A 121,896-nucleotide genomic window follows, 5' to 3' on the forward strand; every position below is an offset into this window, starting at 1 on the left:
AGCGAGCAGTCGCGCGGAGCGCTTCCCAAAAACCTTATTCGTCTTCTCCCGTACAGGATCACAAAGGCGAAAGGTTCCGGAGACCTGCTCTCCCGATCGCTGGTGCACGCCGGCGCTCGGGATGGAGTAGACTACGACGACGGTGCAAAAGCGAGAGACAGGCGAAACCCTAGCGCGGTTGTGTTACGTACCGATCGGAGGGACGGGCGGCTGTATATATAGTCACGCGGGTATAGGTCGGTTCGACAGTTTAGGAAACCTGAACCGACTCCACAAAATCTGCATGCGTCCGTAACAGATTCAAAAAATACCTCGCGCGCGTGACAAAAAGATAAGAGCCCCGGCCCCGCACTGCACGACTCGAACTCAATCCACGAAACGCGGCGCGCGTCGTGACGAGGCGAGGCGAGGCGAGCGGATGAGGAGGAGCGCGCGTGGAGATTTCCCTTGCTCACTTGCTCAACAGGTGAGAAGCAACATCCCTTATATGTTGGTCTCACCCACTCTAAATTAGCAAGGTGAGACTATTCCCTTACCACTCTCCTCATCCCACTTCATGAATGGGCTTTTGAGAATTTTCAGAATTTATTAAAATTGGGCTTGAACTGATCAGGTCCACAACACAAATTCTAACAGGATTTAGCGGCAAGCTTGGCAAAGCTATGCACGAGGCTAATTGGACGAGAATCTTTTGGATGACTTGCCCCTTCAGATTTTGGAATAAGGACAATAGTGGCAGAGTCCAGAAGCTCTAGGTGCTGCCCATTCATGTGCCAGAAGAGATGCATAGCAGCCATGATGTCATTTTTAACCAGAGGCCAGCAAACTTGGAAGAACTTGGCAGTGAAGCCGTCCGGGCCCGGGGCCTTTTCGGGGTGCATCTGGAACAACGCATGTTTGATTTCCATTTCATCAAACGGTCTATCAAGCTCAGAAAGATCAACATGTGGGAGATGAAGGTTGCCCAGGTTCAGGGAAGAGGGATGGCTGCCCACTTGACCAAAAATCTGCTCGAAATGATTATGAAGCATAGAGATTTTTTCCTCGGTTGAGGAAGCACAGACCCCATCAATAGAGAGCAAGGGAATACAATTTTTCCTACGTCTGTTTGATGCCCGCACGTGGAAGAGCTTGCAGTTAGTGTCACCAACTTTGAGCCAAAGATATCTGGATCTCTGCCGCCAGAAAGAGCGCTCAATGGATGCAAGACCGAGGCAGTGAAACTTGAGCATCTTCCTAAATCTGAGCTCGCTGTCCGAGAGAGATCGGCTGTCTCCGGCAATGTCAAGCATGTAAATTAATTCATTGATTACAGCCCCTTGAATTGCCATGTTGGCCTTTAGCTGAGCATTCCATTTAGAAAGAGCTTTGGCAGTGACAGACAGCTTGTTATGGAGAGTTGCGAAGGCATTGGTATGAGGGGGGACCGAGGTCCAAGCTTCAGTGACAACTAACATGAAGTCATCCCGGGTAGTCCAGTAATTATCAAAGCGAAAGCGTCAACAAGGCCGGAAGGCAGCATCAGAGACGAGCACGAGGGGAGCATGATCTGAAATGTTGGTGGAAATGGCATGGAGCAAGCAACTTGGGAAAATGTCATTCCAGACAGCATTAAAAAGAATCCTGTCTAACCTGACTCTGACATTGTTACTTTGCTCATTGCACCAAGTGAAAGTACGTCCATGCATGTACATCTCTTTTAGTTCAAGCTCGTTGATGAAGTTTCTGAAAGAGTTCAGCAACCCACGGTTGATGTTGCTGTTGTTTTTATCTGAAGCTCTGGCAATCAAATTGAAATCTCCAGCAATAATGATAGGCAAAGTAGCAGCAGTGAATTGATCTTTTATCGAAGTGAGGAAGGCGCGCTTGTCTGCAGCAGATTGGGGACCATAAACATTTACCAGCCACCAGGAGTTGTGCGACAGACGGTCTTTAAAGAGGGTAGCCAGCATATTTTGAGTAGAAATTGTCTGCATTAGAATAAGATAATCATCCTTCCATGCAGTGATCAGACCACCAGCAGTACCTTTAGCCGGGACAAAGGCATATTTCTGAAAACCAGGACCACAAGTGGCACTCACATCAGAAGCAGAAACTACACTTAACTTGGATTCTTGGAAACAGACAACAGACACACATTGATTGGCAACAAGCTTATTTATAGCACTACGACGAGCACTGGACTTAAGCCTCCTAACATTTCATAAAAGGATTCTGAAACATTCCATGTACACAAGTACGACAGACAACAACAGGCAGAACAAAGTAGCTCAAATAGCCGTCTTCCCCTTCTTCTTCTTCTTCTCGGCCCCCCTCTGGGCCAAAGCAGTGAGAGCAGCAATCTACGGTACCTAATACTCCGTTGGCAAGGCTGGAGCATTAGGGAAGGGCATTATAGTCTTTCACATTTAAAAATAAAACAAAATAAAATCAGATTTCTCCCCCTATCGCGTTGCTGCTGCTGATCCCGATCGCGTTGCTCGCCCTTCGGCGATGTCGCCGCCCTCCGTGCCGCGCGCCGGCGTTGTCCTCTTCCAGCGCGTTGCCGTGGGCCCTGGTCCAGCGTGCCGCTGCCCGCGGCCCTCGCAGCGGACACCGGCGCCCCCATCCGGCGCGCCGGGCGGCGTCCTCCTCGGGCGCCAGCTCCGCCCTTGCAGCGGCCGCCTCCGCCCTCCTCTGGCACGCCGGCGCCCTCTTCCTTCGGCACCGTCGCCGCCCTCGGCGCAGGCCGCTGCCGCGGCCCTCTTCCGGCGGCGGCCGCCGCCCGCATCCAGCGCGCCGACGGCGTCCTCTTCCGGGCCTCCGCGGCCGTCCTCCAGCGTGCCGAAGTTGCCCTTCGCGCCACTCGACGTCACGGCCGTCCCCCGGTGCGCCGAAGTTCCCTTCGCGGCACTCGCCGTCGTGGTCCTCGCAACTGCCCCCGTCGGCCTCCAGCGTGCAGGTCGCCGTCGCGGTCTTTGCACCGGCCGCCGCCATCCTCCGCGCGCGCCGGCGCCGTCGTCGCAGCGGCCATCGCCGACCCCTCCCAACAGCCGTCGTTTTTAAGCACGGGTTAGATTACGTCTGTGCCCTGCCTTCTAATTACTCCATCCGGATACTCCGTTCGTTCAAGTTGGAGTATTAGGGAGTAACGGTCAATCTGAGCCATTAGATTAATCTTGTCGAAAGCAGCAGCATAACGGGCCAGCATGGCCGCGTCATCGGAGGCAGCCTCCTCAAACACGACGCCAAGCTTCTTGCAGATGAGGCGCTTCGCCTTGGACATGACGTGCACAGGACTAGCCTGCTTGGAAGCCAGTCGGCCACTCCGCCTGACCGGTGCCCGAGCAGTAGCACGAGGAGGGGCGATGCTCGCCGGCTCCTTAATCTATAACTATATATTGATTGTTTGTACCTTAGTCTATATCGTCTTGATTCTAATGTTATAACACTATTGTCTATGTTTAGTTCATTAGAAATGCCTCATTCCGTGTTAATGCTGCTATTAATGTGCTGTGCAAGTGTGCATTACTATGCTATGTATTCTCCTGATGCTAATGCTGCTGTTCATTGTTTTTGCACTATCTTCTTTCTAATGTTGCTTCAAATTGTTATGCAGTTTCACAGGGTAAAGGTTCATTTTAGTAGGAAGTATATTCGTAGACACCACTTGTTTGTACTTTACAAGTATGAGGCCGGAGTAACACTGGAAAGTATTGTAGCCCACCAAAGTCTAGTAGAGGATGTTACTCCAAATGCCCAGAAGCCTGGCTGCACATCTGTTTTTACCCGGGCAAGCCTTTTGGTCCGTGAAATTGCAGCTGCTTCTGTGAAGCTGGTCAGCGTGATTCATGATTGCGGATACTCCCTTGATGGGCGTTTGACGTTCTCAAACTTGTTCTGGATCCCTGCAACAAAGAGTCTGAAGGTTGGAGCCTTGGAGGTTTAAGAGGGAAAGATTTCAAGAAGAAGACCCCCTTGATGGCTGAAAGAGATTACCAGTCTCTTTCTTTGATCTTTACCAAGGAGCTTTTCGGGAGTGTGCCAATTCCTGATGAGCTGGGAGCTTGGCTGGACTTACTTCGCGAGAACCCTCTGTCACATGTTGATCTTATAACAGAACATATGTTCCTGCTGGAAGATGATGAGAAGATGGCAAAATATATCATCTTGTTTCAGAAGCTGCAGCAAGCGAAAATATCAGCTATGACATTTACAAGAGTGCATTGTCAGTCGTCTCAGTTGGCGATAGCACTGGAAGATTCAGGTGGAAAGCGGCAGTTCTGCAAAGCTATTTTCTAGAAGCTGTGAAGAATTACAAACCGACAGAGTTTTATGAAGCAGACGCTGAAGGATTGCTCCTCTTTGGGAGGCACTGTTGCCACCATCTGTGTGATTCTTCTGTGAAGACAGTTGAACATAGAGGCATCCATACAGCAGTCATTGTAATTCATGTGTCCGAAGTGTATTCGCACATGAAGGCATTTGTTCCTGGTCTGTTTGCCCAGTTACAGAAGGCCGTGCATGCTATCATAAAGGACCTCAAGGCTGCTAATTTGCCTATCCCAAAATGAGGTAGGGAGCTTCATTCTTCTGTTTATCTTATGCATTCTAGTTTTTTCTTATTTGCTGCTGTAGAGGTTCAGTGGTAGTGTTTTGCATGACTTACTGTGACCTATAACCTTAAAAAGCTATAGCATCTGCCGTAAAAAAAATGTTGCATCATTCCAGCCAATTGATTCATATGTGTTTTTCCTGAACTGTTTCTTCTGGTCACTTTGTCTAATATGCTACGATTACTTTCTGTGCATACAGGAACTTCTATAACGTCCTCATCTGCAGCTTATGACTTGCTTTAGTTCAGTACACAAGGAAGCTCTTGGAGTATCAAGGTTTTGCTCCCTTTCTCCCCTCGACATGGCGGAACTTCTATAATGTCTGTCCTCATCGGCAGCTTATGACTTGCTTTAGTTCAGTACACAAGGCAGCTCTTGGAGCATTAAGGTTTTGGCCCCTTTCTCCCCTCGACATGGCAGATGATCAATCTCTCCCTCTGGCGGATTTGGAAGCTCCGTAACGGTTGCGTCTTCGAGGGGGCCTCTCCGGTGGTCGCTCGTCTCGTTGAGGATATCTTCGTGGAGGCGGATCTTTGGCGTGCTGCCAGCGCTCGACAGCTCGACCGCCTCCCCCTTCACTCCCGGCCCCTGATGCCGGGCTTAGTCCTTCTGTATAGGGGCCTGGAGCCCATCCTGCTTTTTGCTGTTTTTGAGCATTTTTGCTCTTAGGGCTGCCTTTGTACTTGCGCTTCTTGCGCCTTCTTCTTAATGAAAATGACACGCCGCTCGTCGTGTTCGAGAAAAATCAGCAAAGTACCTGCGTTAGTTCTTGTACACACTGTTGGCCACTAATGTTCAGATTCTTGTTGTGTTGTGTTTTCTGAATATAACTCACCAGCACCCCCAGGTTGTGCTCCCCTGGCTTGCAATTACTGTTGAATTTACTTCTCTCATTTGATCAGCAAATGACCTGCTCGTTAGCTCTTGTACACAGTGTTGGCCACTAATGTTCAGATTCTTGGTGTGTTGTGTTGTCTGAATATAACTCACTAGCATTTACTGTTGAATTGTTGTATGGTCTTTACTGTGGATTTCTTACATTCTTATACGCTCCTGGGATGTGCAATGGTCTCTTAACAGATGTTGTGCAACCTTGTTTGCAGCGGTGCTTTATTCTTTTTGCTGAAAACATTGTTTGTAATGACTGGAAATTGTGGAACGGGACCTGCTAAGTATGAGAAAATGAAGTGTGCATTATTGTTTGGTGAACTGTTTTTTATTGAATTGTAATCGGGTCATTTCTTTCTGTGGGAACTTTGTTTTGAACATAGTCGGTTGTTGGCAGGGGTGCAACATGGTGACCCTCAGTTACCTTTTGACCCTCTTTAGTTTAAACAAATGAACTAGTTTTTCAAAAAGTTGTGTCATTTTAAAATTTTAGTTCATTTGGTTTGAGCTAAGAAGGATCAAACGATACCCTAATTTTGCAGCTGTAGTTGTTGGTCCACACGTTGGATCGGTGACTGAGCCTCAGACACGCAAGATGTAGCTTTGTGAATGCTTTGGCTGGACATTTCCATCTCCTAGTAGCTTTTCTAATTCATCCAAGCCAAGCTACAGACACCCCCAACCCTCTTGCACCCACAGGACTAGTGCCGTTGGGCACGTTATGGGGTGACCGGATCGGAGTCCACATGTTGTTCTGATTCGAATACGAAGTACTCTTTACATATACGGGAGTAGGCCCGGAGCTTTGTGCCCAGGAAACGCTCCAAAGGGCGCGCGGGCAGGATGTCAAAGCGCAAGAGCTCGGTTCAGCACAGCACCGACGGCAAGAGGCCGGCGAAGCGGGAGGAGTACCTGTACCTCGTGCTGGACGACTGGGAGAAGGGCTACAGCGTTCATAAGGTGGATGTGGACGCATCCCAGTACTGCGACGCCGACGAGGCGCCGGAGCACTTTACCGAGCCGCCACTCGTTCGCTTCGACGTCGTTCACGGGAACTCGCACAGCATCGTTGCGCACGGCACCAAGATAGTCTGCATGAAGCCCCACCAAGTGAGCCCCGCCATCCCGGCTTTCGACACCGCCACGTCGGCGGTGGGCATCCTCCCGTGGCCCGAGTTCCGCATGGACTTCGGCCTTCCCCTCCTGGTCTCCATCTCCGGCAAGCTCTTCTTGTTCATCGACAGCACCTACTGCCTGAGTGACCCGCCAAGCACCACCACACCTTGCGCGCAGCAACCGTGGGTCTGGAACACCGTTAGCTCGCGGCTGCCGTTCAAAGTCTGCTGCGTTCTCTGCTGGGCCGTGCACCCGGACAAGCGCACCCTGTTCGTGCCTGCCAGGAGATGGACCAGCGACGCCGAATGCGGGACCTTCTCCTTCGACGCCGAGCGCCTCGAGTGGACACGGCACGGGAATTGGCTTATGCCTTTCGATGGCGAGGCCCACTACGTCCACGAGCTGGACGCCTGGGTCGGACTCTGCCGCCACAAGGGCGGGACCGGGCACCTCTGCTGCTCGGACGTCGTGCCCGTCGTCGCCGGGCGCCGCACCACGCTGCCGCGCTGGAAGATGATCGGCAGGCTGTTCCACAAGGAGTCGCCGCTGCACATAGGCGCCACGCTCGTCTACATGGGCGGCACCAGATTCTGCATCGTCGAGTCCACGTGGCACAAGGACGACGACGACGTGAGGCGCAAGCCCAACTGCCCAAGGAGTATGTGGGCTACGTTGCGCCTCCACGCGTCGTGCTTTGCATGACCACGTTCGGTGTCAGGCACGACCAACACGGGGAACCGCAACTACTGTCACCGCTCGCGCGCAGGTGCAACGTGTTCAAGCGACCTCATGGCGTGCCGGATACAATCACGGACCCTCTAGCATTCTGGATCTAACTAACACAATCATGGACTATTCTTTCTCGATGTAAGCTAGTCATGGGAACAAAAATTTGGATGCACTAAGACATTTTTTATTGTCCGGAGGAAGTATGTCATCATATCGGTAATACCATTGGTTTGAAGGATTGCACTTTATAAAAAATGAGTCTTGAAACTCTAGAACACAATCCTTTAACAAAACATTGCCATCCTATCCTGGTTCAGGAGTACAGAAGAAACCGGAAGTTTTGAATCAGGGACTATCATCATGCATGCATGCACATTAGTTCACTATTTTTTATTTGTTGCCAAGATCACATTAGTTCACTATAATAATGGGAAATTGCAAAGGAAATAATTAGTGGGAGCAGTTAGGAGGTGGATATCGGAGAAACGGGAGCTAGGATTGCGGATCGGAAGAAAAAGAGAAACGACGCTTGAGGCGGAAAGGCAGAGAGCTTAGGTGTCATTCATAGGTGAGCAGTTTCCTCGGCCGTAGTAATGCTTTGATTACTCAACGTATTCAACCTTAATTAGCAGTACTAATAAGCACAAAATCGGGGGCCCTGCAGATTTGGGGGCCTTTGCACGCGCACAGCCTGCACAGGTGCCCCCGTATGAACCTATACTGAACTGCACCCAAACACCATTACAGACTTGCAATTGCCGCCAAATTCCATTCACATGGAGTTGAATTCAGAATAGTTTGAGACCGATTTAGTTGTATAGACCAAACATACCCTAACATCATTTCTCGGGGGAGGGCAGTGCATGCAGCCGCACAATGTAATAGGAGGTAGAACGATAAGTAGCAGGTGTTGTTGTCAATTGTCAGGTGTAGAGGTAGAACGACATGTAGCAGGAAAAAGTGACGCGCCAAAAACATGCAGGTATTTATGTTGTTTGTCAGGTGTAGGCTCACATTTGTACTTCATCGGTTCATCCTCAAAGCCGGTCCAAAGATTCTGAAATGTATCGAATGTGTGAACCTCCGCTTCAGCTCTGATTATTGGATCTGCAAAAAGGACCGGAAAGGAAATAAATTAGCAGCCTGTTTCCAAAAGCATTCATGCCTCCCAAGCATCAGAATGGCGAAATGCAAATGAGAATAACTCATTCAAATTTCAAAACAATTAGTTCGTTGTTAAGTTGCCAGGATTGAACATAATGCTCAGGCATTTGAGTCTGATACAAACACCATTGCGCTACTTAGTCCAGAGAATGGTATTTCTTTGTAAAATTTACATATCTAAGTAAAATTTGGACTAAATACCGAAAATTTACCAAGAAATGCCTCTGCGAAACAGGTCCTTAATGGGTCAATCTACGGAGTTCCAGAACAATTCTCTATCCTCAAAAGATGGTAACGGCTGGAAGGGGTGGCTGATATTCCTGTGGAGAAGAGAGTTACTGATAGGATCAAACAGAAAAAATCTGATTGATGATGGTATCTGTTTACCTACAGTATTAAATTGACAATAGTTATCTTCCGGATATTACTTCTGTTTATGGCATTCATCTTGCCAGTTCCAAAGATAATATTTAGATTAATTTACTTTTACTCCAGAGATTTGGAGAGAGTCAGGCACAGCTTGTATGAGAAAATTTTGGCCCTTACTAAAACAGCAAGAATAGATCCCTCAGCCTGGTTGTGTGAACAGGGATATCTCCCGATGATGATTGCAGGATCTGCCTTCTGATCCACAATAAAGCAATGCCCGTGCCGATGATCCTGGGCCGTATCAAGGAGATCGCGTCCATGTGGCATTTGGCCAGAAATAAGGACCTAGCGACTATTTGTTGGGATTCTTCTCCTTTTATTTCCCTGCCTGGTTTGTACATTGGTTTTGCTATCTTCTAAATATATCAAAAGGCAGCAATTGCTGGATCTTAACAAAAAGGATGGTGAAGAGCTTCTTTCTAAAGAGAAAGACTGCGGAACATCTACCAAATAACTCTCTGGTAGGAATAAGAAAAATGAGGCAGCAGCAACGGGCTGTATAGAACCCCAAGTTAGTATCGAAAATTTATTCTGGAAACTAAGAGGACTGGAGAATCTTAAAAATGATGCACTTCAGCAAGACTATCCTTGAGCAAAAATTGGATTTTGTGGGGCTTCAGAAAACCACTAAATCTGACTAAATAACCATGACAATTCAAATTATGAAAAACTGGATAGGATCTCTTTTGCCCGGAATCAGAATCCAATGACCCCCTGACTGTAGTTTCTGCCCACACCGAGGGTTTATCTGACTGTGCTCTTCGTATGTATGTTATGTATGCATCTAATTGCTTTTTGATCATCTTTGTAAATCTTGCATAGAAAGGAGGCCAACAGAAAAGTGCTTCAATGGGGGCAAAAGTTAATCGATTGTGCGTCAAGCTTCAGACATTGATATATTCCTCTCGTTTAGTTTAAGTTGGTTTCCTTCTTTTATCACCTTAATGTTATTCTCATTAGGATGCTGACTTGTTTCAAAGTACATTACTAGCTGTCTTTCACACTACCTTCTTTTTGTGTATTCAAAATCCTATTATTTCCTATTAATGGAAATTCGAGCCAACCTCTAGTTCAAAAAATTATCCTCTATGCTCAAGCTCTCATATAACGAGTTACAATACAGTAGGTAAAAAAGGATTTAGCTTTCAACAGCTCCCAGTTTATTACCGTGCTCAAGACACACCCCAGGCCATCAGTAATAAATGCCAATAGTTTTCTCTTACATTAGTAGACATCACAAAACAAACATGCTAATATGCCACATGACTTAGGTTGTTCCACACAGACCATTACTTTTAACCAAACAATACTTGTGTGGATGAGCCAAGATATTGGGCACCATTTGATAGAAAAATACCACATCAACATTTATGTTTATTTAATATTTGGAGAGAAAGGCAATATTTACTTCGACTATTGGAAATAATAGTTAGATTCATCAAAATTAGATTCATCTATTGTCCTAGTTAGATCTGTTGAAGTTACCTTGATGCCGAAGGAGAGTTTGATCTTAATCGGAACCTTGAAGCTGAACCATTCCTGGCCCTGGGGGACTTGCTGCAAAGAGTATTAAATTTTTGTCAGTTTATGTTATCCAGGGATAACAGAATGTAATGTCGTAATCACAGCTAGACCTTCTGTGCCTGGGGTAGCCATGGTCATGCCTTGGGCTTGTGCTTGGACTTGGACTTGGACTCGGGCTTGCAGCTCTTGGGTAGGGAGGGCTATATTCACCATTGTGCTGCTTTACCTTCAGAAAATTATAAAGTGGTGTATTGGTTAATTCTGGAACAAGTTGATGGCCAACATTGAAAGAAACGAATATATGCGCTTACATTTATGTAGCCACGCCAATATTGATTTATAAACTCAGAGAAATGGAGTTTCTGTGCCTGCAAATAGTGATCACTCAAAAAATATTTCCTCAAGGACAAATAAATGCACCGACTACAGGATCAAACATCAAAGCAGTAACAAAGACTGCAGCGCTGAAAAACTACATACTCAAAAGGTGTGATGAAAATCAGCATTCCAGCATTCCATGAAACTAAATGCAGCAAGGCAACTGAAACGACACAGAAAACTAGGAAGCAGAAGAAGAGAGAATCTTACAGCATCCTCCATACCCTCCTTGTCTTTATATTCAACAATTCCTATAGTGCCTGTATCAAACAATGATGTATTATAAAAAGTAGTAGCAACCTCACCCAGAACTATATAAAAACAAACAAAAAAAAGACAGTGTTACGGACAAGAACTTCCTCATGTAAACAAATTGCTGATGATAATTGCACCCAGTTCGAATAATAGGCAGGCACAACTACCATCGGCATCACAGAACATAAATGCCTTAGTGAGCGGTGGATCAAATGTGACAAATACAATTTCAAGGTCTGCAATGTGATACGAAAATTTTCTGTCCTCATTCTCTTTATATTCCACAATTCCAACCGTTCCTGTAGCAAACAATGATGGATGTTACCAAATAACAATTGAAGCAGCAACACAGCACGCAAGGCCAAAACTTCATAGAAAGAAAGGGAAAAAGAGTGATACAGACAAGAACTTCCTCGTGTAAACGAAAAATGCTTTGGACATCGCACCGAGTTCAAATAATAGACAAGCACCCCTACATAGGCATGACAGGGAATAAACACATGAATGACTAGTTGATTAAATGCGATGAATACAATTTCAAGATCTGCAATGTGGTATGAAAAATTATTTCATGGATGTGTTTTCTCTAAATAACTGAAATATAAACACATGTTCAATAGCATGCTCTAAGCCTCTAATAGAGTTGGAAGTTATTTTGTAAATTATGCATATAACTCAAAGGCAAATACTGACGATGAGCTCTGGTGAATAGCTCTTGTGAATACAATGAAAGATAGTAAAAGACTGCAGTACCCACTCACCAATTGTCTCGTGATGCACTTCTGAGAATGACACATCCGCTGCTTGTTCCATGTGGAGCTGATAAACAGTCATTCAGCTTCAGAGGTGAAAACAAAATGGAGATTGAACAAAAGTGATCATGCTGCAGACGTTTAATTCTTCAGCTGATGTTGATGAGGGGAGTTGAGTGACAAGCACTGTGAAAGGGTGCAAAAATGATATCAAACAGAGTATAAGGTATTAATTATCCATTTCAGTTTTTTTTGCCATACCTTGGAACTCGGGATGATAAGATACACCAACATGTGAAGGTCCCATGCAAAAGTTCCTTGCGGTTGAAGTACTGCCTATCCTACCACGGGCAAATTCAACCTACGCTTATAGATGATTAGATTCTGAACCATCAAAATGGAGGAAGAGAAGGCCACAAAACCCTACTGCACCCTGCACCTACCTTTAGTCGGTAACCGTCAAACTTGTAGCCCTGTCGCTCATGGACTGCCGCCGCAGCATCGCGCTCACGTTTGAACTATATGGCAGGGTTCAAAACAATTAAGGGTTTGGATATTTTACACTAGGGTGCAAACGAAATTGAACAAGAAGTGGGCCGTTCGTGGCATCCCGTTTGCAGCCCTATTATACACCAACTCAACAATAAAATAGTAGCTACTAGCAGAACGAAATTCTAAATTCACATGAATTACTTGTTGGTATCCTAATCACATTCAATAGGTACCTCAATGAAAGCGTAGCAAGAGGATTGATCTTTAGTCTTTATCTCTATACGGATGATGTCCCCAAACTGCATGTAAAGAGTTCCACCATGTGATCATATTCCCTTATTTCCAAGATAACAAAAAGATAGAAAATTGGTAGCAACCCTGTAGAAGAGGTCATCGACCTCCCTCTCCGGCTCTCCCTGATGTCGCTGGGGAGGTTCCCCACATAGACAGAGTTGCTACGCTACCTGCTCATATTTCAGCTGCAACGCAAAAGGTACACTTACAAAACTGCAACATTCACAAACAAGATATAACCACTAAGCAATTAAGCACAAGAAAAAAAATTATCAACCATAAAGAGTCAATCACAACTAAAACTAACGCCTCCACAAAATCTAGAATTCCAAAAAAATCTTAGGAGGACTCTGCGCACGATTCGACCATAGAAAGAGATACTCCGCACACGATTCGACCATAGAAAGAGACACTCTGCACACGATTCGGCCACAGAAAAAGCAGCCCACAGAACTGGAAGAACTACATCTTACAAAGAAAATCATGGTAATCGGCGTGAAATTGAGAAACGCGCATCAATCTACTAGGGCAGAGATTGTACCGGAGAAATAGAGATTAATGCGAGGCTGTGGAGGGTTAGGTTTTTCTACTTGCAGGCGAACAAATCCAAAATGCAAAATATACGCATCCCATTACCTTAACTCGAAAACTTGGTGTCCACCTCGAATTGATTAGAAAGAGAAGATCAGGGATTGTGCAGCCAATAAGCGGATTCAGGGTTCAAGATATTGCTCACATTGTGGTTTAAAGAACACTGGGGAAACAGGAGCAGCAGCACAAGGACCACGGGAAGCGGAGATTCTCTACTGGAGGATTCAAGGAGGGATACCGGGGAGGAGATGGGACGGCCGAAATCACCTGCGTCGCCGCCGCCGAGAGCACTTCTCCGGTCGGTCGTCTGACTCAAGACTCCAGAAGCTTCTCCGTACGCCCTTCGAGAGAAGCTTCTCCGTACGGATGGAAAAGAAGAAGCGGGGGACGGGGTGAAGGGAGCGGGAGGGCGTGCAGCGGTTGGCCAACAGAGAGCGGGGAAATAAGCTATGTACAGTATTAAGCGGGGAAAATTGGGCCGAGTTTCCGTGTCGATCGGTCTTGTTCGGTATGGCTATCTCAAATCGCGCAGGCCCATCGGTGGAAGTGTTCTTTTGTTGCAGGCTCGAGGGACCCGGACACAGTTTGTTCTGGGCTTTGTCTTATGCTAAAAAAAACAAAAATGCAGGGCAGCGTTGCATTAGGGGGCGGCGTGCGTTGAGATTAGGGGCCTGTTTGGTTCGTGTCCTGACCAAACGTGCCTGAGAAAAAGTAATGTCTGAAGTTAGCGTGAGATTTTAACATTTTTTGCTTGGCCAAGCAAGTGTAGTAACAAGTTATTTGGTTGGAGGTCTGTGTTCTAAAACAGTCTAAGAGTAAAAAACAGGTTTTCTTGCTACGTGTTAGTTAGCCTGAGTCAGGCACCTCTTTCTCAGGCCTGAGTGTGGAAGCAAAACATGCCTGTGTTAGGGAGGTTCTCAGGATTCCAACCAAACAAGTCGCGGGCAGCTCTCAGGCATAGCTTCAGGCCAGGCATATGTGCTCTGTCGCGCGAGCGGGCCTTGATGGATTTGGGATGATAAGGTATAGGTTCTGATTTTGCGGGATGGTGATGGATTTGGTGGTGCTACGCCATATGATCATCGTACACTAATTACTCCCTCTGTTACATAATTTTTGTCTCAAATTTGTCCAAAATAGATGTTTTTATTACTAAAAAGTGTCTAGATACATGTAATATTTTGACAAGAATTATGAAACGGAAGGAGTAGATTAGATCCTAGTATTTCTCAAAAAAAGATCCTTGGATGACAATTAGTGTTGTTAATCTAGTTATTTAGTTGGAGTACTACTGTGCAATTTGCTTTTTTGTTTTTTAGTTGGAGTACTACTGTAGAATTAACTCTTTTAAGTTTTCTTGTTGTTGTGGTGTCGCTCGGCAGTCGGCATGCAGCGGCCTCGCACAGCCCCACCACAGCGGGCGCGGCTATGGCCAGAAACGTGCAGCTCACCACGCGCCCTATCGGCACGGTGAGCAGCGGCCCCCGGCGAAGCACAGGGCCACGCAGGGGCTGCAGTAGCACGTGAGGCGGCGAGGTGACACGCACAGTAGACAGGCAGGGCGCAGCTAAGTAGAGCTTCATCAAAACATTTATGAGCAATTTCAGGTCCAACAAACAATATACTCCCTCCGTCCAATAAAAGATGTCTCGTCCAACAAAAAATGTCTTAAGTTTGTTAATTCGGATGAATCTAGACATGATTTAGTGTATATATGCATTGAAATTTAGTCAAAGTTAAGACATCCTTTGTTGGACGGAGGGAGTACATAGTTTGTGTGCCAAAAAATTTATACCATTGAATTTGTATTCAAAATAGGTTTCTAATAGTATAACTTTTATGCCATAAGCCACTTATTATTGATGCAACTGATGGTCAAAGAAATGTCAAAAACCTAAAATGAAACGGACTTTATTGTTTGCTACAAGCCTAATCTTCAGCGTCGATGTCTTCTCGCTGCTGTTGCGGTTTGCTCTGTGGCTCCTTCCTCATATCTTGCTTTGTTCTTGCATCATTACCAGATATTGAATGAACAAAATATCTAACATTTTGAATGAACATCTTTTGGTAGGTATTCGAGTTGCTTGAGATACCACAGAGCACCCTGTGCGGCATGTTCTTGTGCCGCCTTCTTCTGTAATTTAGCATCGCTGTAGCACTCCAAAAGTGTCTCCGAGGGTCCCCTGATCTGAACAATAACCTTGTAAGTGAACCTGCGTCATTTCATACATGAAGTTAGCAGCATAAATAGACTTTTTTTTTGCGACGAATGAACAGATTTATTTTGATAGGACATAACTGGTGCTGGCAACATTATGTACAAACATATAGACAATGGGGAGATCTAGGTGACTCGCATAAAATTAACTGTGCTGCATTTATGTTCAGCACACTGGACTTGCCTGCAATGCACATCGCACAGAAGTAATAAACACAGTTTTTTTCCAGGCCATATTATTGAACAAACCTGCAGTGACATCTCTTAGAAATTTAAAGTTTATGTTCCCCGAAGTTTCTAACTTAATTTTTTTACATATGCAAACCCACAAAAAATCAAGTAATTTAACCAATGTTCCAAAAGGTGGTAAGCAGTACGAGAATGATGATATATTTCACACATATTCCTCTCTTTTAGAATACTATTTATAACCTAGAAACCCAGGTGCATAATCAGCATGCCCCTTACCATAAGAAATAATACAAAAAAGAGGAGAAAAAACTGAGATATGGACATCAAACATGATGGATAGGAAACATATATTTCACACATCGAGGAAGCCATTGGAGCTCTGTAACTAAAAACATACAAGCAGGATACAATTCATTGTAACACATGCAAGTTAACCTCTGTGCTCCTTCAGTAAGTAGATGTGCTCACCTTCGAAGGTGGCTTGGCCCTTCCTCTATGCATAACTGAAATTCAGGGGGTTTCCAGTAACTTGCAGCACATAATTCAAAAAGAAACGACTTCGCTGTTTTATGTACCATATCACCTACAAAGGTGATTAAAAGTGTTAAGACACTGCCTTTAAATTTAAAACAAAATTTTAAGTGTGAATGCCAGTACTTGATTAATGTAATATCTAACAATGTTTATGGAGTATAATACAATAGAATCATGTATCTTGCCAATTGGAGCAAACTAAGTTAAACAAAAACACCATACAATTTGGTCCATTTGTTATGTCCCACACAATACATCAAGTTGAATGCACAAAGTTGAATGAAACACACAATTGCTTCTTCATATATGGAGTAGGATATTTTTACACCAAATTTGCACCACAAATACTGTAAAAATGGTGCTTCATAAATACCACAGACATTTCCTATCTTCACAAGAATATAAGATTCAATCAAGGTTTAAAGACCAATGGTTCCTATTAATTTGGATATCAGGAATGTTTATACTAAATCTAGATTCCCTTCAGAATGTCACCACACAAGATTAATAAAATCGAATTTGACAGTTTACATGTTTTATACAAAATTTCAAAAGGGGGAGCATGTTTACAGTGAATAAAATACTGAAGCGTGATATTCCACATTACCTTTATACTCCTTTTTATTGTTTTTCTGAGTTGTTCCTCTCAGCAGACAACCATTCTGCATTGCAACCATGAGCTGATTATTCCTTTCATTATTGACATCATCCTTGAAAATCTTGGTATCTCCTGCTGTTCTTTGGTTGGAGGTTTTAGAACTCCCACCAATAGGAACTTCCATATTTTTAAAAGAGAAGTTTGCATCTCTCTCTTCACTTATCTGTAGACTCTTCATTTGTACAGATATGTCCGCCTCAACTTTGATTGGTTCTTCATTATAGCCTAATAGTTCTGGTTCTTTCTTCCTAGCATCATGCAAAATCTCTTCCAGTGACTTGTTTTTATGCTTGTATCCATAATTCTGCATGAATGCGTAATGATTCATAAGCAACAAGTATGCTCTGTAATGCCTTTTAAGAAACATGGAAATGACAAAATGAGTCCATTTTTTCAACAAAAGAGGAGGTACGATAAAAAGTGAATGTACATTGTCAAATTATATACAATACATGAGCAAATGTTTTCACAACACATAAAACACACAATGTCCAAATAAATGAAAGAAACACAAGATACTAAGTTTACATGTTTACATATCTGTTGGAGAATTAGTATCAGGATATGTGAAGAAAGGGATATAAGAGTCTGAGTCCATAGTCTATAAGAATCTCGTTGTATCCACATTAGTATGGGTACGGTAGTATCCATATTAGTCTGGGTCCGGCTGTAATCCACGTGATTTCCCCTAATTCCTACTCCCTCTGTTCTAATTAATTGGCGCCGGAAATTTCGCAAAAGAACCCTTGCTATTTCCCGAAATCGACCTGCAGTCCACGTTCTACCAGAACTTTTGCAAAAAAAAAACCCTGTAGTTTTTCAGAATCAACGCGCAGTCCACGTTCAATTGAGTACTCCCTCCGTTCTATATTAATTAGCGTGGAGTATAGAACATAATATCTACCTGAAGCCTAATTTCTACATGGATTTAATCGGCAGGCTTGCATATTTTTCTCAAAGAATCACATGGAAGGAATATGGGGATTGAAGTTGGATCTGTTGTGCTGCCATGAGAATAATGAAATCAAGACTTCTGGTAATGCTCTAGACCGGAGGGGGAGCGAAGGAATAAGGGTACTGCAGTGCTAGAAAACCAGAGAAGAAGAGAAAGGACAAATGGGTCGCTGTTTGCTGTAATGACGTCTTTACAGCACATGATTTGGGATGACGAAGGAAGATCTCAGTGTGGCAACAAACATTGTTGAATCACAGCGATGATGGAAGATACATGTGGCATAGTTTGCTTATCTGGTGTGCTAATGTTGCTTACGTAAGTGATCGTTCACATGTAAAGTGTTCTGTTCAAGGAACCCAGAATATCCTAACCGAACACCCTAATAGATGTTGACACTTCGTAAGAAAAATTAGAATGTCTCAGATTCTCATAATTGCATGGTAACAGTAAAACAAAGTCAAAGTCAACAAAAATAGACCTTGGTTTAGAAAATGCTTCTTGTGCACCCAAGGCTCACAACTTTCATAAGTGTGTAGCAAATGTAGAATAAAAGGCAAAGGGATCAAAATATACCTTCAGTTTAGAAAGTGTTTCTCGTGCGGCCAACTTTCTAGCGACTTTTGAATTCCGGTTTGCAGCGGTACAACTAATCATTGTGCTATTTATGTTAACTTCTACTTTGACATGGTACTCTCCATCAGCCTTCATAGGTTTGGGAAGGCCTAACTCAAGTTCATTACATTGGCAAAGTTCCCGAATTTCTCTCATAGGATTCATGTGCATGCCAGAGAAGCTCAACACTGGCTTTAGAAGCATAAGCACTAGCTTCCAAACGTAGTTCAGGTTGAACCCTGAATCCAAAAGAACCGCAGCAACACAAGATTCAACAATATCACCAAGAACCTGTATGATTACAGTAAAAGCATAAGCTTTTGACCAGAAACAAAAATATAATGGCATATAAAGTTTGCGATTGTTAAAGAAACACTAGAAGAAAAAACAAGGATTACATAATTTAAAATTAGTCACACAGAAATTAAACAAATCAAATATAATAACTCGATACCCAAGAAATCATAGCCATAGTACTTAAATGATACTTAACATCAATACCTTTGGACATGCTGGTTCTTCAACCAAGTCTTTCTCGGAATTAGGAAGTTTAATATAATTCTCAAATTTGCTCACTGCCTTTGTAAGATGATTTGAATCCTTTATAATATACTTATGGATACATTTCTGAATTGCTACATATGCAAACGAATCATTACAGACAGCTAATGATTTTAAATCTGTTATTTCACCAGGCTTAAGATCAGGATAAGCTGAGTAGAGGTACGAGGTCATCAAATATTCCAAAACAGCATCCCCAAGAAACTCCAATTTCTGATCAGAAATGAAAGAACATAGTCAGGCGAGGAAATTATTAATAATCACTGCAGTTGACTAATGACGAGACATAAAAAAAGTCTGACCTGGTAGCATCCTCCAGAATGTTTATTAAATGATGGGTGTACAAATGCTTCAATAATTAGACCCTTATGTTTGAACTTGTAACCAATTAATTCCTCAAGCTCAGCAACATTGATGAGGTTCATGAGAGATAGATTGATGGAGCTTGCATTCAATACTCTATAGAGAGCTGAATCTTCGAAATCTACATCTATTCCCACCCAGTGAAGGAACGCAAATGCAGCTTTGAATCCACCCTCAACAAGAAATGCTCCTAGAAGTGACTCAACAACATCAGCAATGGTCTTCTTATGCAGCCAATGATGTGACTTTGTACACCTCACGTTACAGTTTTCTGGTCTATCTGGGTCAATATTCTTCTGGTGTATGCTCACTTCCATGTCCGCATGGCAAACTACTTTACATGGTCTTCCCAGCGCAAAGAACTGTGTTGGTTCAAACTGTTGGTCCCGTATGTATACCTACGTTTAACATACACACACAAAAACAGTTCTGTTACACTGCAGGAATTCCTGGCAGATACTTGAAAGGGAGCATAGTAAATCATTATCTTCTGTAGTATTGTATATAGAAACAACTCACAAGAGTCGGGAAACTCTACTTAAATGTTGCAAAGCAGACAACCATATTGCAAAATAAGCAAATGTGCTTAAATAGATCACAAGCTACATGCCAACTGATTAGCAATGTTGTAGATAATCAAGAGAAAAGATAGCACGGAGCATTGTGGTTACTGGTTATAATGTTAGTGTGAGCAGCTATTGTCCTAGTAAGGAAGCTGAATATATGGTTATCATGGATGCTGCTGACATAAAAAAAATGCAGCTTTAAGTTCAGTTCCAATAGAGTATATTTAGAAAAGGCACTGTCTGGCAAATTGCGATTTGAGACTTTTTTGCATGTAGTAACGCTAGTTCCACCTCATCAGCTGTTATATGGGGCACACTGGGGAGTTACATCCCACTAGCAGAGCCGTCCCCAAGACTGGCACAAGGTGCAGAGTCACAATCCTGTATAACTCAGTATCAAGTTACATTGGATTCAGTTAGTCCAGCTGAGCCAATGTCCTAGGTCTCATTAGTCACTAAGCCAGTTGAGATTAACCCTTCTTTATTTAAATGAGCCTTACTCGGTCAGAAACCCTAGAGTTATGTGAATGAAATGAATCCAGTCAAGAGTCCTAGAGATGAGATTGGTTGTCTACGATATAAAACCACTGGGCATAATCAATTAATCAAGCAACTAAACAGAAGGATAGTTTCTTCTCTTTGCCCACAATCTCTGTCCACGACCCAGACCTAGTTCTTTCCTACATGTTCTAGTCAAGGTCATAGAAGTCAAGCCATATTATGAGCAGAACAAGGATGAGCATATGGATGTGGTCTATAACAAAGAAAAATGACGCACCGGGGTCGCACAAAACTTGGCAGGCAAACAGATATTGGGTTCACTAAAAAAGCTATCTGACCTGCAAATTTCTTTTCACTGATAACTCATGTAAATTTGAATTATTTACTATATCAGAACGCCTTCTGGTCAGTTGCCCTTCATCAAGTCCTTCGTATGACATAAAGTTGTGACGCCCAACTACATACTTTAAAAAAGCATCTCCTAGGACTTCAAATCGCTCCAAGGAAATCCTCTCCAAACACCTTTCAGTAGTAATTGCTTCAAGGATCTGAAATAGACCAAAATTATTTGCAGCATGGCAAAGCAAATTCAAATTCAAACTAAAAGTTCAGCATCAAGGCGCAAGAAGAGATAACATGACTTACAGCAGAAGCACTAATTTGAGAAGCCTCTGGGAAAGAAGACAACATGAGATCCTTCAACTCAATAGCAACCAGAAAATTCTCCAACCGACACATTAAAGATGGCAGCAAGGACAGAGAACTACTCATATCCTTTGAAAACCCAGTTATCTTCAAAGAGCATAGCTCTGGAGGCAACTCCACGAAGTGTTCCACCAACTCACTACCTCCTGTACTTAATAGAAATAACAAAACCAAAGAGTACATCAGAAGTAATATACCTGGATCAGGACCATTTAGGAAACATAGTAGAGCATATTCCAGGTAGGATTCAGAAGCTTAAACCAGAGAAGCATGAGTAAGGAAAACTACTGTCTAATGCATCCACAAATAGTTCCAGAATTTTCAAAGCAATTCACAAGCAGCTCACAAATTTTGACAGCAAAAATTAAAATAAAAGGACAATATAGGTCAGAACAATCACAAAGGGCAATATGGCTCGGTACCATCAGACATGTTCTTCGGGCATCACATATAATTGTCAACACCAATAAAGGTCCACTGCAAGTGGTAAGCAACTTCTCCCCAATATAATGTAACAAAATGATATTTACTGCGCTCTAAACTTCCTGAGTTGTCCACGGGATTCAATCTACCGAGATAACATGTGCTGGTACATGTCAATGGCAATACCAAATTTCAAATTTGGTTTTATGCAGGTACCAACAATCTGGGCATAAGATATTGTGCTAGTTTTCTACCAACAATGCTCAAACCACCAAAACGACAGTATAACAGCCAGCACCCGACTGCTATGTGACAATGTCATGTTCTAGTGTTTTTATCATGTGCCCTCAGCTATCAACAGCAGAGGACTCAACGTTGATGTGCTGACACAAGTGAGCAATGCATTTGAAAGTTCATATATCTTTGATAAATTTCAATTGTTCGGGAATTTATTGTTGCATATTACCAGAAGTGTATTCGTATAGCACAATTAAAATTGCAGACAGCCAACACAAATATTTCTTCACCTTAGGGAAGCCTAAATACTGGAGGTATTTTGATGCTTTGTAACAGTAATGATGTTTTTATAAACGAGTCAAAATAATTGGAAAATTATTCATAAGGTGACCAGCTCTAAGGATCAACAATTTTAACCTGTGGTCTCCCGTAAACGATCGTGAAGCAAATTATGCAGATTGAAGAGCTGTTTAGCCTTCAGAAGTGGCTGCTCGGGGTGGGATAGCTCAATACCAAACCTAGTTTTAACAATCCACGAATTCATCAGAACCTCTATAAAGCAGTTAAACAGAAGCATCACGATATCTTTTTAATTGGTCACTGAAGAAAGTTTGATTGGTTAACATAGAAAAGGCTTGCGAGCTTGAACAGAATCGCAGCTACGCAGTTTTATAACGAAACATATGTGTTTTTGAGGCTGCAACCCCAGATCGCAGCGACGCAGAAACATCATGAAAAAGGCAGACCTATGGATGTGGGCAGGAGCTAAGCAGCTCTGGAACCTACCTTATCACTAATATTATCCTAGAAGCATGCCGCCTTCACCTGCGCAAATTTGTGAGTGTTGTTTTTCCACTTCTTAGTTGCTCTTTCTTGACTCTTCTAATTTTTCCACTTCATATTTGTTCTTTCTTGTAGAAAGCAAAGATGCTAGGTATTACGCATATTCTAGTAGCAGAAAAAAGGCCAAAAGGCCACCTTAGAAGTCTCATTGTTTACAGACAACTTAAAGTTGGCATGTAATACAGTGGCGTGGAGTAAATAGGTAACATGGTACAGGGGTTAAATGCAGCATCACAAACTCAAGAAGTACTAATTGTTATGTTGGTTTCATTTCCTGGGGTAAGTCATGTAATACTGTTTGTTCCCAACAACCTTGCCACAGATTGTTTTAGTGCCATGTCATATGATTAGAACGAACGCTATATTCTAACCATTCCATCTTCCACAAGGACCATTTTAAAGTCGTAACATAAAGAGTAGATCAGGTGACTACTTAACCCCAAAAACATTCTTCACCAAAAGGGTAATTAGACCTTCTGCAAGGGACTTCTACTCAGATAATCTGGATATTATGTCTTGGCTAATACTCCCTCCTTTTCACAAAGGTTGGTGTATTTGGTTTCGTTAAGATAATGCTTTGACTAAGAATTACCTTACTCCCTCCGTCCAACAAAAGATGTCTCAAGTTTGTCAAAATTTGGATGTATCTAGACATGACTTAGTGTATAGATGCATTAAAATTTGGTCAAAGTTGAGACATCATTTGTTGTACGGAGGGAGTATTAATATGTGTTTTGTAAGACAAGAAATTTATATCAATAGATTCTTCTTCAAAAGTTAGTGCTGATAATTGCGGTTTCCTATCATATAAATTGCATATTAATAAAGTTATTATTAGCCAAAGTCTTGTCTTAAGAAAACCAAATACGCTAACCACTGAAACGGAGGGAGTATTATCTACTTATCAGATGAAATAGATACACGTTATCACATTACATAATGAAAATTTACATTCTTAAATGGCACAGCTAGCTTGTGATCTTAAGCTTGGTTGTGTTATTACATATGCCCTACTAAGTACTCAATCATGGTAGCAATGTAAAAAAGAACTGTAAGCAAGGAAGGGGTTGTAAAGAGTAGTACAGTACTCCAGCTTATTACCTTTCCCTGTAATGTTCTTCATAAGTTGCACCATTGAACTCACTTCTCCCATTTAGTTTGTCCAGAATGACATCAATGATGAAAAATGTGTTGTTATGGGGAACAAAGATTAAACTACCAACTACATCAGTTCTACTGTAGACCTCATCAAGAAGCCGTAAAGACTCGTTTGGTATATATGATCCATGTACAGACACATCAACTGGATCTCTAAAAACCGGTGATGATAAACAGCGCACAACTGTTGGCCAGTCAATCACAAATATATCACCACAGCATTTCTGCTTGATGGGAAGCAGCAGGTAAAATGTTGAACTAATCTCTAATGTGTCATCATTGCACAATATAACATCAGATGAAGTGAACTCGGATCTGTCCAGGAGAATCTTCAGAAACATTTCTTGGAAATTGCGTGCAAGAATCATCTGAAATTAGAAAAAAAACAATCATGCCCTAGATGATATACAATTCAAGATCACGTGTTAACATAAGAACAGATGAGGAAGATGATACCTGTTCTTTGTCAAATACCATCGTTCCTAAATGTTTGATTCCAGTTTTCACAATCCTGCCACGGGCCAGATGTAAATCGACCTCCAACTTTTCAGCCTCCTCAGGAAGGGGATTGATCACAAAAAGACCAAACATCTGATAGTGTCTGTCTGCTGGTATGGGAAAAAATTTGAAATAGTAGAAATGCAGGTCCAATAGACAGTCCTGTTTGCATCTCGAAGGTTTGAGAACTGAGGGAATTAACATCTCATGAAGTTCTTCCCTTAGACTGTCATCTGAAATATGGAAACAATAGTTGAACCAAAGCACCAGTGTTCTGACATTATGGGAACATGTGACTAACCATACCTTCCTCTTTGTTACTTGCTGAACCATTTGGTGATGATGCTTTGTTCTTTCTTGAACCTGGACCAGGCAAAAGAAAATCTGTCAAAGCACCCAGTTCGTGAAATTTCATGCATGCTTTTAAGCATGCATCCCTCTTAGCTTCATCTTTTGATTGACACGGTTGACCATCCATTTGACGAAAAGCAGCATTTGGTGGAAGAATTACTCTGCAGATTATTCCCTCAGTATCATCAATGTAAAAGAATGCTGGGGAAGGATTAAAGAACCTTCAAGAAGTTGGAATTATGTTAGTACAAGAACTAACCAATAAAGCATGGGCATCATAACGGGTGTTGACGAGCAAAACAGCCCTTACATACATATCACTCGGAAGGTTGTAGCAGTAGCGATGTAGTAGAGATACACTACAGGCAGTGCTAATGGAAGCACCAGTATGATTCACTCGATAAGTGTTCTCCTCGAGATAATCAAACATATCATTTGAAGTTCTTGAGTCTATCTCTTCATTCATAATGCTTTCACCAGCAATATAATTATTCAGCAACTTCTCTTGAGATTGATTTCCCCTGCCATTTATCAGAACAAGTAAGACCATGGATTGAAATCAAGTCTAAGATAGAATCGAATTTTGTAATGTTATACTGATTGTCCAATGAAAAAAATCACCTCTCCAAGAGAACAACATATTTAGATATTGTCATCCGGGCACGTCCCCTGGACTGAATAAAACTAGCAACAGTTTCAGGAAGATCAAACCGCACGACGAGGCAACAAGTCTGAATGTCAAGACCCTCTTCGCCTACACTAGTAGCAACCAAAAGATTTACCTGCAAGCAGCAATAGCAAAGGAATCATGACGCGATAAGCATAATATATACACGTATACATCAAAAATTGTATATGGGTAGTCCGTGGCAATTAGTTCACTACATACATTACTAGTTCGGTAAAAAATATAAACGCAGGCCTAAAGCCCTGAGCCCATAATTCGATCCAGGGTGCAACCCTGCTTGAAGTTAAAAATGACTTAAACCCTATGTCATTATCAGTGAGCTTGCAACTATACTCCCTCCGTTCCATAATACAACGCATATTAGGTTTTGTTAGGACAAGGCTTCAACCAAGAATTACTCCATAAATGTGTGGCTTATAAAATATGAAATCACAACTATTAAAAAGTATTCCCTCCTTTTCACAAAGGCTGGCGTATCTGGTTTCTTTAAAGAGAAGGCTTTGACCAAGAATTACTTTATTAATATGTGTTTTAAAGATATGAAATTTATATCAATAGATTCGTCTTAAAAAGTTCTTGCTGATAATTGTGGTTTCCTATCATATAAGTTACATATTAATAAATTTATTATTGGTCAAAGTCTTGTCTTAACGAAACCAAATATGCCAACCTTTGTGAAAAGGAGGGAGTATATTTTTTAAATAAATCTAGTGGACCAATTCCATGTCATATAAACCACATATTAACAAAGTAATTCTTGGTCAAAGCCATATCTTAACGAAACCTAGCATGACTTACCCTGCTCCCCAAAGGGGAGGGGGCTGATAAGATTCAGGTGTATAGACCCATTTGTTTATCTAACACTTTGCTTAAATTTTTTACCAAAGTCCTGAATAATAGAGCAATGCTAGTGGCTGATAAGGCTGTAGATTTGGTTCAGTCAGCTTTTATTAAGGGTAGATATATATTAGATGATGTGGTGCTTCTACATGAAACTTTGCATGAGATTAATAAGAAAAAGAGTAGTGCCGTTTTGTTCAAAGTAGATTTCGAAAAGGCTTATGACAAAGTTAATTGGTCATGCCTTATGCAAGTTTTAGATATGAAAGGCTTCCCTGCTCACTTTATCTCAATGGTTATGCAAATAGTCAAGGGGGGGAGTGTAGGGATTACTGTTAATGATCTGCTTGGAGCTTATTTTAAAACAAAAAAAGGTTTGCGCCAAGGGGATCCTTTATCTCCTATTCTTTTTAATCTGGTGGTTGATGTCTTGAATGTCCTTGTTAAAAGGGCTCAAAAACCAGGGGTTGATTAATGGTTTAGTTCCTGATTTAGTTAGTGGAGGTTTAAGTATGTTACGATATGCAGACGACACTATTTTTCTTTTTGATGGTGATTTACATGGTGCAAGGAACCTTAAATTTCTGTTATGTCTTTTTGAACATCTAACTGGACTTAAAATTAACTTTCACAAAAGTGAGATTTTCTGTTTTGGGGCTGCTGTAGAGAATAGCTTAAATCTAGCTCAGATCTTTACTTGTAAGGTGGGATCTATGCCTATGAAGTATCTAGGAGTACCTGTTCATGTTAGGAAATTGAGTAATGCTGATTGGAAGGCTACTGAAGATAAGGTAGAACATGAACTTAGTTGCTGGAAAGGGAAGCTTCTTTCTCTAGGTGGTAGACTGATGCTTTTAAATTCTAGTCTTAGTCATGTACCTTCTTATATGATGTCTCTATATTTGCTTCCTAAGGGGGTTAAGAAAAGAATAGACCATTTTAGAGCTAGACTTTTGTGGCAGGAGGATCAAGGTGTTAGAAAGTACCACCTCGTGAGTTGGCCAATAGTTTGCCAACCCAAAGATCAAGGGGGGCTGGGGGTTGTGGACTTGACCATTAAGAATATTTTGTTTTTTAGGAAAATGGTTGTGGAGACTGGAGAATGGAAATGGTTTATGGCAGCAGATGCTTAGAACTAAATATCTGAACAAAGAGACCTTAAGCCAATGTGAAAGTAAAGCTGGCCAGTCCCATTTCTGGCATGGGCTGATGCAGGTTAAAGATGTTTATAATCAGTTTAGTAGGAAGGTAGTGGGCAATGGCAGGAATGTACTTTTATGGGAAGATATTTGGTTAGGAAATGAACCCTTTAGTGTTAAATATTATAGGCTTTTCAACATCTCTCTGAATCATGGTATTACTGTGGCTGATACTCTCCAAGGAGGCTGTCAGCATATGACTTTTAGAAGAAAATTTTACACCAGAGACCTACCGGTTATGGGAGGATCTCAAAGCCCTTTGCTCTCAGATAGAACTGGGTACTCATGCTGATAGTAGTCGTTGGCTTTTGGAGAAAAATGGTCAATTCTCTGTTAAATCCTTCTATAATGTTTTAGCTGCTAAACAGGTGGATTTCCCTTTTAAATACTTCTGGAAAATTAAGCTACCTCTTAAGATTAAAGTTTTCATGTGGTTAATTGACAAAAACAGTATCTTAACTAGAGATAATCTTTTGCATAGAGGGTGGCAGGGGCTGAAGGAATGTGTTTTCTGTGGGAATGATGAGAGTATAGATCACTTGTTCTTACACTGCCCTGTTGCTAAGTTTATTTGGAGGGTGGTTGGTTGCACATTTGGCATACCCTCATTTCCTATATCCATGTCTGCTTTACATACTTGGTTTGACTCTTTCAATGGGAATTGTCGACAGATTTTAATTGTTGGGTCAGCTGCCTTGTGTTGGTCCTTATGGAAATCCCGAAATGCTATCTGTTTTCAGAATATTTTCCCTGGTGATCCCACTAATTTGGTGTTTTCACTATGTTATTGGTTGGATGCTTGGTCCATATTACAGAAACCTAACATGAAGATGCAGCTGTTGGAGGCGTGAGCTACATTGCGGCGGTTTGCGTCTGATGTGCTGAGCAAATCCCATGGCTGGCACTTATGCAAGAGGCTGGAGGCTGGTTGATGGCAGTGTTATATTCTGTTTGTTATTTTTTGGTCCTTTGCTGGAACTGTAATAGACTTCGGTAGGAGTTTAAAGTTTGGTTGTTCCAGGAGTCTCTGGCGACCCGTTTCTTTTTCTGCTGAACATCTTGAATGTGACCTGAACTGCTATGATTTCAATAAAATTGGGAGCTTGCTCCTTGTTCCAAAAAAAAAAAACCTAGCATGCCTTATATTATGGATCAGAGGGAGCCAAGAACCAAGTCTCTGTCTGTCCAGTGTCAGTAATTGTACGTGGCAAGTGTCTGCTCAGTGTTGCAACATTTCACCTCACGAACATAGTCCTCCAATATTTAGCTAAAATTACCGACATAACTGGTGGAACTCGGAGTCGAGTATGTTGTCCAGATTCTTAGTTATATGCATCAATTTGAAAAGGAAAAAGAACCACCTAACAGCAAATAAGACCAGTACGAACCACCTAGCTAAGATGAACCTCCAAGGTATGTTGAAGTATATATTTAGCACCCACCAAAAGAATGTTAAATTTAACTCGTAAAGAAAGAGCAGATCAAGAATAAATGGCTGTGACCAAACTATTCTGTAATTTAATAGAACGCCCTTTTTCCCCGCAAAAAAAAAGAATAAATGGATGTGACCTATTCAAAATACCTACCCAAAGAAGACCTTTTGGTGCCTTTGGATGAAATCATACAGATATCTAACAGAAAATATTAAGGTATGGATGTCTAATTATACCTCGCCAGAAGAGAATTTTTCAACAATATCATCCATCTTGTTCCTTGACATGTTTTTGAGTCCAGAGTGGCATCCCACAAGGAACTCACATTTCCAAAAATCAAGGCACTTCAAATTTCGGATGATATGCGATATTGCTCTGGCTACAGCTATTCTTTTCACAAAAATAATGCATTTCATGTTTTCCTCTAGCCTGCTTATTTGAAGAAATCAAAGCAAAATAATCAGTATGGTGAGAAGAGCCAAGCATTTAAATTATTCTAGAGTCGTAATAAATAAGACTTAAGATGCTAAATTGTGGTTTTCAGTCAGATTTATTTTTCCTTCTTTTTTACATTTTCATGTGGAAACAGCTAATCAATGGATAGTAATTTCTTCTACCAAATACTCCCTCCATTTCTTAATGTATATACATTTGGGGTTGACATAAGTCAAACTTTGTCCATTTTGACCGAGTTATAGAAACAAAACACAAACATATAACACCAGAAAATGCAATATGAAAATATATTTTATAATAGTCCTAACAATACTAGCTTGGTGCTCTATATATTGGTACTTTTTGTACAAACTTGGTCAAAGTTGACAATTTTTTACTTATGACAGTCCCAAATGTACAGACATTTCAAAACAGAGGGAGTAGGTAACAAGGATTTAGTTACATCTTAAATTATGTGCCGCTGCACGAGTACCGTAATGTGTCCAAACAATTCTTAAAGTATGGGAATGTATGTTATAAAAAAACTATCATAGCACTGATGACAAATCTTACCTGTATCTTGAGAGAACGTTAATAAGAACAGCAAATTTATTTGAGAATAAAGGTTCTTCCAGCATCTCTAGATCAAATGAATCATCATGGGTACCTAAAAAACATGTATTGTCAGATTCACACACTGCTAGTCAGAAAAATATATATAATTAAGCTGGCACTTATGCCCAGTCAAAACTCAATTGAAGCGGTACATGTTTGGTATTCAGGAAACTGAAAGCAGCCCTAGGTTGTGGATTTTGCCCACAAAATGTAGCCTGCTTTTACAACATTAAATTTGAAGTTTCTGAAATATTGATCTCTGGATCCTAAGTAACCACAGGTATAGGGTAAACACCTCTAAAAGCCCAAAGCTAAATCCACTAGCTCTAAACCTTAGAAACATCCAAGATCAAATGATGTGGGGCAGCAGGAAGTTGAACAAGTGAAGTCTTAGCATCGACTACACTCCTCCTGTATGTTCCCCAAAATTCATCGTGGATTTTTCGTGTTTTCAGATTTATTGGTTACTTTAGGATGAGTTCTTATTTCTCTATACGTCGAAATTTTCTTCTCATTCCGAAATACAAAACATGATTCAAATAAACCCGGATGGTTTTTCTTTTTGCCAGTCCATGTCAAGAACTAGGGATTTACATGAATGGCTTTACAGGCAGGATATCAAATCCAGAGTTTTTGTGGTCAAACAGAACTATCTTCAATGCCAGATCTTATAGGACCTAATCTAGGGGTAAAAACAAGCAGAACTAAATCAACTTGCAAATAGACTAACCATCTAATATGTTGCAACTCAGAACAGAAACTGCTTTGTTTAGGTAGTGATGCATAAATCGGGTAGAATTGCCATTAATGTCAACCTCCTTTTTGTCAAAAGCATCAACATCAAAAGATAGTAAATTCCTTGCTGCCTGCGCTAAGATCAAACAAAATAGAGAGTAACTGATGTGCCATGCTATCTTAAAAGGTTATAACCCAAAGCAAAAAAGAACATGCCACATCTCTACTTGTACAAAAAAGGAGAAAACATGCGGTGACACTAAAACTAAATATCCAATAAAATCGTGCACATGATTGAATGAAGAATCAGATGAACCATGGCAAACATTACCCACAGAGGAACCTCAGGAATGGGCCTTAACCATTGTATTTTCCTGCTTACACATTACGCTCAGCAGACTTAAAAAGCTTGGGCACTTAAACAGCGGCCAAGGAGCGGGAGGTATATCTTTGTCTCAACAGTTATCTTTCAAAATTCAAATTGGTTTGTTTGACATGAAAGAAAGTCACGTCCTCAACGGTGAATGCCATGATCTTACGACATTGGCAACATGTATCAAGACTTGGCATAGGGCTTACCATTAGAGGTAGCACCTACCGGCATGAGATCAGGCTAGATGAGTGTGTGCTGTGGGTCATTTGGTGGTTGTGGTTTCCCTGCTTTTTATTTAATTAGCCACCACTTTACTAATTTAAACCTTTGCTTTTCTGCTTAATGAAAAGATGTGGAAAGCTATTGTGTGTTCTCTAATAAAAGTTAAGGCAACTGAACATCACAAGGATGCTGAAAAGAAAAGAAAAGTAAGGAGCAATGCAAAAACATAATATACTTCAGTTTTTTAAGAGGAAAGAAAAGGAGATTTTCACAGCAGATCATCACTGGCCAACTTAACATATTTTACATTTTGCAATGGTCAGACAGTCACTTTTCATTGCCACATTCTAGAACATTATCTAGCAGCGGCAAGCTATAGCATTACATGTGACTCCACCAAGGTTGAAAAAAATGCAGTCCTGGGAAAATAAGTGGGCTTATCATCCACTCAACAGTATTTTCTTTTCCCACTCAGTAATGAATACTCCCTCCGATCCATATTAATTGTTGACATATTACATGTATCTAGACGCTTTTTAGGCATAGATACATCCATATTTGGGCAACTTTGTGACAATTAATATGGATCGGAGGGAGTTTTTATTAAAATTATATATAAGCAAATAGCCCAACTCACTTGCAGAGCTCCAAATGAACCAAGTTCTTGCAAACAGAAAATCAAATTTCCATGCAACCTCCATAGGGACTTTAATTTCTTCTGAGAATCCTTGAAATCGTATAGGCTCTCTCGAACTATGCATTCACTCTGTTTTAAGCTCGATACAAATATGAAAGGGAGAAAAAAAACAGAACACATGAGCTTGTGTCAGTTGGAACAGTAATAATACAGTATAATAGCGAAGGAAACTTTACCTGAAGCTTCAAGTCATCAAGTTCTTTGATGTAAGTTACAGTAAGGTTAGAGTGACTAACTGGGCCATACGGGTACACCTCCATATCAGGAAAAGCAATCACACTTTCCAGTTCTACATTATCAACCGAACAAACCTATCCAACAAGAGAGGTTTTAAGGAGCCAAATGTCAATAACTAATATCCTTGAGTCCCAGCTGATCTTGCAGGGAGCACTAGTAGTCTGTACCTTTGCATGCAGCAATTCCTCGAGACTGTTAATACATTTGGTGTAATTAAGCTTATTAGACCCACCTGTCATAGAAAACATAAGCGACAATTACCCGGTCATAAAATGATAAATAAATCATGCATTGAGGAAGGAAGAACTACAACAAAATGTGATACTACAACTACAGAGTAAAAATAACATAATCGTAAGCAACACTAGAGATCCACCTAAAATTTCAAGTTAGGCGCAGTGTTAGTCCAGCAATTATTTTCTGATACCCCTAGTAACAGTTGTAGCATTTTTTTCCCCTAAAAAAAACAGTTGTAGCATTTTAGTCCAAAAGAAATCTGTCCCAACAAACCAGCAATGTAATACATGTCCTATGGTTGTCCCGTTTTGGGCTTTTGGGCAATAGACATTGTTACAAGCAAGTTGAGGAAGATGAAGAGGATCGATTGCGCATACTTTGGAGCAGAAGGGAAATAGGCCTCATTTCCCCCTGCTCCAGTGAAGAGGGCATTAGGGATAGTAAAGGTGGTGACAGGGGCAAGAAGCAGCCAAAAATTGCACAAAGATGAGTTTAATACTATACTTAATATGTATGTAACTTAAATATATCATCAGGGAAAAGTTCACCAGGAATATTCTTCCATATGTTTCACTTCAATCTGGCACATTGTGTTGGTAACAAGATATGTTCTACAGATCCAATACATTTACATGTTGATGAAGACATAAAGTTAGCATCCAGTGCATCGCAGAAGGGAATAATGTGAAATAACAAACCATAATTGCACATTTCTTCTTTGTAAGAAATATATGTGATTTCATGTTTTGAATTTTAGTGCACATAATAAGATATTTATTTGGCATTTTTTCCATTGGATTACACCTCTTTGTCAATCACATGCCAACAACATTAAGGCCTTTTTTGGCACTAGTGTTTTTGTGGTGTTTTCTAGGGTATTATCCACTCCAAATTAGAAAACACTAGAAACCCCAAATGATTGTTTGGTAGGAAGGGATCAGAGGGGATTATCCCTAGTTTTACCCCCACAAAACACTGCAAAAGACACTAGTGTTTTGGGTTTTTCAGAGTTTTGGGTGAACACCCACAACCCTCAAATACCAAAACACTAGTGACTAAAAAATACACTAACACCAAACAAGGCCTGATAGGAGCAAGAAAACCTAGTGGATCCCTAAAACTATAAGCCATTAAACAGGTCAGAATTAGTAGCATTTAAACAGCAAAACAAAAGATGGGATATCAAGAGTTCAAGAGAACATGGTTGCCAAGGTAATTTAAGAGGCAAACCATAATTGTCGAATGCAATACTAATGACTGATATTAGATCATCATTACCTTTTCCCATGACTGGTGACGCTGTCATGCCAAAAACACGAGGGGGTTTCACGGCATTACTATCGTAGAATTCCTGAAAGATTGTTACAAATGCTTTTTAGACTGAAAATTCTGCAAGTGCCCTAAAATTTTAAAATGGTACTCCCGCCATGTCTTTAAAGGTAACGCTTTAGACATAGGTAGGGTCTAACTTTTCGAACTTCGACCACCGGTATCCTTAAAGATATTTAGATTAGATAACTAAAAATCATATACGACAAATTGTATAGGAAGTACCTTCAGAAAATACATAAGTTTGTGGGGGTTTGTAGAAATATTGGAATATAAATTAGTGGTACACATTGTGTTTCTGACCATGCCAATGTCCAAATGACACCTTTTAGCAAACTGGAAGAAGTATTATTTTATAGAATATTAGCAGTCATCCAATTTCTGCATAAGGTGTTGTCTTTAGCAATTGAACTTTATTAATCGGCTGTTCCAAATTCCAATTAGCAATGTGGTTAAGGCTGAGCAACTTCATGAGATTTTCAGACACCATTCGATGATGTGATGGCCAGATATTGACACAGAGAAGCAGGAACCGAGCCATCGTTTATTGGCTCAAAGTAACAATACCATGCAATAAGGAGAATACAGGAGGATCTTTTAAGTGAACAGAAAAGGCCCATAAAATGGGTAAGCAGGTGTGAAGTGGATACAAACTATATGTCGAGCTCCTAGCATTTCATATCCATTAGATATGAATACATGCTTAGGAAGATTTAGCATCTTATACCATTACCATTTAAGATACAAATTCGAATGAACACATTATACATAGTCGCATGCATGTGCATTCGAATGTCAGATGTGACCAGAACCAGTGTAGGAATAAGAGAACATTTTAAACATATTTTATCAGTGCATCACAAACAGTTGTCCCTATAGTTTTATGAATAAATGTTTTTCCCTTTCTATGTACAATCTGTTAAATATAATGAACAAACTTTCCCCATATTGCGTACATAATCATAAGTTGTATACTCGTACTCACATTTGAAGAAACACGTATTTGTAATTGCCACTAAAATGCACTCATCTGTTCTCTTATCTATATGTGCCCTGTTGGTTTATTTCAGTTTAATTCTACATTTCTTATTAATAGGGATAAGGATATCACTGACAAACCAAGAAATGCTGGGTATCCAGACTGTTTACTAAACCTTCAGGCATGAATTTTCCCACCAGCACGCAACAAGCAATTTACACTCCAACAAAATTCTGGTACTACCGGCAACGTAACTCTTGGCATGTGGATGTAATGCACGGCTACCATTGGAAGTTCAAAGGATGAAAAATGGCAAAGCTAGGTATTACAACAGATATAGATAGTTTGGGCATTGCAAATAGTACTGCAGAAAGAAGATCTTGACACTACCTTCATAATCTGTGCATATGGATGCCGCTTATGTGCTTGTGCATGATGACACTCATCGAATATCAAAAGCGCAATGGAGCTCATTCTGATGAAACAGTGCCGCAAATTATACAGCAAAATTTGGGGAGTCATAACGAGAACCTGCAGTGGCAGAGGAAGTAGTAAGTATGCAGGAGAGAACAAAACTCAACTGGGTTACATTTAACGAAAACGGATGTGGATATCATTGTATTAATGTGTCAGTTGTTTACATGTACGCAGAGTCAGACCTCCAATCCAAACGAAAGTTCATAGGTTTACACACGAATCTTTGGATGGAAATTCTTCTAATTTTTCCTTTTCTTTGGGAATTTATGATAACGCAACTAGATCTCTACAAACATCTACTACTTTCCTACATAACAAAGAACAGTTTTCAACCTGGTTGGCGAGGAGAATGTAAAGCAAAGCATACCTCAGACTCCCTCATCTCTTTCTCCCAGTCCTGGTGATCTCTTGAGCTTTTACCATTCCCATAGTAACTTTGAACTTTGAAATTGGTGGAATTTGAAATTACCGCTGCTTGCTGTAATATTTGAAAAGAAGGAGAAGAAGAAGAAAAACACTGATTAAGCATGTACAGTGGTGCTTTGTCTGGGAAATGCAGTTATAAGCATTCATTGACAACTGAAGGTGTACAATTAACCCAGTGAGGAATTAGGACGCATATAGGAAGGGCCAGAAGATTATCGACCTGGCGGACAAGGGGGATGGTTGGGGCTAGGAAGATGCAGACGTCACTACTGGGCTTGCGGATCAGGTGGCCAAGTTCGTAAATGAGCAGCACGGCAATATGAGTCTTCCCGCACCCTGTGCCGAGGTACACTACGATGTTCTCCTCGACAGCCCTCTTGCAGAGATCCAACTGATACCTAAAAGCACAAAATATAATGCTGTTCTCAGAAATTTCAGCATAGTTTAACGAAACAGGGTAATCCTGGATTAACAAAAGCAAGGCAATGGAACACAAAACCAGTAGCAGAAACTAGAACCGTTGTGAATTCAATAATAGAAAATAGGATGTCCTCTCTTGCCGCAAAGTCGGATTCGAGGTAGGCAGGGTCACGAAATCTCGGGTAGTTATTATTGCTCATGTTCTTTTATAAGAGATCAGGCTCCCTGCATTTCCACGGAGTAATTGCGTATAGCACAAACTAACACATGCTTTCAATGCCTCATCTACCGCGAAACCTGAAGAGCCACCGATGGGAAGAAACGCAGCGCTTTCCACGAGCAAGTCGCACGAAAAGGAATACTGGAGATTAAAAATGGGGATCGACAAAACATAGCCCTCCAAAATTAATCATGAAATATCCTTGAACTGCTAAATCTAAATAACAAAATAAAAAAAGCGTACCGTAAACCAATATAAAAAAACTCCAGAGACTCCCAAATCAGCAAAAGAAGAATGAATCTGTCAGCAGAAGCGGAAATCCCCATTTCTACCCATTTCTATCAAGCACATACGAGCGATTCCGCATAGAGCTCCCGTTGCTTCACCCTAAAGACACACGATACACCGTGGGAAAAAAATTTGGGACGGGTAATAGGGCGCTTACTTGCGCGCGATCGTCCTCGGATCCTTGGGCTCCTCCGTGCTAGCCGCCGCGGCCGAGGTCTCGCCCATGGCGGAAGGAAGCTCCGGCCCGAAGCAAAGCGATGCGCAACTGGTCGAGACCGCGGAGGAGGCTGCGAAGTGTGGGGAGTAAAGAAGGACTGCTCGGAGAAGACGGGCTGCCGTAAATGAAGTAAGCAGAGACGGAGAAGGTCGGCGAGCAAGTCCTGGTGGGGTTCTCGCGGAGCACGAGAGGGGCAGCAGCGGAAGGGCACGGGTTTTGCCTATCCCCTCTGACGTGTGGGATGAGTGACGAACGGTCGGTGGGCTGCTCTTCGTCGTCACAGGCCCGCGTGCGTGCAATAGATGCGGGGGTACGAGGACGGACGGGTGGGTGGTGACGCGGTCGAGATCTAGCCCATGGGCCGGGGTACCGGCTGGAGGAGGAGACGAGTCGTCTGGGCCCAGGTTATCAGTGCCTTGTGTGCTGCACGGTGGAACCGAGGAGAGGCAGTCGATCGGCTCCATGTTGCTGGCTGAAATGCCTACTGGCGGTCTGTCAGTGATAAATAAAAACATCTCCTGCTGAACAACCGCTCTGCCTATTTGATCTGCTATTTACGACGGAAAAATACTGGTGTACAATTTTTTTTGGGATACCAAGTTTTCACGAACAATATGTGTTACTTCCTCCGTCCAAAAAAAAATGTCTTAATTTTGACCAAATTTGAATCAATCTATACACTAAGTCATGTGTAGATATATTCAAATTTTAACAAACTTGAGACATCTTTTGTTGGACGGAGGGAGTACTATTCCTTCCAACCCATATTATTTGTCGCAGATTTAGTACTCCCTCCGATCGGTATTACTTGTCTCAAATTCCTCCAAATACGGATGTATCTATGTGTAAAAAACGTCTAGATACATGTAATATTTCGACAAATAATTTTGGTCGGAGGGAGTACGTTTTTTCTCATCAAAACGGGACGATGTGATGAAGAGGGCACATGCATAGTGTACATACACAGTGTACCCTCTCGAATAGAAAAATTCCAGTGTTTTTCACTTGCATCCTTTTTCTATTCTTATGTTGTAGAATCACTTCAGCCAAACGGGTTGCTCCCGTTGTCAGGAGTAAAAAAGTTCCGGCCCTCTCCTTCCGTCCCATCTTGCCGTTGTCCCAGTCAGTCCAACCAGCTCTTGTTGGTGCTTGACAAAGGCCTGTTTCAGCAAAGGTAGTAGCTCACGATGCAGACATACAATTCAAGTTAAACTTCTCCAAATACTCCCTCGATGATACTCGAACTTGATTTCCTTTCTTCCCTAGCTCGATCCCTTGCTCAGTTGTTTCCTCTTTATGTTTAGAACCCAAACACCACGGTTACATGGGATTTTTTTTACAATGTTGCTATACATACGACATCTTCTCGTACAACTTGCGTACAATGCACGTCCAAACTAACAATACCACCGTAGTAGAGTTTTTTACTGTACCCCAGAATTAATATAGACCGTTTATTTTTCTTGATCTTGTGGCTGATATTGTTTGGTACTCCATCGCTAACTCCATGGAGTACCGAGTCTGAAATCAACATCGTACCTCGATTTGGAGGGCAAAAGTGTAATTGCGTGCGGATAAATTGGTCTTTCCCGAGCTAGCTTTTAGTCCTCAGCATGAAGCTGCCGTGTGGCAGGTGGACGACGTTGCCCGTTGCCGACGTAGCCGCCGTCGAGGATGGGCCAGACATGTTCTCCAAGCCATCCAGCACGGTCGCAGCCGGGCACTGGAACGAGTTCCTGGCGGGAGACGGACGGATTGAATTCTTCTAACTCTGAAGCGTTTGCGGTTTTTGCCTGCACCACTGAGCCACGGCCTGACCTTGGCCGCCGGGGGCTTGGCGACGGAGCCGCTGGGAGCTGCCGTGGGGAGGAGCAGAGAAAGATGCACTTTGATTAAGGAAACTGTTGATCAATTTGGAAACATGCCTCCGATAATTGGAAAGGATTGCCGCAACTGCCGGCCTAAATTGATGGTGTTTTTCCTTTTTTTTTCCCAGCTGTAACTAACGACCATTAACATAGCCCTTGAGGATTGTCTAAATTGGCCTTTAATCTAGATGGTCAGATCTGATCGGCACTTAGGTATTTGATTTTGGATTACTAGGGTACCGTAAAAATCCTCCCGTAATATGGACTTGGGACTTGAATCCGATGGGAAATCCAGTAGAAAAAATGTTTCATAATTTTATTGTAACCAAAAGGTCATACGCACAGTGGTGTTGATAAATTGAAGGTGATTCTTTGGTACCTAAGAATTTACGCATGCAAGCATTTATGGGTGTAAGAATTTGCAAAGCTCACGGCATAATTGACTACTTCCTCCGATACATATTAACTATCTCAAATTTGCTCAAATATGAATGTATCTATGTTTAAAAGGCGTCTAGATACATGTAATATTTCGACAATTAATATGGATCGGAGGAAGTAGTTTTATTATCTATACTTCATGATTGTGAATGCAGTAAAGGGCAAGAAATGCACAGATTCCCTATCCACTTATCCACTTACAGCATGTTTGGCAACGTTTAGGGAAGGGGAATGTGAGTTTAGTCTCAATTTCCCTTCCCTCCACAATTACAGGTTCCCCTCACTGAATAAAAATTGAGAAGTTTCATAGTCTAATTGTCCTTTCTTTTTCCTTCTAAACTTCCAATACCCCTAGTCAAACAATAGATTTAAAGTACTCTCTCCGTTCCATTATTCTTGTCTCAAATTTGCTCAAAAATTGATGTATCTATTCTTAAAAGTGTCTAGATACATGTAATATTTTGACCAGAATTATGGAACGGAGAAAGTACTCCATATTATATATCTTCTTTCGTTCCCATTCCTATCTTTAATCACTCCCAACCAAACGAGCTGTTAAAATAAGCATCCTTCCACTCCACTCCGGGTGTGCTTGGAGCTCCTGCAACTTCGAGCGACGCGACTGGGGCTGCGTCTCCCTTTAATCCCTTCCTACCAGGCTACCACTCCTTTTAATTGGCGAGCACTAAGCAGTGCACCTCTCTCATCTCACTGGATCTCTTCCGGGTGTGGCTCTCATGTGAACCACTCCAAATACAGGTACTGCCATGGAGGCAAACACGGCCAGCCTCTCCATCACCGTCGAGAAGAACCTGCCGGAGGCGCGCTTGCTTCAGCTCGGCATCAAATCCTGGCCCAAGTAATTAAGCTTCACATATACTCGATCCCGCCTTTAACTAGTCTTTTAGTCCTCTGCTACTCTCCGTACGTTCCATCCATACCATCAGATCACAAGTTATAAAATTGATGTTGTGTTTACATGCATGGACGTAAGATGGGGCTGCCCGCCGGGGAGGTTTCCTCTCAAGTTCGACGCTAGGCTGACGTGCTACCTCCTCAAGGGCAAGGTGAAGGCCTCCGTCAAGGGCTCCGAATGCGTCGAGTTCGGCGCCGGCGACCTCGTCGTCTTCCCCAAGGGCCTCAGCTGTACCTGGGACGTCATCATCGCCGTCGACAAGCACTACAACTTCGAGGCCTCCCCAAATTAACAACACGCCGCGCTTTCTCTTGAGCTTGTCACAGGCTCACAGCTTAAATTTCCTCTCTCTCTTGGTTAATTTATCAACGCCTTAAGTTCTTCTCGACGTTATCGATATGGCGTCGGTGACTAGTGAGTAGTGACTACGATCTCCTGTAAAAACGCCTTAAGGCTGATTTAGCTAGCCGGTTTTCAGAAGTTGCGACTCAAAAGAGGTCTCACAGGCTTCCTAGCTACCGGGGCAATTCACACTCCAGGCGTGTAGTAAACCAGTACTGGAGTACATTTCCAAGTGCAGTTGTGCAAAGATGTCAATTCTTTCTCCGACGGCCAGAACAGAACAGGAATGCCGTTGCAGCAAAATCAATGGGAGATGGACCAAAAGCTTGTCCTCGCTATCTCGAGTCGTGACACCTGTGTGTAGTGCCTTTGAGCCTAATTGTAGTGACTGTCTTTTTCACTCACTGATGGCTTTTAGTATTGCGCTTCTCTTTCGATTTCTCTCTACACCTTTTAAGTGCAGAGTTTCAGTAGTGGTTTTGGTCTCCGATTTTGTGGTGTCCGCACAGAGTGAAACTAGTGATGAGTACACGAAGATTCGTAGTTGCTGATCAAACATATCGCGTATGTCCAGCTGACAAATGGGTCAGTGCATGGTCGGCGACTTGGCGGTCCTCCCATCGGTCGCTTGGCTATGTCGTATGCCTTCTGTGTGACTGTGTAGGATAGGATGGTGAGAACTACTAGTATATATCAGCGACTAAAGAATACTCGTACTTAGATGGCATCCGACCAGCATATTAGCTGGCTACCAAAAGCAATTCTTGTCTTTTGAATATGGGTGAGAAGGCCGTTTGAGATGCATAATTTTGCATCTGAAGTTCCGAGCTCCAAACTGGACATAAGTTGTTGTTTTTTACGGGACGGACAGTTATTTTATTTTTTTGAGAGGATACGGGACGGACTGAAGAAAGTTTGTTGCCGCCTTGCCGGCCTCTTGCAAATTCAGAAACGAAAGCCCAGAACATGCTGAAAAAATGAGGTGCGTTCGCCGCGGCTCGCGTGGGCCGGATGAGAACAGCTTCGCGGAGGCCTTTTGCGTTTACGGCCCCTGCTATCAATTCTAGTCTCGTCAAGAAATCGACGTTCGTCCGCGATAGCGACATAACATCTCTGAAGTCTGAACATCAGCCTTCGGTGATTGGGAGGAAACCTGGAACTGCTGCTGCTACTCGCTCTCTAGCCGCCCCCAGCCCCCTTCTCTCTGACCAAACATAAATATCAGCCATAATCACGCGGCATGTTAGACTCGACGACCTCTTGCGCCGTTGTTTTCACGCCGAGAGGTCAACTGCCGGCAACGTTGCAAACAGGACGGCATCGACTAATAATAAGGAATGCTAGCAAGCAACATGTCCCCGTTTGTCAGCTTTTTAGTGGTAACCCCCCTTGGTTTTCTACACTTAAGACGCGTAGGAATCAATGCGGATCCCTGTCACCCGCGCCGCGCCGGCTAATTCGCCGACCGAGCTGAGCCCGATACCAAATTGATTATCAACTAACGCTTTCTCAAGGTTCCGTTCTGATGACAGGAGCGTTAGACTTCCTTCCGGACCAGTGTATTTTATATTCTCGTCGAAATCTTACATGTATCTGGACATTTTTTAAAAATAGGTACATCCATTTTTGGGCAAATTTGATACAAAAATTATGAAACGGAGGGAGTACTGGTAGTAGTTGTTGTCAAAAGAATAAAAATAGTTTTACTATAGTACTTCCTGTGTCCCATATTAAGTGATGATGAAATATTACGTATATCTACACGCTTTATGGGTATATATACATTCATATTTGGGCAAATTTGAGGCACTTAATATGGGACGGAGAGAGTAGTAGTTTTTCAGAATCTATTATTTCCTTGATGCACTGATTATCAAATCTGAAATTGAATCTTTATCCACAGCATTTAGCTACATGGTGAGCACGGCCCTTCAACTCCGTTGGCCGTGGCTCCGGTGCAGCGAGGTGTCTATCTGGTTCAGTAAGCACATCCTCGCTCTCTTCCGTGGGGCTTGCATCTCCATGATCGGCGATGGTCGTTCCACTCTCTTTTGGTCAGACCGTTGGCTTGATGGTAAATCGATCGAATCCTTGACCCCGGTCGTGTTCTCTGCCGTCACGAGTCGGACCTCCCGCTGACGCACTGTTGCTGACGGCCTCTTGGACGACTCTTGGATTCAGGACGTCTCTGGTCCCCTGAACACCCAAGGTCTGGTCGAATTCCTTCACCTCGTCGACACCCTGGCCAATGTGACTCTCACTCCTGGCCAGGAGGATGTGCTTCGCTGGACTTTGTCGAGTTCAAGAGTCTATTCCGTGAAATCTCCGTTCCTCCACTTCTTTGATGGCCGCCCGACTTCTCCCACTTGGTCCCAAGTTTGGCGGTGCTGGGCTCCCTTGAAATGTCGGATTTGGGTTTGGCTTGCCTGTGCCGATCGCTGCTGGACGGCAGATCGGCTGGAGCGTCGAGGTTCTGTCAAAGGCAGGGGCTCTTTGTTGTTTGCCGCGTCCCTCTGAAAGTCTCTCGGTCTGGCTGGCGGTTGGAGCTCGGCGGCTCCACGGGAAGGTTAAGGCAATGCAGTCGCTCATCAACCTCTCTCTTTGGCGCATTTGGAAGCTGCGGAATGCGTGCATCTTCGAGGGTGTTAGACCGCTAGGTGCTCGGCTTGTCGAGGATATCCTTGTCGAGGCGGACTTGTGGACAGGCACTAGACCACCTCCCCCTACACGGGCGTCCCCCGGACTTAGTTTCGATCTCTGCCCCTGTATAGTGGCCTTTGGCCTTTGTTTCTCTTTCTTTCCTTTTTTTATTTGGGGATCCGTTGGGTCCCGGTTTTGTTGCCTCGTTGCACTTGCGCTTCTTGCGTTTTCTTCTCAATGAAAACGACACGCTGCTTGGCGTGTTTGAGAAAAAAAAACAGTATTTAGCTGCAGTTCAAGTCTGCCCTGGACGAACTCTGTGCGGGCTTTAGTATTTTATAGTTTACCGTAAAAAAATGCTATGGAACCGAAACAAAATTGGTTAGCCAAATGATAAGACATGAAAAGGCTGGTCCGAAAAGTTGGATTATCATAATCCAATATAATGCTCTACTCCATTGTTTATGTTGCATACATACTTCTGTCCGGGTTTTTGAAAACTGGGAAAAATTCGTCGTTCCACCGTGCTGCAATTCATATGGACAATCAGTTTTTAAATTTTAAAAAACATACTCCCTCCGTCTCATATTAAGTGTCTCAAATTTGTCCAAGTATGAATGTATCTATGCCCAGAAAGCGTCTAGATACGTGTAATATTTCGTAATATGGGACGGAGGGAGTAGATTCTTTTGGAGAAAGAATACAATTGATTAGAAGAGAAGGCTTCCTTCGCTAAACGTCTTTCAGCATGTGATCAAATGGACATCACGATGTTAGACTTGCAGGTAGCGATCCAGTTCAATCGTCTGACTTTGCACTTATATACTACTCCAAGTGATTATGTCCCTTCTAACCAAATCTAAACTACTCGAAACTGCAAACGTTGCCAGTATGCCGAGACACACACTTTGACTTTGTGTTATTTTACTCGATCGGTTAGCTCGGCCCTTGAATTGTTCCAAATGGAAGCGGCTAATACAAACCTTTTGGCCAAATGAACTGTATCCGAATCAATAGATGGTAGCTTTTGACAAACGAGAAAGAAGTTGGCGTACAATTGATGACTAATTGCCTTTTCATTGCTAAGCACTTTTTTCTTGCGGGGTTCATTGCTAAGCATTTTGAATGTGATTAACTAGGTATCTCAGATTCCGGTATCTATACATGAGATCCCTCTATATATAATGCCTAGTGCATCTCAGACTTTTAGTAATAGTAGTGCTACATCCCAACAGGTTATGATCCAAGTAGCTAAAAGACGATGCACAAGAGGATGAGCAGAACAATATACTTCTCGGTTCACATGGCACATCAATTGGTCTCTAATAAAAGGTTGTAGCGAATGGATGAGGAAGCCAGTTGCAAGAGGAACTCAGCACAGAGTATATATAATCTAATTCAGCGGCAGGTAGCTGCAAAGGTGCTGCCGCATATATTGCGTTCGCTCAGAACAGAAACCTGCTGCAATAACAAAACCAAAGTCAGCTACCCCTCTTGCGCAGACGGTTCTTCACACAATTATAAACAACACGCCAGGGGTCAGGATATCAGATCATGCAAAAGTCGAATTTTGCAACCGGAGATGCGACAGGTGGGAACAATCTTACTCTGAATATATGCGCGTATACATTGTTAGGACCTGGATACGGTTCATCCCTGATTCTTCTCTCTCAGATCGCGGATTATAATTAATTAGTCGCTTCTTGTGGGCGAGCGATTTAATTAGCAACTTGATAGCGCGATAGGTAGATAAACAAGTCGATCGGGCGCTGACCTTGCGGTGATCGGTCGATGCTTGAGAGATCTGACTGCGTCGGTTCTCCACGGAAGTTGCTTGTGACATTTGGGGATCCTTTATTATGTCCCTGTGGTCGTCGCTGGTTCTTACCCGCAAAAAAGAAAATAAAAAAGAGATGAGCTGGTTCTGTGTAAAAATACATGGGAACTGCGATTACTTTACTGGTAATATTGTCTCCGGGTGTCTTATCATGTTGGGCTATCGAATCGCTGTTGCATGGTTTGCGACCAGAAGATGATGAAGGAACAGATTGCGGTGAGCGCTAGACAGCAGGGCTTTCTCAATCTGAAGCTTGTTGACATGTGCAGGAGAGCAATTAAACAAGGAAATGATTTTTTGCTACAAAACAAAAACATAGAAACTCCTAGAAACAGAACTGTGTGGCTGCCGGTTTTGCACGTCCCCCGGCTCATTTGAACAAAATTATGCACAAAAGAGATAAAAAACAGAGAGACCTTCCAAAAAAAAAGAGACCATCTTGTTGACCAGGGCAAAAGAAAAGAACAGCCTAGACAGAAGAGTTCGGGGATTTCCTCCGATTAAATCTATTCACACCAAAAGTCCTCTTCCATGACGTCTCCTATTCGTATTTGAATCTTATGCGTTGGCATTGATCCATATCGAATCCAATCAAAGGATTGGTACATGATGCAGAGCAGCGAAACTAGGGGCATTTCTCAATTGGGACGCCGCCGTGGTTCAATAGACCGGCTGTTTTGGTAAATTTATCACACTAGTACCCTTTTATTTCAAAATTTAATAAAAATATAATAATATCTGCAATATCAAATAGTAGGTATACTAAGATAGTACATATCATGGCGAATTTAGTAAAACTAATTTTAATATGTAGATGTATAGATTTTCCTAACAACATTTGTCATGCATTTTTTAACGGACATTTATCATGCAAGTCACTGCTTATGGAGTATTTCTTTCTAGATGTAACAACAAAAGCCTTGAAAAAGATAAAACAACCAAATCTATACCTATTTAAAAAATACGTATCGTTCCCTTCGCTTTTTTTCGTCGTTCGTCGAACCCACCGTTTCAGCTTCCCTCGTTCGCTATCGTACCTCTTCGATAAAAAAAAATGCCCCTGCCCGCCCCGCGTCGGCTGCCTTGGGCGGCTCGGGCGGCACACCCAGGCCGCCAGGCGCCAGCAACTTCCCCTCTCCTCCCTTGCTCTTCCCCTCACCGTCGCCGGCGGTCAGAGCCAGGCAAAGCCCGTCTGGCAACAGGGCTTGGCGGACGGCACTCCAGGCGGGTGCGGTGGCTTGAGGTGACAGCGCGGAAGCAACTCCGCTGCTGGATCTCGCTGCACCCGCCGCCGCCCTGCCCCATGGCTTCGCCACCACCGCCACAGCGTTGCTTTCTCCCCTTTCTCCTCCTCTCTACATCTGCTCTGATTCTGGCTCGGTGCGGACGCACCGCAGCGCCGGAGGTGCCTTGGCGCGTGTCGGGGTTTGGAGGCGGCGCGTGAGCGCGGTGCGACGGTTTTCCAAATCCCATTTTGATTCCGGTATTAGGGGTCTTGCTAAGCGGCGGTAGCCGACCGGAGAAGCTGCATCGCTGACCAGCCTGAGATGGAGCGGCGCCGGGCGCAGGAGAGGCTGCGGCGGTGGCTGGCCGGAGTTAAGCAGCGTCCCGCGGCAGGAAAAGCTGTAGCAGTGGCTGGCGGCGGATGGCAGGAGAAGCTGCGGCACTGGCCGGCCGGAGTACAGATTGTCGTGGTGAACAGGGTGCTGCTTCGGTGCGCACGAGCACTTTATTTTACCCGGATTAATTTTTCACCTTCTCCGTTAACAATGGGAAGTTGCATCTCTTCAAAAAATTAGAAGTAAAGAATTTGACGTGTGGTTGAAGAACATTCAGTAAATGTCACCCGACAATAATTTTGCACCAATATATAATCCTCTCTGCTAGCTATTATCTCTTGTTATTGTTTGGCAAGCCGAATTCAGTACCAATGTTTTTTGAAGTGATTCTATATAATTTTCAGAAGGAAAGATATTGTTGTATGTGAGTAGAGTATACAAACAAAGTCTTCAGAAAGACTAAAATCTTTGTAGAAGGGATGTTTGTTGGACGTCAAAGAAGAAAAAAAAAGAGGATGTTTTGGATGCATTTGTTTGAATATATCATTTTATTTTGTTGTTCCGTTACGACGCACGGGCATTTCAGCTAGTCTTACTAAAAATGTGAATATTCTAATATCAGATCATATTCCATGCCTAGTTTTGAAAACCGGACCGGTCATCGAACCGGCAAAGCCTCCGGTTCACCGGTTCACTGGTCTTACCGGCGGTTCGCCGATTCAATCGGCGGTTTAACCGGTGGTTCAAACTATAACAAAGTGGACCTCTGTTACCAAACACAAGTTGCTCGTGGCTTGGCTGGCTAGCGAGCAGGTCCCTGCGTCCCTTACCCAGGATCGATTCCGACAAACACCGAAGAAGAGGCCTCCGGTTCTGGTTTTTTCGGTTCAACCGGCGGTCCGGTCCGGTTTTCAAAACTAGGATTCCATGGTCAGGCTGTCAGCACAACAGTTGCAAACCCGAGATCAAGACAGAAAAAAGAAACTACTCCGGTACCCAACCATTTACAGAACAGAACCGGTTACCTGAATCAAAACAAGATGAAGAAATTTGAGAAACGGACCAGCCAACTAACGAATATACGGAGTACAGTACTTGGTTCTCGTTGCATGCCAATGCCAGTACACGATCGGGAACTAAGCCACAACTGCACACCCCTAGTCATGTCCAGCTATCCCCAGCACACAAGTACATCATCTCCAGAATCCCCAGATTCCCAAAACGGCTCCACCCAGCTCAAGTACATCTCCAAGGCCCAACGGGGGGATCCCAGCAACCACGAAGGATTCACTGCGCGCCATGGGTCCCACTCTCCAGCCTGCCGAATGAAAAAACATCAGCGTCCCCATGCCTCCGAGATTCTCCCATGCTCCACGGTTGAAAAAAGGACTAAAATCGAGCCGTCCCCTAATTCATTGGCCCTTCTTTTCGGGCCTCCTCGTCTATAAATCTGACGCCACCGGTTCCCCCAATCTCCCCACGCCACATCTCCCAAAGTCCCCCCAATCCTCTCTTCCGATCCGTGTACCACAACCACTTTCCTAACCGGAAGAAAATTTGAAGGGCGTGTGTTTAGGGGCGGCGCGAAGATGTCGACGTGCGCGGCGGACCTGGCGCCGCTGCTGGGCACGGCGGCGATGAACGCGACGGACTACCTGTGCAACAGGTTCGCGGACACCACGTCGGCGGTGGACTCCACGTACCTGCTCTTCTCGGCCTACCTCGTGTTCGCCATGCAGCTGGGCTTCGCGATGCTCTGCGCGGGCTCCGTCCGGGCGAAGAACACGATGAACATCATGCTGACGAACGTGCTCGACGCCGCCGCCGGGGCGCTCTTCTACTACCTGTTCGGCTTCGCCTTCGCCTTCGGGACGCCGTCCAACGGCTTCATCGGCAAGCAGTTCTTCGGCCTCCAGCACATGCCGCAGACCGGCTTCGACTACAGCTTCTTCCTCTTCCAGTGGGCCTTCGCCATCGCCGCGGCCGGCATCACCTCGGGCTCCATCGCCGAGAGGACGCAGTTCGTCGCCTATCTCATCTACTCGGCGTTCCTCACCGGGTTCGTGTACCCGGTGGTTTCCCACTGGATCTGGTCCGCCGACGGGTGGGCCTCCCCGGTCCGCACGTCCGGCCCGCTGCTGTTCAACTCCGGCGTCATCGACTTCGCCGGCTCCGGGGTTGTGCATATGGTCGGCGGCATCGCCGGGTTCTGGGGCGCCTTCATCGAGGGGCCTCGCATCGGCCGGTTCGACCACGCCGGCCGCTCCGTGGCGCTCAAGGGCCACAGCGCGTCGCTCGTCGTGCTCGGGACCTTCCTGCTGTGGTTCGGGTGGTACGGGTTCAACCCGGGGTCCTTCGTCACCATCCTCAAGTCGTACGGGCCTCCAGGCAGCATCAACGGGCAGTGGTCGGGCGTGGGCCGCACCGCCGTGACCACGACGCTGGCGGGCAGCGTGGCGGCGCTCACGACGCTGTTCGGGAAGCGGCTGCAGACGGGGCACTGGAATGTGGTGGACGTCTGCAACGGCCTCCTCGGCGGGTTCGCGGCCATCACCGCGGGCTGCAGCGTGGTTGACCCGTGGGCGGCCGTCATCTGCGGGTTCGTGTCGGCGTGGGTGCTCATCGGGCTCAACGCGCTCGCGGCGCGCCTCAAGTACGACGACCCGCTCGAGGCCGCGCAGCTCCACGGAGGCTGCGGCGCGTGGGGGGTCATCTTCACGGCGCTCTTCGCCAAGCAGAAGTACGTGGAGCAGATCTACGGCGCCGGCAGGCCGTACGGGCTGTTCATGGGCGGCGGCGGGCGGCTCCTCGCGGCCCACGTCGTGCAGATCCTGGTCATAGCCGGGTGGGTGACCTGCACCATGGGCCCGCTCTTCTACGCGCTCAAGAAGCTGGGGCTGCTGCGCATCTCGGCCGAGGACGAGACGGCAGGCATGGACCTGACCCGGCACGGCGGCTTCGCGTACGTCTACCACGACGACGACGACCACGACAAGTCTGGGGTTGGTGGCTTCATGCTCAGGTCCGCGCAGACCCGCGTAGAGCCGACGGCGGCGACCAACAACAACCAGGTCTAGTGTAACGGATCAACAGCAATACGTAACAAGAAGAAAAACTATGCGTTTGCATTTCTGTTCTCGCGCGCGCGCGTCATATCCCCATGACCCCCCATCATATGCGATCCGATATTTTTCTAGTGCTGTTTGGGCCAATGCTCTGCCGCGGCTCGTGTGTTGCAAGATTGTAAAGTTACAGTAGGACGAGGTTAAATTACTGGGCTATTTTTCTGGGTTTTTTGTGTGTGTACATGCGTGTGTCTGTGTGGATGGAATATCTGCACGGCCTGGGTTTTTCGATCGTGCTGATATTGTCATTTTTGTGGTGGAACTTTATATGATCATAAGGATGTGGTCAAGATAGGCGGCTGCAGAGGTTGAATTGGTTACATTTGTCCTGTTTCCTGGGTCGTTCGTTGTACTCGTGGTGTGCTACGGACGTTTATAACATCGGTTGCTATTTCTCAATCCAATAGGAAATAATTAAATAATCTCCGTCAAAAGAAGAAATAATTAAACAATTGTTTCTAATTCACTGCTAAGAATAATCTGATATAAAGATGAAGATCCTTGACCGAACGGAACATCCTATCTAACTGTACTACATTTAACCAAACCGAAAGTTCTCCTTTAAAAAAAAAATCCAAGTTGCATGTAGGACTATATGAGAAATAGTTGTATGGTCCTTTGTGCAACTTATGACTTGTATATACACAGGCTAGGTCTATGTCGACCAATACAGATTGATCCGGCTGCAACCAACCAAACTTATCAGGTTTATCCCTTTACTTTAGTTTGGAGCCAGAGAAAAAGGTACAGAGTTCCAGAACTGCGCTACAAGCAATGCTGTTCGTACATTTCTAAGTCCAATTTTTTTTAAGCAATTTCTAAGTTCAGTATCACCGTACTGCAAAAAAAAAAACGAATCTTACTCCAGGTCTCCAATACTTGCGTCCTCGACCTGCCTGATAATGAGCTCAATTATATAATACACCAGTACACATCTCCCTTTCACTAATCCTGCCAAATAAGACGCTTGGCGTTCGAAAGAGATTGGAGAGTTTCCTCTCGCCAAGTTGCCAAGGCAGGACAAGACAAGCAAATCTCTGGCCTGCGTCCATCGATCCTTTCATAAACAAAGCACTCCTATGTCGCTGTGGAAGAAGAAAAACATTAGACAAGTGTCATTGTGTCGAGACTCGAGATTCCCTACGGCTGCAGATAAAAGCCCGTGGATAACACCCGGGATAACTTTTGAATAACAGGAGAAAAATATGTCCCCTCTCGTCGTTATCGTGACACAGCAAGATAATTTGCATATGCAACTCAGCAAACACTAGTTACATTTTCCTTAACAAACACTAATTACATTTATAAAAACTCAAACTTCAGTCACGAACATTTTTCCTCTTCTAATTCTAACTAGGTACTTGCACAATTATGACGGTCAAATTTACACCTACACAATAACAGGACATAAAATTGTTGCCATTAGCTAGATCCGTACAAAACTGCTTATTTTTATTTGTTTTATCACGTAAACTCATATATGAACAGGTTTTTATTGGTCAAAGCTTGTATTAACCAATTAAAACACGTTCTGGAAAACGAAACAAAGCGAGTAGTACTGCCGCCGCCGCTCCATTACCTAAAGAAATTTGTCTAGCGACATTCGGAAAGCGATCTCTTTTTTTTTTTTGCTTTATGGAGAAAACCTCGTTTTCACCTTTTCAAGCTGCACGGGTACGGAAAAGGACGCGCACGCACTTCCCTCACAGCGGGAGCTCGCTCCTTTGGCCTTTGGAACGGATGCAAAAGCCCCGCACTAGCTCGTGCACTCCCGGACTAGTTCCATCCGGCCGTGACCGGGAGGCCAAATCGGCCAATCGGCGCCTGGCTGCCTACGAGACTAGGAGTACCTGCCTTGGTGCGCGCACACCATGCATGCATCGAGATCAGATGACCAGATCCCATCATCCGTATCAGGGTCTCAGAACTTCAGAAGGCTGACATGAGAAACAACACACAAGGGGAAGTTTTATGAGCCGGAAATTTGGGAGATGTGGTGCACCGCCCCCTCTCTCGCGTTTCGGTGGATCACGGGGATCCCTGTCTCCGTTTGCTTTTGTTTTTTCCGGAGTCCACCGAATCGCATGCACTGCCTTGCTTTTGTTGCCCGTGTCGTGTCACCACGGGTTCGTTGAGCGCCGTGTCGTTTGCAGGGAAAATAAATACGGAGTGGTACCGCTGCGCCTACAGTTAGTTGTTCGTTTATGCGCGCTTCAGCAGATCGATCTTCGCATGCATATGTGATACGTCGATCCTAGCAGCTAGTGGTGGTCTGTTCGGAAGGATTTGATGCGCCGGAAATTTTGGCCCTACGCACGACAACTTCTGAAGCTCGGTTTAAGTTGCTACGAATGTCTTGCAAAGATTCTTGCTCAGCGGGGAAACCTAGGGTGATTAGCGACAACTATTGACGCCAGCTGGAACGATAGATGACCGAGAATTAGCCATGTGCTCTGTTTTTTGTATAGGGAGGGGAGCCCCGTTAATGAGTACTACTAATACTGAAATTTTTAGCTACATGTGGTGTGATTATCAACCAACCTGTGGCCGCAGATGATCTGATCGATGTGGTCATGGCTCATGAATCAGATATACTCACAGTCAGTATTACTACGTACGTATTATATTGGACGATTGTACTACAAGTACAACAGTGGGGCGTGCGTGTGTTGGCCTCCCTGTATCACGATTAGAGTCGTTGGGCAGTACTATAAACAACTCTATCTATCATGCATGGCCGGGCGCGTGTGGTAGGTGAGCGTGAACAGTTTGTCCGACAGTCGAGACCTTGTGGATGGAAGGAATCCCATCAATCCATGTTGTTTTCATGGAGAATTAATAGATATATTATCGGATCATGATGGTCACTCCTGGAGTGGAGCGCACATGGCACGCACCGGCTTTATAGATTGGAATGTGCGTGATTATATAAGCATGCATCCGTGCATGCAGCACGAGCTCTTTGTTTATCTTTCTCTTGCAGCTTGCAGGTTGCAGCCGAGTGGAGTCTCCGGGATCACCCGACGTACGTTGGCAATTAATGTGCCGCAGAAAAGTAGGGCGCAGATCGACAGCTCTTTCCAAGTGGTTCTGTGCTACGTACTGAAATGGTTTTTTTTTTTCTAAAGAAAGAAACCACGCTCCCTACTGAAATGGCACTGACCAAATATATGGCTTTAATTACTGCATGGCATATGATCGATCCGGTGATTCTGTGCTCCGAAATGGAGTATAATCTTTTGCTTGACAGGCCAGAAACGCCCGATAGGTGCACCTATTTTCCTCAAATGGAAACGGGTTTGTGTGTGGTTCGTTTGGTTCTGGTAGCAGGCTGTAGGCCTGATATGCATGGTTACTTTTGGGATCGGTTCTGAACCATAAATTGATTGACGAGCCGTTCTAACCTTTTCCGGTAAGAAGTGCGAAGCCTTGCAAATGGCACGAAATGGAACGACCACACATACATGCATGAAACCCGCGCGCTACTCCTCAACGTAGTGGCATTCAGTCCCTTCATGTTTACTCTCGACATTTTTAACCGCTTTATCTATATGATCACAAATGCTCCCGAAATTGCGATGTTTTACTAGAAGTAGTGCTTTCTCGCAAGAAAAAAAAAGGAATACGGAGTACTAGAAGTAGTACCGTATCTGCTGAGTATCCGTTATTTGTAGAACTAAAAAAGATTTGCCTGGTTAACACCGCCCACAACACAACGTCATCGTAACGTTGTAATCATCGCTCCCCAGCAGACCACCCGATGTATGGCTGCCACGCCAAGCTCATCACGTCAGTCAGACCGTCACTGACACGAAAACAATACCCAGACCAGGTGCCTACTCAAACTTTCTGCGCTCACACAAGTTTTCTTCCGGGCCTGCCACCGAACGTACAAAACGCATGACGATATTAGCTGAGGAGAGACATTATTTGGATGTGCCTAGAATAATAGAGGAATTCTTGTACTGGTCTATCAGATCGAGGTTATTGCTTGATTAGAGAGAAGAAGTGAAGAAAGAAATGGATAGAGTGGTTTGGAAGTTGTGAAGAAGTATTTTCACGAAATTACGTGGCATCCTCCAAAATTTGCATGAAAAAATGTCCTCAGGTGTACGCATGATGCTGTATTTTTTATCTGAAAGACAGCACACTTTCATTTTCTTCAAAGTTTTCTTCGTGCACTTGGAGATCGACCTTGAGTCCTTAACACAGAGAAGCGACAAAGCTGACCGAAGTAGAGTCGTGGATATACTGTACATCAACCCCACGCCGCAGCGTACCGGGCATGCACATGCAGCTGTTTCAGGAAGAGTTGCATCGCGAGAAGGCAACAGAAGTTATTGCGGCGACCAGGTCCACCCGTCTCCGGTCAGCAAAGCCTTACGTGCGTGCGTAGGCTGGAACTACGGGAAAAGATCACTGTTTACGACCCTTTCCAAGCTCAGTCAAGGAGCTAACTCCCAGTGGCCAGTGCCGCAGTGCGGGGACAATATGTTTCCATGTGCTCTCGCAGCCATGTTTGAACTTGGAAGAAGTGATCGAACCGGAGAGTTCAGTCTTGACGCGACTAGCCTACACTACATGCATGCATCCATGATGCATGGCTGCTCGGTGTTCACATGGAGATGCTTGTTGACCGAGATGTTTATCAGAACTAACTGTGCTTTGAGTGCTATACACAACTCCGTATGTCGTATGGGCAGGAATGGACCACCCCAAGTCCCGATCGTACGCGTTCCGTACAGTGCCCTGCTGCTGGGTTTGTATTCCGTAGCTCCAGATTGGGCTGGGCTGCGAGACCATGCTCTCGCGCACCTTCGTCCTTTTTCCAATTATTGCCCCACGCCTGACGTGCACTTTTGGTTTTCTTGGCTCCTTTTGAATAAGTTTTGCTAGCCAAAAAGGTTTTCCTCGCTTCAGGAAAGGTGGCTTTGCACTGCACAGGGAGCAATCGTGGCCCACCTGATTGTGGAATGAGCGATCAACAACCGAAGACCGAGCTCGAACAGCTCCAAACCATTCGCTGCCTCTGATAGCCTATCTGCTTTCTGCTTTCAGTTATCATCTTTCCCACTGGAAGACTGCCCCCCATAGTCAACAAGCCACCTAACAATAGCTAGGCGGCTTCAGCTCCGATCCCCTGGAGGAGTGAATATCCAACGACTGTAGCCTTGCTAGGACCGATGTATGTATCTAACGAGCCAGCACATCTCTCGATCGATAGTGTGCTACACGGACGCAATATATCATCGGAAGATCGTCAGATCGGAGAAGAAAAGTTGATATATAAGCGCGCAGGCGTCGGTCCCAGATATATACAGTAAGGGGTCGTTTTGCTGTTTTTTTCTCTCAGTATTTACCCCCACGAATTCTTATGGAGACTGCTGAAAGTTCTGCAATTTTTGTGTGGGTACAAGTTTCAACTTTCTTGTTTGCGAGCACCGCTGACCTGAAAAAGCGAAAAGGACTGATGCTTGCAAGAGAATTTGCCAACCGCCCAACCGGAACTTGCCAGGCTTTTATTTCCAAACTACTCTTGTCAATTTGCCAGCCGGCCCAATATAAATTATCGCGCCACAGGCAGAGTCAGAGAGCATGCACTGCAGCACAGAGGGAACCGCAAGCCAACATCTCGAAAGCCAACAAGGAGCAATCTAATTTACATGTATATGGCAAAGTTGTTAAAAATCTCTAAAAATTCTCATTCAACTCTCCCACCATACTCGACCGCTTGATGCTTAGTAAGATAGTGGCATCCATGGTCCAACGTCGGCTGCTGACATGCGCACGCAACTTTGGTTCAATGGCCTGTGTCATATTCGAGCAAAAATCACCCATATGGATGCCATATTGTCTATGAGTTCGAGTATGTTGCACCCTAGAGTTCCGTATCTCCATCCGGTCTTCAGGCATCTGATGGGAATTCTCAAATAGTGATGAACTTTGATGCCAACGGCAAGGTATTCGAGGGCTGAAACAAGAAGGCCACCACGTGAGAGAAGATTCGCTCTTCCTGATCATAAGGATGGACGGCAAACGCTAGAAGCAAACCGGAGGGGGCAAAGTGCAAAAAGTGCGAACTGACATGTGGGGCCGGCTCTAAACGATGTTATCTTATCTTAAGACCAAATCACACATCATGGGTCCCACCTTAGCCATAACGACGCCGACTTGGACCCACATAATTGCCACGTCGACTAGGTCTTAAACTACCCCGACATGCTTCCACTCGTCCCGCCGCCGCCACCGCCCCGGCTCAGCAATCTCGCCGCCGCCGTGGCAATCCCCCCAACCGGCCTGGACCTAGCTTCTCGCGCCGCTCACCAACGACCTAGGCGCATCCCTTCCCAGCGGCCGTTGCCGTCGAAGCTGCCCCCGCACACACCATTCCTTGTGGCGACGAGGATCCCCCCAGGCCGATGCAGCCGACCACCGCGAATCCAACTCCGGCTTACACCAGGTTAGCCTTCTCGCCCATCCCTCTTCCCTTCCCCGCCCCCTGTTCCCCTCAATTTGGGATTTAGGTCTCGAATTTCCCCCAAATCAACATTGCACATGAACCCTAGTTCAACCCGAGAACCCAAATTGAGCTCGATTTGGCGTTTATAAGGATGCCGCGAAGTGGATTTACGGACGACGGGCCGCATCGATGATGTCCTGGCTCTGGGATTCGGATGGGAGTAGCAGTGTGAGTTCATTATACTTGGTAGAAATTAAGGCAGTGCATTGAGACAGTGGTGGTGGAAGAGCAACGACGGATTGTGGAAATGGCGGGTGGCGGCGCGTGGTATCCCTTAGGCGGTTGCGACGCGCAGAGCGAGATGGAGGAGAGAAGAGGAAGATAAGGGAGTTCGAGAGTCAAAGGGAGGAAGGATAAAGAGGAAGAGGGTCGGTGAGGCTCACGCATACGAGTGTTAGATCGACCGTGTTGCGCGTTGCCTCGCCAGAGAGTCTTTTCGAAAATCAATACATCGTTGTAATAAAAAAAAACTCTTGAGACTGTGCAAAAAGAAGAGGACAAGAAAACCAACAACTAGAATGATTCATTTTGCTAAGTGTAAATGTTGTTAATATTGTCATCGAAAAGATATCACAAAAACCCAGGCAGCATAAAAAAATATAAATAGTACTGCAGATAACGTAGTAAAGTTAGGGTCACGATAGATGGACTTAGACTAGATATTTATGGTTTACTTATAAGAGCGTGAGAAAAAAATGGAACCTAATGCATTATAAGTGGTGTTAGAGCAACTCCACTCGGCCCCCACATTTCGCATCCGGCGCTAGGCCATTTGAGGGGGTGCCAGCGCACCCTCTTCGTTTGAGGCCCAGCCGCGACCCAGCCACACCCCCTAAATGTTGCCCCGCTAAAAAATACAATTCAAACAAAGTATTGCCGCCATTTCACAGGCCTTCCAAAATCACGAAACCGACCAAGTTCATCACAAGTTTCAGCGATCAAAATAACATCAAACTTAAATAAAAGTGAAATCACTCGGCCCCTTCGTCTTCCGCCGACGCTGATGGCTCTTCCGTGCCTGCCGGTGGTGTAGAAGTGGCCGGAGTTTCTGTTTCGGGCGGTGAGGGCGCCGATGGAGTAGAGGTGGTCGTTGCTGCTGTTTGGGGCGCCGACGCCGGCGCTCTCACTTCGGCCAAAATGAGCCTTCGCTGGCCGTCGTACCACGCCTTTACCTCGTCGTCCATGCCGGTGGTGTCGCCATGGGCGGAGGACGAAACAAAATCAAGGTGGGGCGAACTCTCAAGCATAAAAAAACAGAAGAAGAACTTTGAAACATACTGATAACAAATGAAGCTTCAGTGCTGTCTAGAAGGCCCAGGCAATGACATAGCTCTACATTGCTCTTGAAAATCTCTTTTAATTTTATCAAGATCAAGATTTTTGAATATCGCTCAGTCAATGTAGCACACCATCAAGTCATTAAGCCAACCATCAGACATCTTATTGCGCAACTCGGTCTCGATGATCTTCATACGGAGTAGCTGAGAAGGCCCTTTCAACTGTTGCCGTCGCTACCGGCAAAATCAATGCCAATTCAATGATATGATAAATTGTACTCCTTCCGTTTCATAATTCTTGTCGAAATATTACATGTATCCAAATACGTTTTATGAATAGATACATCCATTTTTGATCAAATTTGAGACAAGAATTATGAAACGGAAGAAGTATGAAACATGATGTACCTTTCAAGTTCAACTATCCTTTTAGCTAGACTTGCAATATCAAAACAATCTTTGAAGTCTTCAACTCTCATATGAATAACGAATAGCTCAAGGCTATCAACTATATGCTCACGCTCATAATTAGAGAAATCATCATAATAAATCTTTGTAAGCTGAGCAAGCCTATCCACATTGAACCTAGCAAATGAGTATATTGGATCAAGACAAGATGCTCCTTGCTGCTGGACGCTGGGCGCTGGTGGCCTGGCGTTGTCCCGCTGACGCCGAGCAGCGTGGAAGAGATTGAGATCCCGCCGAGCAGCGCAGCCTGTCCAGCCTAATTCCACGCCACCGCCATCCGCCAGGCTCGAGCAAAAGAAAGACAGATGGAGAGAAGGAGCGTGAGGCTACGCAGTGCGAACAGCGAACGAACGAATCCGTATTTCCCATCGGGCTCGGGGGAATCGGCAATTTGCAGGCCTAGAAAGGCAGGAAGGAACGGACGGCTGGCCCAACAACACAAATCACGTTAACGCAGCGTTTTTCCTTCCTCGATTAGCGTTAACTGCCTTGCTTGTAGTCCCGTATCAAAAAATTTGGCGAAAATCAAGGTAGGGCGGACGCCCAACCTCGCCCTAGCCCTACCTCGCCCTACCGGGAGCTCCGCCCATGGGTGTCGCATGTCAATATCAACAAGTCCTCCCGCCTCTTCTTCGCCGCGACATTCGCCTTGAGGATCTCGAGCTTGTCATCTTGCTTCTTGATCACCGTCGCCCACCGTGACGCCGCGACAGCCTCCCTCTTCGCGGCGAGCTTGTCCTTTTCGTGGCTTGTGCGGCGGCGGCGGACATGCACTTCTCGATGCATGTGTATGGGTGCTCCGTGGCCGGCGCGGCATCCCTCGTTGCGGGAAGGAGGCGGACGTCGATGAACCGCCGTAGAAGAGAGGCCCCTGCCGCAGAGGAGGTGAGGCGAAGACGTTGGGGTTGAAACCGCCGAGGGGATCCGCAGCGAAGGTGTTGGGGTTGAAGCCGCTGAGAGGATCAGTGTCAGTGTCAGGGTAGTCCGACGAGAACCACGAGAGGGACGGCATGGCATTCCCCTGGTGGTCATGGGGCATATAAGGCGACACCGGCGATATGTCCGCCGGCAACGGGGATGACGAAGAGCTCCCTTGGCTGCCGCTGCTCCAGTGCTGGGCGGAGGGTGGCCACGGCACAGGAATGCCACCCATCTGCGCCGAGGCCGCGACCCTTTGCGCCGCCATCTACGCCGCGGCCGCGGCCCTCTGCGCCTCCATCTGCCGGGCCAGGTCGGCGTTCCTCTCCTTTCTCATCCTAGGTGGCCGCTCCTTTTCCTTGGGTTTCTTCGCCACTGCGTCGCCGGCCAGCGTGCAACGAGTTGCTGCATACCTCTTCGGCGCCATGGTTTTTCTTGGAGCGGCGGTGGTGTCGGCGAGGCGCTTTGAGGTGGTGTCGGCGGCGAGAATGGGGGGGGGGGATGGCGGGACTTGCCGCCCAGGCGGGGGGAGGGGGGGGGGGAGTGGAGCGAAAAGGGGTAGCCGCCGAAAATTTGGAGGGAAATTTGGATTGTTTCGCCGACAGGTGTGGCCCGCATTGCCTTTTGGCTTCAGCCGGCGCCCCCGATCCCACCCCCCCCCCCCCCCCCCAAGTTGGGTTTGGTCTGGGATCGCCGGATAACTTTTTGGGCCGCGCCGGCTAAAAAAACAAATTGGAAAGGCCGGCTGGGTTGGATTTTACGCGCCGATGCCCCTAAGCCCGTTTAGGGGGCCTTTAGGGGGGCCGAGTGGAGATGCTCCTGGGCTGTCAGCTGACCTCTTGCAATTCAATACTCACGTAATAAAAATCTCGAGTTAATGCAGTCTTTAGTTTGGATGTGATTTTTTTAGGGGGTCTTTGGACGTGATTAGACCTGACTCTAGGTGAAAAGACCCGAGTTGACTCCAAAACAAAAATAAAAGAAATATAATTAAAAAGGAAGAAATTAAGCATCATATGTGTCGTAAGGCACACAGACACAACACAGTATTCATACAGACAAATACTACTACGTGATACAGTATCCAATATGCCTAATTGACTGCTATTGCCGTAACAAACATAACATGGTAATGCAATCACAAATCAAGTCTACACTACAACTGATCTAGATTGATCTTACCGGGAAGAGAACGGATAAAGAAAATCAGGCAATCAGGCCGGCCCCTCCCTCATCTCCTTGGTCTACGGGCTCCTCTACGACCGGCTGATCTTGGTCTACGGGCTGCTCTACGACCGGCTGATCTTGGTCTACGGGCTCCTCTACGACGGGCTGATGTACTACGACCGGCTCCTCCACTACCACGGCTTCATCGTCCTCAGTGCCGTCTTCTTCGAGTAGCTCGTCCATTAAGCCGATAATGTGGCTCTTGTCTACGGCGTCTTCGTTGTCATCTTGAAATTCCAAGATGTCGTCGATGATAAATGTGTAGTACTCTGACCCTGCCATGTTGAAGTGCCTGTTGTATAGGACGGCCGGATACTTGGGCATCCACACGTCGCCGGCGAGCAACCCGAACGCCTCAACCGGCCCAACCCGCCGAATTATCATCTTGCAAATTAGAGGTGTTCGCCCTTCTATCTTGGACTGTCTTATTTATAAGTGGACAGACGGCACCATGGCGGCTTAATTGTACTCGTACACGAACTCTGTTTCGTTTGTACCACCGTGAGTCCGTGACACTAATTCCTTTCCCTTAAAGGATGCTAGAGCTAGACTACTCGGCTCCTTGTTGCTTCCTGCGCGCAAGATGGTTGCGGACCTCTTGATGGCTGGCTGCGGTGAGCTCGGCGTAATCTGGCACGTCCGCTCCATGCAGTTTTTTTGCTACGTTTGCTACTTTCGTGCGGGCTGGCTTCAGGTGGCCCGTCGATCCTGTGGGCCCGGCGTGTCGGTGGAGAGGGTTTGCGGGCGGTTGGTCTCAGGAATTGGCAGTTCTGGGCCGTGCGTGACTGCGTGGCGTGGTTGTCTCGAACGCCTCTGACGCCTCCGGTTCTTCCGCGCACCGTACGGGATCCTATTCATCAGCATACTGCTCTATAGTCATGATTATAATACAGTGGATCTCCCACGTCAGTGGGCGTGGTTCAAACCTGCTCCGAACTGCACCTAACTGTTTGTACCTAAAGTGATTGGAGTAAAATGGTTCAATCCTTTGGAGCGAGATCGGTAAATCACATGATCCAATGGATCTTTAGGTTCAAACCTAACTGGCTGCATACTTATGGCTACATCATTATATACTCCGTGCATGTCTCCTCCCATTCTCAGACATGATACAAAGTTTCAGAAGAAGGAGAAACAGAGAGATGGAGTTCATGTCGTGGTTGTTGATGAGGTTATCCTTCTTTAGGATGTCGAGCAGGAACCATCCGACGAGTGGCGTCTGTAGGACCCACACGAAGATCTTCACCAGCAGCCCGGCCACCTGAGGAGCTGATATGATCGATGGTCCAAACAAAACATTCAGCTTTAATTGAAATTCAGCACCGAGAACAAAACAGAACAAGATCTGTCAGCGAGCGGCAAGATCAAGAAAAAAGATCAATAAAATATAGTACATGGATACGATCTGTATCTTCTTCTGAAATTTGCCGGTCCCTAGAGGGATCAGCCACATAGCAAGAAATCGGCTAATTGGAGGGAACGGGCAAGGGACAGCCGTGGTCCATGGATGAGCTCGCTGTTGCAGAGAGCTTCCGCCGCTCGTCAGTGCAGGGAGACGGCTGGAGGTGGGCAACACGTCGCCGGCGAAGATCAGCGAGAGGTGGGGCGGCACTTCGCTGGAGGGAGAACGGCGAGACTCCGACACTCCGTGTCTCCGCGGGAGGCGCAGTGGCAAGTCAGCCCTGCGCGGCTGCGGGGTGGATGGGAGTGGATAGTTTGGATCGGATTTCATTTGGGCCGAAAAAAATCCTGGACCTAACCTCTAAACCATAGTTGCGTTTTTTTGAGCGGCACAGAGATCCATCGGTTCGCTCCGAACCACGCCCACCCCTACCCACGTGTCACAAGATGAATGTTACTTTTCAGGCGGGAGGAGATACCAGGTGTCTTAAGATTATTTTCCACCAATGACGGCCGGCTTCTTGAAAACGAGTCGGGTTGCCACGTGGCGTGTGACGGGTGAGTCCGACCTACTGATTTGGGTTTTGTGAGAACGACTATCCTAAGAGGTGTGGTCTTTTAGGCCGTTAGCAATAACAATGGCTTTGTGAAACCTTAGGGGTAAGAACCGTGGTTCTGTGAAATTTTACTCTATTAAATTTCTCTCTTTGCCAAATTTTGATCGACCTCATGTAAAAACATGGCAAGAAATATACCCCCTCCGTCTCATATTATGGGACTCAAATTTGTCCAAATATGAATATACCTATAATTAAAAAACATCTAAATACATGTAATATTTCATCACTTAATATGGGACGAAGAGAGTATATTGCAGGTACTAGTATACGTTTCATTGTTTGCACGACATATATCCGAGTGCACATACACGTAATCATGTCAAACCTACAAAAATCAACACCAACGTGCCAAAAAACATTGGGCAACTCAAGGTGATAGAAATACCAAGTTTTTCCATCTCTCGGTTCTTAAGAGAAGAAGAAGAAATAGAATTGCTACAATTACCAATAGGCATGGCCAAATTCTTTATGATCCTGATTCCATTGCTGACTGCTTTATTGCTTATTTTAGGGATCTTTTTAGCACTTCTCATGCTAATAATTATGGTACTGTTTTCAATCATGAGAACCCTGAGACTATTGAGGATGAATTTACTAATTCTGTTCCTCATATTGATGAACTTTTACAGATCCTTAAAGAAATGAGAAATGAGGCTTCTCCGGGACCGGATGGGCTAAATGTTGCTTTCTATATTGCAGCTTGGAGTTGGATAGGACAGGATGTTACTCTTTTAGTTCAAAATTTCTTCACGCACTGTATTTTGCCACCTAATTTAAACAACACAAATATTGTGCTTATACCTAAAAAGAGTCGCCGTGTTTCTCCTCAAGATTATAGGCCTATAAGCCTTTGCAATGTCATTTACAAAATTATAGCTAAAGCTCTGGCTAATAGAATTAAAAGTCACCTGCCTAATTATGTTCATGAATCTCAGCAAGCCTTCATAGCTGGCCGTAGAATTGCAAACAACATCATCCTGGGTTAGGAGATTTCTCATTCTTTCTCTTTATCTTCTTGGAATTCAAATGCTTTTATGTTAAAGTTAGATCTTGCGAAAGCCTTTGATAGAATAGAGTGGAAGTACATCTTAAAGGCTCTTGCTTGTTTGGGTTTTAAAAATCATTTTATCCATCTTGTTTACAAGTGTCTTAGTACTGCTCAATTTGCTGTTCTTATAAATGGGCATCCTTATGGAAATTTTAGAAACCAAAGAGGTATCCGACAAGGATGTCCGATGTCTCCGTATCTTTTTGTACTTGCTGTCAACCAACTCTTCGTAAGCCTGTAGGAAGCTCTTCAAACTCGTGACTTGCAGGGGGTAAGATTAGGTCCGAATTGTCCTCCGATACATTCCATTATGTTTGCAGATGATCTCATTGTTTGTGGAGACGCAACCAACAATGATGGTCAGGTCATTAAACAGGTAATTCAACGTTTCTGCCAGGATTCAGGACAGACTCCCAGTTGATCTAAATCTGCTATACATTTCAGCAAGAATGTTTCTAATATTCAGAAAAAAAGAATCAAATACCTTTTTCCTGCTCAAGATATGAATATTGATACTAAGCACTTGGGACATCCTCTCATAATGCCTGGAAGGAATAGATCTATAGCTTACTCTTTTGTTTTAGATAAGTTGAAATCCAAGTTAAGTACTTATAAGGCTAGCAAAATTTCTCATGCTGGTAGACTTACTTTAATTAAATCTGTTTTCTCTTCTATTCCAGTTTACTGCATGTCTAATATTCTCTTATCTAGAAAGCTTTGTGCTAAGCTCTCTGCAGTTGTGAGAGATTTTTGGTGGTCTGGAATCCAAGAAGATAGGGGATCTAAACCTCTTTACTTGAAAGCCTGGAGCGAAATTTGTAAACCAGTTAAAGCAGGTGGTTTAGGTATAAGGGATCTTAAAGCTGTTAATAAAAGTTTACTCGTAACTACAGCTTGGCGTATAGTGAACGACAATAGCAGCCTCGTTTCTCAAGTGCTAAAAGCTAAATATTTTCATAACACTTCCTTTTGGAGAGGTAAGGCTAGTTTGCCAAAATCTGCCTTTTGGGCTTCCATTCTAAAGGTTAGGAAAGTTTTGCAAGATTCTTGCCTCATCCAAATTTATAATGGCAATTCTTGTGTCGCTGCTTTCCTCGTCATCGTCCTCCACGGCGACGACTTCCGGGGACGCAGCCACCTGGCCCGCCTCGTCGTCCAGCGACCGGAGGGAGGGCCAGCTGGGCTCGGACCCGCCCTCGCTCTCCTCGAGCACCTGCTTCGCGCGGGGTGCTTGCGGGGGAGCGTGCGGGACGCGGGTGGGGGTGTCGTCCATCAGCCCCCACTCATTGCAGGGCGGAAAGGCACCGACGATGTCGCTGAGCGCTACGCCGGCATGGAGAGCGGAGACCCCCGGCGGGAACTCTGTCGACTGGAAGACCTCGCCGGAGATCCCCTTCACCCACGTCTTGAGGGACTCCAAGTCCATGCCGTCCGCCTGGAGGCGTGTTCTGTCCCCGGATCCCGTGTACATCCACGCGGGCCGGGAACGCAGCTGCAGCGGGGCTATGCGTCGATGGACGAAGGTGCGCGCCACGTCAACATCTGTGAGCCCCGCTAGACGCAACGCCTTGATCTTCTCCACGATGGGAAGGAGGTCGGCATTGCGGTGGTACCTGTCCTGCCAGCCGATCTGGGGCACCGGTAGCCCCGTCGGCGGTTGGATGAACTCCTGGGGGTCCTCCACTCGGACCCAGCACCAGTCGCCCCGCCACTCTTTTTCGATCTTCTTTCCCGACCGAACGATGAACTCCGACTTCATCTGGTCGCGGGCGCGGAAAACCACCCCCGACGACATCGCCTTCGCGTTGTCGATGCGCGGGTGAAAGTAACGGCGGAAGAGCCCCACCGATGGCATCACCCCCACGAACGCCTCGCAGAGGAACTGGAAGGTGGCGAGGAGGAAGAGCGAGGTGGGGTGGAGCTGCGCCACCCGCAACTGATAGGACTCCATCAGCGCGTGGAGGAACAAAGAGAAGGGCGGCACCATGCCGCAGAGGAGGAAGCGCGCGAACACCCAGAAGTCGTTATCCTGGTGTTCGACGCCCGCCGGGAAGATCCACGTCTCCCCGTGCTCGTTGAAGTTGGAGGCGACGGCGTGCCGAAGCTTCCCCAGCGCCTCGCAGTTGTAGCCGGGGCGGAAGAAGGCTACTTTTGCGCGCATCTCCCGCCTCTTCTGGTCCTTGGCGGAGGCCGCTTTGAGTGCCGCCTCGGTCTTGCTGGTCGCGGGCTTCTTCGAAGACTGGACCTCCTTCCCTTTCCTGGTGGTGGGGGGCGCCATGGGGAGCGAGGGCGGAAGCTGGCAAGAGCGCGGGGATGCGAGATGCGGAAGAGGATGGAGGCGAAAGGGCAAAGTGTTGCTCCTCGTTGCCAACAATGGAAGCTTTATGACGCCCGGTTGTTTGGTAACGGCTGGTTCCGTACCCTACGGGTGCGCGGGGATAACTCCTAGTCATTGGGAGTAATGCGCGGAGTGGCCTTAACTACCCTATTTAGGGGGGGAATTAGGGCGGAAATCTCGCGCCCACTACTCCGCTTTTGGCGGCGCCGTACACGGGGCAGCGAAGGGACGCGGGCCCGCAACTGATCGGGGGCCCACGCGTCGGTTAAGGGCGTAGCACAGTGCGCCCCTGATCCTGAGAAGGTCGAGGGCGTTCGCGGCGGCCGCAGCCACTTCCTCAACAGCGACGTCCGCCCCGGCAGCGGCCCCCAACCTGGCGGCGGCCGCCGCTCCTGGGGCGCCCGTTGGTACCACGACGGCATCCGCGGCAACAGGGGCCGCGAGTGCCTCGTCGGCAGCCCCTGTCTTGCAGGCGGCCGCCAGGAGCTGGCTGCGGGAACCGGCCCTGGGGTGCTCGCCGGTACCCCGGCAACGTCAGCACCTGCGGGGGCCATTGGCGCCCCGGCGACGGCCTTCGCTTCGGTAGCGGGGGCCTCCGCGAGCTTGGCACCCGACGTCGCGGCGGCATCGCCGTTGACACCTGGAGCTCTCCGGGTCACGACGACACCGCGGGCGCCCACGGCGCCGCCCGCTCGGGGGGTCTTCCGGGGCTTCGCGCTCCGGTGCAACCCTCCGAAGTCCTTCTCGCCGGCGGGCGCCAGCAAGAGGGCGAGGAGTGATTCCCCGCCCGGCTCGCCAAGCAAGAGGACGCGCGCGGACGCTGGCGGCGCCACCGACCCCACTGCCTCGGGGGCCCGCGTCGGCGCGGGCGCGCCCCTTGGCGACTCAGCCCAAGCGGAGACAGAGCCGGCACCAGGTATGTCTTTGTTGATTCTCTGCAACTGCAATTCCTGCTAGCCAAATTCACAACCATACCTTCTCTTTCTGCAGCGAGTGGCAACTCGCCCGCGGCAAGACCCTTGGACGCTCCCGCTGGCGCAGGCGAGGTAGGGGAGGCTGCACCTGCAAGCCCGACGGCCGCACAAGGTAACTGCCCCGGTCGCCCTTATTCGCCTTCGATAGGACCAACCATCGCTGACCCTCATACTTTTCCACGGTTGCAGGCACAAGCGCACCCGTGCCCGGAACAGGCGCGGCCGTGGTCGACCCCGACTCGGTCGTCGAGACCGCGGGGGCGGAGGTGGAGTCGGAAACGGCTCCCGTGTCCGCCCCCGCCGCGACGGATACAGCAGCAGCAGTGGGGACCGCCGCCGCCACGGCGGCACCCGGCAACGCGCCCGAAGCCGCGGACGTGGCCGGCTCGGGCTCACCCGCCGTCCAGCAGGGGACGACCCCTGCCGGAAGCAGGGAACCCTCTCCAACCCCGGTGTCTCGGAGCCTGGGCGCGGGAGAAGTTGTCGGAGAAGGACGGCAAGACCCCCGGGAGCAAATTGGCGACCCCGCGCCCAGCTCCACTTCGGCAGCTGGGGCTTCGTCATCCTCGGGGGCTCTCCCCGGCACCGACCTCGGCACCCTCGGCGGGGTCGCTTGGAATCCTCTTACCTGGGATCCGAGCGTCTTCGAGCGGGGGCACCGGTTCCTGGACGCCGTCCGGGACCAGCAGTTCGCCTTCGTCACCTCCTACAACGAGGTGAGGGAGCGCCACACCGCCGCCAAGAATCAACTCGGCGAGGTGCGGGAGGCCGTCGAGAGAGAGCGGCGCGAACTCTCCTGGCTGCGCGAGGAGGCGCGCCTCGCCGAAGAGGAGGCGCGGCTGGCCCGGCAAGCCCTGGAGGCTGCTCGGGAGCCGGTAGTCCCAGAGACCGAGCTCCGTCGGCAACTGGAGGTCCAGCGCACGGAGCTCCAAGGCAGGCTCGACGCAATGGCGGCAACCCTGGAAGCTTCCCGGAAGGAGCATGCCGAGGTGCTCGCGACGGCCCAGGCGCGTATGGACGAGAAGAGCGAGCTGATCGCCAACTACCGCGGTGAAATCGAAGGCCTCCACGTCCTGCTGGAGGTGCAGGTCAAGGCCGCCGAGGGCGCGGCGAGAGCGGCGACTCAGCACGAGGCCGAGCTCAACTCGGTCAAAGGCAAAGCGGCCGGGCTTGAGGACGAGTTGGCTGCCGTCCGGGAAGAGCTCGCCAAGGCTAGCGAGGCCAACGCGACCCAGGCCTTAGAGCTTGCGAAGCTGGAGGGCCGCGTCAGCAAGGCCAAGAAGGCTGCGCAAGATGCCCGACTCCATCACAGCACACTGATCGGGCAGCGGCAGCTCGAGACGGAGAAGCTGGCGAAGATCGCCAAGTCGCTACGCGACCTGCTGCCCAAGTTCGAGCTACAGGCGGCGGAGGTGGACGGCACGGACGTCACGACGCTGATCCCCTTCTTCCGACTTGTTGGGGAAGCTCGGGGCACTCGACGTCTGGATCGCCAAGTACGGCACCAACGAAGTCGCCAAGTGCGCCCGGGAGGTTGCCGGGACAATCCTCCCGCGGATTCATCTCCGGGACCCGGAATTTCCCTTCGAGTCCCTGCTGGACGCTTGGTCCGACAGCGAGGACGACCCCACGCACACCCAAGCAGTGCGCGAGTTCGTCGACGAGGTCGTCGAGCGGATGCAGATGAAGCCGGAGCCTGAACCCCCCGTCGACCCCCCGGCCGAAGACGGCGATAGCTAGTGCCGCAGCCCCCCGCTATACTCGTTGCTTCCCCTGTACCTCCTTCTTGTTTGCTTTTCCTGCATGTATGGCACTTAGCGCCGTTTGGACAATGACCTTTTGATTAGTCCATGTAACCACTCGACACCTAGTCAATCAAGCTTGCTAGTTTGCTCAATTTTTGTCCTTTATTCCCGAGGCCGCCTCGCGGGGTGGTTCCCTTAGCCTGTGCGTGTCTTGCCTTGTGTTGCGGGGGGACTCGCGCACGCCTCACCCTTGACCAGACCAGGGACCTGGGACGGACCCGCAGTGCCGACCTGGGGCCAAGCGGTAGCGGGGAGTCACTCCGCTTGCGGGGTAACCACTCCAAGCCGTGTCCTCCCGGGGCGGACCCGGGAACCACACGGGGAGCGCACTCCTCCCGCCAGCGTCCCTTCTAACACTCCGCCTACGCGCGGGATCCGGGGCCGCACCCAGCGGGGCAGTGCTCAGTTTCGTTCAGCTCTTAGCGAATTCAACGTTCATGTTCAGATACTTAGCTTTTCCGTTTGGTCCAATGTTCCGCGATGCTCTGCGGTAGAGTGCAGACGGGGCGCTACCTCGGCAGGAAACCATCCGGGGTACCTGTTCAGGGGAAACGATCTCGGAGGGATGTGGCCGGAACGCGGGGGCAGGATCGTCGCCGGTGGCAACCGCCGCCGACGATGCTACCACCACGCTCACGCAGCAATCCTCGTCCTCAGGGGCGGACCCTGGCCTTCAGGGACGAACCCTGGCTTAGGAGGACTCCGCTCCGGGAGCAGTAGCTAGACGGCTATAACGTCCTCGGCGCCGGCTTTGCCACACCTCGAACGGCGGGTACGGGTGACGAGGAGGTTATAGCCTTCCAGCGACAGCCCCCGCAACTGGGGAGACTTGGGTTTTCTCTAGGGGACTCGTCCCAAGGGATGCGATGACCCTTGTTACCCGGGAGCTAAACTGCTCGAGGGCCACGGCAAGGACGCGGTGATGGGCCGGAACGAGCGACGAGCGCCGACACCGACACCATCACAGCGTCCTCGCAACGACCCGTGCCCAAAAAAGGCTCTCTCAAAGGGAATGCGGCCGGGTCTCTGTGATAGTGCACCCGCCGGCACAAGGCACGGATGACACGCACTACCATAGAGTCTCTGCGGCCGACCCTGCTCCTTGCGGAGGTGTCCTACGGAGGGGGGCGACAAGGGCACTGTGGCAATGCACCCCGTCGGTGCCGGACGCTGATGGGATGCACCACCACAGTGCCTCCGTGGCGACCCTCGCCCCGGAACCGCCCCTTTGGGGAAAGGCAGTAGGGGCACAACGGCAGTGCACCTGTCGGCGCGGGACGCCTATGGCATGCACTACCATCGTGCCTCTGTGGCGCCCCTCGGGGTGGGCTCGATGGAGTGACGCAGCAGGGGCGCGATGGCAGCACACCCGCCGACGCCTAGCGCCGGCGGGAAGAACCACCCGCGCGCCTCCGTTGCACCACCTGCCTTCACGGCCCAGAACCCGGCTTCGCTCTGAGCCATTCCGTGGTTGGGGCGCGCCTTTTATGGACGCGGGAGGGAGGCTTGCCACAGCGCGCGACGGATCCGCGCGGCACCGTGGCGCCTTTTCCTCGAACGCGGCATAGTTTTCGCCGCCATGCTTACCGGGTAACCACGGCACACGCGGCGGCAAGCTGTCAACTCAGAAGCCTCGGAGTGCGGGGAACCCCTTGTGTTGCAGACCTCCCTCACCACAAGGCACCGGTGCATGGTGCGACCCGTGGGCAGCTCACGGGCACCACAGTGTACAAGATTCCTTCCCTTTCCTGCAGCTTAGACTCTTACCATATTCGAGGTGCTGCAAAAAATTTCGAAACTTACGAAAACAGGTAAAACAGATAAATCTTACGAAAACAAGTAACACAGGTAAAACAGATAAATCTCTCCTGCTTCCCAGCCCCCGGCACAAAGGGGTCAATGCCAAACTTGGATGTGAGCATTTCCTTTCCCAGGCGAAGCGACTCCACGGTGCAAGTTGTGGGAGGCCGAGCAGCTGCACGCCTAGTGATGCACGTTGCGGGAAGCCCGCCAACGGCATGTCCCGTGCCGGAACGATCCGGCAACGGGTTTTCGTTTCGGGGCCATGACAGCCCCTTGCTCACAACCAAGTAGGGAAAGACACCTTTGTGCCCTTAAAGCAGGAGGCAAGAGGGGGAAAACACGCGAATGGTCAAGGCAAAAACAAAGCTCAGGGGTGAAACACTTATCTTTATTCACAATTAACTAGCTGTTTACACACGAGGGCTGCCCGGTTACACTAGTTCGAGAGGTATGCATCGGAGGCATCACCTGAGGGTCGGGCTCCGCCGCTTCACGGGTAGAACTTGCGCAAGTGTTCAATATTCCAGCTATTGTGCACCGGCAAGCCGTCTTCGGTTTCCAAGCGGACAACCCCCGGCCTGGTCACCTGCACTACCCGGAAGGGGCCCTCCCATTTTGGAGTTAACTTGTTCCCGGCCTTCGTTTCTTGTATCCGGCGCAGGACAAGGTCTCCATTCTCGAGCCCCCGGGGACGGACTCGTCTGTCGTGATAACGACGGAGTCCCTGCTGGTAGCGCGCGGCTCGCACAGCAGCCCGGCATCGAAGCTCTTCGATGAAGTTTAGATCGTCGACCCTTTGCTCGTGTTGGCTGGTGTCGCCGTACGCGCGTACTCGGGGAGATCCGTACTTGAGCTCGAGGGGCAGCACCGCTTCTGCCCCGTAGACAAGGGCGAAAGGAGTTTCGCCCGTTGCCCGACTAGGTGTGGTCCGGATGGACCACAGCACGGGCTGGAGTTCTTCGACCCAGTGCTTCCCGTGGCCTTTGAGCTTGTCAAAGGTTCTCGTCTTGAGCCCCCGCAGAACCTCTGCGTTGGCTCGCTCCGCCTGCCCGTGGCTCCTCGGGTGAGCGACGGACGCGAAGCGCAGCTTAGTGCCCATGTCTTCGCAGTAGGCGTGAAACGCCTCGCTCGTGAATTGCATGCCGTTGTCGGTGATGATGCTGTTAGGAACACCAAACCAGCACACAATGCCCTTAAAGAACTTGATGGCCGCCTGGGTGGTCACCTTGCGCACTGGTTCCACCTCCACCCATTTGGAGAACTTGTCGACGGCCACAAACAAGTATTCGTAACCGCCAACCGCCCTTGGTAGCTTGCCGACGATGTCCAGTCCCCAGACCGCGAACGGTCATGAGGACGGGATGACATGCAGGGCCTGGGCTGGTTGGTTGCTCTTCTTTGAGTGGAACTGGCACGCTTCGCACGTCTTCACCAGCCGCTCTGCGTCGGCCAGGGCCTTGGGCCAGTAGAAGCCATGCCGGAAAACTTTGCCGGCCAAAACCCGGGAGGCCACATGGTGTGAACATGTGCCTCGATGTATGTCTTCCAAGTGCGCACACCCTTCTTCCTGCGACACGCAGAGGAGTTTGACACCATTCGCACGCCTGCGGTAGACACTGCCGTCTATCACAGTGTACATCTTGGCTTGCCGCGCTACGCGCTCCGCAGCGACGTCATCCTCCGAGAGAGCCTCTCCTTTCAAATAGCGGGCGATCTCTTCCGCCCAGGGAGGAATTTCTCTGCTAACACATGCCGCCATATCAGCGGCATGGACCCCTGCTGCTGCAGGGGTTCCCTCGGTTGCCGGAGGGGCGTCCCCGGCAGCCGGCTGGGGGGTGACTGAAGGAGCCAGTTGCTTCTGACAGAACACCCCCGCCGGAGGCTTCCGGCGCTCTGCTGCCATCTTGGCCAGCTCGTCAGCAGCGAAGTTGTCCTTTCGCTTGACGTGTTCGAAGCACAAACCCTTGAACTTCCGTTCCAGCTTGCGGACCTCTTCTACGTACAGCGCCATTTGAGGGCAATCGTAGTCCTTGTTCACCTGGTTGATCACAAGCTGGGAATCACCGCGAACAACCAGGCGCTTAATGTCGAGGGCGATCGCTGCCCGCAGCCCGGCAAGCAGGCCTTCGTACTCCGCCGTGTTGTTGGTGGAGTCAGCGAAGTCGAGTTGAACGGCGAACCGCAGCTGGTCCCCTGTGGGTGATTCGATGATGACCCCAGCCCCCGCTCCCTGGAGACTGAACGCACCATCGAAGTAGAGAACCCAATGGTCCTCGTCCAGCTTGCCGGGAAGGCCGGTCCATGACTCACTTTCTTCTACGCCCGTGGACGTCCACTCCGCGATGAAGTCCGCCAGGGCCGTGCTCTTGATGCTTTTGGAGTTGGCGAAGTGGAGGTCAAACTCCGACAGCTCCATCCTCCATTCGGCCACCCTCCCGGTGGCTTCACGGTTGGTGAGGGTCCTCTCAAGGCAGAACCCGGACACCACCGTGACGCGGTGTGCCTGGAAGTAGTGGCGCAACTTGCGGGACGCAAGGAGAATCCCCAGAAGGAGCTTCTGTATTTGCGGGTATCTCGTCCGCGCGTCGCGCAACACCTTACAGACGAACTACACCGGTCGCTGCACCAACCGCTTCCGAGGCGCCGGGGTTGCCGGCTCTGAGGTGGTCCCTGGGTTTGAGGTGGTTGCCGGAGGCTGCTCGGCCCCCTGCCTGGGCTGCCAGCTCGGGCGCTAGGCACCCCTTCTTGGCCATGGCGCACTTGTGTGCCAAGGCGTACAAGTCCTGCGTCGTCCGGATCCGATGCGTGCTCAGCTTCTCACGCATCTTGGGATCGCGGACGTTGATGGCGAAGGTGTTGATGATAGCGGCCGCCTCCGCCTCCAGGATAGAATAGGAGAGATTGGAGAAGCGGTTGACGAAGGCCCGTAACGTCTCTCCCGGTTTTTGCACGATGGTGTGCAGCTCCGTCATGGTTCCCGGGCGCTTATAGCCGCCCTGGAACGCGCTCACGAACTGCTCGCACAGGTCTGCCCAGGTGGCGACGGATCCGGCGGGCAAGTTGAGCAATCAGGTTCGCGCTGATCCCTTCAGGACCATCGGGAACCAGTTCGCCCTGACCTTGTCGTCGGCGCCGATGGCATGCATGCCCAGCGTATAGGTCAGGAGAAAATCTTTGGGGTTAGCAGTCCCGTCGTACGTACCGAGCGCAGACGCTCGGAACTTACGGGGCCACACCACCTGCCGCAACTCGCGCGCGAACGCGGTGCAGCCGTCTTCTGGGCCCAGGGGAGCGTCTTCTTGTTCCAGTGGGTGCCGGCGCTCCACCTCGCGCCTGCGCCAGCGCTCCAAGCGCGGGCGCAGATCCTCCTGTTGTCGGGCATTCAAGATGCCACGCGCATCGCCCCCCGGGACGGTGGGCGACGAATTCGAGGACCCCTCCGGGCCCCAGTCTACTAGGCCCCGCTGAGGAGGGGGAGGGTTCTCCCCCTGTCGCGAGGCGGGCGTCACGCCTTCGCGCTCTGAGTTCGGCCCGTGGCCGGAGCCTACCGGGGTGCCCTCGCCTTGCGGCTGTTGGGCTGCCAGGGCGAGAAGCGCTTCCAACTCCTCGCCCCACGTCTCGTGCGTCGGCGTGCCCTGCTGCGGCTCGTACCGCACCATGACGCGCGCGGCGACGATGGCTTCAGCTGGGGTTCGCACGGGGGGCAACCGATTTCCTGAACGGCTGCTTCCCGCCCTGGCCCCGGACGCCTCCGGGTGCGAACCTCCAGGGGTCGCCCGTGACGCGGCGTGCTCCAGGTGCCGCTGCCGCGGGGCATCCTCGGGTCGCGACTCCACCCGTTGGCTGGCCCGGGCGATGCCCTGCGTGCTCTCCCGACTGCCCCCGGCGCTGGGGGCAGCCAGTCCCCTCGGGCGATTGTCGGTCGACGGTTGGGGAGGCGGTGGAGGCAGCTGCGTTTGCTGCACCCTCGAGAGCTCGGGATTCTCTTGAGCTCCTGACTCGGGTCGCATGTCGTGCGACCGCGTGTGCGCCGCTGGGGCCTCACGCGGGTCTATGCGTGAATCACTAGCCCGCTTGGGGGGCATGGTGACAAGGCTCGTCGACGAAGAAGAGTGAAGCCGATGCCGATGGGAACTTCCGCTGCCGGCGATCTCCGGCGCTGTCCACTCCCGCGCCCCCTACCTGGCGCGCCAGATGTCGTCGCTCGGTGCTCCGACACCGGGGGCGTGCAGCCACGTCCCCCTTTTAGGTTCGGTAGGGGCGTCTGGGGTGGAGACCAAATGATCGCCGGCACGGCCGATGAGGCCCCACGGGGCCGGTGAGGCGAAGTGCTAGGGGTACGCGCTGGTCCAAGAACAGACGCACGCACGTTTTTTACCCAGGTTCGGGCCACCTGGAGGTGTAAAACCCTACGTCCTGCCTGTCTGAGCTGATATTGATTACGGATCAAATGTTTACAGGTTGCCGGGCAAGCTCCCGGGCTTTCTCTCAGTGGCTAGGCGCTCCTCACCACTCTCTGTTGGCTGCCTACTGGAGCCAGTAAGCATCTATCGAGCGAGCTTCGTCGGAACCAAATAACTGATCAGCTGACTAACCTCCCCAACTGTCTGACCCGTCAACCCTCTAAAAAAAAAAACCCTTGACCGTTGGCATGGGTCCTCTTTTTATACACAAGGGGATGCCACACGTGCCACAGTGCATGGGCTACAAGTGTCCAACGGGGAGGCACACAACTTTCCCTGGTGAGCTGGTGGCATGCATGGGTGCCACCTCCGCTGCTAGGGGCCTAGGGCCCTAGGGTAGGATTGGACAACCACTGTTCTTTGGATCGGACGGGTAACTACCCGTCGGTCGGCTCGTTTACTGAGCCACACGCCTTACCCCTTGCCTTGGTGGGACCGCGCGTTCCGCGCCCGTCACGTGCCCGTGTGGCGCTGTCCAGTGGGCCCCACGACCCGAGGCGGAGGCACGCATCCGGGAACCCCCAATCCCCGCAAGTCGGCCCGGGAAGCACCCGGGACCAGCGCACCCGGGAACCTCCTCCCGGGAAGCAGCTTCCCGGGAGGTGCCTAAGCGGGAATATTCCTAGAAGCCCCGTTAGCCCCTTTCGGGCTGGTAGCTTGCCGGGGAGCTCGTCGGCGCTCCCCGGGATGAGACCTTCCCGGGAACCCGAGGGAGGGGCCCACGCGTCGAGCAGCGGTGGTACTCCGGGTACCACTGGTGCGACATCTTGTATCTGGTCTTCTCCTTGGTGTCCAAATTGGGAACAAATCCATATTAATCTTAAGGATCAGCCTCAGGGTTTTATTTTTCCTGCTACAATTTCAGATCTCTGGACCAAGGCACAAAAACTTGGAATTTAGGTCTTATAAACACTCTCTTTTTGCCTTCCTTTGGCGAGTCTATTGCTGCTTTACCAATAAATGCAGGTTCCGAAGCTGATGAATTAATTTGGAGGCATACACCTACCGGTGTTTGCACCTCCAAAAGCGCTTACCATTGCTTCACTAAGCAAAATTTAGAAGGCCAAATCTCGGTTAGTAGATCTAACTCTTTGTATATTAGAAGGTTATTGCAGGAAATCTGAAAAAAGAAAAACTATGCCTCCAAGAGTGCAAACCTTCGCCTGGAGATTATTGAGACAAGCCCTTCCAACTGGAGCTCGCATGTCAATCAGATCCAAACACATAAGCAAAAACTGCAGGAGATGTGGAAAGGAAGAAACAGATGAGCACCTGTTTTTCATGTGTGATTATACTAGGATTGTTTGGTTTGTTTCTCCTTTAGCTTTCAGGACTAAAGCTGTGCGTCAAGAGCATGTTGAAGACATCATCCGTACAATGCTTTCTAACTACACCAGCCAAGATTCGCTACAGATGATCTTCACCATGCTTTGGAACATTTGGAAAGCAAGAAATGACCTCATATTCAATTCAAAAGAATGGAAGCCTTTTCAGGTAATATTTGCGACAAACTCTATGTTGCAGGTATAAGAAGTGAAAGTCAAACTCCTGCAAGAACATCAAAAAGTCCAAAACGTTGTTCTGAAACCTTTTTGCGAGACAAGAGTGAAGAAAGGTCCCAATATATATGTCGATGCAGCTTGGAAAAAAATGCTGGAAATTCCAATCTTTATACAGGGAACAAGATGATGGCTGGACTGGAGATCTTTATCCACATACCGCAACCTTCTAGTCAACATTTGTTCTTTGCAGCTAGGTCGATGGCCTCATCTCCGCTACAAGCAGAAGCTCTTGGACTGGAGCTTGCGGGAAAAATTGCACATATTCTTTCTTTGCAGGACCCAAATTTCTTCACAGATAACCAAATGGTGGCATTACAAGTTCAACAAAGAGAACAAGCCAAGAGTAACCAGAATTGGGAGATCAAGCCTCAAATCAATCAGTTTCTGCAGTCCACTGCTCAGCTGAATGCAAAGACGTACAAAATCAATAGAGGTCTTAATAACTTTGCCCATAGAGAAGCTCAGGTAGCTTATAGTCAAAATAGTGACCAGCATTGCATCTTTACCTGTATGGGTATAAGTCATGATAGAGATAACTGTCCAGTTGTAAGGACACTTTAATCGTTAAGTGAGACTCAGTTCTCACTTTTCTCTGTAACTTGTCAGTGACTTCGTAATAAAATCTTCAGTTTTCAAAAAAACAAAAATCAACACCACGTGACATGAGTGTTCCGCGCTTGCATGGACGAGAGCATAACGAGAAAAACGATCAAGACTACTGCTACATCTTCTCTTCCACGGCTGCCGCGCGCCAGTTGCACCATACCAATCGATTGAAAGAAGATCTTGCGGTGTTGCAAATCCATATCGTCCAAGGAAGCCTACGCGTGCATGGTTGCCTGCGCTGTGATCACGCTGCACGGCCGTATTATCAATTGAAAGGAGATCTTGTGGCGTCGCGAATCCATAACGTCCTAGAAACCCTGTCCGTCTATGATCGCCTGCGTCGTTCTTGTGCTGCACCGTCCTATTATCAGTCGAAAGAAGATCTTGTGGTGTTCCAAATAACTCGTATCATCCCAGAAACCCAGTTGGTGGACAGTCACGGTGCCCGCTGGCCTCTTCAGCCTCATTGGCCGCAACGACGTCGTCCATGGCCGCTGCTACCACCGCGTCGATGGCCTCCCTGAGCTGGCCGGTGAATTCCACGACGACATCCGTAACCCGGCGAGTGTAGTCCTCGGCGCCCGCCCGATCCACGGCCGCGACCGCCGCCGCGATCGTGTCCACGGCCTCTTCGAGCTCGCGGACGAAGTTGCCGATGGCCATGTCGAAGTCAACGTCGTCGTCGCCCAAGACGTCTTCGCCGGCTGCTAGCGTCGTTGCCATCTCGACGATGGCCTCCCTGAGGTTGCCAAGGGCCTCCAGGACGGCTTCGGTTCGCCCGTGGCCTCTGCGAATTCGCGGATGGCGGACTCGTTCAACACCGAAGACATTTCGTTCCTTTCTCTGCTCTCCGTCGATCGTGTTCGTACGTGCGAGTTGCGATGAATTCACGGCGAGAACCAAGCAAACGCTGCTTCGCTCGAGTTCTAGCCCCGGGTGTGGAAAGTGGGAGATCGGGAGAGGCATGTCGCTGGGAATATATGGAGAGCCCCCCCGGCGCCGTCGGCACCGGCCTGGTGCCCAGTGAGAGTCGGAAAAGGAATACAGTTCCCTATCGGAATTCGGAATCGGCATGACCGACGTCGCACACGCACGGATCCACGCGGCCAGCCGGTTTGCTTCCCCTGGCTGCTTTCCGAGTGGCTCTCGGCCGAGGCAATATCGATCGAGCATGGAGTTTGACCCGGTTTGACTTTTTGAGCCACCTAGACTTCTTCTTCTTCGTTTCCCTCGATCGCGTAATTCGTACGCGACAAACTGAACTCGCGATCGTCTTGCCGACTCTTGAGCGGTCGAGCCTGAACTGTGCCCGTGCAGCAAAATTGCTCAAACGGCGCGTTGGTGGTCCGTCCAACACGGAATCCAAGCTTCGTACATAGTACATGAAAATATGAAATCACGCAGATTGGATTTGTGTGTACTCCTACATCATGTAGGAAACGAAGGAAGATCTGCCCGCTTGGTGCACGTGGCACGAGTTTTGTTAATTTTCTGATTAGCCATAAGCTTAGCGGATGCTTGATGCCTTGGTATCCCCTCAATGTAGTTTCGCTTTCCTCACTTCTCTAAACACTGATGATCAAAGCCATGCTTGCATGGCTGTATGCATTAATGGAGGCTAAGGGCGGAGTACCACCTCCATTTCCAAGAAAAGTACTGTGGCAAACGTATACATGTTACAGAAATGAGTTAATTGTTCACAACACAACCGAGCAATGTGCTTAGGTTTTCCATCTCTCTATGCTGGGGCTCGGTTCTAACTTCAGCTGCTAGATGACATCCATCTACTCAATTTCGTTTCCGCCAACTAAATTTGGTGCCTTCAATGATCTATCTCAACAAAAACATCGGTGCAGGCTATCTTAAAATGAACTGTGGAACTCAAGGGGCAAACTTCAACTTCTTCTAACCCCAAGATAAATGGCTCCTCTTTCCCGATTTCCTCTGTTATTCAGTCCCTCTCTTTAGCTTTTCGCCTGTCCTTCCTCTTTTGCTCTCGTGTGCCTGAAACAGATATGCAGAAATTAGGTTGGTGTGCTCTGTTTATACCATGTTTGAATCATTTTCACTGCTTACTAAATATCCGTGTATTGCTACAGATAAAACAGGTTGCCACAGATAAACAAATTAGAAAACCCAAGAGATCAAACCACCAGCGATGCCAAGCTTAGCCTATGTGAAACCCTCATTATACTATTAGTGGCACTTGCAGATAATTTTATACCGACTTTGGGTAAATAGGACCACCATCTCATCCATTTACAAAATATCTAATAAGCTCACAACAAGAGGAAGGAGAAAAAGATGACGGGCTGTCACCACAGATTTACATATGTTTAGAAGTATAAAGATTAAGACAGTACAGTTTGAAATATAGGAAAGCAGCATGTTTACCAAACAGTACAATGCCACAAAGATTAGACTATAACCTCTGTCAGGATAAGATCCAAAAACATGCATATTCTTCACTGTAGTTAGCCTGATTATAGTTGAGTATTTACAAGGCATTTTGCCTTCCATTTCTTTCAAATATTGAAAAAAAGAATTGTGGAACAGTTCACAACTGCAAGTGAAGCAAAAGGAAAGAGAGAGCGATGAAAGAAAATTACTTTTCTTTTCTTCGTGCTTCTTCCGCTTCCAATTCTCAGCAAGTCTTCGCTTTTCTCTTTGCTTGTCCATGTTCACACAAATCTGAGCACAAAATCAACGATAAATAAGAGAAGGAGCAGAAGAAGATACACACCAAAGCAACTATACATGGATTACATACACAAATACAACCTTGATCCTGATTACAAACAACACAAATAGTATATAGACAATCTCACCTCTTGTCCAGAATTTTGAAGAGCTTGCAAGGGTTCCATACGATCCTGACCAATAATAACAAACTGAGATCCTTTATTTTCGTTCTTACTGCTATTACCATTTACATCCCTTTTAGACAACTCTTCTAGTTGCTTTTGAAGCAACGGTGAAACACCAGCCTGTATGAATTGATGGTTGAAGTCAGTGAACACAAAATGGATACATTAGTTAGTTTAAGGTACCATAATAGATCCATCAAAATTTTCCTCCATGTCAGAAAACTAACCCCAGCCAAATAGCGCCGTGAGAATGTTTTAGGCTGCAAGGGACGTTGCAAGAGTTCGTTCAAATCCTGCGGTTCAAAGGAAAATGTGGTGACATATGTGCTAGATACAAATTGAGGAACATTGTAAAAAGCATGAATACGAATATGATTTATCAAAAGTTTATACCAGCTATATAACCCTAGTAAAATATCCTTAGTAATTCAAACCTGTTGAAGCTTCTGGAGCTGTGCAGAAATTGCCTTTCGTTGTTTGTGGCCCTGTACACGCTCTTCCTCACTGTCACTACCCTCCAATATCAATCCCATGGATTCAGCATTCCTCTGAAGCCATGATTTGTTAGCATTTTCCTGGAAAGCCGAGGGGAAGTCAGAGCTTAGACAACTATAACCCAAAATAATCAGGCGTTGGTGATTAAACGATACATATTATAAATCATTTAAAGAATATGATGCAGAAAATTACAAGAACCCTTGCCTGTGAATTTTTACGTGATATCTTGTCGATCTGCCGAGCAAGGGAGAGCCTATTCATTACTGCAGGCATGTAGGCATGATCAACAGGAAACTGCTGCAGGTTCTCCTGTGGTTTTCAATCAATGTTTACAGTCAGCTTAATGTGAGAAAGGACCATAATAAAACTATGCACCACCTTGAGTGGTTGAGAGCGGTGAAAGCAAAGTACACATGAAAGCAACCAGAGCAAAACAGAAGAGCATGAAAATAATATATTGGAAAGGATGGCGACAAACATCAAGAGTATGTTTGGACGGTGGCCAAAGCTTGCCCTGCCAAAATTTTGGTCTTTGTTTGGATGGAAGCCAATGCCCCACTACCAACTCTAGTTCATTTTTCTTGCCAACTTTAGCCAACTCAAGGACAAGCAAAACCTTCACCAAAATTTTGGCTAGCCAAATATTTGGCATGGCAATCCTGGGCCCAAACCAAACATACACCAAGCACGCCAAGGCGTGAGAGACCGAATAGGCTGCGTATGCACATAACCTTTATACTGTACAAGTGCATAGGGCAATATTCATCAGTACAAGTGTCCTTTATGACACACGAAGTAAATATCATGGTGGCAAAGGAAGGAAGAAACGCTTTGAGTTACTAAGATAAATTAGCAGGATAAAAGAAAATCACCTTTGAAAATGACTTGCAAAGAGAGTAAAACTTGGCCTTGTCAGCGGGAGATATTAACGCAATACTGCAGCCAGCCAATGATTTACGAGCTGTCCTTCCACTCCTGTGGATATAAACCTAAGGGGCCAACAAGAATTAAAAAAAATCTAGTTACTGAGCTTGGCCTCATAACATCCATATCTAGGACAAGTATAGTTCAAGAAATAAACAGTGCACTTACATCACTTGAGTGTGGCAGTTGATAATGGATAACAGTTCGAACATTATCAAAGTCCATGCCCCTTGCAAAACCATCGGTCGCAACCAAAATGGAATTCTCACTTTCACGGAAACGGTCAACAGCCTAAATGAACACACGGAAACATCAACGCTTTAAGGCAATGCTAAACAAGAATATGATGGGAAGTAGTTAACTTCGTTTCCACGTGACAAGGCACAGACAGGGGTCAATGTATAATACGCAAAAAACCTACAGTACAGAAGGTGGATCACACATCATAGAACAATTCTAGAACAAAAGAAAGCATCTGCTGATCCCAGAATCAGTTATTAAGTGACCATTTTAGACCAGTGCATCACATTAGTTGGCAACATCCAAAAAGATGAGCACATGTCTCAATCAAAAAGCATAACTTCCATCCATGTGTCAGTGGGTTAGAGGAATTCCAACCATAACCATTTATGTATATAGCATGCAATCAAAGAGATTGTGAACCACTAAATGTTTGGCAAATTGAATGACAATACCAGAAGCTTAGCAAATGTTTTTTCCTATGCAAAATTTATTCAAGAATCACCTTCATGCGGGCCCTTTGTTGCATTTGAGCGTGATTAGTTAAGACATTAATTCCAAGAATGCGCAATAAGGAAGAAATGTGACGCAGTGCAGCGATTGATGTGCAGAATATTATCGTGCGGCCTTGCCCATGAACACTTAATATATAATACAGATTGGCATCCTTGTCATCATCGCTACACCTGTAAAACAAGCAAGTAATAGTTTTAAAGTCCCAAACTGTCAAATTATATATATTTTTGCATAAAAAAAGTACATGCCAAAAGAGAAATGTTGTCTGTTATGACAAAAGTACAAGAGGGGGGGGGGGGGGGGGAAAGGCATACTCGATGAATGATTCTTCAAGTTTCTCAGGCAAGATCGAAGCATTTGTCAGATCAACGATTTCTGCATTAGGTTTCATACCAGCCTGCTTCGAAAGTGCTTCAATAGAGCTAAGATTATCAGCCATCGATGCCTTTGAAGTAGATAGGCCACGCTTCAACTTGCTGCGAAAGTTAGCCGATAGTGCCAGCGTGGCTGAGAAGACAAAGGTTTGCCTCTTCTTTATTTGCAAATTTAGCACAGTTTCACAGCTTGGCGTGGCTCTTACAGCTTGTTCATCAGAACTGTTAGACAGTGGAAGCATCTCAATAATTGAGTGCAGTTCTTTGAAATGACCCCGCTCTATCATTCTATCAGCTTCATCCAACACGAAGAATGACAATGAATGCAGCTGAATAATAAAAAAAAATAGAAGCTTGTAAGAATCAGCGTCATGTCTTCAAGATAAATTAACCAGAAAATGACAGTTGCAATTAGTAGAATATGCTATTGGGTTCGTTCATCCAAAAGTAAAAATAGCAGTAATACATACAGGTTAGCTCCGATCACTGAGAAGTATTTCTATTCAAGGGTAAACAACAATTCTTCAGACTGAAGATGCCAGCCTGGCTTTCAGTTTGCGGTTTGTACAAATAGAAAAAAAAAAGAGGTGAAACACTAGTGTGACATTCTTTACAGTTTGCTGTGATGGAAATCTTCATACTGCGATACAGTAAGAAAACTTTATTCACGAAAGTTGGGTACTTTGCACTCATGCAAAGCAATCAAGTTCATATGCGCATAAGATAAATGGTTATATTCAATTTCATATTCTCGATACTACATTACTGTGGGTAAGAATGTTGCATATCGATGATACACTGAGCTGCCAAATTGTACATTTGATAAGATGGCATTTCCTTTCAGACATTGGCATACTAACCTCAACTAGGTGCTGATTGCCTGTTGACATTAGCTCCCATAATCTTCCTGGAGTTCCAACAACAATTTCAGGCTTCTTTTTCAAAAGTCGCTCTTGCTTTTCCATGGACAAACCACCAACTATAGGAACAACGTGGATTCCCAAGAACTTTGATGCTTCTTTTAGATGATCACAAACCTGTAAATAAGAACAATAACACGTGCATGAATGCATAACACAATACCTTATATTCGAGTAGAGGTGACAGGCTGGCAGCTTGCATTGAAGAAATTCTAGGACTAATGACATTCAGAATATATGTTGAATAAACTAGGAAAAACTTGAACTCATTTACACAAATGGTACTAATGTGATAAGGCCAATAGAGCATACATAGATATCAACAGCATCATCAAATATTTGCACTCTGGGGAAAATTTAAATTGCACTATGCTAGGTCATTCACTCATTCTTATACCTGTTTGGCAAGTTCTCTGGTGGGTGTCAAAATAAGTGCACGGAGTGGGCCTCCTGTAGAACTTTCCTCCATCGCCTTTTTGTCTTCTACATTTAATCTTGTGGCCTTCTCTCGTTCTTCAAGAAGGCGTTGCAAAATAGGGAGACCAAAAGCAAGTGTCTTACCAGAACCTGTCTCAGCTGCACCAATAACATCCTGTTGCATGTAAAAACATGAGCACAGTTAAAAGGCCTAAGAAAGACTTGACTTGGTGCCTTAAGAAAGTTTAAGTAGTGAACTAAGAGGGGCCAGAAATAGCACTATTCGTTTCAAATAAGTATATACACTAGATAACTTATAAATCAACAAAAATAAGAACAAAAAAATGTACTTTCAATCAATAAATAGGTTGTTAACAAATAACAGCAGGCCAGTGATGAAAAAGAATTTCAGAACTGTCATTTAGAAAAAGCTAGTGGCCAATGGCAGATCAGTTAACATTTGACAAACCTTGCCTTGATGAGCCCCTGCAGGAAAGCAAGCCTTCTGTATAGGTGTTGGTTCTTTAAATCCAAGTCTGTGCATTGCCTTGACAAGAAGGGGGTGCAGTCTTAGCTCTAGCCATGCATAAAATTCATCTTCACCCAATTTCAGCTCATCATCGTTATCTTGTTTCATATTTTCAATGCCATCTTGCATATCTGGGAGCACACAACAGTATTATTCTACAAATTTGTTAAAGACAACTAGAAGAAACCTGAAGCAAATAAATACCAAAAGTACACTAAGCACCTTCCACATTGTCAACATCCTCCTTGCTCTCTGAATCCTGCTCCGTATCTTTCACCTTCCTCTTCTTCCTGTTTCTCTTCTTACTCTTTCCCTTCTTCTCACCCTTGTTACCCTCCTCCTTGCTCTCAAAAACCAGCTCGCCTGATGCGCAATCGCCATCATCGTCCCCATCCAAGCGCTCGGCACCATGCCCGCGCTTCCGCTTTTTCTTCTTCTTCTTCTTCTTCTGGTCACTCCCCACCTTCCTGTCACTTGCTTCCACGTCCTCTACGGTGCCCCCGAAGATTCCAAAGTCGGCCCCGTCGATCTCCTCCAGCTCCAGGAACCCTGCGCCGAATCCCCAGTCACATCAGTCACTAATCAGAAATACCGAGACAAGGCGGAAATCCAATACGGATAATTCAGTTCATTACCTCCTTCCTTGCCGCCGGCGAGGACGAAGAAGGGGTCCTCGACCATGGTGGGGCCAGAAGAGGAGGTGGCAGCGGCGGCGGCTCGCTTCGGTTTCTTCGTGCGGCCTTTCTTGTTTTTCTTGGACCTTTGGTTGAGCTCCTGAGGCGGAGTGGGGGGGTCCGACGACGGCTGCTCCGGTGCTTCGTCCATCGGGGACTGAGGGCGGCGGGAGGAGGAGGCGGTGGCGCTGCCGGTGGCGACACAAGGGAAGGAGGAAGAATGAGGGTTTTGGTTTTTGGACTTGCTTTGTCCTTGGGCCTTCGGGCCAAAACGGGTTTGGAAATTTGGTCTGCGGGCTTGCAGTTTCCAGTGCTCCGGGGGCGTTTTGGGGCTGCCGGAAGTTTTTTTTTGTTTATTGCTGTTGTTTTGGGGCTGCTTTCTAAATTTTTTTAACCTTTGCTTTTAAAATTCTGGGCTTTTATTGTTTTCAAATTTTTATTTTATTTTTTGATTTCGAGCTTTCAATTTTTGAACTTTTAGATTCGCTTTTAGATAGTCAGGGGGATCTTATTTAGTAGCTTTGGATCGTGGGGCTCATCGTGGATTGTAAGCAAGTAGTCGCTATAAACTTGGCCTACGGGCTTGTAAACCGCATCGCGGTACTATTCTTTTTCAATATATGATACACCTATCTAGGTGTATTCTAAGAAAAAAAAGGTTTGCTTTTAAATTTAGTTTCCAGAAAACTTATAGTGGGCACGAGCCGTGGCGAGGGTGCCGGATCCTTTGGCTAGCAAAATACTTTGGTGAAAGATATGTGCCTTTAAATTGGCCAATTTTGATAAGAAAAACAAAGTAGCATTAGTACTAGAGTATTGGTTTGCCAAAAAGTTGGCTTTGGTCCAAACGAGGAGCAAAGTTTTAGTCATGATCAAAAACTTTGGTAGGGTAGAGTTCGGCCACCATCAAAACATACCCTTCGTCCTACGTCACACAAGAGGAATAACATATTAACATGCGTCGAGCAGCTTGAATGTTTCTTTGTGATAATTGTGTTCCACACACCTTAGGGTCTTGTACTGCATCCAGTCCTAAATATAGATGTTCTAATTTTGTTTTAGGTTAAACTTCTTAAAGTTTTACCGAACATATACTCCCTCCATCCGGAAATTCATGTCACTTATTTTCGGACGGAGAAAGTAGAAAAATATCAATTAATTATAATATGAACATATATGTCATGAAAGATTTAATAAAACTAACTCAAAGTTATAGATGTTAATACATTTTTCTATAGATTTGGTCAGACTTTAAAAGTTTTGACTGAGGAGAAAGCTAAAAACATCTTAAATTTACAACGAGGGAGTAGTTTAACATGAAACTACCTAATGATTTCCATGGTTCATATTTTTGTCTTGTTCCTTGTCAGTTCAGTTTAACCACGAAACAACGGTTTGACAGTTAGAGGTTGATGGTGGGTGGCTCATGCGCTCCTCAAAATCTACCAAATTAGTACAACATGTGCACTTTTGGGTGTATACAAACTCCATCACCAAAGGAACGTAAAAAAATATATCAAGATGCGACAACGCAGAGTTTTTTTTACATCGAAATACACTGATGCAAAATTTAATGTTATCACAGATGTTTGTCGTTTTCTGAGTCAATGAAGTGAGTCATTGTTCTAAGTAAATGTTTGCATCTCAATTGAATTCCTAAATAGCCATGTAACTCTAGCGGTCTCTCTCCCCCCCCCCCCCTCCCCAAAATCCGGACTCTGACTTCTTGAGTAGTGGATTTGGTTCAGTCTTTGTGTTTGCAAATGGTCTTCCTGTGTTGGCGCTTCTGCGATCAGAGAGGTTCAACCAGCTACGCCTTCTTCGTGGAGCTAGCTAGTGAGGTTAGGTCTCTCTGAATCCGGGGTGGTCATCCAACCCTATTCATCTTTGTTGGGACAACAATATGTTTCTTAGATCACCATCACCAACATTTTCTCGCTTGTCACTCTGGCTGATGACTGCCCACCTGCTATATCAACAATTTTCTTTTTTGGCATCGACCTTTTTCAGATGTCCGGAGGCAGCATCGAACTTAGCTCGCAGCACCGACCGACAAGTGTAGCAGAAGATAACATCATTTTTCCTTCGGGACTTGTGTGTGATTTATTTCTTTTAAGGATGATCTTGTAAGGGTTGATTGATTTAATATATGTCGTTGGTCTCTTGGAATTTTTTTTAATTTCTCAAAAAAGCACCGCGATTCCGAGAAAAATGTGGTAAATTCCAACTAGTGTTGGTTTCATATGGGCATGAAAGTAAACATGGGAATGTAAAATATGATACAAACTATATCAAACAATACAGGAACACAAACTTTAACATGCTGGTGACTCCGTCGTCATGTTGAAGTTCGTGTTCTTTTACTCTAAAAGGTGTGTATGTAAAAGGGGGTCTGGTGACTCCGGTCTACATCACCAAAATAAATGTTCCCGTCGTCATGATATGCAAATATGATATGCAAACAATCGGGCATTGATAAAGTGCATTTATTCATTGGAAATCTATGATTAATACGGTATCTTTCAAAAATCAATTGCATGGTGTGTTGCATAAGATTTTCTTGCGTTACTCCTGCAGATTTTTTTGAGCAAATATTTACTTTTAGAATCTCAAACATTTACATTTAGAGACTTATATCACAAAGAATTGTTTCCAATGACCAGGTCGAACAACCATGGGTGTGCATAACTAAACCGAAGCTGAAAACCGAAAAACAAAACTGAAACCAAAAATTTAGATAGGCTGGTTTCCATTTCAGTGTAAGGTCAGTAAAACAACTAACCAAACACATTTCGATCGATGAAACCGGAAATAATCATAATCGAACAAAACCAAAACGGAATCTGACCAACTAGATTCGTGGCGCGCACCCGCTTGATTTAAAATAGGAGCCGTTACCACTCATGATTTTTTTCAAATGCACCACAGTTCATTTTAGAGCTTGTTCCACGCCGCTCGTTGCCCAGCGATGTGGGACTAAAATCTACTCCGTTCGTCCCATATTAAGTGACTTTTTATTACGTGTATCTAGACGTTTTTTAGATATAGATACATCTATATTTGACAAATTTGATTTAGTTAGTATGGACGGAGGGATTACATGAACAGAACACTGCATACCTGTGCCGGTTTACCGCGACTCCGGCAGGGGCTTTTTTAACAGAAAATAAAACAGGAGGGGCTAGCGTCCAAGTAGTAAAAAAAACCCAGCAGGTCCACCATCAGCGACACAGCCGAACCACTGATGTGCCGAATCACCTGGTCGGGACCCGCCCGCCATCGCGCCTTGACCGGGGGACGACTTGCTCCCGCAAAGGAAACGGGGACGGCGAAAGGAAGGAAGTAAAAAGGCCAGCCAAACCAGCGGCGACCAGTAACGCCATTTAAAAACCTTCCGCGTTCCGCCTCCCTCCCCGTTCGATCCCCGTCTCCAATCCCCGTTCGCCTCCGCTCCCCGTACAGGCCGAGGCGGCGAGCCCCAGCCCCCGCAAACCCTAGCCCTCCACCCAACATTTCCTCTCTCCGCGCGCTCCTCGCCAGAGGAAGCGCCGCCGCCGTTGGTTTCGTCCCCGATCCGAGCTCCCCCGCTAGGGTTTTTGTCGGCCATGGACGAACTCGACCGGGAGCAGCAGCGCATCGGCGGCCACCCCTACGCGCTCGAGGTGAGCGCCGCCGTCCCCGAAACCCACCGAGTAACACTGGGCCGGATGGGATGGGTTGTGCGGAAGCAGGGGTTTTTCTCATGCGTGTAGGGTTTTGGTTGTGGTTGGTCGCAGGTGGGCTCCTACTTCCTGAGCGGCTACTACAACGTTCTGGCCAACACCCCGGACCTGGCGAGGCAGTTCTACAATAGGAGCAGCACGGTGGTAAGGCTGAACTGCGAAACGATGGAGTCCTCGTTTGGGGAGACCCTTGAGGTATAAACCCATTCTAGCAACGTCTCTTCTGTATTTACTCACCTTCGCGCCGATATTCATCGCCATGACCAAGTACAAGTGGTGGTGTGCAACGCATGTTGATGTCATTTCTGTTTGATGTAAGGTTGGCAATTTTCGCATCTGAATGGATGTGTGTAATGCTTTAGTTTTGGGCACCTGCTAAGATTAGTTGTGTTGGTGTGGGGTAGAGGAATGAAGGAGCCTCGGCCTCTAGCAACAAATAGGCAGCGGTTGTTGTGTTCCGTGAGAAAAATATCAACACAAGCTTGTATTTTTTTAATGATTCAGGATATCTACCCCCCAAATCATTTTTTAGTGGTGTGGATTGGTATCTGTCGATGTGGAATTGATGTGTTGTTTATTCATATTTGGTTTTCATCCATTTCCTGGGAGTATACGTGTATATTACCTGGAAGGAAACATACTACTCCCGCCTTTCCGGTATAGAGGGCCGTTCTCCCAATTCACTGTAATTAAGGCAGGCAATCAGAGGGCACGAGCGAATCGAACGGGAAAAAACGGCCAACGCCATTGTAGCCTCGATTAGCGTTAATTGCGGCCTGATTGGTTGGCCTCGTGTGCATTAATTGCGCATGCGTTGTTTGAGTAGCACCTGGACTGGAGGTAGGAGGAGACAGGCCACGTGCTTGATTGATTTAATCAGGAATTGAATAGCAGGGCCTTTTCCTCACCCTGTCTTAACTGCGGACCGTTCGGGAGATTCAGCTTCATACGTGGAACCGGGGAAAATGGCCCCGTATTGTGGAATCGGGCTCTATACCGGAAAGGAGGGAGTAGTGTTCAAGGGTAAAGAGAGCAGAATATTTGGATCATAGTTTATTCTCGTATTTAAAGTTGGGTACTCATTTTGTACCATTGGACAGCAGATGCATCATTGTATAATGTCATTTTTTACTGGCAACCATTGTATTTTTATTAGTTATGTTAATCACGTGATGATTATACGTGTTTGGTCTTGTTGTGTGTCCATATGTTTCGTAGTATAATTTGTTGAAAATTTGGCATTGAAGTAATGGAACCTGTAACATAATATGTAGATTACTTTGTGTTAGTTGTTTCAGGTAGCAAACTTTTAATATGGCATTTTACTGTTCCAGTTCCAGTGTTTATTATATTGGCCTTACCTTTTTTGGTCATTCAAAATTCTGCAGGAAATCAATGAAATATTGATGTCCATGAATGTACATAAGGTCGAGGTTAAAACGGCAAATTGCTTGGAGTCATGGGGTGGAGCGATCTTTGTGTTGGTTACTGGCCTAGTGCAGTTGAAGGGGCAACCCTCTCGCAAGAGATTTTCTCAGAGTTTTGTTCTTGCTCCTCAGATCAAACCAGATGGATTTTTCGTATGCAGTGACATCTTTAAGCTCATCTGTGATGAGTATGATGATCATTACAGAGTTACTGAATACAGTTATGCTGACAACATAGCCCAGATGGCTGTTCATAATATTACCGCTGAAACAGGTATTGTTTTCTGACAGTGGCCAAGTGAATGTAACATCTAAGAACTGTCACTCATTGTTTCGTGTGGTTGTCCTACTGTTGTTTTGTGTTTTATAATTTGAATCACATGATAGCTGTTTTATGATACATTGTCAGTAAACTAAGATCATTTTAGCACCATCTCCTTTTCAGAACAGTTTTCTTCTATTGTGTCTTTAGATATAGTTGTCACAATTCTCGCCTCGAGAATCTTTTGATTAATTCTGCAGACCAGATTAGCCATTCATTGACCTCCTCATTCTTATGTGTACTATTACTCTGGCTGTAGTTTTTGGGCATTACTCATCTCTACATAAATTCCTAGTTCTTTTTTGTTCCAGATAAAGTTCCTCTCCAATTGTACCATGTTTACAACAGTAATAAGTTCGTTTTTTGGTTATTTCTCAGCATATGGTTATGTGGCTGAAGAACTTGAAACAGAGAGGTTTGCAGCTCCTGCTGATACTAAGGAAAGGGATGGTGGTATTATATATGAGAATCATGAAATGCCGCAGCAAGATCCTTTGGAGTTTGAGGCTGCAGTCAACGAAGATACTCACTTTGAAGATCCTGCCCCCGCACTGGACGCTCTTGCTCCTTCCCACCCTGCTTCCCCACCTACACCACAAGAAGAGCCTGTGGGAGAACCACCTAAGCAAACGTATGCTTCAGTGGTAAGCGAACCTATGCTATATTTTTGTTCATGCTGAATTCTTAGATTTTTCTGTTATGCTGATCGTTTCGAACTTTGTCAGCTGCGAGCAAAATTACACCCTGATCATCAGGCTGTTCAGCCCACTCCTCACAACAAGTCGACGACGGAGACTGCAGAATCACGGCTGGGTGGACAGGTGGCTCAGGCTGTCCCAATCCAAGAAAAATCGAACTTGGACACTCGTCAGGATGTCAGCACCCCTGGGGACGAAGGTTTGTTTCTGTTCTGTACTGATTTACTCATGCTTCTGGTTTGTTGACATGTTAAGATTGTTTTGTTTATTGCGGACATTTGGATTTATAAGCACTGAGAATGGGCTCCAACTTATTTGTTATGCAAACCTACATGTTTTTTATTTAAGCTCAACTTCTTTATTAGGTTATTTGAATTCAAATTCTTGAATGTTACTGAAGCCTCACTTAATTGCCGAATTCATCAGTTAAGTGAAATCCTAAGTGGGGTGGTACCTTGTTTGAATGCACATGGCCTTTTCTTTTCATTTGTTCTTATTCATTTATTTTTATATTTGGAAAGCTGATGCATCATATCGTGAATGATGGTGGCTCCATCTTGTTTCTTATTGAAGAGTTTCCCCTCTGCAACTCATCATACATGCAAGTTGTGCATCTGCTGCGGATTAACTGAAGTGTTTAAGAACCGGAAATCCGGTCATGCTCACTGGCTACTGTAAGGCTTGCATGTTCTTTTAGATTAGTGAGCATGCTAATGATTTCTGTATGCTTCACTAGATGAATGTTACCTGCTAGTTAATCTTAGTTATTTTGGCTGTGTGTGTATATAAAGTGCAGACAACTGGACAATATATTGTGGTAGTGCATGCTTTTGTAGTGTCTTGTCCATAGCTGCCTGTACCTGTTTCCTTATGTAACTTTATGCTCCTTGTAACAGAAACACTAATTTTATCTACAATATGTAGGCATTAGTGTCTGTCTAAACATGCCTGTGGAAATATTTTGGTTTTGTTTTCTCCTGTGTTGCCTGATGATGGTTTTTCTTTTCTGTCAGAAGAGTTCCTATCAGTGTATGTTGGTAATCTTTCACCATCTACTTCCGTCTTCGACCTTGAGAAGGTCTTTCAGGCATTTGGAAAAATTAAACCCGATGGAGTTGCTATACGGAGTCGCAAGGTTTCTTGCATTCTATCCACTGCTTCCATTCTTGTTCCTGATGTTGGCTTTCCTAGTTCATGTACTAATACTAATACACAGGAGGCTGGAGTTTTCTTTGGCTTTGTTGAGTATGAAGACATGGGCGGTATTCACAGTGCTTTGAGTGTGAGTTTCTCAACTACTTGTACTTGATCTAAATTGCAAAGTAGCTTCTTGCGAACTCTCCTGACTTTGGTGGCTGATATGCCTAACAACTTTCTTGAAGTTATAATATGAGATAGAAAAAATATTTACAGAAAGCCCCAAACTACACAGGAACATAGTCCATAGTTCTGTGTATAACCAAAATCACATGGTCAAGAACTTTGATTCCTTACTTTACGCCGGATGTAAACTACTAGCAGTAGACCATTATTAGATGAAGAAGATCTATGTGATACCATATTATAGCTGAATACATTTTGTTATGATGGTTTTTTATACATCAGGCATCTCCAATAGAGTTGAATGGGCGTTTAGTACATGTTGAGGAGAGGAGGCCCAACAGTGGAGTTTCTCGCGGCGGAAGTAAGTATCCACTCTCATTTCCTCATTGTAGTTAAGCAGATTTGTAGTTTCCAACCATCTTTGTGCCGACTGTTCGCCGGATGTGTTTTATTTTAATATTTGTAGGCAGGGTTATGTCAGAATATGTTTTTAACTTATGCTTGACATATTGAATGAGGTTCCTGAAACCTTAATATTTACAGACCGTATTATAGGCTTCATGTTATCTGATGCGATTTAATGTGTCTACAAATACTACTCCATCCGGCCGGAGGGAGTATTATTTTTTTTCCAAACTGAACAAACCACTTTTGCCTTTGTGGTCCCTGCATTTGTTTCCTTTTTCTGGACTGTTAAGTTTTAATTATAGCTTTTCGCTTTGCAGGACGGGGGCGAGGAAGAACTGATTTCTCAAGGGGTGGACGCTATGAAGGAGATTATGCTGCTCGGTCAAAGGGTAATGGGTACCAAAGGAGGGGTGGACGTCAGTATGACGGTTACGACTAGTTTAGCACTTGCTCTGCTAGTGAATGGTCGTATCCCATTTGGTGCTCTCTACCTGGTGCGGTTCTGGCCATATTTTTGTCACAACAAAGCGCGATTTTCTGGAGAACTTGCGTTTTGCTTAGCTGGTATTGAGCATGACTCGTTTCTGGATGGGAGATTCTTTTATCTTTTTGATACATGATAGCAGTTTATGCCGCATATCTGGTATGACCGAAATCCTAGCTGCCGTGACATGGAAAAAGTTATCATCTTTTTCATCTGTGTCCATTTGAGAACACTGTCAAAATATACCCTCAACGGCTTTAATAATCTTCAGGGCTTTACTTGTTGCATGTGCTAGTAGTATCCGCCTCACACTGGTCCACAAGCAGCATGTCAGAAGAACCTCTGGGTTCTATGGTGCGACCGTGCGAGGGTGACACCATAGGCGTAGGTGAACGCGTGGTCCATAGGTGTCAGGAACCTACGAGTAGGAGATTCAGAAAATTCAGATTAGTTCAGACTTCGGCTGTTCTAGCCGAAGCGGTACTTGAGTAGGGATCATCTTGGCTCTGCCTGTTGACAGGATGCAGTGAGGAATGCGCATCGATTCGGCCTCTGAATTTTCTGGATATTTCCCAGTTTCCTGCCAACGTGGTTGCTGCTTCGTGCCAAAGAATGCTTGTTGCCATGCCACTGTGCGCCCTGTGCCCATGTGCTGGTTGCCAAAATCTGAGACACTTTCTCATCGTTCGGGCAACGAATAGGAGTCCTACTTCCGGCGCCTTGAGTAGTTCAACGCGCGGCCTCACGTGGTACGGTGGTAGGCGACCACCTTCAGTTTAGTTCCTAGTCCTGAAATGCCTTCAGAATGTGCGTGCTAGGTTAACTTTCAATCGACACGTCGATGCAGAAAGTTGCCACGGGTACATAGCAGTGTTTGCGTCGTCGTTATCTGAATTTGTGAGTATAATTCAATCTCTATTCTGCCTGCTGATGCAGCTACTGGAGCTGAAGAAGAAGCGCAAGCCCACCATCAAGGCGCCACTCTCCAGTTCCGAAAGCCAGCATGGGGACGTCCCAGAATTTGCAGGTCATATCGATCGGGGCAATACAGAGCTAGCATCTCATTCTGAACCATGAAACATCCTAGAATTTGCAAACAAAATCACCAAAGTTCACAGCCCTCACCGCATCCATTTCCATCCAACCGGTACCTTATTTATTCGGTGACATACACACACAACTCGTCCAAACATCTTAACAGATTTTACACACAAACACCACGCAACGATGATCGATACGCCGTCTTCACGCCTCGCTCGGCTGTCCTATCCAGCCGGATTACACTGCCGCAGAAGCCAGTTCTCTCGGTTGGCCGGTGGCACGGTCCGGCGCTCCACCCATGCCTTGCTCTTCTTCCACTGAGTCGTCGTCGTCGTCCTGCTCCCACAGGAAGCTGGCGTACGCTGCAAGAACGTGGCTACCACAAATATTGAAATTAACCTCGATTAGCTACCGGTCAGCACTTAAAATCGATGCAACAATATTGCTTGGATTTTATGGTGTTTATTCATATTTATCTGTAGTGGACGGCTGTAAATATATACAGCGTACCTGTCCCGCGGGGCTGCCTGCACCGACTTCTGGAAATAGACGAGGGACCTGTCGTGGTCGCGGTGCACCGCCCACACCAGCTTGGCGTACTGCGAAATGATCTCGCCGTCGCTGGGATCGGCCAGCATGGCGCGCGAGTAGTACTCCTCGGCTCTTCTGGCGTCCCCCTTCACCTGTCCATCATTTCATAGGAGAACAGGGTCAAGAACTAGTACTATGAGTCTATGACCAAATCAACAACAACTACCTGTAAATTCCGTATAAAAAAAGAAATACTCCCTCCGATCCTAAATTCTGAGCTAAAACAACGTAGATAGGAGGGAGTACCTCTGTAATCGAGGCCTTATCATTACTATCATGGAGTCTCTGTTCTGTTTCCCTGTAGTACTAGTATGTTTACTTGGATTTTAGGGTGTTTTTTTTTGCGGGGCTTGGATTTTAGGGTGTTAATGTTACATCCAGTAGACACTTCTTTGAGTTCCAATGTTATTGTTCACAATGCCCAGCATCGGAACAGATGAATCTTATTCAAGTTCTTCTGTGCAACACGAATAGAGTGGATAATTGGCAGAATGGCAAATACACAAAAAAAGATAGGAGGTTTTGCTCCCTTGCCTGGCAGAACTAGTACTACTACGTCGCTGGGCATTCAACAGTTCTTCTGTTTAAGAGTTCATGAAGAGCGAGAAGTTAGCAGTGAGTTAAGTATCATACCTCGTGAAGGAACTGCGCGTAGTTGCGCAGGACTAGCGCGTTGCCCGGCTGCTCATCAACCATCTCCTTGTACTGCGCGTCCAGCGCCATCACGGCCTTCATGTCCACGCCGCTCATCATCCTAGCCACGGCGGAACCCATGTCTCCGGCGGTGAAGAGGCCGGAGGCGATGCGGTCGATCCCCATGCCCCTCGCCAGGAACAGCGGCAGCTCAGGCAGGTCCGGCTGCACCACCGCCTGCTCCTCATCTTGCTCTTGCTCTTGGTGGGGTTCCAGCGGCATGGGTACTACTGGTGCCATGCTGTTGAAGGTGTTGTAGATGTTGAAGGAGAGCTCCGTGTGGAGGTTATTGTTGTTGTTGTTGTTGTTGTTGTTGTCGGAGGAGGAGGGAGTGAGGGAAGGGAGGTGGCCGTCGGAGAAAGCTCGCCGGAGCTGGAGAGAGGAAGGGGACGAGGAGAAGGAGGAGGAGAATTTGGAGTGCAGGAATGGCGTGGAGGAGCTCCTTAGCAGCATTCTCTCACTTTCTTTCTTTCTCTGGGCGTACTCTTGAGAGGCCAGAAGTTCCCTCGAGATCTCGCCTGTGGATGGTGTGCCTTGATTTGTATCACAAGAACCGTGTATTATTATTATCGGGTCGGCAGCGCTTAATACTTTTCTATGTAAAGGGTCGGTGTGCATGCACGTGAATGATTATCGAGTTTACAAGAAACAAGGCTTGAGACTAAAAACGGTATCGTCTGCTCGGTCTAGGAAGAAAAAAAATCAAATCTTGAACCAATGCTCGTGACTCTTGAGTCTTGACCGCCAGTGACGGCGTGGCATGCTTTGATTCCAAGCTTACTTGGAATGCCGCATGAACACATCTCTGTTTGTATTTTGCTGCAAGTGCAAGCCCAGAGGCTGCAAGCATAGCTCAAAGTCCGACTTTGCCTGTTTTCTTTAGGACAAGAGGATGCTAGGTTAAGCCATGCATCTGTCAGACTGTCAACCGAGCATTGCTTGGAAACGATCGCGGGTCAATTTGCAAGCGCAAGAACCTCGTGGTCATGCGTATGCCATCCAGACAGCTAAACTAAACCATCGGCGTCCGGTTTAATGTACCTCACGTGCCCGACCCCGACTCTGTGGCCACATCTGCTCACAAGTCAAAAAGGTATACACACATACCGTGTAATCTCGACCTCTTCCCAGCTGTAGTGCTTAGGAAACACGTATGTTCCGGACCCAAATTGCAATTGCCTGATGTTAGTTGTGAAATACTCAAACTATTAGAGATTGACACTGCCTGATGTGGAAAAAAAGGATCCCCACCATGAATGGAACGTTCTGCGAACTACTCACTAATAGGTTACAGGAAACCATCGATTGATTTCAGGGTTCATCAGCAGTCTATGAGACCAAATAGTGCAAAAGGAAAAGAGAGGCTTGTTTCCATAAGAGACCCAGATCACTCAACCAGCGTGAAGCCATTTTTGACGTACTGCAAACAAGGAAATGGCAAGTCCAACGCCTGCTCAACCATGCTTGAACTCGACAAAAGCTTGCCAAGAACAAAATCTCTACCGCTACGCCCTGGCCGCGCACCACTCAGCATCGCATTATCACGGCAGACGACAAGGGTGATGTTGCAGAGCCAAGGGGAAGCCGCCGTGAAGGCTAGCCCGAAATGCTGCTTGTATGCCCTGCAGACTTGGGAAACATACTTGCCCATGGGAAGTATGCTGTCGAAATGGCCCTCATCTTCAACATCAGGAGATGACAGCTCTGAATCAGAATGCAAGTTTACCACCACGGTGCCGTGAACAGGATGGACTTTCTTCTCTAGGTTCTTCAGGAATGCTCCATCCACATCCCAGAGTTTGTGGGGAAATATGTCTTTTCCATCGTAAGCGTCGATGAAGACTATATCGTATACATTGCTGTCACTGACAATAAAATCTTCTGCATCTGTTATGTGGAGGAAAAGACGGTCGTGGATGCCTCCCCAAAACAGCTCATCACCGTCAGCAGGCTGCATGGAGTGAGCTGATAACCCTTTCGCAGATGATGCAGGGAAACCCATAGATTCTACTGAGGCTGAAACGACAACTGGATCAATTTCCACAATGTGGACGGCAGCACCTGAAACACATGAAAGATGTTTAAGGTGTCTATATGAAGTGGGGAACTGCGGAGCTAAGGATTTACCGGTAGAGCAACCCTAGAGATACTATGTTAGGCAAAAAAGTCCATCAAATAATCTGACTTCGAGTATGTTGTGCAGGGAGTGCATTAGTCCTTCTATAAGTTGTTACGTATTCAGGCGCAGGTCATTACTTATTAGTGTTGCACCTTTGCAGTTAACACAAGCCAGGTGTATAGTTTCTAACTGACCAACAAAGACTGGAAATTATTAACTTCGATGCAGTATACATTATGCAGGCAACAAACAATCGGCAAAACAAAAGATCCAGTAATAATGTATGCTTTAGTGAATCCAGTGGTAGTGCATACCTCTGAATTTGCTAGCCAAAAACAATGGTATGCTGCCGCCACCATGGCCAATACAAAGAATTTTCATAGTGTTCTCTCCAGAAACTGCTTGAGGGAGATCATAAGAACAACACGGTAGTGCTGCCAATCCTGCTGATACCATACTCTTAACATCTGTAAATAAAGATTGTCAGATGTGTATGACCATATTTAAGAAAAAGATAAAACATAAGTGCCAACAAAATTGCTTTAGTTTTGCATATGAAAGTTACATGCACATTTACCAAAAAAATCTTGTTGTGATCTTGATAAAAAATAACACTTGAAGCTAAGAAATAATCAGGAGAATCATCTTACTGGTCTTTTGACCAGTATATGTATGCGTGTAATTGTGTATACTTGAGTTGTGTGTAAGAATCCATCTTTCTAAATTATACTTGCAGCACATGAAGCTGAAAAAAACTAGCTTGCAGAAATTATCATAAATTCATCAACACCACTGTTGTGAAGATAGTACGAGTGTGAACTCACAAGGAACAGCTAAACAATGGGGTTGCTGCATTGAGTATAATGCTCTATCACCCGGAGACCTGTAACACGCCATTACTTTTGCAGTACTTTGCCGTGTATGATCGTTAAAGCGCATCACCCGCCACTGGTAGCCTAGTATCTTAAACTGGTCAGCGCCAGTTGATTCGGGGTATATTCTTGAATTTCTTTCTTGAAGCCATCTCTCCATTAGTGGCCACTTATCACTGGCCTGTCACCGCACAACAAAAGTTGTGTTTGTATATGAGTTTAAAACAGTTTGGTCTAAAATATTCAAAAATCATTGTACAGTATGAATAACGAGACTCGTAAATAATCATAGTGGCACACAGCCAAAGTATAATAGAGAAGACGAAATTATAGAGTGGTACAATTTCGCCCCATGTGGCCATGTCCTAAACCACAACATCGCTGCACTTCTTTTTGCCATAAATCAGCATGAACCTAAACGCCCAATTGATACCAAGAAATTTTAGGCCTAAGTTTATAATGTTGGAGGATAGCAATTCGAACGAATCTAATCGCCACAAAGTGTTCATTCGTTAGCTTCTCTAACATTGGAGGAGAGCAAGGGTTGTTCATCTCCATTTTTTCCTCGACGAAATAAATCAAACAGGGAACTAGCGAACTGGGGACAAGGAAGTGGAAGCTACCGGTTGGGAAGCTGGGTATGCGACGACGGAGACGACGCCATTGCCGTGCTCGGAGTGGCGGCGGAAGACGGTGTGTGCCCCATCACCGGGCCCGTCGTCCTCGCCCCACCACTCCTTGTAGTAGGACCAGTCCCCCTCGTCCAGAGGAAGCTTTCTCTGCGTGCCTGCTGCTGTCGGGGAAGCCACCGCCGACAGCTGCCGGATGGCGCCGCCGGCGCACCTCGACGCCGCCGCCCGCCACATGGTTTCCTTTTTTCCGCAGATTCCGCGCTTGTGTTTTGTGGGCTGTGGACCTGTGGTCGGCGCCGGTGATCCGTATGAAAAGCCTAAAAGCACAACGGAAGAAGTCAAGAAGCAAGGCCTCGCACAAGCCCAGACCTAATTTTTCCCATTTCTACTTAGTCAGGATCAGGTACGGGAGTTAGAGATTTTCAATTCCCCTGGTTTTAGCGTACCCGATCTTATGTATCTTGAGTTTGTGTACTTGCAGATCCGTTTATACGTATCTGTTAAGATTTTGGTAGTGTGTCACAGTGCTTTTGTTATCTTGAGTTTGTGTACTTGCAGATCCGTTTATACGTATCTGTTAAGATTTTGGTAGTGTGTCACAGTGCTTTTGTTGGTTTTATCTTTTGTAATTTTGGAATACTTCTCTGGCGTTCTGATGATGATCTTGCGGTTCGACGACCTGCACGTTTAGGGATCATCCCTGGCCCAAGTACGTTCAACGCTTATAGCTTCTTATCTTTTTTGATGAACGACTCAAGGGGCTTTTCGAAACCTTCAAAGGTAGTCAAGTTCGTGCAGGATACCAGTACCGATGTTGCTGCTACAGTCTGATTGCAGTCTATTTGTTGAAGTCTCAGCAGAATTTCATGTTGCAAAGTATGATATCATGAAGAAGATATCTTTAAGAAATTTCATTGTAATTCTTAATTATAAGAGTTACCTTGTAGTTTCTAGAGTATATGATCCAAAGCATTGTACCTGTAGTGTTTCTCGTGTTCCAATAAAGTTACATGTTATTCTAAAAATAAACTTAGTTAGGATTAGGAAGTTTTGAATTAGTTCTGCACAGGAGATAGAGACACTGTGCGAAATAACTAGAAGAAAGAAAAGCCTAGCCGCTGCCGTCGTCTTCAAGGAAGTTTCAATCTCTGGCGCTCGTCTTTCACAGCCAATCTGACCTTAAGAGACGAGGGGAACCACGGATCACTGTCTGATATCAAATTTTGCTACCTTTTTTTGTTAGGTTTTTATGTGCTTCTCAGTGGCGTCTTGGCAATGGAGACGCGATCGTCTAGAAAATTGATGTCCTGGTGTGAGATCGAGATAGGCAATCAGAGGGGGGGGGGGGGGTTTGAATGATTGCGCGGAAGCAAATTAAAACTTTTCCCGAAAGTTCAAACCCTAAATCACCTTTCTGTCCGTGATAGTAAAACAGCCGTAACTTTTGATTGCATGAACCAAAAAATACGTATGAGTATGCAAAATAAAGGTATTGAAATTATCTAACCAACGCAACAAGAATCAGCTCAATCGAAAGTACCAATCAAAAGATATGATCAAAATAGATCAAAATAGTAACAGCTGACAGAAAGTTACGAGGATTAATCTAAAACCAATTTCGAGGAATAACAAGAAAAATAAATTAATCGCAATCTTCACTTGATCTCGTGATAAACCTGCACCAAAGTATTATGAACTCGTGATGAACCTGCACCAAAGTGTTAGAAAGATCTAGCACGAAGAATCCACGAAGATCCGAGAAGAACAGAGATGACACCGCCAACGAATCTCTTTATTGCAACGATGTTGATCGATCACAAAAGATGCAACCATGCATTCAAGAACTCTCCAAAAATTGATCTAGATCCAAAGCTCTGAGTTCCCTCACGTCCTTGCCAAAACCCTAGTTAGGACGCCCTCTATTTATAAAGGAAAATTCGTGACTCTAAACCGAGTCCGAATCCAACACGAACTCTTCTGTCCCGATCGTTATTCTGCCCGTGGGGCCCACAGACGACCTCGGATTGAGATGACTCCGAAAGTAAAGTTGTTCGTCTCGACAACACGCACAACTTTCATGTGGACCACTTTTCCATCCGACGCCATCTTGATGATGCTACTGTTTAATCTTTAAACGGCTCTCATTCAGCCACGGCTGGATCTACATATTTTCACGTCGATGCCACTCCATGCCATCAACGCTTTTTGTGATGTCTTCAAAACTCGACCATCACGTATCGAATATCTCCAATACCATACATATCCGGTATAAACAACGTACGACAAACTGGTGCCCTTCCGGATCATCGTAGCCTTCATTTCCATTGTTCCTTCGCACGAACGTCCTGCATGACCTTAATCCTCGACCTCAGCTTCTCCCAAGCTTCGTCCCTCGATCCCGTCATCGACCACGTTCCTCTAGGTCCGGCAACACCTGAAAGCGAACACACAAATAACCAGTACGAGCACAAGTCCACGACTTGACTCAGGGTAAGTTCCACACAACTCACGCTATGTTTTCACATAAGAAACTAATGGATCAGCACACCACTAGCAAAGCACTAAGTCCAAACAAGATACATGTCATCACATAAATATCCATATTATCCAAAGTATCCGCATCAATGTTTCATCTAAAACACTTGCCAATGTTACACATCACATATGATTTCACACCTGGCTCCTTCATCGTTTTGGTGTGGCCGTTGCAACCTATGTCATTGAGTCAGTGGTTCTCACGACACGTCTTTTCGTGTTTTTGGTATTGTTGATTCATTGATGAAGAAACAATTCTATAACTTGCCTTGCAAGGGGTATGGCCCTGGCCACGGTGCGTTCAATGATCTTAGGTTCTCACCGTTTGAGGTGGGCGGCTCATGCGACTTTTCAAAACCTCTGAGGTTAGTTCAGCTTGTGTGCAAACATGGCATTTTATAATTTTGTCAACGAATACGTGGAGAAGCATCAAGATGTGAAGGATGACTCAAGAGAAGTTTACTTCGAAAGATTACAATGAAGTTTTTAGTTTTTGTTAAGTATCTTTGTTATCTGTATTCGTTCATGTATTGATCTTTTGTACTTCGTCTCTTGAATCAATAAAGCTAGAGCTAAACAAAAGTAAGTTTTGAAGTTCCTACAAAGAATTGCGTCCTCCCCTAAAAAACAAAGAATTGCGTCCTCTAAAAGAAAAGGTGTGGAATCTGCGAGCGGCGGAGAGGTATCTTGCATCGATTATCATGTTTATTTAACGAAAAAATGTCAAAACTTCGCCTGATAATCTTCATGCAGTATTTTGGCAAACAAACGCGATAGGACACGAACCTGTTAGGATGCAAACAGTTGGGTTGCTCTTTTCTTTCCCAGCGGTGGTGCATGTCGCCAACGCACAAACATTTTCCTCCTCCACTTTGCAACCAGCCTTTGTCTTCTTTATTTTGATTTGTTTGTATAAGACATTTCTACATTTTTTTTGGTTGCCTAACTATATTACGCTGACTTTTTTTTAACAATTCATCGTGAAAAAATACAGTAAAATCAAATAAAAATTTGTTTTTTGTGAGAGAAATAAAAATTAGTTAGACAATAATAAAATAGGCAAAAGCAAAAGGGAAAGGGCAAAAGGAATATGGGCAATACATTTGTTTTGAAAACACACACACACAAGAACAGAAAAGGTTGCTTGTCCAAACTAAAAATCAAATGAAGAAGCTAAATTATCGTACTCTCTCAGTCCAACAAAAGATGTCTCAACTTTGACTAAATTTGAATGCTCTATACAATAAGTCATGTTTAGATACATCCAAATTTTGACAAACTTGAGACATCTTTTGTTGGAGAGGGAGTAGTCCATTTTAGCTGGGTAGTTTTCTCGCCCCGTTATTGTTTGATTTTCTTAAATCATATGCTGATATTGTGCACTAGATAAAATATTACGTGACTTATGAAATTCATAAATTTTTTGGATATAAATGTTTGTGACGAGAAAAATTGTTTGAACCCAATTTTGAATGCAAATATGTTAGATTTCAGCCATGGACGGAGGCAGGATTTGCTTCTAAGTGGCGCAAAATTTGAATATGGAAGATTGGAGGGGGCAATGAAACACAAATTTTAGTATTTTTTACAATTTTTACTCTCAAATAGCACCGAATTTCTACTTAGAGCAGAATTATTAAGGCAGGCAAAGCCCCTGCGACCCCTTGAATCCGCCCATGGTTTCAGCAGACGACTTATAGACACACATGTGTGTGTCTATAAGTCGTCTGCTGAAACCATGGACGGATTCAAGACAATAATATTATTATCTTGAATCTGTAAGTTCTTAGAATATCCCCACATGGAGGAATTTCGTATCTAGACCGTTAATTTTATCAATCAAGTACAAATTGCATGACATAAAAGTTATAACATTAGAAAATATAACAAAGTTTCTAATGATATATCTTGTGTAACATATGATTCGTATTACATCGGTCAAATTGACGATCTAATGATACATGTCGATCTATAAACCGAAACAGCAAAAGGCTGATTGTATGTATTAATTCCAACAAATAATAGAAATGGATAAAAAAGGGTTCCTTTGCTTTCTAAAATAACATCTTGAAACTCATAAAGTTCTTACGGAATATTCTACACGTGGGAATTTCACCTCTAAACTCGAAGACTGGTACGAAAGTAACTAAACGGTTGACAAAAGACTGGCCCAAGCTCACGCTGTCTGCATTATCTGGTTGCTCGAGGATTGTTATCACTCTGACTCCACGACCGCCGTTAAGCTCTCTCGGCAGGTCACCAGCTCTCTCCAGGATTGTTTCTCCCTCCTTGAATTCGACATCGGCCATTGTCTTCGAGATACAAACAAAGTTGTACATGAGCTTGCACGCTTCGCTAAGTATCAACCCTGTAATTCTTGGTATGACACCCCACACACACACAAAAAAAAAAAACCACATACACACCCCTCTTATTACCAATAAATAAAGAGATACTTTGCTGGAAAATTTCTTTTTATCAATGGAGGCCTAAATTAATTTCAAAAAGCATTTGGAAGTACAATAATGATGGCCCATGCAGGTCTCGAACCTGCGACCTTCGCGTTATTAGCACGACGCTCTAACCAGCTGAGCTAATAGGCCAAGTTGTGAGATTAATTCATAACAAGTTAATTATCGTAATAGACTAACTGGGATTACAAAACACAGAGACAGGATAGCATAGCGATCTACGGTCTCCATGGTCGCACGCCAAAACGAAGCCGAGCAACCAGCTGCCCATGCCAGACCCAGTTGGGACGGGAGTGACGAGCCACGAAAAAGACAGACTACCGCAAACGGGACGGTGCTGGTCAATGAACAAAACAACGGGCACAACATGCCATATCTCATCACATTATTATTTCTGTTTAACCACAGCAACGACCGACACCCCATACATCTCGGGACTCGGGACTCGAGAGTCGTCTGTGTCCTATACATACAGCTACAGAAACCATATACTCCTGATACAGGACATCTTGGGCATCGATCTAGGACATCTTGGCGTGCTGCTGGCGCTGCCGCTCCACGTACTCGAAGAGGCTCCCGTCATACATGCGCCGAATGGCCTCCCTCGCCAGGTACCCTTCCTCGTCCCTCGCCAGCACGTACAGGATCGACCACTCCAGCTTCATCGCGATCCTGCACCAGATATACATCATCAACACGTTCATCTTTCGTTCTTTTTCTCGTTTCCGGCCAATCAATCGAAGTTTCGTGCATGCCGTTCGATGCTTACCAGCCGAAGAAATCGAACACCTCCCGGTTCCCTTCGGTCATCCGCCACAGCTCCGAGAAGCTGAGCCTGTCCGGGTACGTGCGGGCGTACTTGCTGAAGATGTTCTCGAAGTTCACCGGCATAAACCTACAGATTGAACCAACCAACGCACAGAATTAATTTTTTTTCACTCAGCGACGTCAATACAGAACTGTGTGAATTGAGATCCTCGTGTACGTACCGGCCCTCTTTGTCATAGCTCCCCGAGTCACTACCGTGCTTGACTTTGTGGATGTTGTGGATGTAAATCGGGAACAGAAAGGACGGCAGCCAACCCTGCAGATCACAAATTATTTTCTGTCAGTGTACTTGCAGGGCATGACGATTGCTGAACTAAAAATTCTCGGATGCATATAATGTTCACTCACAGGCAGAGTGGGATAGCTCATGGCCAGGTGGATGACTAGCGCGATCAAGGCAGACATGATCACGTTGAACCCAAGCGCGCGGCATCCTGGATTGGAGACATCGTGTGTTAATTTTCAGATGCTCTAATTAATACTCCCTCCGTCTCATATCAAGTGACTCAAATTTGTCCAAATTACATGTAATAGAAATTAAGGTTAAATCAATGGATACCGCTGTAAGTCTCCGACGGATAGATGATGCCGTCGCCGTCGCGGTCAAAGAAGGCGACATGCTGCTGCAACACGCTCATATGGTGATGCTGGTGGTGGTCGTCCGTCGTCCCTTCCGGGTGGTAGATGTCCGGAGCCGCCAGCGCTCTCGCCAGATCTGCTCAAATTGAAGGCAAACCGTGGCTGTCAAAATTGAACTGCTCGAGTGACCAACTGAAGCAGAATACATATTCGCGCGTTGCTTACAGGGCTTGTGGACGTGCTCCTCGAGGTCGCCACGGACGGGGCGCTCGAGGGTCACCGGCGCCTCCAGCGCGACGATCTTCAGGGAGTCCTTCGCGTCGACGGTGTGCGACATGCTGCCCCGCAGATCCCCGGCCTTGCCCACGGCGTCGCCGCCCTGCTTCCCGTCCGCCCTGTTCGCGGCGGCACGGACGTCGATGCCGCCGGCGTCGGCCCTCCCTTCCGCCTTGGCCGTCGCGCCACGGGCGTCGACGCCGCGGTCGCTGTTGCGCGCCTTGGTGGCCATCATGACGATCTAATCAAGGTTTGCAGTGGACTGATCAGTGGAGTGCTGGCTATTCCGGATTCCGGAAGTTCTCAGTGTGGGGGAGTGGCGCCGAGGCCGTGGAGGCATATAAAGCGGCGGGGAGCGGTGGGGACGTGGCGGTGGAGAAGAGCCACATCGGCGAGACGTGGGCGCGTGCATGGTGCTCGGCCCTGCTCGGCTGTAACGTGTCGCTGGCCGCGCACCGGGTGTCCCTCGCCCTCTCTGGATGTTTCGCTCGGAGGTTTCAGTTTTCGTTTCAAAACAAGTGACGTGACGTGGAGGTCACTTATTTTGGGATTTATTTTGGACGGAGGAAGTACATAATTTATAGTATAAGAGATCAAGGATCTATACATAAATTCAAATCTTACGAGGTGCTACCACTTATGTTGGTTCCCTTGCTTGCACCACTGGTTCTTCCAGTCTCATCAGCAGTTGGAAAAAAAATACGTAAGAGTAGTAGAAGGCCCCGTGCTTTGCCGCGCTGCTAAATGAAGTTATTTTTCGGGTGAGTCTTAGGTTAAATCAGATGTATTTTTTTATTTATGCAGCAGGTCACAACACGTTTATGCAGGACAATTGTTTTATGAATTTTGTTGTTTAGGTGGTCAGTGGATTTTATTGTTTAGGTGAAATTGTTTTCGGCCTCTATGTTTTTCTTTCTCTTCGATCTTTCTCACCTTATCCTCTGTGTCTCCAACATCATATATTTTTTCCGACAGCTTTGTCATCTTAGTTAGGAGGAAGGATGGCATACCTTTTGTTGTAGATAGCTTGGAGGTCTTTTTAGCCCCTCTCAGATAATTGACGTCGTTTTGTGAAAGATGTTACATCTTGCATGACTTACCAGAACTCAAGTATTTCATAAGCACTTGCCTCGCCAAGGTTATGCAGATCCGTTAGTCACACATGTCCCATCGAATTATTTCAATGACATGTTCCACAGCTCCAGCTCCAACATATCCGATGTCAGGAGGTTCAACATACCATTCTGATGAGGCTTTGAAGGGTCTAGAAAAAGGACGTGTGTCCTAGGGCGTCACGCGAGGGGGCGCACGGGAAACCAACGGAGCGGTCAAAGACATGGACTAGGGGTGACGTGGAGCTGAGGATCTGCCGCAGGGAAGCTATTGTATAATGAACAATACATCATACACTCAGCGTGAGAAACTCTCCAAGCTTATTATAACGGGAGTAAATTTCAAAGAAGCACAATTTTTAGGGTAGTCGTATCGTTGAAGCACACTAATCGCAAAACCGTTCGCAGAACCATACATTTTGGGGCAGTTTGTCTCAAGTAGCCCGAAACTAGATGGTTTGACGGTTTCACATGATTCCTTACAACTGGGGCTCACTTGTCGGATGCCGCGTAATTGTTTACAGGTGGGGAAAACTGTGACTGCGGGAAGGAGAAGGGGGCCGGGGTGTTAATCATGGGTTAACGGGTCTGGTCGGGTCGAGTCGATGCCGACATGGCATCTGATATGTTGGACCCACCTGTAAGGAAACATGTGAAACAGCCAAACCATCCGGTTCGGGATACTTGAGACAAACTGCCTCAAAATGTGTGGTTCTGCGAACGGTTTTGCGATACGACTGCCCCAAAAACTGTGGTTCTCTGAAATTTACTCTTATAACGGGCATGTAGCCTCACTCAGTAGCTTGGGCTTACATCCCATGATGTGGCCACTGAGTTGGGAGCAGCACCCTTGTCTTGTTTTATACCACGTCCACCGACACTCCGAAGCATAGGTAAGACACAAAGCCATGTATTCATTTGGTAGTCATGTCACGCAAACGCCTAACCAACGACAACCTCAGCCATCACATAGGGTAGGAAGTCGACTTCCTAGTTATCAGGATGGAACTCAAACTCACAAGAGGAGTGAGATCTGCAGTATCCGGTTGATGGCCTCATGGCAGCTTGAGTAGCTCTGGAAGGAAGTCGCCGGGTCGTGGAGGTCGAACACCTGGTCAAATATCCGAAGCATGTCCTCGAAGACGCATGAACCCTCAACACCTTGGAGCCTCCTATCTTGCGTCAGTCGTACTTGGCAACCAGGTCACCGCGGAGCTCTCGGGCATATACTAAGCCATCGGAATCGTACATATGTAGCCCCCGGGTCGATCTTTTGATTGAACTACTTATGAGACTGAAACTCGAAACCATCCGAACCAAATTATGTAATTTTGACAGGGAATGGTGGTGTGTCGTTGTTCCATTGTTGCCTATTGGGGTGAGAAACAAAAACAAACCTCGACTCAACGCGCTAATTTTGGTTGGCATGGTCTTCCAATTCCCTCTTCCTTGGATAAGTTGTGGGGGCCATATGGGCAGATGGACTTTAACACAAAGAACTATTCGTTTCGATTGTATTGATCTATTATAAATTTTTCCATGAATCAATAAAGGACGCTGCTAACGTGCGACCGTGCGCGCGATGGCACAGCTGCGCATACGAGTCACATGCAGCAGCATGGTATGAAGACTGTGTGCATGCATGCGAGCAAGTTGATACTTGCAAGATTTTAAACTTTGAGAGGCTGAAACTTTCAAACCATTTACTCAATTTAAAATCCGTCTTGACAGTTAGCTTTGTCTCGATGAGATCTTCAAATCTAGGTCTCATATTGTTATGTTTCGACAAAATAAATCAATCTCAAAAGTTATCATCTAATAATATATGAAGTTACCACTCTATTAATAATAAGTTGCCATGTGGTAGCTTCATACAAAACAGGGGCAATATCTCACGAGTGAAAGTTACCACCCAGTAATATACAAAATACCACTCTGTTAATAATAAGTTGTCGTGTAGCAGCTTCATGCAAAATAGAGGTGGTATCTCGCGAATAAAAGTTACCACCCAATAATATACAAAAATACCATGCTGCTAATAATAAGTTGCCATGTGACAGCTTCATACAAAATAGGGTGGTATCTCGCGAATGAAAATTACCACCTAATAATATAAAAAATACCACTTTGTTAATAATAAGTTGCCATGTGGCAGCTTCTTACAAAATAGGGGTGGTATCTCACGAATGAAAGTTATCACCCAATAATATACAAATATACCACTCTATTAATAACAAGTTACCACGTGGAATTCATATTAAATAGGGCCGGGTGGTAACTCGTGAATGAAAATTACCATCCAATAATATATGAAGTCGTCACTCTTTTATTAACAAGTTACCACTTTCTTACGATATGCCAACTTCTTCCAAATTAGGATGTTAACTTGTGCATTTCCGCGTGGTAACTAAAGAGTTCAACTTTTTTATTATCGAAACACATTACAATGGGATTTAGATTTAAATCATTAGTCGATATGAAACCAACGGTGAAAACGGAGAATCGGACAAACGGTTTGTGCTACGGAGCACTTTAAAGCTTTAAAAATGAAGTAGTACACGTACAAATGCCTCAAACACTTAACCAGCTCATTGCAGTGCTTGCCAAAGAAACCAGCGCATGCATACACAAAATTTCATGAACATGCATGCAACAACGTGTGCGCGCAGATACGAACGCGCGTACATCTCGTTACGTTTTAGGATCAATAAAATTAGACTAATATTGAAAAGAATTCAAAATTCTTGAAAACTCGGTCCAGAGCCCACATTGTTTGCAGATGATGACGAGGCACCCTCGCCTTGTCTTAAAGGAGAGGGAACAAGGATATCTCCCGAATGTGCAAAGAATCCAAAAAAAAAACATGAAACGAAAGCAGATTATTCATCCCCTGAAGTTTTTTTCGAAAAAGAGAACGACCAATCAAGTGATGCACACAGCCAATTTTATTGAAAAGTTGTAAAGAGTCCCCTGAAGTTTGATGGAGTATTGCACGGAGAGTTTTTATCCCATGAATTTTATTTCATTCTCTTACTAAACACGCATACATTTGGTAGCTGGTCCACAACCGTTCACACGAAGCATCCGGAATGACAACGTTGTAAAATTGCATCCTACTGCTTCTTCTCATGTGCTTCCTTTCTCTGCTGGGCAATGAACTCAAAGAGGCTTCCATCAAAGCAGCGGCGAATAGCCTCCTTGGGAAGGAACCCCTGATCATCTTTCGCAAGCACGTACAACAATATCCACTCCCCCTTACTCGCTATCCTGGTTCACATAGATTTATGCATGGCGTTAGTAATGATTTTTCTACCATATACTTTTTGTCATGATAAAACTGACTGGAAGCATGCAAATGGCCCAATCAATCGAGATCAGCGTTGCAAGTGATACCATCCAAAGAAGTCAGAATGCCAGCCGCTGCCCTTCGGTCATCCGCCAAATCTCGCCTAGTGTGAGCTTGTCTGGCTCCGTGTGGGCGTTCTTGCTGAATATGCTCTCAAAATTGACAGGCATGAACCTAAGTTGATGGTGCGTGTCAAGTGTCAGCCATGTAATCAACTAGCAGATCATTTTTTTTTCTAGAATACACCAAAGCTGGTGTATCATCAATTAATCAACCAGCAGATCATATGGTGTTTTGAACAGGAGCGGATTTAAACTACCTTCCCTCGGTGTCATAAGTGAATGTATCACTGCCATGCTTCGCCCTGTGGATATTTTTTATGTATACCGGGAACAGGGGAGAGGGTATCCAGCTCTGTGGACGGATTTGATTAAAAAAATAGGTGGCTTTAGTTCAGGAAAGAAAACCGAACACAATCGACGGGGAACAATGTTACCCAAGGTCCCTCTAGAATTTTAATTTCATTTTGTACTTACAGGCAGAGTTGGGATGCTTAGACCAACGTTTATGGCAATTGCCAAGACGAACGACACGATCACGTTGAAGCCCAGTGCCCTTAGCCCTGGAATTCATGCAAGATTAATTCATCACCAACAGTGAACACCTTAACGGGACAGTGTTGGTCAAATTAGAGTTACATCTAGCCTGCGTGGGGGAAATTGACGAGCGATTAGGCATTACAGTACATACCCCCGTAAGTTTCCCAAGGATAGACAACACCGTCGCCATCCAGATCGAAGAAGCTCACGTGTTGTTGCAGCACGCTCCTCTGCCGGTGGACGTGCCCTTCCCCGGTTCCTTCGGGATGGTTCACGTCGGGCGCAACCAGAGCTCGAGCCAAGTCTGCGTGTACAGGCCTGCTCAGCTTAATTTGCCGAAATCGCCGGCAGTGCGGGGGGAACGGATCGAGGAAGTCGGGCACTCACAGGGCTTTGGAAGGCTCGTCTCCAGGTCTGCCCGGACCGGCCGGTCTGCCGTCACCGGCGCCTCCTCTGCCACAGACGACATCGCCTCTGGGAGCACCCCGTCCGCCGCCATCCTCTCTGCTTTTCGCCTTGATCTCGGGGGTAAAGAAACCAGTCTACTGGTACTACGTTACAAAGAGATAGATATTGGTGGAGTGACTTATCTGGCGTACGTTTTGCTCCTCTTATACACGTACTAACGTACGCCGAGAAGAAAAGCACGGACAGCGCGGCAAGTTCGTGGGGGAAGTGTGTACGCATCGAATGCACGCCGGAAGCCCGGAACTGAGGGAGCAGGACTCTCATGCCGATGTGACACCTAATAAGCCTCGAACCTCCTCGGGAGCTAAACGCGGTAACCTCTTTTAATCTAAAAAAAAAGGTTCATGTAAAAAACGCGATGACCGGCGCGTGTCGCCGCACCTTGTTCACGGCTTCACGGCATCCGATGGGTGTACGTGTCGATATGGAAACAGGCGCCAGGCCCTGCTGGTTCGGCTCGCTGAAATGGATACATGTGGGCTGTCTCACACGCACGATGCGCGACGGAGAGAACTGCGCCGACCAGCCAGAAGCCCAGAACTGATGACAGCCAACGGGCCGACGGGCGACTCGAAGTAATCGATCTGGCGTAGACGCGGCCCAGACGACCACGGTAGACGCGAGCACGCACCGCAAAGATTGGGAACCCACGCCCGCGTGCTCGTTCTAGTTGGGCCGGGCCAACAACGATTCGCACAGCTAAGCCTACATATAGATTTTGGCCTTGATCAGTGCAAATTCAGTCCCGGCTATTCTGCACTGATGGACATCGCATCTTTCTGAATGACGCAGCCTCGTGCCCTGCCGGTCACATTTTTCTGCTCCCTCCGTCCCACGTGAAATCAGGTGAATCAAATTTGTCTAATAATGTATCTATATTCAAAAAATGTCTAGATACATGTAATATGTTGTCATTTAATATGGGACGGAGCGAGTATTTTATTTTCGTTTCTGTTTTTTTCCTTTTCTTTATTTTTGTTTATCCTTTTTTTACTACTTTTTCATATTTATAATAAGTGTTGGGATTTAGTACAAGGTTAGTATAAATTTAGACTAAATCTCCGACACTTTATGGATCGGAGGAAGTATATACTGCAACACTTTTTTATGATGAATATGTGAAGCTTGGTTAGTGTACTGGTACTAACAAGCAATAAACACTTTCCTAAGCTTGGTGAAAAATATTTCTAAAATAAATTAACATTCATTAAAGGGTTAACTTCTAGCACTGCAATTTCTTGTATATCTGAAAAATGGTACACTTTCCGGTTTGAATTACTTGTCGAAATATTACATGTATCTAGACGCTTTCTAAATATGGATACATCCATATTTCAACAAATTTGATACAAGTAATATGGGTCGGAGGAACTACTATAATTCATGGAGTTATGCTTACTGGAGGGAACGGCGAGGTCACCCGGTCGCGAAGAACTCAACTAAAAAAATCATCATGGAACCAAGAACACATTATTTATCTGCTGAAGTACAATTGCATGCGCAAGTTTGATCCCTCTAGAGCTGCAAATTTTTTACCCTCAAGGTACCTTTTGACCCTACTTAGTTTAACCAAATGAACTAAAATTTTAAAGTGACATAACTTTTTAGAAAACTAGTTCATTTGTTTGAACTAAGTATGGTAAAAGGGTACCCTGAGGGTCAAAAATTTGCAGCTCTAGATCCCTCGAACCTTTATTTATAATTTTATTATTTCATACGCATATGTACATTAGGTAGTTGGTCCACAATCATACACACGAAGGCACTCCAAGTACAATTGTATACACAACTTTTATCCCCTAAACCTTTATTCATTATTCTACTATTTCACAAGCATATACACATTAGGTAGCTGGTTCACAGGATGGTATTTCGGGGATGAAAGCGTTGTAGGCTTGCACAGCCTACTCGTGCTTCTCATGGGCTTCCTTCCTCTCCTGGGCAATGAACTCGAAGAGGCTTCCATCGAAGCAGCGACGAATAGCCTCTCTCGAAAGGAACCCTTCATCGTCTTTCGCAAGCACGTATAGCAATATCCACTCCCCCTTATTAGCTATACTGAATCAAATAAACATGGATTTACGTATAGGCATCAGTGAACACTCGTGTTCGTGTGATGAAAAAATGAAGCAGAAGATACTTAAACACGCAAGTGTTCACCGTCCAAAGAAGTCAAACGCCATCTTCTGATCTTCTGTCATCCTCCAAATCTCACCAAATGTAAGCTTGTCCGGCGCTGTGCGGGCGTTCTTGCTGAATATGCTCTCGAAATTTACCGGCATGAACCTACAATTTCACGATTGGACATGTAACTAGCACACCATATGATGTACTGAACTAGTAATACTCTTTCTGTACCAGTTAATTCGGGAGGGAGGGAGTATATAAAATTGAACTGAAGCTACCTTCCCTCCGTATCATAAGTTGCGGTATCGCTGCCATGCTTAGCCCTGTGGATGTTTTTGATGTATATCGGGAACAGGGGAGATGGTATCCAGCCCTGCGTCCGGATCACAAAAGATCAGATGAATAATAGCTTGCTGCTAGAGTTCAGAAAACAATAATATAAATAACGTTCCTCAACTTCTAATTTTTTTGTACTTACGGGCAGAGTTGGGTAGCTCAGACCACAGTTTATGGCTATTGCCAAGATGAAGGACACGATCATGTTGAAGCCCAGCGCCCTCAGTCCTGGATTCGTGTTTTTAAGATTACCAAGATTTAACAGTCGACCGTCAAGTACTCTCAAGTGTATGCTGCATCTAGTAAATTTTTTTTCGAGAGATCATGCATCTAGTAATATACTAATATTCATGCGGCAAAGTGTACTGATTAACTATTAAGACTCGTGCCAACTGAAAAATGACGTGTCCATTAACTGCGTTCCAAACAAAAACAGGCTCTAGCTACGGGCCATCGTGCGTCACCTCCGTAAGTTTCCCAGGGATAGATGACGCCGTTGCGATCCAGGTCGAAGAAGGCCACATGCTGCTGCAGCACGCTCATCTGCCCGTGGTCGTGCCCGGCCTCCTCGGTTCCTTCAGGATGGTACACGTCGGGCGCAACCAGAGCACGAGCCAAGTCTGCATACACAGGAAGTGGCTTTGCTGTAAAACACGCAATCGATCGACTGTGCAGGGGACTGGAAAGTCCGAGGAGAATCTTACGTACATGGCTTTGGAATGCGCGTCTCCAGGTCTGCCGGGACCGGCCGGTCGGCGGTCATCGGCGCCTCCTCGGCCACCGACGACATTGCGGCAGTAAGCGGCGCCTTATCCCCCTCCCCTGCCAATGCCATGAGGCTCTTTATCACCCCAATTTTCAGCTCGACTGAGAGTACTAGTACGTTACCAAGGGGAACAATCAATGCTAGGCGAGTTATGATACGAAGAATGCTCTGGCGTTCCGCTCCTCTTATACACGTACGCGCGTAGGCGCGAGGAGATAAAAAGGCACGGAGGGTGCCGCAAACGCAGTCGCGGCGGAAGTGTGCACGTATCACGTATGGAGATATCAGGATATGGCAAGGCACGCCGGCGACGAGATCGATGAGCGAGCTGACTTCGTCCTGACGCGACTCCAAGCTAGACTGCTAGAGCCTTCTCTGCATGCGCCGCGCGCTTGGGCGAACTATAAACGTGACGGCTTGTGTAGTCCATCGCACAGTACGTCACGCATTCACCCTAAGCCCATCTTTATCATCTCCACGCGTTGTGCCACGCACGTATAATTTGGGTCCAGGTGGAAACGTTGGGCGGCACCGTAATCCGGCCCGGATCAGCTCGTGGACGTCCGTAATGGATCAGCATAATTGGCCCCGTTATACGGTCCAGCGGGCACGGTAGAGACGACCGCACGCCAAAGGGGCGCACCGGAAGCTTTGGATGGATATCGATCGTTATTAATGGATAAACATGCTTCGGATGGATATCCATTTGTTCCCCCCCTGAAACAACAATATGCTAAAAGATTAAGGCTCGATGTTCTAAAGCACAGGTGCAGCTCTGATATAATACTAGTAGTATACACTACAGCTTAAATAACCACATTCCGGCACTGAAACGAAGATTCAGATTCATTAAAACACACTAAAACATAAGAAGAGCTCTAATATATATATCTGTCAATTATTTCTACTTGGAACCTGCAAAGAATTCGATTAGTGGGGATGAAGATTTCTCATGGCACGGCCAGCCCGACTTCGCGCCTTTTCGCCGGCTGGGGGCGGTACCTCTTCCAGGGCTTGTAGTCCTTGCTCTCGAGCATCTTCTCCACCTCCTCGAACTGCAGGCCCTTGGTCTCCGGCACGGTGAGGTACACGACGACGAGCGCCAGCGTGGAGACGCCGCAGAAGAGGAAGAAGGTTGACGCCGTGCCGAGCGCCTCGGTGAGCGTCAGGAACGTCTGCGTCACGATGAGGTTGGACACCCAGTTGGCCACGGCCGCGATGCCGCCGCAGACGCCCCTGAACCGCAGCGGGTAGATCTCCGAGTTGACGATCCACGGCACGGTGCCCATTCCGGGCGAGTAGGAGACGATGTACGCGCCCAGCGCCAGCAGCGACAGCCACCCGAAGTTGTTCGGGCACCCTTCCGAGTAGAACTCACGGTTGTCGGCACGGCACATCCCCCTCGTCACGTTGCTCAGTGCCAAGCACGAGCCCGGAAGAAACTGTATATATGTACATGTGTTGAAAAAACATTTGCACAATCATCAGTTAACGAGCCGGCAATGCTTACAGGGGATCTCAGTTTTACCGTACCTTGTCTCTTTGGTCAGCGCAGAAGCCGCAGGTGGATTCGGCCTTGAGGCAGTCCATGCAGCTCCAGTGGAGCTGCGGTTTGTACTCCGGGCACGTCTCGTTGGCGAAACGCAGCGTCTCCAGCTCGCTCACGGGCGGCGCAGTGCGGGCGGCGCCGAGGAACGTGCCACCGAGCACGGCGAGCCACACGACGATGCCGACGAGGCTCATGAGCATCAGGCGCCTCCGGCCGGCCCGGTCCACGAAGAACATGCTCACGATGGAGCCCACGGCGTTGAGCCCCGAGGTGATGAGGGAGAGCGCCATGGCCGTGTCGTTGGACGCGAAGCCCGCAAGCTGCACGATCGTCGGGCTGTAGTACATGACCGTGTTGATGCCCACCAGCTGCTGGGCGACCTGCGCGATGACGCCCGCCATGAGACCGCGGCGGACGACCTTGCTTCCGAACGCCTTCTTCAGCTTGCCCAACATGCCCTGGTCGCCGCCGATGGACCCCTCCAGGAGTATCTCGTCGTCGATCGATTTACGCAGGGATTCGATCTCTTGTTCGACCTCGTTTGCGGGGTAAATCTTCCGCAGGATGGCTGCGGTTTCCTCTTTCCTATCCTGTTATGTTAACCAACAGAGTTAAGGAATTTTGAGCACATTTCTTTTGAAAGACATACTGTAAACATTTTAAAGTTCAATTCAATAGCTTATGATACACTAGCCTGTGTTGGCAAAGGTGTTTTCCAGTAATTCAATAATAGCTTATGATTCTTGCATATGAAATGGTGTTACATTCATACAGAAATACAGACCTTTCTGTATAACCATCTTGGTGATTCTGGCAGTGTCAACATTAGTATGAACTGAAGAAGAGCAGGGATTCCTGCAATGCCAAGCATCCACCTCCAGGTTCCAGGCACCTGTTGGAATTCATGGAGATAACATTTTTTGCCACCATTTGGTTAAAAGATTTGATTGTCTGTCCAATCATCCAAGTTCAGTGTATGTCTCTTAGTACCTTGGTGAACGCCAGATTGATAAGGTATGCCATGAACTGCCCTCCAGTGATGAGAAGGCCATTTGTGCTCACCAGCGCGCCTCTTATTTTAGCTGGGGATGCTTCAGAGATGTAGAGAGGTGCTGTCATGGAAGCCATTCCGACCCCAAGACCGACAAAGACCCTCCCCACAATAATAACTGTGGGTGTCGGGGCAAAGGCCATGATCATGGCACCTGCAAAGAACAGAGCATCGGCGATTAGGATGGAAGGCCTCCTTCCAAATCTGTCATTCATCCAGCCACCGAGTCCAGCTCCAACAATAGCTCCAGCTACAGCCATACTCACTATTGTTTCCTGCATATATAGCATCAGCAAGGTCATCAACTGTTATCATGAGTAACACTCTGGTTGAACCAAAATCACTGGAGTAGCCACACCCCTACCCTTAGAGCAGTGTTCTTTTCCAACACAATGAAATCATCTCGAATGAACAGAAGTGCTCCAGATATGACACCTAGCAACAAAATATATAGGTCAGTAAAGAGATGATTTCCCATCCAAGTTGCCTGTATAGGCATCATTATTCATTCATGGTACACTGGTACTTCAGCAGTAAAAATAGACATCAGCGTTGTGGTGTCTGTATCTTGACATGCAACAACATCACATACCAGTATCATAACCAAAAAGAAGACCCCCGATTCCAGCAGAAAAAACAAGTCGAAGAATAAAAGGCTGGCTCCAAGTTAGGCGTAGACAGTCCTTGAATTCAGCCTTATCTGCTACAGCACCACCCCCTTCCATTGCATTCTAGGGCCTTTCTGCACCAGAATGTTCAAATGAGCTTGGTCACGCCCTAAAAAAAATTCACCTGTATTAGCATAGAGAATACACGACAACACGCTATGTAGAATAAATTATGGTTGTGTTATGTTCAGGGGGAGAGATAGCCCATCAATTTTACCTACTTTCACTTTGTTTTGTTTTTTTTCTCTTTTCTTTCTTCTTTCACCGGATTCTAGGTTCATTTTTTTTGCCTCTGCCTGTTATTGTTGAAGCTCTGCCACTAACTATGTTGTAATTTGAAATCTTTACGAAGTAAAGTAGACTATTCCGTTCAAAAATAAATTTTATATTAACAGACAGATCACAAATTCAGAGCATCAACGTCGGCTCGGATATGAAAAAAAAAAGTGGACAAACATGGCGTGGTACAAAAATATGGTGCAAAAAATAAGAATATACTGCACATTAATTCTTGCAGGGCCGTCAAGGAAGGGTAAACATCCTTTAAGAATGGTCCCTTTTAGGAATACAGCCATATATTGAGAAGAGGAAACCCAATCCCAGACTCCCAGTATGTCCTAGATGGAGTAGTGTACAAACTACCGTTTGAAAGACTGTTTGGTTGCCTTAAATAATGGAGTAGTATTATACCCCAAACCCAAGATTCAAAATCCAGCAATCGCGGTGATAAACGGAACCTCGAACTATTGGAACCCGCGGGACAAAGAAAGGAAGATGTAGTTAAACGGATCTTGAAGATGCAAATTGTTGGAGAGGTTAGTTCTGGGTTTACGTAACAATGAATGACTATAAAAGCTCAGATATACCTCAAAAACCAATGCCAGAAACTGCGCGCGTACTGGCCGGTGGAGATCGACACAGCAGGGTCGACGTCGCCTCGACGATGTGGAACGGCCGGGAACGTCGATCAGGATGGCGACGGCACGCGTGAGACGAGGTTTGGGAAAGTTCTAGGGTGGTAGACAGTGGAGGAATTTTATAGCCGCATGCATTGGATCGACGATTTGGAGAGCTTGGATAGGTCTCGGAGCACGGGATGGATCAGGAGACGGAGAGTAGACGGGGGATGGTGGAGAGCGAAAGTCGGTGTGGGGGAGAAGAATTAAGGAGGATTGTTGCGAGGCATGGATCCGTGCCCTCGATCGAGCAGGTGCGAGGCGGGTGTGGCGTGGTGATCTGAACCATGCATGCAGAGGCATGCAGTAATCGGTCCTTGGCGAGGGTTGTCGGACCAGGTACAAACGAAAAACACACACTGGTTGTCATCGTATTTAGCCATACAAACCCTGCATTGGACACCAAAAGCTATAAATACCACGTTAGAAAATCACATGTGTAGCCGCAAGACAAAAACATCACTGTTCGTACATCGGCTGGGGGGGGATAAACCCCAATTAAGCTTGGCAGACAAGATAATTCTATCATTCCAGCACGTCGGAGACAACACTCTGATCGAGAACAAAGAGATGACAACAAGCTAGACACACAACCCCGCAAGGTCGCCAGAAGAAGATCGACGAGAAACACCTTCATTGGCTTCACGTCGACACCGAAAAGACAGCGCCTTGACGGAATAGAGCCGAATGGACATATTTTCAGGCAACAAAATCTCCACCGCTAATAGCATCTTTGCTTGGACACAGAAACCTAAAAGGCACAATGATAGATTTACTCACATTGTGAAGAACCGGTTCCACCTTGCCACTGATGCTAGAAGTGGCAATGAAGGCAAGTGGACGCAGGTGTTCGCACAGAGAATGCTGGTAACGCACGTGCGTCACTAGTCACCCCTGGGGAGTGGGAATCGCCCTAGGAACGGTTGAACTTGTCTTTCTTCCGGTCGAGCGCTTCAATGCAAACCCATCTTGATTGGTGCTTAGAGAATTTAGTGTATACTGTACATAAGTCTGTACTAATTAAATATGTAAGCATCTCATAATTAAGCATTGGTGCAATCAAGAACTCATGGTAAAATATAAGCACGCGACAACGCCGCCGTATATAACAAGAAATCTTTATAAGATGTGTTACCATATCTACGTCTCACTGCAATTTGAATGAAGCACTTAAGTTTCATCATGCATGCCCAACAGCGTTTTGGTTCAGCCCACTGCAATTTGAATGAAGCACTTAAGTTTCGTCATGCCCAACAGTGTTTCGGTTCAGCCCAGTTATTTGATTCATCCCTTTTTTTTTTCTGCCGCCAGCCGCGCTTCACCAGGAGTTTACCTTCGTTTATTTATCGGCCTTGTGTAGTCACCTATATGCCGATAGCCAAGACACACGACGCGAAAAGTTTTTTGTGACGACAGAATGAAAAAAGAATGCAACTACATAACAATTTAGCAAAAGCATGCACCAGCCGGGAATCGAACCCGGGTCTGTACCGTGGCAGGGTACTATTCTGCCACTAGACCACTGGTGCTTCTGTTGGAAGCTGCAAAAGTATATACTTTTTAAATTATTTACTATTGTCAGTTTGATCTTCATCGTTGCTGCTCGGAATCCGAGTCTGTGCCCAAACGGAGCCAACTGTGGCAGGCATTACTCCATAGTTGCAAATAAATCGGCCAAGAAAATAAATCTAACCAGCATTTATTTATATTTACTGTTTTTGAAAGAATAGCTAAGAGCTAACCACGTATGCCACGCGGTACTTTAACTGTTTGCTTAATCCATTTCTTCTTATAATTTTCATGACTATTTCTCACCGTAGATTGTACTATAAGACACATAACTTCAGCACATTTATCCAAATGTTTCACCTCCACGACAATTTTGCCTTGGTTCAACGGTCTGCCAGGCATCTGCATGTCGCCAGAAGTTCCGCCGTCTTGCTCAAGTTGGACATCACCAAGGCCTTTGACTCCATTCACTGGTCGTTCCCTTTTTATGTCCTTTCGAGGATGGGCTTTGGCGCTCGCTGGATCTCTCGGATCGGTGGTCTTCTCGGGATTACCACTACACGGGCTTCTCAACAGTATCCCCGGCCTAGAAATTTCCCATCGTCGTGGTTTGAGACAACGCGACCCTCTGTCTCCTATGCTCTTCGTTTTTGCGATGGACATGCTTGACAAGTTGTTCTGGTCTTCTGGCTGATTGTGGTTTGCGGCAACGCACTTCCATTTTTGCTGACGATGTGGTTGCTTTTCTCAACAGTATCCCCGGCCTAGAAATTTCCCATCGTCGTGGTTTGAGACAACGCGACCCTCTGTCTCCTATGCTCTTCGTTTTTGCGATGGACATGCTTGACAAGTTGTTCTGGTCTTCTGGCTGATTGTGGTTTGCGGCAACGCACTTCCATTTTTGCTGACGATGTGGTTGCTTTCTTTCGGCTTGACGTGTTGGATTCAGGGTGCTTCGAGCTGCTGGCTGATTTCGGAATCGCCTCCGGCCTGCATGCTAATATGGCAAAAAGCGCGGCCCCATCTTATTCGGTGTCCTGAGGCCCAAAAGTTGATAGTGGCCAGAGAGCTTCATTGCCCAATTGTGGATTTCCCCAGTTTCTACTTGGGCCTCCCGCTTGGCATCCGGTAGATCACCACGGCCCAATTTCGACCACTGGTGGATAGGGTCGCAGACAAGCTACAGTCTTGGGTTGCGCCCCTCTTGTCAAGTCGTGGGAGATTGACGTTGGTGAAGTCCACTCTCTTTGCTATGCCGATTTATTCCATGCTCTCTCCCGACCTCCCCATGAGTTCCATCAGTGCTATCGAGAAGTTATGTCGCGGGTTCCTATGGAAAGAGCGCCGGGAGGCTCGTGGTGGTCATTGCCTGGTGGCACGGGATGCTGTCTGTGCTCCAAAACGAGTCGGTGGGCTCGGCATCCCTAATCTCCGGCTGTTGAATCTGGCGCTAAAGGCCAAGTGGTGCTGGCAAGAAAGAACTGAGCCGTGGCGTTCCTGGCAGGATCTTGGTATCTCGGTTCCTGCAGGCTCAGTGACCTTGTTTGAAGCCACTACGTCTGTCATTTTGGGCAATGGCGCTGGTTCGAGATTTTGGTCCGACCCATGGCTTGCCGGCGAACGAATCAAGGAGTTTGCCCTTGACATCATCCCGAGAATCGAGGATGGTCTCTGTGTGGCCGAGGGCTTGAACCACAATCATTGGGCCTGATCAGTGGATCCCAATTTAACTAGCGAAGGTATTCGCCAATTCCTTCTTCTCTGGGATAAGATCGCGGATGTGGAGCTTGGTTCGCATGACGATTTCTTCCACTGGAAGTGGACGAGTTCTGGCAACTTCTCCGTGCAATCGGCCTACCTGGCGTTCTTTGAAGGACGCACGGAGATGGTTGGCCATGACCTGATTCGGGGATCCAAGGCGCCCAGCATCAAATGCAAGTTCTTTGTTTGGCTTGCTTGCCGTGGCCATTGTTGGACAGCAGATCGTCTCGCTCGGCGTGGCCTCGATCACCCGGCCAGGTG

At 46.3% G+C, this 121,896-nt stretch overlaps 11 protein-coding genes, 1 long non-coding RNA gene, 2 other non-coding genes and 1 pseudogene across 23 annotated transcripts; 4 read left to right on the top strand and 11 right to left on the bottom strand.

Moving 5' to 3' along the window:
- The first annotated feature begins 2,469 nt into the window (after window positions 1–2,469).
- On the top strand, window positions 2,470–5,479 carry LOC104585375. Of its 2 annotated transcripts, XR_002961365.1 has the most exons (3): window positions 2,470–3,051; window positions 3,599–4,554; window positions 4,795–5,479. It is a non-coding gene; the product is annotated as an uncharacterized LOC104585375 (long non-coding RNA). The 2 variants fall into 2 exon arrangements; XR_733138.3 differs by having other exon boundaries at window positions 2,474–4,554.
- A 2,595-nt stretch (window positions 5,480–8,074) lies between these two features.
- Window positions 8,075–13,623, bottom strand: LOC112269271 (serine/arginine-rich-splicing factor SR34-like). Of its 6 annotated transcripts, none has more exons than XR_002960875.1 (12): window positions 13,475–13,623; window positions 12,700–12,801; window positions 12,556–12,621; window positions 12,274–12,348; window positions 12,092–12,191; window positions 11,840–12,016; window positions 11,482–11,550; window positions 11,034–11,377; window positions 10,757–10,813; window positions 10,556–10,671; window positions 10,407–10,478; window positions 8,075–8,435 (listed from the first exon to the last, which is right to left on the bottom strand). XR_002960875.1 is itself a non-coding variant. In XM_024455665.1 (12 exons), exons 6-12 carry the CDS (start codon window positions 11,910–11,912, stop codon window positions 8,417–8,419), a joined length of 456 nt encoding a protein of 151 aa, XP_024311433.1. In that variant the 5' UTR covers window positions 11,913–12,016; window positions 12,092–12,191; window positions 12,274–12,348; window positions 12,556–12,621; window positions 12,700–12,801; window positions 13,475–13,623; the 3' UTR covers window positions 8,075–8,416. The 6 variants fall into 6 exon arrangements, 2 of the variants coding, with proteins under 2 accessions (XP_024311433.1, XP_024311434.1); XR_002960877.1 differs by having other exon boundaries at window positions 11,034–11,083; window positions 11,174–11,550; XM_024455665.1 differs by having other exon boundaries at window positions 11,034–11,083.
- Window positions 13,624–14,979: 1,356 nt separating this feature from the next.
- LOC100839791 (endoribonuclease Dicer homolog 4) lies at window positions 14,980–36,874 on the bottom strand. Of its 2 annotated transcripts, none has more exons than XM_010241821.3 (25): window positions 36,590–36,869; window positions 35,725–35,902; window positions 35,446–35,556; window positions 34,992–35,132; window positions 33,572–33,644; window positions 32,224–32,288; window positions 31,996–32,130; window positions 31,760–31,888; window positions 30,523–30,658; window positions 29,751–29,844; window positions 28,979–29,171; window positions 25,204–25,364; window positions 24,897–25,103; window positions 24,538–24,803; window positions 24,190–24,464; window positions 23,677–24,101; window positions 22,150–22,250; window positions 21,013–21,218; window positions 20,706–20,915; window positions 19,240–19,698; window positions 18,878–19,150; window positions 18,338–18,667; window positions 16,759–17,113; window positions 16,086–16,200; window positions 14,980–15,420 (listed from the first exon to the last, which is right to left on the bottom strand). In XM_010241821.3, the coding sequence occupies exons 1-25, from the start codon at window positions 36,655–36,657 to the stop codon at window positions 15,249–15,251; spliced, it is 4,878 nt and encodes a 1,625-aa protein (XP_010240123.1). In that variant the 5' UTR covers window positions 36,658–36,869; the 3' UTR covers window positions 14,980–15,248. The 2 variants fall into 2 exon arrangements, 1 of the variants encoding a protein (XP_010240123.1); XR_001404841.2 differs by having other exon boundaries at window positions 15,410–15,420; window positions 16,759–17,162; window positions 36,590–36,874.
- A 2,616-nt stretch (window positions 36,875–39,490) lies between these two features.
- Window positions 39,491–40,646, top strand: LOC100840091. The gene is made up of 3 exons (XM_014895625.2): window positions 39,491–39,636; window positions 39,718–39,817; window positions 39,953–40,646. Exons 2-3 carry the CDS (start codon window positions 39,726–39,728, stop codon window positions 40,164–40,166), a joined length of 306 nt encoding a protein of 101 aa, XP_014751111.1. The 5' UTR covers window positions 39,491–39,636; window positions 39,718–39,725; the 3' UTR covers window positions 40,167–40,646.
- A 6,735-nt stretch (window positions 40,647–47,381) lies between these two features.
- On the top strand, window positions 47,382–49,701 carry LOC100835289 (ammonium transporter 1 member 1). Its single transcript, XM_003580067.4, has one exon. It carries the CDS (start codon window positions 47,842–47,844, stop codon window positions 49,327–49,329), a length of 1,488 nt encoding a protein of 495 aa, XP_003580115.1. The 5' UTR covers window positions 47,382–47,841; the 3' UTR covers window positions 49,330–49,701.
- A 28,314-nt stretch (window positions 49,702–78,015) lies between these two features.
- Window positions 78,016–84,616, bottom strand: LOC100840702 (DEAD-box ATP-dependent RNA helicase 13). Its single transcript, XM_010241822.3, has 15 exons — window positions 84,328–84,616; window positions 83,915–84,241; window positions 83,633–83,823; window positions 83,144–83,338; window positions 82,687–82,863; window positions 81,767–82,155; window positions 81,442–81,622; window positions 80,865–80,987; window positions 80,645–80,761; window positions 79,977–80,081; window positions 79,709–79,849; window positions 79,502–79,567; window positions 79,236–79,394; window positions 79,017–79,098; window positions 78,016–78,411 (listed from the first exon to the last, which is right to left on the bottom strand). Exons 1-15 carry the CDS (start codon window positions 84,515–84,517, stop codon window positions 78,359–78,361), a joined length of 2,496 nt encoding a protein of 831 aa, XP_010240124.1. The 5' UTR covers window positions 84,518–84,616; the 3' UTR covers window positions 78,016–78,358.
- A 3,079-nt stretch (window positions 84,617–87,695) lies between these two features.
- LOC100835597 lies at window positions 87,696–93,037 on the top strand. 2 transcript variants are annotated; one of them, XM_014895584.2, is made up of 9 exons: window positions 87,696–88,028; window positions 88,143–88,283; window positions 89,477–89,789; window positions 90,216–90,481; window positions 90,563–90,734; window positions 91,552–91,670; window positions 91,752–91,817; window positions 92,141–92,219; window positions 92,584–93,037. In XM_014895584.2, the coding sequence occupies exons 1-9, from the start codon at window positions 87,972–87,974 to the stop codon at window positions 92,703–92,705; spliced, it is 1,335 nt and encodes a 444-aa protein (XP_014751070.1). In that variant the 5' UTR covers window positions 87,696–87,971; the 3' UTR covers window positions 92,706–93,037. The 2 variants fall into 2 exon arrangements, with proteins under 2 accessions (XP_014751070.1, XP_003580116.1); XM_003580068.4 differs by having other exon boundaries at window positions 87,697–88,028; window positions 91,549–91,670.
- A 777-nt stretch (window positions 93,038–93,814) lies between these two features.
- LOC100835904 lies at window positions 93,815–95,638 on the bottom strand. The gene is made up of 3 exons (XM_003580069.4): window positions 95,016–95,638; window positions 94,302–94,474; window positions 93,815–94,167 (listed from the first exon to the last, which is right to left on the bottom strand). The coding sequence occupies exons 1-3, from the start codon at window positions 95,526–95,528 to the stop codon at window positions 94,029–94,031; spliced, it is 825 nt and encodes a 274-aa protein (XP_003580117.1). The 5' UTR covers window positions 95,529–95,638; the 3' UTR covers window positions 93,815–94,028.
- Window positions 95,639–96,260: 622 nt separating this feature from the next.
- Window positions 96,261–99,057, bottom strand: LOC100836214. Its single transcript, XM_003580070.4, has 4 exons — window positions 98,690–99,057; window positions 98,019–98,247; window positions 97,509–97,661; window positions 96,261–97,136 (listed from the first exon to the last, which is right to left on the bottom strand). Exons 1-4 carry the CDS (start codon window positions 98,930–98,932, stop codon window positions 96,463–96,465), a joined length of 1,299 nt encoding a protein of 432 aa, XP_003580118.1. The 5' UTR covers window positions 98,933–99,057; the 3' UTR covers window positions 96,261–96,462.
- A 4,705-nt stretch (window positions 99,058–103,762) lies between these two features.
- On the bottom strand, window positions 103,763–103,836 carry TRNAI-AAU. The gene has a single exon. It is a non-coding gene; the product is annotated as a tRNA-Ile (tRNA).
- Window positions 103,837–104,073: 237 nt separating this feature from the next.
- Window positions 104,074–105,619, bottom strand: LOC100841002 (peroxygenase). The gene is made up of 6 exons (XM_003581369.3): window positions 105,337–105,619; window positions 105,092–105,247; window positions 104,881–104,966; window positions 104,694–104,788; window positions 104,474–104,599; window positions 104,074–104,376 (listed from the first exon to the last, which is right to left on the bottom strand). The coding sequence occupies exons 1-6, from the start codon at window positions 105,617–105,619 to the stop codon at window positions 104,226–104,228; spliced, it is 897 nt and encodes a 298-aa protein (XP_003581417.3). The 3' UTR covers window positions 104,074–104,225.
- Window positions 105,620–109,421: 3,802 nt separating this feature from the next.
- LOC100836515 lies at window positions 109,422–111,073 on the bottom strand (annotated as a pseudogene).
- Window positions 111,074–112,816: 1,743 nt separating this feature from the next.
- On the bottom strand, window positions 112,817–114,210 carry LOC100841608 (peroxygenase). Its single transcript, XM_003581371.3, has 6 exons — window positions 114,084–114,210; window positions 113,840–113,995; window positions 113,518–113,603; window positions 113,318–113,412; window positions 113,073–113,198; window positions 112,817–112,970 (listed from the first exon to the last, which is right to left on the bottom strand). Exons 1-6 carry the CDS (start codon window positions 114,208–114,210, stop codon window positions 112,817–112,819), a joined length of 744 nt encoding a protein of 247 aa, XP_003581419.1.
- A 737-nt stretch (window positions 114,211–114,947) lies between these two features.
- On the bottom strand, window positions 114,948–118,403 carry LOC100836829 (probable inositol transporter 2). Of its 2 annotated transcripts, none has more exons than XM_003580071.3 (7): window positions 118,276–118,403; window positions 117,334–117,518; window positions 117,106–117,176; window positions 116,681–117,016; window positions 116,475–116,582; window positions 115,675–116,280; window positions 114,948–115,583 (listed from the first exon to the last, which is right to left on the bottom strand). In XM_003580071.3, exons 2-7 carry the CDS (start codon window positions 117,464–117,466, stop codon window positions 115,092–115,094), a joined length of 1,746 nt encoding a protein of 581 aa, XP_003580119.1. In that variant the 5' UTR covers window positions 117,467–117,518; window positions 118,276–118,403; the 3' UTR covers window positions 114,948–115,091. The 2 variants fall into 2 exon arrangements, with proteins under 2 accessions (XP_003580119.1, XP_024312007.1); XM_024456239.1 differs by having other exon boundaries at window positions 117,334–117,483; window positions 118,276–118,315.
- A 1,420-nt stretch (window positions 118,404–119,823) lies between these two features.
- TRNAG-GCC lies at window positions 119,824–119,894 on the bottom strand. Its single transcript has one exon. It is a non-coding gene; the product is annotated as a tRNA-Gly (tRNA).
- Between the last annotated feature and the right edge of the window lie 2,002 nt (window positions 119,895–121,896).

Source organism: Brachypodium distachyon, chromosome 5 (genome assembly GCF_000005505.3).
Source record: "Brachypodium distachyon strain Bd21 chromosome 5, Brachypodium_distachyon_v3.0, whole genome shotgun sequence".
NCBI lineage: Eukaryota > Viridiplantae > Streptophyta > Magnoliopsida > Poales > Poaceae > Brachypodium > Brachypodium distachyon.

Bases quoted from the DNA above. Each gene is read 5' to 3' on its own strand.
- LOC100841002 (XM_003581369.3), bottom strand. From the start codon at position 105,619: ATGGCCACCAAGGCGCGCAACAGCGACCGCGGCGTCGACGCCCGTGGC. The intron at 105,248-105,336 runs GTAAGCAACGCG...CAATTTGAGCAG, and splicing joins GGAGCACGTCCACAAGCCCT to ATCTGGCGAGAGCGCTGGCG. The intron at 104,377-104,473 runs GTAAGCATCGAA...TATCTGGTGCAG, and splicing joins GTGTTCGATTTCTTCGGCTG to GATCGCGATGAAGCTGGAGT.
- LOC112269271 (XM_024455665.1), bottom strand. From the start codon at position 11,912: ATGACTGTTTATCAGCTCCACATGGAACAAGCAGCGGATGTGTCATTC. The intron at 11,551-11,839 runs GTGAGTGGGTAC...ATGCCTATGTAG, and splicing joins AGTGCATCACGAGACAATTG to GGGTGCTTGTCTATTATTTG. The intron at 10,814-11,033 runs GTAAGATTCTCT...CACTATTTGCAG, and splicing joins AGGAGGGTATGGAGGATGCT to GCACAGAAACTCCATTTCTC.
- LOC100835597 (XM_003580068.4), top strand. From the start codon at position 87,972: ATGGACGAACTCGACCGGGAGCAGCAGCGCATCGGCGGCCACCCCTAC. The intron at 88,284-89,476 runs GTATAAACCCAT...AAAATTCTGCAG, and splicing joins CGTTTGGGGAGACCCTTGAG to GAAATCAATGAAATATTGAT. The intron at 90,482-90,562 runs GTAAGCGAACCT...GAACTTTGTCAG, and splicing joins AGCAAACGTATGCTTCAGTG to CTGCGAGCAAAATTACACCC.
- LOC100840702 (XM_010241822.3), bottom strand. From the start codon at position 84,517: ATGGACGAAGCACCGGAGCAGCCGTCGTCGGACCCCCCCACTCCGCCT. The intron at 82,156-82,686 runs GTTAGTATGCCA...TTTATTATTCAG, and splicing joins GCAATCAGCACCTAGTTGAG to CTGCATTCATTGTCATTCTT. The intron at 80,988-81,441 runs GTGATTCTTGAA...GTGTTCATTTAG, and splicing joins AACAAAGGGCCCGCATGAAG to GCTGTTGACCGTTTCCGTGA.
- LOC100836829 (XM_003580071.3), bottom strand. From the start codon at position 117,466: ATGGAAGGGGGTGGTGCTGTAGCAGATAAGGCTGAATTCAAGGACTGT. The intron at 117,177-117,333 runs GTATGTGATGTT...TTTTGTTGCTAG, and splicing joins TCTTTTTGGTTATGATACTG to GTGTCATATCTGGAGCACTT. The intron at 116,583-116,680 runs GTACTAAGAGAC...GAATTCCAACAG, and splicing joins TCAATCTGGCGTTCACCAAG to GTGCCTGGAACCTGGAGGTG.
- LOC100835904 (XM_003580069.4), bottom strand. From the start codon at position 95,528: ATGCTGCTAAGGAGCTCCTCCACGCCATTCCTGCACTCCAAATTCTCC. The intron at 94,475-95,015 runs GTATGATACTTA...AATGATGGACAG, and splicing joins ACGCGCAGTTCCTTCACGAG to GTGAAGGGGGACGCCAGAAG. The intron at 94,168-94,301 runs GTACGCTGTATA...TATTTGTGGTAG, and splicing joins CAGGCAGCCCCGCGGGACAG to CCACGTTCTTGCAGCGTACG.
- LOC100835289 (XM_003580067.4), top strand. From the start codon at position 47,842: ATGTCGACGTGCGCGGCGGACCTGGCGCCGCTGCTGGGCACGGCGGCG.
- LOC100841608 (XM_003581371.3), bottom strand. From the start codon at position 114,210: ATGGCATTGGCAGGGGAGGGGGATAAGGCGCCGCTTACTGCCGCAATG. The intron at 113,604-113,839 runs GTGACGCACGAT...ACACGAATCCAG, and splicing joins TCCCTGGGAAACTTACGGAG to GACTGAGGGCGCTGGGCTTC. The intron at 112,971-113,072 runs GTGAACACTTGC...TATTTGATTCAG, and splicing joins GCGTTTGACTTCTTTGGACG to TATAGCTAATAAGGGGGAGT.
- LOC100836214 (XM_003580070.4), bottom strand. From the start codon at position 98,932: ATGTGGCGGGCGGCGGCGTCGAGGTGCGCCGGCGGCGCCATCCGGCAG. The intron at 97,662-98,018 runs GTGAGTTCACAC...CTTTATTTACAG, and splicing joins CCATTGTTTAGCTGTTCCTT to ATGTTAAGAGTATGGTATCA. The intron at 97,137-97,508 runs GTATGCACTACC...CATGTGTTTCAG, and splicing joins TTTGGCTAGCAAATTCAGAG to GTGCTGCCGTCCACATTGTG.
- LOC100840091 (XM_014895625.2), top strand. From the start codon at position 39,726: ATGGAGGCAAACACGGCCAGCCTCTCCATCACCGTCGAGAAGAACCTG. The intron at 39,818-39,952 runs GTAATTAAGCTT...CATGGACGTAAG, and splicing joins GGCATCAAATCCTGGCCCAA to ATGGGGCTGCCCGCCGGGGA.
- LOC100839791 (XM_010241821.3), bottom strand. From the start codon at position 36,657: ATGGGCGAGACCTCGGCCGCGGCGGCTAGCACGGAGGAGCCCAAGGAT. The intron at 24,465-24,537 runs GTATGGTTAGTC...TCCATATTTCAG, and splicing joins AGCAAGTAACAAAGAGGAAG to ATGACAGTCTAAGGGAAGAA. The intron at 19,699-20,705 runs GTCAGATAGCTT...TGTTAAACGTAG, and splicing joins CAGTGAAAAGAAATTTGCAG to GTATACATACGGGACCAACA.